The sequence below is a fragment of the Mesoplodon bidens genome (genome assembly GCF_964165515.1).
Source record: "Mesoplodon bidens genome assembly, chromosome: X".
Lineage (NCBI taxonomy): Eukaryota > Metazoa > Chordata > Mammalia > Artiodactyla > Ziphiidae > Mesoplodon > Mesoplodon bidens.
This window is the reverse complement of record NC_138163.1, coordinates 51478909-51623087: the sequence shown is the minus strand read 5'-3', so window position 1 is coordinate 51623087 and position 144179 is coordinate 51478909. Positions and strand designations below refer to the sequence as shown.

The 144179-nt window shown below is 42.6% G+C and overlaps 4 protein-coding genes and 1 pseudogene across 15 annotated transcripts; 3 read left to right on the top strand and 2 right to left on the bottom strand.

Annotated features, from left to right (window-relative positions):
* The first annotated feature begins 5745 nt into the window (after nt 1-5745).
* On the top strand, nt 5746-7858 carry TCEAL4 (transcription elongation factor A like 4). Of its 2 annotated transcripts, none has more exons than XM_081222911.1 (3): nt 5746-5850; nt 6430-6502; nt 6867-7858. In XM_081222911.1, the coding sequence occupies exon 3, from the start codon at nt 6888-6890 to the stop codon at nt 7563-7565; it is 678 nt and encodes a 225-aa protein (XP_081079037.1). In that variant the 5' UTR covers nt 5746-5850; nt 6430-6502; nt 6867-6887; the 3' UTR covers nt 7566-7858. The 2 variants fall into 2 exon arrangements, with proteins under 2 accessions (XP_081079037.1, XP_081079036.1); XM_081222910.1 differs by having other exon boundaries at nt 5783-5850; nt 6862-7858.
* An 8809-nt stretch (nt 7859-16667) lies between these two features.
* Nucleotides 16668-18895, top strand: LOC308608466 (annotated as a pseudogene). The gene has a single exon. The product of its transcript is annotated as an uncharacterized misc_RNA (transcript).
* A 25701-nt stretch (nt 18896-44596) lies between these two features.
* Nucleotides 44597-50956, top strand: TCEAL1 (transcription elongation factor A like 1). 8 transcript variants are annotated; one of them, XM_081221576.1, is made up of 3 exons: nt 44597-44743; nt 49469-49542; nt 49913-50956. In XM_081221576.1, the coding sequence occupies exons 2-3, from the start codon at nt 49504-49506 to the stop codon at nt 50402-50404; spliced, it is 531 nt and encodes a 176-aa protein (XP_081077702.1). In that variant the 5' UTR covers nt 44597-44743; nt 49469-49503; the 3' UTR covers nt 50405-50956. The 8 variants fall into 8 exon arrangements, with proteins under 8 accessions (XP_081077702.1, XP_081077706.1, XP_081077701.1 ...); XM_081221580.1 differs by having other exon boundaries at nt 44601-44743; nt 49469-49536; XM_081221575.1 differs by lacking the exon at nt 44597-44743 and adding an exon at nt 48684-48805.
* A 24194-nt stretch (nt 50957-75150) lies between these two features.
* MORF4L2 (mortality factor 4 like 2) lies at nt 75151-87635 on the bottom strand. Of its 3 annotated transcripts, none has more exons than XM_081221309.1 (4): nt 87555-87635; nt 84712-84800; nt 78057-78160; nt 75151-76705 (listed from the first exon to the last, which is right to left on the bottom strand). In XM_081221309.1, exon 4 carries the CDS (start codon nt 76679-76681, stop codon nt 75815-75817), a length of 867 nt encoding a protein of 288 aa, XP_081077435.1. In that variant the 5' UTR covers nt 76682-76705; nt 78057-78160; nt 84712-84800; nt 87555-87635; the 3' UTR covers nt 75151-75814. The 3 variants fall into 3 exon arrangements, with proteins under 3 accessions (XP_081077435.1, XP_081077434.1, XP_081077436.1); XM_081221308.1 differs by lacking the exon at nt 87555-87635 and adding an exon at nt 86227-86334; XM_081221310.1 differs by lacking the exon at nt 87555-87635 and adding an exon at nt 85965-86184.
* A 16913-nt stretch (nt 87636-104548) lies between these two features.
* On the bottom strand, nt 104549-133162 carry LOC308608348 (glycine receptor subunit alpha-4-like; the record flags this gene model as incomplete). The annotated part of the gene is given in 10 exon segments (XM_081221311.1): nt 104549-104839; nt 110320-110469; nt 122483-122696; nt 125811-125814; nt 125817-125951; nt 127686-127768; nt 127896-128119; nt 128751-128818; nt 129104-129234; nt 133059-133162. Coding segments are annotated over 10 exon segments (1365 nt in total). The 5' UTR covers nt 133124-133162.
* Nucleotides 133163-144179: the final 11017 nt, after the last annotated feature.

Below are 144179 nucleotides of genomic sequence, written 5' to 3'. Positions count from 1 at the left end.
TTTATTATTATTACCACTATTTTCTTCCAGTTTTCTTGAGGTATAATTGACATATAGCACTGTATAAATTTCAGGTGTACAGCATAATGATTTGATGATTTACATACATCATGAAATGATTATCACAATAAGTTTAGTGAACATCCATCATCTTATGTACATACAAAATTAAAGAAATAGAAAAAAAATTTTTGTGATGAGAACTCAAGATTTACTCTTTTTCATATATAACATACAGCAGTGTTAATTATATTTATGTTGTACATTACATCCCTAGTAATTATTTATCTTATATTTGGAACTTTGTACCTTTTGTCTGCCTTCATCCAATTCCCCCCGCTCTAGCAACTACAAATCTGATCTCTTTTTCTATCAGTTTGTTTATTTGTTTTTGAAGTATAATTGACCTACAACACTAAGTTAGCTCCTGTTACACAACATAGTGATTTGGAATTTCTATACATTTCAAAATGATCACTACAATAAGTCAAGTCACAATATGTCACCATACCAATATATTACATCGCTATTGACTATATTCCACACTGCACATTTCATACCTGTGACTCATTTATTTTGCAACAGGAAGTTTGTACCTCTTAATCTCTCTCATCTATTTCTTTCCTCTCCCCAACCCCCTCCCCTCTGGCAACCACCTGTTTGTCCTCTGTATCTATAACTGCTTCTGTTTTGTTATATTTGTTTTGTTTTTTAGAATCCACATATAAGTGAAATCATACAGTATTTGTCTTTGTCTGACATTTAATTTAGCATAATACCATCTAGGTTCATTCATGTTGTCATAAATGGCAAGATTTCATTCTTTTTTATGGCTGAGTAATATTCCATTATATATCACATCTTCTTTATCCATTCATCTATTGATGGGCACTTGGGTTGCTACCATATCTGGGCTATTGTAAATAATGCTGCAGTGAACATAAGGGTGCACATCTTTTGTAATTAGTGTTTTTGTTTTCTTCAGATAAATACCCAGGAGTGGAACTGTTGAATCATATGGTAGTTCTATTTTTAGTTTTTTAAGGAAACTCCATACTGTTTTCCATAGTGACTGAACCAATTTACATTCTCATCAACAGTGCATGAGGGCTCCCTTTTCTCCACATCCTCGCCAACACTTGTTATTTGTTGTCTTTTCAATAATAGCCATTCTGACAGGTGTGAGGTGATATCTCATTGTGGTTTTGATTTGCATTTCTCTGATGATTAGCGATGTTGAGCATTCTTTCATGTGCCTGTTGGCATGTATCAGTTCTTCATTTCATTTTTACTGAAAAATAGTATTCCATTATTATACCACATTTTATTTATCCATTCATCAGATAATGGACATTAGGGATATTTCCACTTTTTAATTATTATGAATAATGATGCCAAGGACTTTTGCATACAAGTTTTTGGGTGAATGTATTTTTTCATTTCTCTTGGATCTTTACTTAGAAGTGGAATTGTCAAATCATATGATAACTTAAGGTTTAACATTTTGAGAAACTGCCAGACAGCCTGGTTTCCACAGTGGCTGCGTCATTTTCCATTCCCACCATCACTGTGTGATTGTTCTAATTGCTCTACATATTTGCAAACACTTGTTATTATCTGCCTTTTTTCATTATATCCATTCTATGGGTATGAAGTGGTATCTCAATGTGGTTTTAATTTGCATTTCCCTGACAGCTAATGATGTTGAACATCGTGCTTATAGGTCGTTTGTATATTTCCTTTGCTGAAATATCTATTCAGATCCTTTGCCCATTTTTATTTTATGTATTTATTTATTTATTTATTGGCCACACTGCTTGGCTTGTGGGATCTGAGTTCCCCGACCAGGGATTGAACCCGCACCCTTGGCCGTGATGGGCAGCATCCTAACCACTGGACTGCCAGGGAATTCCCTGCCCATTTTTATTTATTTATTTATTTATTTATTTATTTATTTATTTTGCAGTACATGGGCCTCTCACTGTTGTGGCCTCTCCCATTGTGGAGCACAGGCTCCGGACGTGCAGGCTCAGCAGCCATGACTCACAGGCCCAGCCACTCCGCGGCATGTGGGATCTTCCCAGACCGGGGCACGAACCCGTGTCCCCTGCATTGGCAGGTGGACTCCCAACCACTGCGCCACCAGGGAAACCCTACCTGCCCATTTTTAAATTGTTTATTTTTTTTTATTGAGTTGTAAGTGCTCTTTGTATATTCTAGATATAAGTCCCTTATCAGACATATTACGTTCAAAAATTTTCTCCCTTTCTGTGGGTTGTCTTTTCACTTTCTTAATTGTGTTGTTTAAATGAAAAGTTTTACATTTTGGTGAAGCCCCATTTTTCTATATGTCTTTTATTGCTTGAGCTTTTAGTGTCATATCTGAGAAACCATTGCCTAATCCAAGGTCATGAAGAATTACACCTTTATTTTCTTCTAAGAGTTTAATGGTTTTAGCTCTTATATTTAGGACTTTATTTTTTTTGAGTTAAGTTCTGTATGTGGTGTGACGTGGGAGTCCAAATTCAATTTTTGCATGTGGATATCTTGTTGTCTCACCATCATTTGTTGAAAAGACTCTTCTTTCACCACTAAATTTTCTTGGCATTCTGGTTGAAAATCAACTGACTGTAAATCTGAGGGTTTATTTCTGTACTCTCAATTCTATTCCATTGGCCTATATGTCCTTATGCCAGTAGTGCATTGTTTTGATTCCTGTAGCTATACAATAAGTTTTGAAATATGGAAGTGTAAGATCTCAAACTTTATCCTTCCCTTTCAAGATTGTTTTTGTCTATTCTGCGTTCCTTGCATTTCCATATGAATTTTGGGATCAGCTTATCAAAATCTGCAAAGAAACCATCTGATATTTTGATAGAGGTTGTGTCGAGTCTGTAGATCATCTTAGGAAGTACTGCCCATCTTAACAATATGAAGTCTTCCAATCTATGAACATAGGCTATCTTTCCATTTATTTAGGTATTCTTTAATTTTGTTCAACAATATTTTATAGTTTTCAGTATACAAGTCTTGGACTTTTAAAATAAATTTATTTTTAAATGGTTTATCCTTTTGATGATTTTTTTTTGAAATCTAAGCAAGTTTTTAAAATTTTATTTATTTATTTATTTGGCTGCCCTGGGTCTTAGTTGCAGCACGTGGGATCTTCATTGCTGCGTGCAAGATCTTTTAGTTGCAGCATGCAGACTCTTAGTTGCAGCATGTGGACTCTTAGTTGCGGCATGCATGTGGGATCTAGTTCCCTGAGCAGGGATTGAACCCAGGCCCCCTGCATTGGGAGCGTGGAAGCTTAACCACTGGACACCAGGGAAGTCCCCTCTTTTTGATGATATTTCGAATGGAAATGTTTCCTTACTTTGCTCTTTGAATTGTTCTTTGCTAGCATATAGAAATACAGTTGATTTTTGTATGTTGATTTGTATTCTACCACATTGCTCAACTCTTTCTTTCTCATAGTTCTTTAGTGGATTCCTTGGGATTTTCTATATGCATGATCATGTCATTTGCAAACAGAGATAGTTTTACTTCTTTCCTTCCAATCTGGATACCTTTTGTTTCATTTTTCTTGCCTACTCTGAAAAGCATTTAAGTGTATGTCAGAAAATATGGCTCTTCATTTTCCTTTAACTATTAAAGTAATTATACAAGTTTAATTTCCATAATAACCTATATCTTACTATTGATCAGACATGCTTCCTTATCATATACTAAAAACTTTTATACCTGGGAATGTTAGTGGGCTCTCTGTTTTATTCCTCTTACTATCTTTATTCCAGTACTACAGTGAGTTAAGACTGTAGCTTTATAAATCATTCCGCTTCATTGAAGTATGAGTCCTTCCATCAGACATAAATGAAATCTACACCAAATAAGATAAGGTAGCTAGCATAATGCCTGGCAGATAGGTGGTATTCTCTAGAGGTCAATACCACATCCTCTGGTTATCCTCTGTGTCCCACCATCCACAGTAATTTGGGGTTATGGATAGTTAATAATTATTTTTACGGCATATTGAGCACCCAACATAAAAGGATTATTTTTCTAACCAAATGTCCAAAGATAACCAGGGTAAACAAATGTACTAAGAAGATTATGTAACTAAATCTGTACCGATGGACAATTGTGATGCTCCATTTTTTTCCCTTTATAAACAAAGCCTACAGAATCACTACTGGAGCCCCTGTTCCAGCAAAGGATAAATGCATAATAAATAATTGTTGTGGGAATTTAAAACCATAAAACGTTTTAAAACATAAGATTCTATTTTAGCACCTTACTAATTATCTCCATGGGTAAATATTAGAGGTGGAATTGCTGGGCCAAAATATAAAATATTTTTATTTTTAAACAATTTACAAAGTTGCCCTTCAGAAAATTTTACCAGTACACTCAACAAGAGCAGGCAGGGTAGGCGGGTGGGAGAGGGTAGGAGAAGGAGTTTGGGATTAGCAGATGCAAACTGGTATTTATAGAATGGATAAACAACAATGTCCTACTGTAGAGCACAGGGAACTATATTCAGTATGCTGTGATAAACCATAATGGAAAAGAATGTATATATATATATGTGTGTGTATATATATATATATATATATATATATATATGTGTATATATATATATATATATATATATAACTGAGTCACTTTGCTGTACAGCAGTAATTAACACAACATTGTAATTCACTATATTTCAATAAAAAATAAATTAAAAAAAACAAGAGCAGGGAGAAATGCCTGTGTCCCCAATCCCTTAACAAATCTGTTACACATTTTAATGTAATCAAATCCATCAACGCTGTTCTTGTTTAACTTTCAGTTATTTTATTTTTAAAGACCTTCTACACAGAAAGCTTATGTAAAAGCAGAGGCTAGTTATTCACAGCTTGTTATAACAAGGGAGTTAGCTCCCCTAACTTGTGTTTGGCAGAGACTTAAAGACAGGCAAGGGAATGGGAAAGCTTTAGAGTGAAAAAAAGGAAGACCAGGTTTTCTCTGATTGGGAAGTTGTTGTCAGGGAAAAGCTGGAAGCCAGGTAACTAGAAGCAGCGGCATTTTATGTTACTGGTTTGGAGAGCATATTTAGGTTTCTCTAGTTGGGGCAGGGCAAAAATAGGGAGGCTGGCAGTCATTGATCAAGTCCTGAAGATTGCTGTAGAGGCTGTGGTTTGGCTTGCGGGGCTGCTTGCTACAGAGGTTGTGGGTCACAATTCTATTGTCATGTATGGTCTGGTCATCGTCCGTTGTGTATTCAGTCTCTCACTTAAAAAAATCATTCTTTCATTCTACTTCAAATATAATTTCATTTTCAGATCTAAATATTTAATTCATTAGAAAATTTATGTTTGAGCATACCAGGAAAAAGGGACAACTTCATTTTGACGGGAACATTTTTCTTAATTTTTTCTAAAGTGCAATATTCTACCCTTTGTACAATATTAAAGTTCACATTCGTAGATTTCATTGGTGAGTCTATGTTCTCCTAACGGAATTTAAGAGCAACGTTATAGACTACTCCCCCGGACCGCCCAGCCCATTAAAAACAGCTTCTGTGTTTTTTTATTAAAATTCTTTCTCTGACCAACTTCTCAAGAAGAGGGAAAGGACAAAGGGGCCGGGAGAGGTTGGCGGAGGGACCTGCCTGAGGGAGGCGGTGGGCGGCTTGAAGACTCCGGCTGGTGGGCGGGGTGCGAGGGCGGAGCTCGGGTGACGCAGCGCTCACGTGACCGCCGGGCGCCGAAGTGGGCACCGGTCCAGGTGCCAGCCCTCCCTCCCTGCTGTCGGACCCGGAGCCATCTGGGAGCCCCTAATTGTTGCTCCAGGTTCTTTCAGGTCAGTGTGAGAGCTCTCGTTGCTGCCTGCGGGACACCAGAATGAGGGAGGAGGAACGGGCGCGGAAAGGAAAAGGGCTGGGGATGGGGTCCGGGTCGAGGGGAGCTGGCCAGAGTGTAGATAGAGATGGCGGTGGGAAGAACGGCTAAGGGGGAGCAAGCGGCCATTGGGCAGAGGGTGGGGAAGGCGGACACCCCAAGTACCCATTCGCCTTTCTGCACACTTCTTCTCTACCCTCCGTCCATTTTGGAGCCAGAGATGATGAGTTGGGGGGTGCCCCAGCAGTGAGACAGTGGAAATAACCCCCCTCTGGCACTCTGTGCGTAGAGTAAAAAGTTGACCTCAGGGGTAGGGGGGCGAGTTTCCTCTGGGGGAGAAGGACGCAGAGATCCAAAATTAGTTTGGAAAACATCCTAGTCTGGCGCCCGAGGAGTGAACAGAAATGGCGGCTGGGGTGCTGTGGGGGCGGAGGAGGTGGGGGAGGGAAACGTTGGGTGAGGAGGACCGGGATTCGGAAAAAGGACCCGAGTCCCTGTGCATCCACCGATGCTTCATCCCCGGTCTCCTGTCTGTCTGCAGGTGTACGTGTCTGTTGTTCCCAGGGCTCTACTGGGCTAGAGAAAGAGGACGAACCTGTCCAGAATCTCCGCAGGTCAGTGAAGGAGGAGGGCACTGGACAGGGACCCAGAGGGGTGGGGAGTGTGGAGGGCACGGCCCGGGCAGAATTGGGGGCCCCACTGCGCACTTCCCAACACATTTACACACGCTGCCATGCTGAGCAAGCGTAGGGGAAAATGGCAGGGTCTGTCTGGGAAATGGTTGGCTTACGTGTGCACGAGGAATGGTGGGGTAAAGGGTGGACAGAAGGCACACTAGGAGGGCTGGGCCAGGTCCGGGGACCCCTGACAAGGGGCGAGAAGCGACTGCTACTATCCGGACCTGCATTCCATCCCCAAGCCCTCATCTCCCTTGTTTCCTCTTTGTCTTCTCTTCCCCCTGCCCCATCCCTAGGACAGGAAAAGGAGGGGACACTCAACATGGAAAAACTCTGCAGTGAAAATGAAGGAAAGCCTGAGAACCAAGGCAAGATGGAAAACAAAGAACAGCCACTGGATGCGGGAAAGCCGGGAGTAGCTTGTACTGTGGAAGACAAGGAAAAGTTAGAAAACAAGGGAAGGACAGATCTCAAGGGAAAGACAGAAGATGAGGAAGTACTAAAGGATAAGGAAAAGCCAGAGAGTGAGGCAAAGCCAAAAGAAGGAAATCCAGAGAGCCAAGGAAAGCCAGTGAGTGAGGGAAAACCAAAAGAAGGAAAACCAGAGAGTGAGGGAAAGCCAGTAAGTGAGGGAAAGCCAGTGAGCGAGGGAAAGCCAAAAGAAAAGCCAGCCAGCGAACCAAGGGCTGCAGGAAAGCGCCCAGCTGGGGATGATGTACCCAGGAAGGCCAAAAGAAAAACCAACAAGGGGCTGGCTCAGTGTCTCAAGGAATACAAGGAGGCCATACACGATATGCATTTGAGCAATGAAGAGATGATAAGAGAATTTGACGAGATGGCCAGGGTGGAGGATGAGGTGAAGAAAACCAGACAGAAATTGGGGGGATTTATGTGGATGCAAAAAAGTTTACAGGACCCCTTCCACCCGAGGGGCCCAAGGGAACTCAGGGGTGGCTGCAGGGCCCCACAAAGGGGCTTTGAAGACATTCCTTTTGTGTAGTGCCCCTGGCAGGCACTTGAAAGGCCTTGTGCTTTATTTAACCTTATGCTAATACTATGCTTTAGGTGTCACTCTCTTTATCCAACTGCAGCCCTGTGTGTTTCAGTAGCAGATTTTCATCCATTGCATGGAAAAATGTTTATGGTGCATTGTAAAATGTTTAAAAAACCAGTTTTCAGAACCATATATACGGCATCAGTCCATTTTTGTAAAACTACAAAGATACTTACCTAGTGATCCATGTACAGAAAAAACTCGGAAAGCTGTGTCTACTAAAAGATTAACAGTGGTTATCTATGGGTGATTTTTTTTCTGTTTTGTGTTCATCTGTTTATATTCTCTTAAAAAAACACAGATTACTTTTATCATAACAATAATGAAAGATAAAAAAATAGGAAAGCAATACCAAGCAATCAAAAGTACTGTTCAGCTTATGAAGGCAGTGGAGATACATAAAATTTCTGTTGTCAGGACATGAAATGATAAGTAAAAGTCACATTACCTCTGGGACTCAAAGCTGGAAGAATCAACCTGGCAATTATTATAGATCCATTATTGTAAGGGAGAGTTTTAGCATCAGTGAATTGGGGATAAAACTTGCTTTCTAGGACTGTGGAGAATATCCGATGAGATGCCGAGTGTGTGAACTGTGTTAGGCTGGCTCCTACCCTCTCCCCTGCACTAGCAGGACCAGAACCCCATCAAATGTTTGGGAGAGGGCTGAGGGAGCTCTCACATGTGTCCATAAATAAATCCAGACAGCTGAGAGGTGGGTGTCACTCTCCCCTGGGTAATGCCATGACTCTTGGCCGCTGTGCCTCTTCTTGTTTGTCCTGTACCCTCCTAAGGCCCCCACTGCTGCTGATGTGCTGGAGATCATGATGGACTAAAGCAACACAGTGTCACAACAGAAGGGTGGAGAATTTTCTGCCTACAGTAGAGTTTCCCTAACTCCGGTGGGTAGCACCCAATTGTCACTTGGGCCTTGATATTTATGAAGTTCTTATAAACACACCTTTCCAAATTTTTTGTTGGTTTGTATGTGTTTTTGCATACAGCCCTCTCCACTGGATTTAGATACAGGAGATTGAGCCAGGAGAAAGATAAATCTGAGTGACCAGATGCTGTGCTTTTCTCACCTGTTAATCTCTTGTCTGCTGACATTTTCTTCTTAGAAGGATCTGTCCCCTAGGAAATTCCTGTTAAGCCCTGGCTTATCATTTCAGCAGACCCATCTACCTATGTGATTTCTTCCTCTGGCTCTTCATTAGCCTTTTATTTGCTTATAGTGTTTCTTTAAATAAACTTTTATTTTAGGACAGTTGTATATTTACAGAATTATTGCAAAGATATATAGATTCCGTTTACCCCATACCTAATATCCCCTATTATTAACAGCTTACTTTAGTTTGAAGTGTTTGTCACAATGAACCAATGTTGATACATTATTATTTACCAAAGTACATACTTTATTCATATTTCCTCAGTTTTTCCCTAATGTCCTTTTACTGTTCCAGGATCCTATCCAGGTTACCACCTTACATTTAGTCATTATGTCTCCTTAGGCCCCTCTTGGCTGTGACAGTTTCTCACACTTCCCCTGTTCCTTATGCCTTGACATTCTTGAGAAGTACTGGTCAGGTACTTTGTATAGTGTACCACAATATCAGCTTGCTTGATTTTTTTCTTGCAGTTAGGTGTTAAGTGCTTTTAGGAAGAAGATCACACAGGTAAAGTGGCATCATATACAGGGTATATGCTATCAATATTATTCCTGTTGACGTTAACGTTGGTCACCTGGCTGAGGTAGTGTTTGTCAGGATTCTCCATGGTAAAGTTACCCTTTTATTTCTCCCTTTCCAGACTGTGCTCTGCAAGAAAGTCACTCTGCACAGTCCACACTTAAAGAATGCGGCGTTATGTCAAAGTTACCTCATTTCCAAAGTTACCGCCTTGAGGATGGAGTATCTCCAACATTTATTTGGAATTCCGCATAGGATATTTGATTTCTCCCTCATTTATTAATGTATTCAATTTATATAAGTACGGGCTCATTAGTTTTATTCTTTGGACTATAATCTAATACTATTTTATATACTTCCATTGCTCAAATTGTTCCACTTTTGGCCATTGGAAGCTCTTTCAGTTGGCTCTTGGATCTATTTGACATACTTCCATCATTGTGTATGTGTGTGCTTTTTAAAAAAAAACTCTTTCTGGCACTACAAGATGCTCTAGTCTTACCTTGTATATTTCCTGCCCAAGTCCTAGAATCAGCCATTTCTCCAAGGAGCCCTGGTACCTTTGGTTGGAGAATGGTATTATATCCAAGATTTGGGTGTTAGGTGTACTTGTTACTATTGGGATATCATTGCTTATAGGCCCTCTCGGTAGACAGAGAAAGAAGATATATGGGTATATAATAACCCATGCATATATATGCATCTCTGTCTCTCTCCATATATATGTATGTATGTGTATATATATGTGTCTTTATATGTTTTAAAATACATAGAGAGAAAATTTTGTCTTTAGTCTTACAGACTCCACTCATTTCCGAAGTTACCTATGCCAGTGCCCTATTTTTCCATCCCTTTCAGTGAAGTTGTTTCATGCATTTGTGATACACTTAGAGTCTTTTGTCACATCCTGTGTTGTGGGAATGCTATTATAAATGGCACTTTTAAATAATCAAATTCCAATTGTTCATTACTGGTATATAGGAAAGCAAGTAACTTTTTTGTTGTTGTTGTTGTTGTTGTTTTCTGTGGTACGCGGGCCTCTCACTGTTGTGGCCTCTCCCGTTGCGGAGCACAGGCTCCGGACGCGCAGGCTCAGCGGCCATGGCTCACAGGCCCAGCCACTCTGTGGCATGTGGGATCTTCCCGGACCGGGGCACAAACCGGTGTCCCCTGCATGGGCAGGCAGACTCTCAACCACTGTGCCACCAGGGAAGCCCCAGCAAGTAACTTTTATATATTAACTTACATCCTGCGATCTTGTGGCCAGGAGTTTGTCAATGCTTTGGCATTTTCTACATAGACCATCATGTCATCTGCAAATATAGTTTTATTTCCTCCATTCCAATCTGTATACTTTTTATTTCCTTTTTTGTCTTACTGCACTAGCTAGGACTTCCAGTATGATGTTTAATAGGAACAATGAGAAAGGACACCCTTGGCCTGTTCCTGACCTTAGGGTTAAGTGTCTACTCTCTCACCACTAAGTATAATGTTAGTTTCTTGTATTCTTTATCAAATTGAGGAAGTTCCCCTCTAATCCTAGTTTGAGAACTTTTATCATGATTGGGTGTTGGATTCTGTCAAATGCTTTTTCTGCATCAAATAATAAAGATCATATGATTTTTCTTCTTTAGTCTGTTAACATGTGGTGGATTATATTGACTGATTTTCAAATATTGAATCAGCCTTGAATACCTAGAATAAATTTAACTTGTTTGGTGCCTAACTTTTTATACATTATTGAATTCAATTTCATAATATTTTGTTGAGGATTTTGTGTCTGCGTTCATTAGAAATATTGGTCTGTAGTTTTGCTTTCTTGTAGCTTTGCTTTCTTGTAGTATCTTTTATCTGGTTTTGGAATTAGGGTAATATTGGTTTCACAGAATGAGTCACGTGTTCTCTACTTTAATTTTATGGAAGAGATTGTGGAGAATTGGTATTATTTCTAACTTAAATGTTTGGTAAAATTCACTGGTGATTTCTAAATGTTTACTGGTGATCCTTAAATGTTTGGTAGAATTTGGTCCTAGTGATTTCTATCTTTGGAAGGTTATTAATTATTGATTCAATTTCTTTAGTAGATACAGAACTATTCAGGTTATCTTTTTCCCCTTGTGTGAGTTTTAGTAGTTTGTACCTTTTGAGTAATTAGTCCATTTCATCTAAGTTATCAAATTTGTAGGCATAGAGTTGTTAATAGTATTCCTTCATTAAGAAGATAATGTCCATGGAATTAGGAGTGATATCCCCACTTTCATTTCTGATATTTTAATATGAGCCTTCTTTCTTTTTTTCTTGGTTACCCTGGTAAGAGATTTAACAGTTTTATTTATCTTTTCAAAGAACCAGCTTTTGGTTTTGTTGATTTCCTGTGTTGTTTTCCTGTTTTCACTTTCCTTGATTTTGTCTCTAATATTTCTTCCTGTTTGCTCTAGGCTTAAATTACTCTTCTTTCTTTAGTCTTCTGAGGAGAAAGTGTAGGTTATTGATGTTAGAACCTTCTTCTTTTCCATATATTCATTTAAGCTAGAAATTTCCCTTTAAGCACTACTGTTGCTTCATCCCAGAGATTTTGATATGTTGTATTTTCATTTAGTTCAAAGCATTTTTACATTTTTCTTGAGAATTCTTTGGTTCATGTGTTATTTAGAAGTGTGTTGTTTAATTTCCAAATATTTGGGTTTTCCATCTATCCTGTTATTGATTTCTAGTTTAATTCTACTGGGAGCATACTTTTATGATTTCTATTCTTTTAAATTTGTTAAGGTGTGTTTTATGACCTAGAATAGGACCCTCTTGGTGAATGTGCTATATGAGCTTGAAAATAAATATGTTATGATGTTGGATAGAATGTTCTATAAATGTCAATTAAATCAAGTTGATTGATAATACTGTTCGACTATATCCTTACTGATATTCTGCCTGCTTAATCTGTCAATTACTGGATGGCGGCATTGAAGTCTTCAACTCTAATAATGGATTTATCAGTTTCTCCTTTCAGTTTTATCAGTTTTTGCCTCATATATTATGACACTTTTGTTAGGTGCATATACATGTTTAGGATTATTATGTGTTTTTCTCAGAATTGATCCCTTTATCATTATGCAGTGCCTCTTCTGATCTCTGATAATTTTCCTTGTTCTGCTTTGTCTGAATGTATGTAACTACTCCAGCTTTTTTTGTCCAGGTTTTTTCTGATTAGTGCAGGTCTTTCTCTGTTGCTTTACTTTTAACCTCTCACTCTTTAAATTTAAAGTGGGCTTCTTGTACGCAATATATAGTTGGCTTTTTTTAATCCACTGTGATCATTTCTATCTTTAATTGGTGTATTTAGACCATTCACATTTAAAATGATTCTTGATATATTTGGATTTAATATCAACCATGTTTATAACTGTTTTCTATTTGTTGCCAGAGGCTTCCTCTGCCTTCTCTAGTTTTCTTTTTCTAATACATTTATTTATTTATTTATTTTTATTGTTGACTGCGTTGAGTCTTCATTGCTGCACGTGGGCTTTCTCTAGTTGCGGCGAGTCGGGGCTACTCTTCATTGCAGTGTGCGGGCTTCTCATTGCGGTGGCTTCTCTTGTTGAGGAGCACGGGCTCTAGGTGCATGGGCTTCAGTAGTTGTGGCTTGCAGGCTCTAGAGCTCAGGCACAGTAGTTGTGGCTCACGGGCTTAGTTGCTCTGCGGCATGTGGGATCTTCCAGCCCAGGGCTCGAACCCATGTCCCCTGCATTGGTAGGTGGATTCTCAACCATTATGCCAACAGGGACGGCCCCCTGCCTTCTCTAGTTTTAATTGAGTATTTTACATGATTCCACTTGTCTTCTTAGTGTATCAGTTATATGTCTTTAAAAGAATTTTCAATGATTTTCCTCGTTTACATTTTTAACTAAGATCACTTTCAAATAACACTCTTTTGCTTCACTTATATGTAGTACAGATACCTTATTACAGAATGTTCATCATTCATTTCACTCATCCATTTGCTACAGTCACTTAATACATTATTACTTTAGATAAAGAGTTATTTTTATATCAATTAAGAATAAGACAAGGGCTTCCCTGGTGGCGCAGTGGTTGAGAGTCCACCTGCCGATGCAGGGGACACGGGTTCGTGCCCCGGTCCAGGAAGATCCCACATGCCGTGGAGCGGCTAGGCCCATGAGCCATGGCCGCTGAGCCTGCGCATCCAGAGCCTGTGCTCTGCAACAGGAGAGGCCACAACAGTGAGAGGCCCATGTACCGCAAAAAAAAAAAAAAAAAAAAAAAAAAAAAAAGATAAAAGAATTCATTTTACTTTATTTATTGCATTTCCATTGCTCTTCCTTTATGTAGATCTGAGTTGTTGGCCTGTACCATTTTTCTGCTGCCTGAAGAAAATCTTTTAACATTTCCCGAAGGAAATGTTTGCTGATGCTGAATCCCATCACTTTTTGTTGTCTGAGAAAGTATTTTATTTCTTCTCCACATTTGAAGGATTATTTCACTGGGTATAGGATTTTAAGTTAGTGGTTTTTTTCTTTCAACACTTTATTTACACAGTTAGAGAGATAGGAGTGTTAACACTGAAATAGAGGATTTATTTATTCTCCTTGTATTTCTGTCAAATTTTATTTTAGTTATTTTGAGGTCAATTTAATAAATGCATACAAATTTTAAATATCATGAGGTGACACTCCTTATGTCTTGTAATGCTTTTTGCTTTAAAGTCTATTTTGTTATTAATTTAACTATAATGGCTTTCTTTTGGTTAGTGTTTTCATGTTTTTTTTTTCTGTACTTTTACTTTCAGTCCTTATGTATCTTTATATTTCAGATAGTCTTTTGTAAGTAGTATATAGTTGGGTTTTTTCCAGTCTGAAAATCTTGGTTTTTTAATTGTTTCATTTAATATACTTACTGATATTAATACTGGATATAACCATTGTACCAAGTTCTGTCTCTATGTCCCACCTGATTTATGTTAGTTTTTTCTTCTTTAGGATTGGTTATTTTCTTATTTTTGCCCCTCTATTAGCTTAGAAGTTTTACACTCTTACTCTTCCTTAATAGTTATCTGGCAATTATAGCATACAGTCTTGACTTATTAAAGTCTTGACTAATATTAATTTATACTTTTACACATTCCCTAGATAATGCCAGAACTTTAAATACTTTTACTCTAGCTCTCTTGACTCTTATGTTGTCAATGTAAATTAACAAGATAATATTATTTTATATAATATTGATTTAAATTTATATAGATATTTAGCCTTTTAATTGCTTTTTATTCCTTTCTTCATCCCCAGTCTTCCATCTGAGATCATTTTCCTGTTATCTGAAAAATGCCCTGTAGAATTCAGTACTTACTTTGGTTTATGCCTGCTGCTGGAAACTCTCTCTGTTTTTGTTTATTTGTAAAGCTTTTATTTCACCTTCATTTTTGAAGGGTATTTTTGCTGGTTATTAATTTCTTGGTTGGCATTGATTTTCTTTCAAGATACTAAAGATGTCATTTCACCATATTCATGCTTTCATCATTGCTGTTGCAAAGCTAGTAATTAGCCTAACTTTTGTTCCTTTTGAGGCATACTCTATTTTTTTTGGCTACCTTTATGATTTTTCTCTTTGTCTTGGATTCTCTGTAAGTTCACTATTATGCATTCTATATGTGGGTTTCTTTTTATTTATGCTGTTTGGGATTTGTTGGACTCCTTGGATCTATGGATCAATGTCTTTCATCAGTTTTGAATAATCTTCAGCCATTAATTCTTTAGATTGCCTCTGAACAATTCCATTTCTCTTTTCCTTCTGGAAGTCCAATTAAACATGCATCAGACCTTATCATACCCTCCTGTCTGTATTTTCCATCTTTTTGACTACCCATGCAGCCTTACGGCTAATTTCATCTGAATAGAGTTTCTAGTTCTTTAATTCTCTATTGGGCTTCATCTAATCTGCTGTTAAGGGCATCCACGGAGTTTCTAATTTCAGCTTAGTTACGTTTTAGTTTTGGAGGGTTTTTTTCTTTTCCTACTTTTTCTGATTTCTTGTTCCCTGTTGAAATTTTCAAGATTGGATTTTATTTATCTGAATACAGTAAGCATTGTGGTTTAGTAGTCTGTATCTGATAACTCAAATAATTCAAAGCTAATGGATCTGTTTGTGTTGTCTATTCTCTCTGGTGCTTTTTACCTATGATGGGTTTTGTCTTCGTGTTGCTGCTTATCTTTGTGTATGGGCATTGTATTTAAACAACTGTTCGTTGAAATAATTTGAGGCCTAGGATGATGGAATCTTCCTCCAGAGAAGATTTTGTTTGCATTGGTCAGGTCTGTAAGGATGCTTTCTGTCTAAAACCACCTTAATCTATACTGAAAACTTATACTTTACTAGTCCACCTAGATGTTGCAAAGCCAAGCTAAAAAACTTTGTGAGGGCTAGTTTATTTTCAGTTTACAGTTACCCTTAAAGTGAAACATTTGAAGTTCCTAGGAAACCCCTCCCCTTTTAATAAGCCTTGGGCTTTGATTTTGTTATTCTAGTGCTTTGAGTCTGCTGAATATTCAACTCACTTTGACAGTGGTTTATTCCTTAACTTTTATTCCTTAACCACAGATGACCTCAAGACAAATAGAGCTAACCTTATGAGTACTAAAAGAAGACATGGTGAATTCTTTCACCTCATGTAGGAAGAGTTCTTAACTATGAATCAAAATCTAGATGCCATAAAAGAAAAGTCTAATAAATGTGACTACTTTTTTTAATGCATGGCAGAAATACATCATAAAGTCAAAAGGCAACTAACAAACTGGAAGTAAATATTTGCAACTTATATAACAGATAAAGGCCTAATATAGTTAATGTGTAAAGAACACTTGAAGTGTGAAGGACCAACAACCCAATAGAAAAATGTGGAAAAGACATGAAGAGACAATTCACAATGATATTTAAACTGTTGTTAAACAGAAATGCAAAATAAAATGCCATCGATATACTTCTCACCTATCATATTAGTGAAAAATAGTATGTCACACACTATGTTGGAAAGGGTGTGGGGAAATAAGCACTCTCCTATATTGCTGGTGGGAAAGCAAAAATGGGTCTGAGACTCAAGGGAGGGAATAACCTGGATATGTAGATTTGGAAATCATCTGTGTTTAGAGGGAAATGAACAGAGATCAGCCAGGGAGCGAGAACACATGGACCGAGAAGAGCAGAGACTCAGGACGTAGTTGCTACTCAAGGAGGCAGCGCAGCTTCCTGGCCGGCACCACCACCAGGGCTCTGGAGTCAGGCGGACCTGGTCTTGAAAGCGGGCTGTGGGGCTCCGTGTGGAGCGCTCTTGGAGAAGTCGGGTACCCTCCCTGTGATCAGCTGTCACAACTGGGGATAAAGGGCATCTCAGAGGGATGCTGAGCGAGGACCTGAGAGGCGCCAGGTAAAGCACCTGCAGTCAGGAAGCCTGCCCCCACCTGCTCTGTTGGTAACTCCCACTTTTCCACACCACCCCCACAGCCTGTCCGCAGCTGTCCAGTCCCTGTGGGATGTAGGTGAGGGGGCGGGGCGGGGGGAAACCGGGCTCGGGTGACGCGGCGCTCACGTGACCGGCAGGGCGCAGACGTGGGCAGCAGCCCCCGCGCCCCCCCACCCCCAGCCCCGAGGTCTGGTCCCGTCGCCCGCGCGGAACCAGTTCCCAGAGCTGCCCGGGTGGCGGGCGAGGGGCGAGCGGGCTTAGGCGAGCCACAGGAGGCGCAGGCCCGGCCCGGGCGCTGCAGGTCAGTGTGAAGGTGGGCGCTGCTGGCGGCCTGGGTGGGGGTGGAAGCGGATGGAACTAGGATCCGGGAGCAGCGGGGAGAGGGGAAGGGGTCCCAAGATGGGTGAGGAGGGGCACGGGGCGCGGCGTGGGCAGGTGGGGAGGGAGGACCCTTCAACCGGCCCTGCCGCCTCTTTGACGCCCCTCCTCTGCGCCCTCCATCCATTTTCTAGCCTGAAATGGGGGGGGAGTGCGCCCCCGCAGCGCGACAGTGAAACGTAGACAAATTCTGAAAATAACTCCCTTTCACACTCTCCACCCAGGAGGAAATATTGACCTCAGCGTAAAAGGTTGGGGGTGGGGCAGGTTGCTTGCAGGGGAGGAAGACCCAGAGGTCCAAAATAGTTTGGAAAGCATCCTGGCCTGGTGCCTGAGGCCTGAAAAATAATGGCGGCTTGGATGCAGGGGAGGTGGGGGAGGAAACGTTGGATGAGGAGGGCCCAAATTCGGGAAAGGGATTTCAGTCCACTGACCCTGCAGCCCCTCTCTGTCTCCTGTCTGTCTACAGGTCTGCATGTCTGTTCCCAGCACTCTGCAAGACTAGTAAAGGAGGAGGAACCTGTCCAGAATCCCTGCAGGTCAGCGAAAGGAGGGAGAGGCACTGGACAGGCACAGGGCTGGGGACCGGATGTGGAGGGCACAGCTTGGGCAGAATTTGAGGGCCCCACTGCCCATCCCCCCACCGTATGTAATATACACACTTTCTGCCACGCTGAAGGATGGTACAAGGTGGCAAGGCCTGCCAGGGAAATGGTTGGCTCTCAGTGCAGGAGGAATGGTGGGGTAAAGGGTGGCCAGAAGGCTCACTAGGCTGGGCCAGGTCAGGGGAACGCTGACAAGGGTGAGATGCCAGTACTATCCGGACCTACATTCCACGCCCAAAGCCCTCAGTCTCCTTGTCTCCTCTTGTCGCTCTCCCCACCCCACCCCATCCCATCCCCCAGGACAGGAAAACGAGGGGACATCTCAACATGGAAAAACTCTGCAATGAAAATGAAGGAAAGCTGGAAGGCAAGGGAAAGACAGAAGATGAAGTAGAGCCTGAAAATGAAGGAAAGTCAGATGAGGAAGAAAAGCCAGAAGTGGAGGGGAAGTCAGAACATAAGCAGGAGCTCCAGAATGAGGGACGGCCAGAAGACGAGGGACAACCGGAAGACGAGGGGAAGCAAGAAAAGCAGGGCAAGTCTGAAGCTGAGGGAAAACCACACGGTGAGGGCAAGCTGGAATCCCAGGCAAAGCCAGAGAGTCAGCCGCGGGCTGCTGAAAAGCGCGCGGCTGAAGACTACGTGCCCCGGAAAGCAAAAAGAAAAACGGACAGGGGGACGGATGATTCCCCCAAGGACTATCAGGACAACTTACAGGAAAGGCATCTGGGCAGTGAGGAGATGATGAGAGAATGTGCAGATATGTCAAGGGCTCAGGAAGAGCTAAGGAAAAGACAGAAAATAGGTGACTTTCATTGGATGCAAAGAGATGTACAGGATCCATTCACCCCAAGGGGCCAACGGGGTGTCAGGGGAATGAGGGGCGGAGGTAGGGGCCAGAGGGGCTTACATGATATCCCATATCTTTAATGCCTTTGGCCTTCAATTCTGACTCCTCTGATGAGAATATTGCTGACCCTGCTTTCCCTGGCAGGCATTTGCCAGGCTATGTGCTTTAACCTTAAGCTGATACTTTGCTTTAGGTGTCACTCTCATTACCAGCAGCCTTTTGATCCAACTACAGTGCTCTCCGTGTTTCAGTCAGGGATTTTCACCCACGTGCATGGAAGAGATGTTCATGGTACACTGTAAAATAACAATAAAGAAAAAACAGTTTTCAGAACCGAACATATAGTATCAGCCCAATTTTGTAAAAATATAAACATTTGCACAATACATTTGTGCACAGAGAAAACTCTGAAAATGTTTGCAGTAAAAAGGAGGTGATGGTTTTTTCCTGCATGGTAGCCAGAAAATAGGTCTCACCTGCACTCAGAAATGAATCCAATCGCCTGATGGTACCTCCATGCCATTCGCCTGCAGGTGTGCCCATCCCCTGTCTTCCCCTAGTTGTAACCATGTCAGTGGGCACTGCTACACCTTCTCCTGGGTCCTCTACCGTCCTATGGCTGCCAACATGTATGATTCTTTTTTTCTTTGCTCACTCGTCTCCACTTTTTCTTATATGGATTATGTTTGTCATAATAAAAAATCTAGAAATCAACACATGATAAACAATTGGAATGTTCAGTGAGCTTATGAGGGCAATGAAGACACTTAAAATTCCTGTTGTCAGAATGTAAAATGATAAGTAAAACATTACCTCTGGGACTCATAGCTAGAGGAATCAACCTGACAGTTGTAACAGATCCAGTGCTCTAAAGGTCAGTCTTGTCATCTGTGAAATGGGAATAAACTTGCCTGTGTTGGGTGGGCTCCTTTGTAGCAGTAGGATCCTGGACCTTGTCAGACACTCAGGGGAGGGCTGAGAGTAGGTCTCACCTATGCCCAGGAACAAGTCCAAGTAGCTGAGAAGAGACTGCCACTCTTCTCTGGATACTACTATATCTGCTGGGCACTCCTGTTGTGCCGTGTACCCTCTGCTGACAGCTACTGATATGATGGAGTCCTCATGGTGACAAAGCCCCTCTGATTCCCTATAGTTCCCAAAGGGCCAAAGCCCCTATTTGACTCCTATAGGAATGTAGGTTAACCCCCTCTTCCAACTTCAGAGTTGTACCTACCCTGGTGGTACTGCCCCAGGGCTGTTTGGGCTCCACTATATTGCATAGTTCTTAAAGTAGTCATTAATATTTTTAGTTCATTTTATATTTGCTTATAGTAGTTTCTTATCTCTTGACTTATATATTTTGGGTCCACCAGGGGTTGTATCCTGAGACAAATCTGTGGACGAGACAGTGGATGATTATTTGAACGACACACCACAGTACCTCAGGGAAGCCACATGTAAATTTACATACCTTTCTTAGTGTGAGTTTTCGCTCTAAAAAGTCTCCTGGTTGGCTTCCTACACAAAATCAAAGGACTTGTCCACACATAATCAGAGAGGGTTACACAAGTGAGTTTCAAGCTGAAAATATCCCTTCCCACTCCAAACCAATTCCAACTGAGAAGTGTAACTGTGCTCTTAAAAATATTAAAAACTCTCAATGTTAGGCATTTTTATTTAACCCACTAGTATGTTGCTTTTTCCAAAGACTTTTTTTATTCATCCTAATATCCCTTACACTGTACTTGACACATATACTTAATAAATTATGATTGAATCAGGAGCCCTGAGTTAAAAAAGATACACTGTTCATGGATTAGAAGACTCAATGTGTTAATATGGTAATTCTCTCCAAAAGTCATCTATAAATTCAATGCCATCCCAATAGAAATCTCAGCAAACTGCGATTCTAAAGGCTCTATGGAAAAGCAAAGGAACAAAGTTAGAGGACTCGCTACCTGATTTCAGGGCTAACTATAAAGCTACATTAATCAAGACTATGTAGTATTTGCATAAGGACAAACATATAGATTGGTGGAATAAAACACAGTCCAAAAGTAGATCCACATATATATGGTCAATTCATTTTTTAAAAAGGACCCAAAGGAATTCAGTGGAGACTTTTCAAGAAATGATGCTGGAACAATTGAATGTTGTCTTGGTCAGTTTGGGCTGCTATAACAAAAATACCACAGACCAGAATTTCTCATAGTTCTGGAGTCTGGGAAGCCCATGATCAAGATGCTGGCAGATCTGGTATCTAGTGAGGGTCAGATTCCTGGTTCATAACCAGATGTCTTCACATGGCAGAAGGGGCAAGGAAGCTCTCTGGGTCTCCTTTATAATGAAACTAATCCCACTCATGAGGGCTCCACCTGCATGGCCTAATTGCCAATTACCATCCAATTATTTGGTAATTCCAAATACCATCCAATTGGATGAATTTCGGGGTTACACAAACATTCAGTCTATAGCAGACATCAATATACAAAAAAAGTACCCTTACACCATATACAAAACATGAATTCAAAGTGGCTTACAGAACAAAATGTGAAACCCAAAATTATAAAAATTTCATTTAGGGAATTCCCTGGCGGTCCAGTGGTTAGAACTCTGCGTTCTCACTGCCAAGGGCCCAGGTTCGATCCCTGGTCAGGAGAACTAAAATCCCATAAGCCATGTGGTGTGGCCAGAAAAATAAAATAAAATAAAATAAAATAAAACAAAAATAAAAACTTAATTTAAAAATAGGAAAAATATGGAATAGTTTGTAGGTTCAGAGTAAAATATTATTGCTTATTAATTCTGAAGTGGTTTAAAGATTTTTGAAATTAACTTTCTGCCACTATCTACTTAATAGGCTCCAGAGGCTTCTCCTACTAAGAAAGGAGAAAAGGCAAATGCTAATGATAAAACATTTACATGTGGACAATAAAATTTAAGATATCATTTAAAAATTAGGAAAAAAGGGTAATCCTGGATTAGCATATGACATGAATCTGTGCCATATGACAATTTAAGATAATAACGGGACAATGAGGGTATTGACAAATTTCTGTGAACTTCAAACAAGTCTGGAATATCTATACTAATAACATATACCCATACATATATAATCTAAGATGGCTTAACACTTATTTGACAATGTTTTCCACGTAATTTAACATACCAAATAAACCTAATTGTTTTAATATCTCTTTTATAAGGTGAGAGCCGATTTTTTTTGAGATTTTCTACGTACCCACTGGGAAATCTCAAAAGTAGTTTGAGGTCAAAAAGACTCCATTTAGAATCTGATTTTGGGAAGTTGTCAAAAATTCCAAAAGTTTGAACATTTGATTAAACAGGATCATAGATCAATATGAAACAATACTTAATTATCTATTTAACCATTTAACCAAAGTGACAATAAAAGATTTTTAAGGTAAATACAGAAGGTTAGAAAACTGTGAAAAAATATAGCTCTTTTCACATTGAGAAGACTCAATTCTCCCATGTAATCAAAGACCTGATAAAGATAATACGAAGCACAAAAAATTATTTTGGTAAGACAAAATCTTTGCTTTCCAGGCAGATTACCCAAAAGGTAAAGAGAAACATTTCACAATCTCTTATCAAGAGAAGACCAATAGTCCAAACACTTTTTCTTTTTAACAGAGAGAAAACCAAACTCTAATTTTGCACCAGTGTCCTTTTTTTTTCTTTTTTGGCTGCGCTGAGTGGCATGTGCGATCTTAATTCCCCAACCAGGGATCGAACCTGTGCCCCCTGCAGTGGAAGTGGGGAGTCTTAACCACTGGACCTCCAGGGTAGTCCCTGCACAAGTGTACTTTTGCTATTAAGACTCATTCTTTAAAAACTTACAAATAAATCCATTCTAATCTTAGCCAGCTTGACCACACATAAAATTCCTTTCCCAAGATTCCTTTGCCTCAAACGTTCTACCCACTGAGGTTTTTTTCCCTGTATTTTCCTCTTTCTCATTCTGGAACACCCAGTAATTCTACTTTAGAACAAAATTACTCTTTTTCCCTTAACAAAAACATGTCTTTCATACCTCTTCTTATCCAAAACACACATCCTATTTTCCTTACCTACTTTTCATACACAGTTGTTTCCTTTCACCCTTATTATTTCTAGTATTTTTAATTACATATATTGATTAGCTTTCTTAACCCTTAGAAACCTTAATTTCTAGTGAAACGAAAAAGTAAGCAATTGTGGACTGCCTGTTACACAACCATTCTATGGATTGGTAAATTTAAAAATATATTTCATAATTTCTAAAAGTATATCCTTCCTGATAGTAAAATTTCCAGTATGGCACAACACATGTTTGCTGATAGATACAAATATCTTCAGTTCCTTTATAAGAAGATACCAAAGTAGATAAACCTATGCTCAGTAGTTTCAGTATTTTTATTTGAAAATGATCTAGATATTCAATGCATATCCATCATTAGTTAGTGTTAACTTTAAGGTTTCAAGTTATCAAAAAGATTTTTGAAACTATTTTAAGTAGACATACCATAAAATATAATTACTGTTGAAAAATTCACATATAAACTTTTAATTACAGCTATATAATTCATCTGTTCAGGTTACTCATGAAAATTTCATGAGGCATTAAACAGATAACCATCAACTTAAGTTATTTTTCTTGCTAACAAATCCTGTAACAGAAATAACATGACTTTTAGTAAACCTGACTAGAATAAAAGCTGTATGTTTGCATTATATTTAAGGCTGATAACTCTGAAGGCATGCCTGTTTTAATTATACCAACAAAGTTAAACTAGCTTTTATTTACCAAAGATTATCCTAGACCACATGAACTTGAAAAACTTTTGGGCTAGTTTCTATATTTCTGAGAGAATCCTTTTTTTTAACTGGATCTACAGCTCAACAGATCAACTTTTAATTATCCAAATTCCTATATTAAGATTCAGGGGATTCTGAATTCCATGATTACAGGCACCTGGCATAAACAAGAGTAAATTTTCTCTGCAACAAGTTTACATCATCCTAAGCCGACAGTCAATTTGATCAACAGTCTGTCTACACAGTGAAAGGTAGACAGGTACAAAATGAGCCCAAATAACATGAAAAAAAAAAAACTCAGCAGAAACAACACACAACAAATACAGATCTATAGGAGTTCCAGACACTGGAATTATAAGACTCAATTTAAAAATAAATTTTCTGGGCTTCCCTGGTGGCGCAGTGGTTGAGAGTCCGCCTGCCGATGCAGAGAACGAGGGTTCGTGCCCCGGTCCGGGAAGATCCTACCTGCCGCGGAGCGGCTGGGTCCGTGAGCCATGGCCGCTGAGCCTGCGCGTCCCGAGCCTGTGCTCCGCAACGGGAGAGGCCACAACAGTGGGAGGCCCACGTACCACAAAAAAATAAATAAATAAAAATAAAAAAAAAATAAATAAATAAAATAAAATAAATTTTCTGGGACTTCCCTGGCAGTCCAGAGGTTAACACTTGACGCTTCCACTGTAGGGGGTGCAGGTTCGATCCCTGGTTAGGGAACTAAGATCCCACATGCTCTGCGGAACAGCCAAATAAAAAAATTAAATAATAATAATAATAATAATAATTTTTCTTACTAAATAGGAGTTAAAAGACATGATTGAAAATTTCAGCAGGTAACTGGAAATTATAAAACATGAAATAGAAATTCTATAACTAAATTTTTAAAATTTATTTTGTATTGAAGTATAGTTGAATTACAATGTGTTAATTACTGCTGTACAGCACAGTGACTCAGTTATACATATATATATACATTCTTTTTCATATTCTTTTCCATTATGGTTTATCACAGGATACTGAATATAGTTCCCTCTGCTATACAGTAAGACCTTGTTGCTTATCCATTCTATATATACGAGTTTACATCTGCTAATCCCAAATTCCCAATCCAACCCTCTCCCACCCCCTCCCCCTTGGCAACCACCAGTCTATTCTCTATGTCCCTGATTCTGTTTCTTTTTCATAGATAGGTTCATTTGTGTCATATTTTAGATTCCACATATAAGTGATATCACATGGTATTTGTCTTTCTCTTTCTGACTTAACTTCACTTAGTATGATAATCTCTAGTTGCTGTACCACCCTGCCTTGATTACTGTCATTTTGTAGTAAGTTTTGAAATTAAGAAGTACAGGATATCCTATTTTATTCTTTCTATACTAAGATTGTTTTGTCTATTCTGGATCCTTTGATTTTGAAATCACCTTGTCATTACCTACATAAAAGCCAGATGTGATTTTAATAGGGATTGCATTGAATCTGTAGATCAATTAGGTAATATTACCATTAGAACAATACTGTCTTTCAATCAACGAACATGGGATTTATTTCCATTTATTTAGGTCTTCTTTAATTTTTTTTCAACAACATTCTGTATTTTCAATTTATAAGCCTGGACTTTCTTTTGTTAAACATATCCCTAAAAATATTTTTCTTTTTGATGTCATCGTAAATGGAATCATTTTCTTCAGTTCATTTTCAGATTGTTAATTTCTATTATAAAGAAATACAATTGATTTTTTTATATTGATACTGTATCCTGCCACAGTGTTCCACTCATGTATTAGTTCTCATAGTTTTTTAATGGATTCCTTAGGATTTGCTATGTTCAAGATTATGTTATCTTCAAATAGAGATCCTTTTACTTCTTCCTTTGTTAACTGGATGCTTATTTATTTATTTATTTTTGCCTAATTACCTTGGCCAGAATCTCTAGTACAACCTCTAGAAATGGCAATAGAAGACATCCTGCTCTTGTTTCAGTTCTTAGAAGGAAATTTTTTAGTGTTTCACCCTTATGTATGATGTCAGTTGCATGTTTTTGTAGGTTTCTTCTATCAAGTTGAGGAAGTTCCTTGTATTCCTAGTTTGTTGAATATTTTTATCATGAAAAAGTGCTGATTCTTGTCAAATGTTTTTTCTGTATCTGTTGAGATGCTCATGTGGTTTGGGGCCTTCATTATGTTAATATGGTGGTTTATATTGACTGATTCTGTGTTATACCAAACTTGCATTCATGGGATAAATTCCACTTGGTCATTGTGTATAATCCTTTTTATATATTGCTGGATTCAACTTGCTGGTAATTTATTGAGGGTTGCATTTATATTCATGAAAAATATTGGTCTGTATTTTTATTGTTGTACCTAGTCTTGTTATGATATCAGAGTGATACTGCTTTCATAGAATCAATTGGGAAGTTTTCCTCTTCTATACCGTTATGGTAATGAAACAAGGAGACCATTAAGCTGAAGTGGCTCTAATGACTTGGTAGTCTATGTGAGCAAATAAAAACCTAAGCCAGAGTCAGTTCCTATAAGTTTCTCAAGCTTAAGAAGAACACAGATATAGAGAACAAACGTATGGACACCAAGCGGGGAAAGCGGCAGGGTGGTGGTGGTGGTGGTGTGATGAATTGGGCGATTGGGATTGACATGTATACATTGATGTGTATAAAATTGATGACTAATAAGAACCTGCTGTATAAAAAAAATAAATAAAATAAAATTCAAAAATTAAAAAAATAAAATAAAATAAGAACAACTAATCACAAGCAGCCAACTAGGCTTTCCCAAGTAATGCAACCACTTAAGCTATAGCAAATTAGATAACTTTTTTGCTTTGCTTCTGTGTCTTCTCTATAAAATCCCTGCCCCTAGGTCCCATTGGTGGAGTGCTTTTAACAACTTCTGGTTTTTTACAGCCCAATTTGAATCAATGTTTGCTCAGATAAACTCTTAAAATTTTTAATATTCTTCAGATCTTTTAATTGTCCTGGTGTCAGAAGTGGGATCCAAAGGAGATCACCAATGGTCCTAAGGAGAAATGAGCAATGAGCAAGAGTAGATACCTGCTGATCCCATTGTGATCATTGCTTTCTTTCTGTGTCTGGAGGTCGTGAATAAGTCCCTCATGAATATCCAAGCTCTATAGCTTTTGCATCATGAGGATCCGACTTTATGTGAGCATTTATTTTTCCAGACTGGGTCTGCAGTTGGACTGGTCTGACTTAAACTGGACTGGGCCAGTGTGAGGCCTCAGGTAAATAAATATTGTTTTAAGAGGAAAAAAGAAAAAATTGGTTCATTCAAGTCCAAGGAGTCAGGGACTACTCCATCTGAGATTCCAGCTAACTATATGTATAAAAATTATGGGCCTAGAACCTGTGCTTGTCTGAAAAAATGGTTTAACCTTACCAAGGATAATCTTTAATTACAGTGGCCACAGTGAGAAACTTTAACCTAGATGAGCTCATCCATTTACAAGGTGCCCTAAAGAAAAAGGATTCTCAACCAAGTACTCAGAAGGGTAGAGAGAAAATTATTTTTCCTCCCCTACAATTTCTGATAACACAGATGGGACCCTCTGGGACACCTCACTTGCTCTGGAGCCTATAGATGGGACCGCAGGAAAACTGACAGAAGCCAGTGAAAGGTAAGAATTCTGACCAAAGTCAGCTCTCCTGGATCTCAGTCTGTAGTGTCCAGTTAAGAGAGGAAGGTAAAATTTCATGGTGTCCCTTTTTTTCCAAATTCGGACTCCTGTGAGTTTGGTTTTGGGGTACCCATTTGTTATCAATCCTTTCCATCCCAGGAACAACTATTACTTTCCTGTCTGTCTCTCATTTTGGGTACTGAGGACTTGGCTTGGCTTTCTTCCTGCTGGGGCACACAAGTCATTGCTTACGTGTACAGGCAGTTCAAACGTCAGGTTTGGGCCCCAAAGAATATGACCAGACAGAAATGTGGGTTGCACTCCATTTATGGCTAGTGTCCTACTGACTGTTGCCAGCTCTCAGGGGACTTGTCCAAGTCTTTCTTTCTTTTGGTTATCTTTACAAGTGGGCCTGGATCATGGGAGAACTATATTTTTTCACCATCTTTGGGGAAGCTTCATGTGTCCACAGTTAAGCCATAAAAGGCTTATTGATTTTGGTTGGAAGTAACTTGATAGGAATACACTCAGCTTAAAGGTATAAGGAAAAAATAAATTTAAAAAGAGTTCAATACTGCCAGGAATATTTACTGTTTCTAAAAACCTTACAAGGTATTTGAGAAAATTTTTCTTTAAAAGGAACTCTGGTCAGAAGTTTGCCAAATTGGAAGCTGATATTCACAGCCTGACAGGAACATTTTTAGGCCTTCTCCCCTAAGCTAAAATGGAACTATGTACCCAAAGTGGAAAAAGCAAAATGAAACATTCTGAAGTCTTTGTGGAAAGATTTACTAAAACAGAGAGATTTAGTAAAAGATCTACTAAAACACCAGGACTTCCCTTCCACCCACCAATGTAGGGGACACGGGTTCGAGCCCTGGTCTGGGAAGATCCCACATTCCGCAGAGCAAATAAGCCCATGCGCCACAATAGCTGAGCATGCACTCTAGAGCCCGCAAGCCACAACTACTGAGCCTGCGTGCTGCAACTACTGAAGCCCGCATGCCTAGAGCCCGTGCTTCGCAACAAGAGAAGCCACCACAATGAGAAGCCTGCATACTGCAAAAATGATTAGCCCCTGCTCGCCACAACTATAGAAAGCCTGTGTGCAGCACCAAAGACACAATGCAGCCAAAAATAAATAAATAAATAAAAGAATCCTCCTGCCAATGCAGGGGACATGTGGGTTCGAGCCCTGGCTGTCCAGGAAGATCCCACATGTTGTGGAGCAACTAAGCCCATGTGCCACAACTACTGAAGCCCATGCACCTAGAGCCTGTGCTCCACAACAAGAGAAGCCACCACAATGAGAAGCCCACGTACCACAATGAAGAGTAGCCTCCGCTCACCACAACTAGAGAAAGCCCATATGCAGAAACAAAGACCCAGTGCAGCCAAAAAATATATATAAATAAACCAATAAAGTTATTTAAAAAAACATTCCAAAGATACACAGCTCTAAATCTAGGACATAGGACTCTTTTGATTTCCGTCTTAGTTGGATATCTTCTCCCTGATATAAAGAAGCAAATTGTATTGTAGTTGGATTGGTGGGTTAGCCCCTTGATATCACTCAGGTTTCAACCCAATTCTCTGACGAATTAAAAACAATTGTACTTGTCTTACAAACTGAGTCTTTCAGAGAACAGAAATGTGACTCTAGAAGCAATTTAAAGTTCACCTATCCTTTTTACCAAATCCTAAACCTGCTCTATTCATCTCAAAAATGCTTACAGATATTGTAAAAGATCAAGACATTGGAAATAAAACTATAATTCAGAAAGATACATGCACCCCTATGTTCATAGCAGCACTATTCACAATAGCCAAGACATGGGAACAACCTAAATGTCCACTGACAGATGAATGGATAAAGAAGATGTGGCACATATATACAATGGAATACTACTTGACCATAAAAAGGAATGAAATAATGCCATTTGCAGCAACATGGATGCAACTAGAGATTATCATACTAAGTGAAGTAAGTCAGAAAGAGAAAGACAAATACCATATGATATCACTTATATGTGGAATCTAAAATATGACACAAATGAACCTATGTGTGAAAAAGAAACAGAATCAGGGACATAGAGAATAGACTGGTGGTTGCCAAGGGGGAGGGGGGTGGGAGAGGGTTGGATTGGGAGTTTGGGATTATCAGAAGTAAACTGGTATATATAGAATGGATAAGCAACAAGGTCTTACTGTATAGCAGAGGGAACTATATTCAATAGCCTGTGATAGACCATAATGGAAAAGAATATGAAAAAGAATATACACATATATATGTATAACTGAGTCACTGTGCTGTACAGCAGTAATTAACACAGCATTGTAATTCAACTATACTTCAATAAAAAATAAATTAAAAAAAGACAGGGCAGTACTTCCATAAGGATAGATATATAGATCAATGGAAAAGAATTAAGAGTCCAAAAGTAAACCCTCACATTTAGGGTCAATGGATTTTTGACAAATGTAACAAGACAATTCAAAGGGGGAAAGAGTTGTTTTAAAACTAATAGTGACAGAACAATTGGATATCCAGCTGCCAAAGATTTCATTTAGACCACTACATCATACCATACACCAAAATTAGTTCAACATGGATTATAAGTATTAATGCAAGAACTAAAATTATAAAAACTCTTAGAAGAAAACATAGGAGTAAATCTTCCTGACCTCAGGTTTCACAATGTTTTCTTAGATATGACAACAAAAGCATATGTGACAAAAGGTAAGATATATAAGAAGTTATCAAAATAAAAAAAATTTGTGCATCAAATGATACCACTGGTGGCACAGTGGTTAAGAATCTGCCTGCCAGTGCAGGAGACATGGGTTTAATTCTTTGTCCAGGAATATCCCACATGCCGCAGAGCAACTAAGCCCGTGCACCACAACTACTGAGCCTGTGTGCTGCAACTACTGAAGCCCACATGCCTAGAGCCTGTGCTCCACAACAAGAGAAGCCACCACAGTGAGAAGCCCGCACACTGCAATGAAGAATAGCCCCCGCTCGCTGCAACTAGAGAAAGCCCGCACGCAGCAATGAAGACCCAACACAGCCAAAAGAAAGAAAGAAAGAAAAGAAAGTGAAAAGACAACCCACAGAGTGGGAAAAAATACTTGTGAATCGTTTATTCAATAAGGAACTAATTTCCAGAATATATAAAGAACTCTGGAAATTCAACTATAAAAAGACAAATAGTCCAATTAAAAATGGGCAAATGATTTGAATATGTATTTATGAAAGACATATAGATAACCAATAGACACATGAAAAGAAGCTCAACATCATTAGTTGTTGGGGAAATACAAATCAGAACCAAAAGGAGAAAACTCTTCATATACAGTATGATGGTTAAAATGAAAAGGATGGAAAATAACATGCTTTGGTGAGGATAATGAGAAACTGGAGCCCTCAAACATTACTGGTGGGAATCTAAAATGTTGAACCCAACTTGGAAAATAGATTGGCAGTACTTCAAAATGTTAAACATAGACTTCTCATATGACCCAGCAATTCCATTCCTTGGTATATACCTGAGGGAAAATGTCATAGCAGCATTGTTTATAATAGCCAATAAAAAAGTGGAAGAAAACCCCAAATGTCTATCAACCGAATAAATAATATGTGGTATATCATATAATAGAATATATTTGCCAATAAAAAGGAAGAAGCACTGATATATGCTAGAACATGGATGAACCTTGAAATCAATATGCTAAGTGAAAGAAGTCACAAAAGACTCCATATTTTATTACTTAATTTATAAGATATTGTCATATCAGCAAAGCTATAGAGACAGAAAGTTGATTAGTGGTTGCTTGGGGCTGGCAGTAGGGTGGGTATGATTGGTAATGGATACCAGGTTTCTTTTCGGGATAATGAAAAATGTTCTAAAATTAGATTGTGTGATGGTTGCCCAACCCTATGAATATACTAAAAACCATTGATTTGTACACTGTACATGGGTGAATTTTATGGAATATAAATTATAACTCAATAACACTGTTGAAGAGAAATTATTATATAATAAATATAATAACGCACTGTGGGTTTATAATACATGTAGAAGTAAAATGTAAGACAACAGTAGAAAAAAGGATCAGAAGGGGAATACACAGGTGTAAATTTCTTCCATTATTCACAAAGTCATATAATATTATTTGAAGATATCATGTGATAATGTTACTGAGTCCAAGCTTGGTCTGCTTGCCACACGACAGGCCAATAAATCAGGAGACTAGGTGTTGAGGCAATGAATATGACTTTATTCGGAAAGCCAGGTGTCCAAGAAGATGGTGGACTAGTGTCCTTATCGGGGTTTGGATGCTAGTTTCTTTTATAGAACAGAGATGGGGAGGAGGTGACGAAGTAAAGTATAAAGGCCATAAGTCTTGCAAAATATTTCCTGGTTTTGGCCAGTCTCAGGGAGGGGATGTGTTAGTTTGTTCTTTTCTGCAGCCATTCACAGGTGGGCAGGGTTAGGCTGTTTCCCTGTAAGCTGAACAAAGGTACTTTAGCTTAACATTCAGGCAGAGGGTCAGGGTTTCCCGAGGCAGGCCATCATGTATGCCTATAGCTATAGACAGAACAAAAGCAATGGAAAGCTAAGGTCAAAGTAAAAGAAACAGATCCAACATAGAGTCAGATTTTGTTCTTCCCTGTTACAATAATATAAAATAAATACTGCAAACTCCAGAGGCATGGCTCAGATATTTTACCTGGAGGGAGAAGCGGACTGTAAAACAGAGAGCTCTAAATCTCATCCCAAAGGAAATGACTTCGTTTAACTGTGTGAAGAAGATCAAGCCTAAAGGAGCTCTTGAAAACAGTGGAGGTTGTATTGTGTGGTATAATAAAAATATACATTGGGTTTTTGTCTCCAGTTCCTGGCATAGAGCTCCTAAAACTCTTGGGGTTTCCTAACTTATAGGAGTGTATTTTTTTATTCATAACAAGCCCCTTTTGATTACATCTGAGTTTATACTAATAAGGTGACTCATGGTGGGGCCCTAGATAGCTTCAGGATGGGGGCTGGCCACCACAAAGACCAAATAAATTATTAGAGGGGTGTGTGGACAGAAAAAAGTTTCTTGCCATTCTGGTAAACAAGATGTTGCCCACTATCAAGCCATCAGCCACTGTAGCCACCCCCAACTGTGCACCCTGAGGGGAATTCAGGATGAAGAAAAACAGGACATTGGCCCTAGGTAGTTAAGATCCATATCAAAGGAAAAATTTCATTGAGCCAAGACTCCTGCATCTTCCCATATATAGGAAAGCACTAAAACCATTAACTTGAGATGTCTGTTTTTGTGATTAGCAATAACTTTTTGACATTCAAGTACGTGGGTTTATTTTTGTTTCTTTTCAGCAAAAACTCCTATATATCCTGCCTCCTCCCTTATCTCTTTGGAACAGTTCCTCAGAGCTATCTGAGAGGCTGTATCCCAGGCTATAGTCCTCAGTAAGACCACTGAATAAAACACAATTCTCAGCTTTTAGGTTGTGCATTGTTTTTCAATCAACAGCTAAAACTTTCAGTCCTAACACCCTGCCCCACTTCCCTGACCTCTGGAGAGGGAAGAAGGGCTGGAGATTGAGTTCAATCACCATTGGTCAATGATTTAATCAATCATTCCTATGTAATGAAACATCCATAAACCACCCTAAATGACAAGGTTTGGGGAGCTTCTGGGTTGGAGAACACATGAATGTGCTGGGCAAGTGGTGTGCCTAAAGAGGACAAGAAAACCCTGCATTTCTATTTCCCCCCAATACCTTGCCCTATGCCTCTCTTCCATTTAGCTGTTCCTGAGTTGTATCATTTAAAATAAACCAATACTAGTAACTAAAGCATTTTCCTGAGTTTTGTGAGTTGTTCCGGTAAATTATCAAAACTGAGGAGGGGGTCATGGGAACCCCCAAATTTCTAGTCAGCTAGGCAGAAGTGTAGGTAGCCAGGGCACCCCATTTGTGGCTGGTGTCCGAAGTGGCGATATTCTTGTGGGACTGAGCCTTTAACCTGTGATGAGTTAGTGTCAGAATTGAGTTGAATTGCAGGACACCCAGTTGAAGAATGAGAAAATTGGTTGGTGTTGAAAAACACACTGCCTTTGGTATCAGAAATGGTGTCAGACAACACCACACATGGTGAAAAGCAATTGAGAGGACATTGGTAGATTCATTGGAGATACAGACTAAACTGTAGGTCACCTCATTTAACAGAGAGAAACTGGGAAAGAGAGAGCTAGGAGGAGACCTGGGGGCAGAATTAATCTCAGTCTGCAGAACAATATATGCCTCAGGGCCTTGTTGTAAACAAGAGAGCAGTCAGCAGGCAATTAGTGGCATTTTACAGCTGTGTATGGTCAGGGACATAGAGAGCCCTGTCAAAACCACTGTCATCCCAGGGTGACTGTGGGCCTACCTAAAGCTGTGCCCACTGAGGAGTAACACAAGAGGTTTCACACCTCTTATGCATGTGGGCCCAGGCATTATTTATTTAGAAACCAGCTGGATCATCAAAAATAATCTAAATTCTCTAAAATTATCTAGCTAGTCACTAAACAAATAAACATGAAAATAACAATAACAAGCCCCAGATGGGGAGGGGGAGTTACTACAATATATTATCTAAAATGTCCAGTTTCCAACAAAAAATATGAGACATGCAAAGAAACAGGAAAGTATGACATATATCAAAGTAAAAGCAGGCAACAGAAATTGCCTATGAGAATGAACAGATGTCAGATTTAACAAAGACTTCAAAGTAGCTGCTATACATGTAATCACAGAACTAAAAGGAACCATGATTAAAGAGGTAAAGGAAGATATGATGACAATGTGAAACCAATAAACAGAAATTATTTTTTAAAAAAAGAACAAATGGAGGGCTTCCCTGGTGGCGCAGTGGTTGAGAGTCCACCTGACGATGCAGGGGACACAGGTTCGTGTCCCGGTCCAGGAAGATCCCGCATGCCGTGGAGCGGCTGGGCCCATGAGCCATGGCCGCTGAGCCTGCATGTCCGGAGCCTGTGCTCCGCAACGGGAGAGGCCACAACAGTGAGAGGCTCGTGTACCGCAAAAAAAAAAAAAAAAAAAAAAAGAACAAATGGAAATTCAGGAATTGAAAAATACAATAACTGAAATGAGAAATTCAACAGTGGATTTAAACTGGCAGACTAATTAGTGAACTTGAAGATAAACTGATAGATATTAATCAATCTGAACAACAGAGAGAAAGAAGGCTGAAGAAATACAGAGCCTCAGAGAAATGTGTGACACTATTAAGTGCTATATTGGTTAAGGAAATGACTCCCAATGGTAATTCGAATCCAGAGGAGCCAAGTGAAGAGATCCAGAAATTATTACAGCAGGCAGGTAGCTAGGTATGAGCAGAGAAATGGGGGCATGGGCCAGGTGGCAGGAAATCATGCACCTTGTAAACAGTGGGGGTCCATAGGCAGACAAAGGAAAGCAGGAACCTCCAGACTGACAGGGAACCACACATTTCAGGTGATAAGTGTCCGGGTAGCAGACAAAGAAAGGTGAGGAAAGACAGGAATCTCCTACGTCAGAATGTAACCTGTTGCTCATTATGCTCTCATTATGCTCTCATTACAATAAAATTAGCCTTACAGATAAGAGGTACCCATCATGCACCGACGCCATGACACTCCTGATCTAAGCTAAATAAGCACAATAATCCCTTCTCCCCTCGGGAAGATGGAGCTGGGATGAAAAATCAGGGAATACAACCTCCAAACTCCTCCTTCTCCAGTGAATGTTCCACCCCTTCATTTGTATGCCCCTCATAACTGGCTTGCCAAAGAAATCCAGGGCAGCAGCTCCTCACCTGTCTGCCCACTCTCCCTCTGAGAGCGTATCCTCGCTTAAATAAGCTCTCACTTTACTTTTTTTTTTTTTTTTTTTTTTTGCGGTACACGGGCCCTCACTGTTGTGGCCTCTCCCGCTGTGGAGCACAGGCTCCGGATGCGCAGGCTAAGTGGCCATGGCTCACGGGCCCAGCTGCTCCGCGGCATGTGGGATCTTCCTGGACTGGGGCACGAACCCACGTCCTCCGCATCGGCAGGCGGACTCTCAACCACTGCGCCACCAGGGAAGCCCTCACTTTACTTTCTTAACCTCTCTGCTTCATCTCTGAATTCTTTCGTGATGAAGAAAGAACCTTAAATTCACTGGGAACAAAATGATACATTAGAAGGTTAATATAACAAAAGCTATGAACATATACTAGCTTTCCTTTCTTCTCTCCAAAGTTACATAAAGTAATAATTATAACAGTGTATTGTTGGGTTTGAAGATGTATGGGTGTCATATATATATATATTGGGTTGGCCAAAAGTTTTGTTCAGGTCTTTCTGTAACATCTTATGGAAAAACCCAAACAAACTTTTTGGCCAACCCACTATAACAATAAAATCACAGAAAGGGAGAAAGGGAATAGAGTTACATAGGAGTAATTTTTCTGTATCTCATTAGAATTAAGTTAGTTATAAATCTGAAGCTGATTCTGATAAGTTAATATGTATATGGTAACTAACTAAAAATATAGCAAAAAATTAATGAAATTAGAATGCAACATTAGAAAATATTCACTTAATGCAATAGAGGAACAAAAAAGATATGAGACATAGGAAAAAAGTAAAATGGCAGAAGTAAATCCAACTATATCAGTATTAACAGAAAGTGTGAAGAGATTAAACTATCCAATAAAAGGCAGAGTTGTAAAGTCTAGTAATATGCTATCTACAAGAGACACACTTCGAATTCAAAGATACAAATAGATTTAAAGTAAGAAGATAAAAAAGATATACAAACAGCAACCACAAGAAAGTTGAAGTGGCTATAGTAATGTCAGACAAAATAGACTTTAAAACAAAAATGTTAGTAAAGACAAAGATAGACATTTTATAACGATAAAAGGGTCAATCTATCAGGAAGATATAACAGTTATAAACATATATGCACTTAATGAGAAAGCATCAAAATACATGAAGAAAAATTGACAAAAACAAAGGGAAAAGTAGACAATTCAACAACAATAGTTGGAGGTTTTCAATATTTAATAATGGATAGAACAACTAAGCAGAAGATCAACAAGAAAATAGAAGATTTGGGGCTTCCCTGGTGGCTCAGTTGTTGAGAGTCCACCTGCTGATGCAGGGGACACGGGTTTGTGCCCCAGTCCAGGAAGATCCCACATGCCACAGAGCAGCTAGGCCCGTGAGCCATGGCCGCTGAGCCTGTGTGTCCGGAGCCTGTGCTCTGCAATGGGAGAGGCCACAACAGTGAGAGGCCCGCGTACCACACACACACACAAAAAAATAGAAAGAAAATAGAAGACTTGAACAACACTATAAACCAACTAGACTTAATAGACATCTATAGAATACTCCACCCAATAATAACAGGATTATTCTCAAGTACACATGGAACATTTTCCAGGATAGACCATATACTAGGTAATAAAACAAACCATGATAAATTTCAAAGATTAGAAATAATATTAAGTATGTTTTCCGATAATATGGAATGAAAGTAGAAAACAAAAACAGAAAGAAATTTGGGAAAATCACAAATACATGGAAATTAAACAACACGCTCCTAAATAACCAATAGATCAAAGAAGAAATTAAAAGGGAAATTAAATTATACTGAGATGAATGAAAATGAAGACACAACATACCAAAACTTATGAGAGCCAGTTAAAGCAAGGCTTAGAAGGACATGTACTGCTGTAAATGACAAATTCCTAGAAAGACACAAACTACCAAAACTGATTCCAGACAAAATGGCAAATATGAACATACCTATAATAAGAGAATTAATTAGTAAACAAAAAGCTACCAACAAGGAAAAGTCCAGGCCCAGATGGCTTCACTGGTGAATTCTGCCAAACATATAAAGAAGAATTAATACTACTACTTCACAAAATTTTCTAAAAAATACAAGAGGAGAGAATACTTCCTCACTCATCCTATAAGGTCAGTATTATCCTGTTTCCAAAACCATACAAAGACATCATATGAAAAGAAAACTACAGATTAATATCTTATATAAATATGGATGCAAAAACCCATCACAAAAATACTAAAAACTGAGTCCAGCAACATATAAAAAGAATTATACACCATGAGCAAGTGGGATTTATTCCAGGAGTGTGAGGTTAGTTTAACATCCAAAATTCAATCAATGTAAAACACCATATCAATAGAATAAAATACAAAAACCACATGACAATCTGAAAAGGTGCAGAAAAAGCATTTTAAAAAATCGAACACCTTTTCATGATAAAAACACACAACACACTAGAAATAGAAGACAACTTCCTCAACCTGGCAAATGACATCTAGGAAAAATGCACAGCTAACATACTTAATGGTGAAAGACTGGATGTTTTCCCCTTGAGATTAGGAACAATACAAGGATGTTTGCTCTTTCCATTTCTATTCATCATTGTGCTAGAGGTTCTAGCCATGGCAGTTAGGCAAGAAAAAGAAAGAAAAGGCATCCGGATTGGAAAGGATAGAAGTAAAACTATGTTTATTCACAGATGACATGATTTTATATGGAAAATCCTGAAGGATCCACTAAAAAACTATTACAACTAATACATGTGTCCAGCAAGGTGGCAGGATAAAATTTCAATATACAAAAATCAACTGTATTTCTATATACTTGCAATGAACAATCCAAAAAATGAAATTAAGAAAGCAATTCCATTTACAATAGCATCAACAAAATAAAATACTTGGTGATCAGTTTAACAAAAGAAGTGTAAGAATTGTACATTAAAAAATTAATAATGTTGTTGAAAGAAATTAAAGATCTAAAAATGGAAAAACATCTTATGTCCATGGATCAGAAGACTTAATATTGTTAAAATGACAATAATCCCAAACTGATCTACAGATTAAATGCAATCCCTATCAGAATCCCTGTGAACATCTCTGTAGAAACTGACAAGATCACTCTAAATATTCGACATAGAGCTACCATAGGACATAGTAATTCCACGCCTAGTTATATATCCAAGAGAAACAAAAACATATGTCCACACAAAAACTTGAATATGAATGTTTATAGCAGCATTATTCATAATAGCTAAAAGGTGAAAACAATCCAAATGTCCATTAACTGATGAATGGATTTTAAAATATGGTATATCTAGATGATGGAATATTATTTGGCTATAAAAAAATAAAGTACTGATACATGCTACAACATTTATGGACCTTGAAAACATTTTGCTGAGTGAAAGAAGTCAATCACAAAAGACACATATTACATGATTCTATTTATATGAAAAGTCTAGAATAAGCAAACCCATAGAAACAGGAGTAGAAGACTGGTTTCCCTGGGTTGGGGAGAATGAGGGGGGATGATGGGTGATAGCTAAAGGGTATGGGCTTTTGTTCTGAGATGATGAAAAAGTTCTAATATTGACTGTGGTGATGGTTGCACATATTTGAGGATATACTACGAAACACTGAAATATACACTTTCAATGGGTAAACTGTATATGTGAACAATATCTCAATAAAACTGTTTAAAAAGAGAATGAAAGAAGCCATCATTATAGATACTCCAAACATTTAAAGGATAGTAATGGGAATATTATGAGTAACGTTACATCAATAAACTCAATAACATAGATAAAATTGTCAAATTCCCTGAAAGATACAAATTGCCAAACTCACTCAAAAAATAAATTGAAAACCTGAACAGAAGAATGGTTTTAAACCATCATGTCTCTAGAAGAAAATAAGGACCCTAATTCATAAGCATATCTAACTTCCATGGTGTAAACCATGGCCAATTTCAAGCTATCAAAGCGACATCACTGAATGAAGATTTGTTAAGAGATGAAAACAGTCAGCTCTCATTAGCTGGTACAAGCCAGCTCCAGCATGACACTTTCTGTTATCTATAAAAGAAAATTAATTTGTTATTAAAAACCTTCCAGGGCTTCCCTGGTGGCGCAGTGGTTGAGAGTCCGCCTGCCGATGCTGCCGATGCTGCCGATGCAGGGAACGCGGGTTCGTGCCCCGGTCTGGGAGGATCCCGCATGCCGCGGAGCGGCTGGTCCCGAGAGCCATGGCCACCGTGTACCGCAAAAAAAAAAAAAAAAAAAAAAAAAAAAAACCTTCCAGGAAAACTCCAGGCCCAGATGTCTTCACTAGTGAATTCTATCGAACATTCAAGGATGAAATAATACCAATTTTAAATAGACTCTTTCAGAAAGTAGAGGAACAGGTCTCCTCTTATATAATGAGGCCAGAATTACTCTGATACTAAACAAAAACATTATAAGAAATCTAAGACCAATATACCTCATGAACATAAAAGCAAAAATTCTCTTAAAAATTTTGGGAAATTGAATCCATCTATATATAAGAAGTATAATAAATATATCATGACCAAGTGAGGTTTATCCTAGGAATGAAAAGTTGGTTGAGCACTCAAAAGTCAATGTAATAGATAGTGAGTGGGAAGCAGCCGCATAGCACAGGGAGATCAGCTCGGTGGTTTGTGACCACCTAGAGGGGTGGGATAGGGAGGGTGGGAGAGAGGGAGACACAAGTGGGAAGAGATATGGGAACATATGTATATGTATAACTGATTCACTTTGTTATAAAGCAGAAAATAACACACCATTGTAAAGCAAATTATACTCCAATAAAGATGTTAAAAAAAAGTCAATGTAATTCATCATACTAACATGATAAAGGAGAAAAATTATAACCATTTTAATAGATACATAAAAGGCGTTTGATAAAAGACAATACCCAATTATGATAAAATTTCTTAGGAAATTATGAATAGAAAGGAAGTTCCTCAGCCTGAAATAAGGCATCTATGAAAAAACTACAGCTGACATCATACTTAATAGTGAAAGACTGAACACTTTCCTCCTATGAAAGGAACAATTCAAGGATGTCTGTTCTCACCACTGCTATCCAACAATGTACTGGAAATCTTAATTAGCAGAGTAAGGCAAGGGGAAAAAAAAGTGTGCAGATGGGAAAAGAAGTAAAACCATCTTTATTTGCAGGAATATTACAAGCATGTACATAGAATGCCCTAAGAATCTATACAAAGTTATTAGAACTAATAAGTGAATTTAGCATGGTCTCAGGATAAAATGTCACTATACCAAAATCAAGTATATGGGTCTTCCCTAGTGGTGCAGTGGTTGGGAGTCCGCCTGCCAGTGCGGGGACACGGGTTTAGGCCCTGGTCTGGGGGGATCCCACGTGCTGTGGAGCGGCTGAGCCCTTGCGCCACAGCTGCTGGGCCTGCGCTCTGGAGCCCGCAAGCCACAAATGCTGAGCCCATGTGCCACAACTACTGAGGGCCGCGTGCCTGGAGCCCGTGCTCCGCAACAGGAGAGGCCACCGCAGTGAGAAACCCGCGCACTGCAATGAAGAGTAGCCCCTGCTCGCCACAACTAGAGAAAGCCCGTGCGCAGCTGCGAAGACACAATGCAGCTAAAAATAAAATAAATAAATTTATTTTTAAAAATCAAGTATATGATACAGCCACTATGGAGAACATTATGGAGGTTCCTTAAAAAGTAAAAATAGGGGCTTCCCTGGTGGCGCAGTGATTGGGAGTCCGCCTGCTGATGCAGGGGACACGGGTTCGTGTCCTGGTCCGGGAGGATCCCACATGCTGCGGAGCGGCTGGGCCCGTGAGACACGGCCGCTGAGCCTGCGCGTCCGGAGCCTGTGCTCCGCAACAGGAGAGGCCACAGCAGTGAGAGGCCCGCGTACCACCACCAAAAAAAAAAAAAAAGAAGAAGAAGTAAAAATAGAACTACCATACAACACAGCAATGCCACTACTGGGCATATACCCTGAGAAAACCATAATTCAAAAAGTCATGTACCACAATGTTCATTGCTGCTCTATTTACAATAGCCAGGACATGGAAGCAACCTAAGTGTCCATCGACAGATGAATGGATAAAGAAGATGTGGCACATATGTACAATGGAATATTACTCAGCCATAAAAAGAAACAAAATTGAGTTATTTGTAGTGAGGTGGATGGACCTAGAGACTGTCATACAGAGTGAAGTAAGTCAGAAAGAGAAAAACAAATACCGTATGCTAACACATATATATGGAATCTAAAAAAAAAAAAAAAAGGTCCTGAAGAACCTAGGGGCAGGACAGGAATAAAGATGCAAACGTAGAGAATGCACTTGAGGACATGGGGAGGGGGAAGGGTAATCTGGGACAAAGTGAGAGAGTGGCATGGACATACATACACTACCAAATGTAAAATAGATAGCTAGTGGGAAGCAGCTGCATAGCACAGGGAGATCAGCTCAGTGCTTTGTGACCACTTAGAGGGGTGGGATAGGGAGGGTGGGAGGGAGGGAGATGCAAGAGGGAAGAGATATGGGGATATATGTAATCAGCTATGTATGTATAGCTGATTCACTTTGTTATAAAGCAGAAACTAACACACCATTGTAAAGCAATTATACTCCAAGAAAGATGTTAAAAAACAACATCAACAAAAAAAAAACAGAAAACAAAAATCAAGTATGTATCTTATGTACTGGAAATAAACAATTAGAACTTGAAAAATTTTAATGCCATTTGCAATGGCATCAAAATGAGTGAAGTAAATAGGGATAAATTTTAGGAAATACCTGAAGACTTATACACTGAAAACTACAGTATATTGCTGTGAGTAATCATGGAAGACCTGAAAAATGACAAAGTATACCATGTTCATGTATCAGAGGACTCAATACTGTCAAAGTGGTAATTCTCCCCAGATCTGAATACTCAGTATAATTCCAATTAAGATCCCAGCTGGCTTTTATTTGTGTGTGAAAATCTACAGGCTGATCCTAAAATCTGTAAGGGAATGCACAATATCTGTAGCAGTCAAAACAATCTTGAAAAAGAAGAGATATGGGAACATATGTATATGTATAACTGATTCACTTTGTTATAAAGCAGAAACGAACACACCACTGTAAAGCAATTATACTCCAATAAAGATTAAAAAAAAGAATATCAGAGGACTGACAATAACTGACTTTGAGTCTTCCTATAAAGCTGTAGTAACCAAGACAGCATAGTATTGGCAAAAGGATGGGAGTGAAGATACGCAGTATGTGTGTCTGCCATTCTTGCTGTCCGGTTTGCATGTCACATTCCCCGTGCCCCATGAGCACCAAATTCAAGTGGACCCTTGATGAATGGGTGCTTAGCAAGACTCAAAGCAAGAAAATGGCAATCTCCTTACTTCTATGATTGCTGATAGCCAGGAGAGGCCACCTTTTTGGTTCCACTCAGAACTTACTTCCAGGGACTTCCCTGGTGGTCCAGTGGTTGAGAGAATCTGCCTTCCAATGAAGGGGACGTGAATTCAATCCCTGGTTGGGAAACTAAGATCCCACATGCCACAGGGCAACTGTGCACCACAACTACTGAGAACGTGGGCCACAAGTGGAGAACCCACGTGCCACAACTACAGAGTCCACATGCTCTGGAGCCTTCACGCCACAACTACTGAGCCCGCATGCCACAACTAGAGAGAAGCCCGTGTGCTGCAACGAAGATCCCGCGTGCCGCAACTGAGACCCAACACAGCCAAAAATAAATATTAAAAAAAACAACTTACTTCCAACGCATAGTCACAGTCCAAGAACCACAAATGACCAAGAAACCCAATCATATCCTTATTGACATGTATTACTTCCTTGAATTTGCCAGCCACTTACTGTTGGAAATGATGACAAAGAAGAGAAGATAGAACAACCCACAGTTCCAGTTCCATTCTGTGTGTGGAGAATGTGCACGTGTGCACGTACCAAGAAGTAAAATAAAAACAGTTGAGGTGGATAGACCTAGAGTCTGTCATACAGAGTGAAGTAAGTCAGAAAGAGAAAGACAAATACCGTATGCTAACACATATATATGGAATTTAAGAAAAAAAAATGTCATGAAGAACCTGGGGGTAAGACAGGAATAAAGACACAGACCTACTTGAGAATGGACTTGAGGATATGGGGAGGGGGAAGGGTAAGCTGTGACAAAGCGAGAGAGCGGCATGGACATATATACACTACCAAACGTAAGGTAGAGAGATAGTGGGAAGCAGCCGCATAGCACAGGGAGATCAGATGGGTGCTTTGTGACCGCCTGGAGGGGTGGGATGGGGAGGGTGGGAGGGAGGGAGATGCAAGAGGGAGGGGATATGGGAACAAGTGTATACACCGATTCACTTTGTTGTAAAGCAGAAACTAATACACCATTGTGAAGCAACTGTACTCCAAGAAAGTTGTAAAAAATAAAAAAATAAATAAAAACAGTTGAGTCAGTTTTGTGCAGCATTCCACTGTTCTGGTAAGAAGTGAATACATATACAAAATATGAATTATGCAACTTTGGTGCTTCTGCATATGAGTAAAATGCTCTTATATTTGCATTTAAAACTGGCATTGTACAATATAAAGATGGACTATATCATTTATGTTAATAGTTATAATTTTCAACTGTCCTTTACTTAGAACATTAAATAATAAATAGAAAGCACCATGTCAAGGTCAACATCAGTGGTCATAAATCACATTGATAGTATGCAGCTGTGATATCATGTGATGAAATGGCACTTTATCCTGTGATCTTCCTCCCCCACACCCATAACCCCAGTTTAACAAAGAGAAAAACACCAGACAAATCTCAGTGGACAGGCATTCTACACATACCTGCCTAGTACTCATAAAGCTCATCAAAATCAGTAAAAGTCTGGGAAACTGTCACAGCCAAGAGGAGCCTAAGGAGAAATGACAACTAAAAATATGTGGTATTCTGGATAGGATCCAGGAGTAGAAAAAGGGCATTACCTAAGAAAAAGGAAATTTGAATAAAGTAGACTTTAGTTAATGATAATGTGTCAATACTGGTTCATTAACTACAACAAATGTACCATACTAATAAGATGCTCCTGGGCACGGAGTATATGGGAATCCTCTATAGTATCTTCTCAGTTTCTCTGTAAATCAAAAACTGTTCTAAAAAATGAAGTCTGCTAAAAAAAAAAAGTCAAAAGAGAGACCACAGAAAAAAGAAAAGCTTTATATGTTAGTACCTTTAATAGCACTTTTTCCCTTGCTTTTTGAACAAAGGGCTTTGCATTGTCATTTTACACTGGGCTCCGCAAATTATGTAGCCTACCCTGCCTCTGTCCCTACCTCTGTCACCCAGATTTCAGACTAGAGTTGTTTTGGACCCTTTTGAGAGTCCCTGAGGCCAAGAGTGAGTAAGGCTGTGAGTATGCTGGGGCCCAGGAGGGAAGAGTTCTGTGCTCTGAGCTCATCTGGATTCTGGGAAAGGCAGCAGCAGCAGCCAGTCTGGAGAGGCCCCCACTCAGGCCAAATGGTGTTCCTAAGAGAAGCCCCTTCTCACCTCACCGCGGTGGGCAGTGTGGAGTCAGAGCATCCTAGAGCTGCAAGGGACCTCGTTCACCACAGCCCCTGACCCCACCTTTTAGGGAGAAGGAGGAGGACACAAAGAGAGGCATGGAGAGGGGTAGAAGGCTCCCAGCCTCCAGAGCCCTCCATCCAGTGACAGCCTGAGTCCTGCCCAGCGCAGAGCCAGGTACTGCCTCCCTTCAGCCCAGGTCTGGACCAGCTTTCCCTGTCCCTGAGAGTTTCCCAGAAGCCTGAGTTGCCACCCCACCTTTCTTCAGAGTCCCTTGCTTGTTTCTCTGGGCATATGCAGGGTGTGTGTGTGTATCTGAGTGTGTGTGTGTCTGTCTGTCTGTCTGTCTAGGCTCAGTTAGGATGAGGCCAGAAGCAGTAAAGAGGGGCTCTTGTCATTGCATTTCCCACTTGGCTATTTCCCCCAGGGTGGGGGTGGGGGAGGTGAGCCCAAGAGCCCCAGGCTAGACAGAGCCTGCTGCAGTCCCAGGCAGCAAGTCATGAGACCAAAGTACTGCCATGGGTGTCATTAGGAAAGAATGCAGAGGCAGTAGCAGCAGGGAGAACCTCTGGGCTGGAGAGGGCAGAACTCCTCAACTCCAAGTCCAGACAGACGGGCCCTGCAAAGGGAAACCAGCCCTCCATGGGGTCTGGGGGCAGTGCTGGAGAGGTGCTCAGAGGGCAGGGGGACTCTGTATCTGCCACAGAAGTACAGCCTCACCAGGGAGCAGGAATCCCTGAACCAGAAACCCACCCTGGGCTTCCTCAGATCCCCCAGAGAAAGGCCACACCCCTGAAGACTGTTGTCATGGCAGCAGCTGCCATGGCTGACTGCCTTCCCCCTTTGCCTGCATGGCTGCCCTGCCTGCCTTCTGGGACCTTCAGCTCCTGTTCCCTGAAAAGGCCTATGCTGCCCACCCCGGCTGCTTGTAAGCATGGCTGGAGCCCACTGCCCTGCAGCAGTTTTACAAAGTGGTTACAGTTTCAGTCTCTCATGCCACATTGCCAGGGTTTAGATCCCATGTCTGCTACTTACTATAATCTGTTTCCATGCGAACAATTTGTAAGCTCTCAGAGTTTTAGGTATCTCACTTTTAAAATAGAGTTCCTTAGACTTAAACCTTCAAAGAACCCTAAATCAGCAGTATCAAATCAAATCCATGGGAAGGATTATTTCATTGTCACCACCCTCCCTCCCCCCACATGCAGCCAAGTAGCAGACCACATTCCCTTTGTACCAAATGGTTGTCACCGTGGCAGAACCCCCTTCACCTTATGCTCTGTTGATAGCCCTTTCTCTCAAGGGAATCTCAAATCAGCTGTTGTCAGGCAGAGACTTAGAGCCAATATGAAGGTATTGTCTTCATTCCTTCTTTCCGGTTCTAGTTCCTCATACCTCCCTTGTCAGACCCCCATGTTTACCAAATGCTCATCAAGGGTTAATTTATACTGGTTTGGGAGCTTTCAGAGGCAACTATGTCTTCTATCAGCAGCAGCAGAAGGTAATTCCACCCTGAGAAAGGAAAGGAGGGAGCTGGCCTGGCAGAGTGTACTCCTGGCTGCCACACCCAAAGGGAAAAGGAATTGTTTCATTTGGAGTCAGAGCTCTTTGCTGAAGATCTCCTCTAGATCTTTCCTGAGCTTGCTGAATTTATCATCCAATTTAGTACTAATGGTGTGCTGTAAATTAATATTTTGTAGTTAATGTACTGAATGACAGAATCTGAATACAAAGAATGAGGGAGTGAATCTAACAGACAACATTTAACCCAGAAAAATACAAGCTTCTGCACTTGGGTTAAAAGTAAACTGATTTACAGAAGTGCATTAACAGGGATTTGGGGATCTCAGTTGACTGCAACTTAAAGTGGATTCAACTGTGTTATATGGCATCCACAAAATCTACTACGATCTTAGGATGCATCTGTAGATGTATCGCGGCTATTCTAGAATGAAGGGTGTGGTAAGATCACTCCATGCTACCCCAGGAAGAATATCCAGTATTTTCAGACATTTACAAATTCAGGAGCATGTAGAATGGTGAGTGACTTTGAACAAACATATCACGTCAGAAGGAGCTGAAACAACTGGGGAGGTTCAACCTAAAAAAAACAGTCTTGGTGAGAACATAACTGTTTAAGGATTAAATGAGATAGTATATGAGATAGTGCTTAGTGCAATGCCTGGCACATGGGCTCAATTAATGTTAATAATAAAAGAATGATAATTAGTAGTAGTATTAGTACTGTCATACTATTATTATTGTTACTAGCACTACTCCAGGTCCTTTACACATACTGACTCATTTATTCTTCTTACCGATCCTATGAGGTAGGTACTATTTTGTCTCCAGTTTTGCAGATGGGAAGTAGAGTCACAGAAAGGTCAAGTATGTTGCCCAGTGTATCTCACAGATGGGCAGGGGAAAGAAAAGAACATTAACTTTGGCAGCGTCAGGTTGTCAAGGGTAAAAGGCACTTTTGTTATTTTACACTTGCTTTGTAACACTCCAGAGGGCAGAACCAGGACCAATGTGCATAAACTACAGGGAGGCAGATTTCAGCTCAAAGGAGGAAAAAAAAACACTGAATGATTAGAACTGTCTGAAATTTCACTGGAGTATCTCTTAAGGTAGTGAGTCCTCCATCACAGGATGTGAGGAAAAAAAGGATAAAAATGAAGAATGAATAAATGGGGCTCCTCTTGGAAAGAAACCATACAAATGATGAAGCCAACCCTTGGTGAAAAGAATAAAGAAGGTATAGTGAAACTTGGTTTAAAAGACACATATCATTGAAAAATTGAAAGGTAAAACAGTTATGGAAAATATATAAAGGTGAACTAATATCTGTCTTGCTGCTATCTCAACACAAAGTAAACTAGATGTTGGAGAAAAGTGACAAAAAGCTCTTAAAATGGGAAATTCCACGTATGAATTTCTGTTTGGAAAATTACTAGACAGCCCAGGATCCTCACAGATCTGATGGTCACCTACCCTGAAAGTGTAAATTATAAGGAGAGGTATAGTCTGCTCTTTGGAAGAAAGGCCATCTGCATGATAAAGTAGCGTCCAGGCTGTGAGATGCAGGCATGAAGTTGAAGATCATAAAACACCATTAGATCCAAAAGTACATGCTTGTAATAACAACTGTGTTAGCATGATTTTTTTTTTTTTTTTTTTTTTTTTTTGCGGTACGCGGGCCTCTCACTATTGCGGCCTCTCCCATTGCAGAGCACAGGCTCCGGACGCGCAGGCCTAGCGGCCAAGGCTCACGGGGCCAAGCCGCTCCACGGCATGTGGGGTCCTCACGGACCGGAGCACGAACCCATGTCCCCTGCATCGGCAGGCAGACTCTCAACCACTGCGCCACCAGGGAAGCCCAAGCATGATTTTAATCCTGCTAATTTGTGTGTGCTCCAAAGAATTATTACATAGTTTAATATGAATGTCCTCTGTGCTGAATCTATCTTTTTGGGTATAGCAGTCCCAGGACCCAAATATTTGCAGATTTAATGAATTGATATAAATTTCCTCAACCAGCAACACCAGTAGGTGGCTGGTTAAAGATTTAGATCCCCAGCAAAATCTATTTATTCTATTATAAATAATAATTACTCAATAGTATATATATGGTACATATGTAATATAAATACATACATACATATATAATGCCATGCTCTCCACCAAAAGTGCTCCCATTTCAGATAATAAATAAGTTTTCAAACTATTTGTACATAGATGCACAAATGTGTATTTTGATTTATGAAAATCAAAGTACTCAGTCTTTTTAGATTTATGTATTGATACTTCACAAACTTTACTCTTTCTAGAGCTCTAGAACTGAATGGTTACCAATTTAGACTGGAGCTTCTACTTGTGATTTAGGACTGGAGACTCAAAAAACATCCTTAAATCATGTAAAAGTGAAAGTTTATCTCCCATGAAAGTGACAAGAGATGAAAACCATGTTGATAGAGCCTAAACGGACATGATGGAGTTATGGATGTGGATTAAACCTGGAAGAAGTGGCATATGAGAGTGACTCATTAAGGAGAAACAGTCAAATTTCAGTACAGGATCTGAACTGTAGGGGAAATAATGGGCCTTGGTAGCTGATGACAGGAAAATGAGGGAGAGAGGTGTTATCAGGGGAAGAGGCAGAGAGGAAGAGGCAATAACCCTCAAGACTGGATGCTGACCGCGTCTAGTAACCAGGAAAAGGCAAATATAAACAGAGAGGTGAGTGACGACGACGTCTGGTATGTTAGGGGGTCAGGAAATATCGGCTGGTTGCGGCAGCACCGCCGCCGGTCAAAGTGGTAACTGGGGATCTGAGCTTGGCGGTGACGCGCGGCCATCACGTGACCAGAGCCTGTGTCTGCCCAAGTCCCTCTCGTCCTGGTCCTTTTTCCCTGTCCAGACACCATCTTCCTATTGCCCTTTGGTCGAGGGGAAAAACAGAAGGAAGTAAGTCCCCTCCGCCCTCTTAAATCGGTGTAAGTGTCGGTGCTGCCCAGTAACCCTTGGGATTGGGATGGCACAGAGTTCAGGCCTTTCCCTGTGCCCAGCCCCGCCCCGCCCCCGCGCCCATATTTCAGTGCAGAAAATGGTGGTCTTAGGGGGTGGGGTGGGGTGGGGAGGTGAGTGGGCCCCCCCACGGGAAGGAAACACGGACACTTAGAAACAGCTTCTAAGTAGTCCTTCGCTTTCACTTCCCGCCTGGAAACAAATGGCGAGCATTGCGGGGTTGGCGGGGGTCGGGGGAGAACGAAGCTTTGCGATGGGGCGGGGGGGAGGAGAACACGGGGGGAGGCAGCTGGTGCCTGTAAAAGGGACGTGTGAGTCAGTCCTTCCCTCATCCCCTCTCCCCGCCCCCTACCCTGTCTTGTCGTCTGTCTGCAGCTCCGCAGGTCACAGCGGGGCACCTGGAGGAGAGGATGCCTAGGAGCCAGCCGCCGGGAGAGGTCCAGGCCGGGGTAGGGTTGGGCAGAGGGCCGGGATGGGGTGAGAGGGAAGGGGCTGGAGGGAGCCGGGTCCGCGGCACTGCCAGCCCGCCCCGCCCCGGCCCCAGCGGGAGAGGCCTCTGTGGCAAGGCCTGCCGGGAAAATGGTGGGCTTTCGGAAGGCGGGGGTGACAAGGTGTGGGGGGGCGGGGGGGGGAACGACCAGACGCGGCGGGGTCCCGGGGGCCGAAGAGCCCCTCGGCCAGCGTAGGTTGGAGTACCCGGGCCCAGGCTCAGGAAGAGGCAGGTATTGGAACCCATGGGCGGGGTTTTGGTCCAGACAGCGAGTATTCTGACTCGCCTTTGCCTTTCCTGTCTCCTGTGAATAACCGTGCTTAAAAAAGACCATCCTGAACATGGAAAAAGCCTGCCAAGAGCCCGAGGAGCAGCCACAGAGCCCGCCCAAGGCGGAGGAGGAGCGGCCTCCTGTGGAACACTCTCCCGAAAAGTCGTCTCCGGAGGAGCCGTCTTCAGAGGAGCAATCCTCGGAGGAGGACTTCTTTCCTGAGGAACTGCTTCCTGAGCTCCTTCCTGAGATGCTCGTGTCCGAGGAGCGCCCTCCTCAGGAACGCCTGTCTAGGAAGGACCTTTTTGAGGAGCGCCCTCCCATGGAGCAGCCTCCTTGCGGAGTGGGCAAACATAAGCTAGAAGAGGGAAGCTTTAAAGAAAGGCTGGCTCGCTCCCGCCCGCAATTTAGAGGGGACATACACGGCAGAAATTTAAGCAATGAGGAGATGATAAAGGTAGCAGAGGAGATGGAAGAGATGAAGCGAGTACGAAACAAATTGATGATCATGCATTGGAAGGCAAGGCGGAACCGTCCTTATCCTATTTAATGTGTTCGGCCTTTAATTCTGTTTTGCCTGGTATGAGTATTATCACCTGACCTTTGTTTGCTTTTTCTCATGTACCTTACCCCGTCTTCCTAATCTTAACTTTGCGTGGCTTTATTTGAGGTGTTTTGCCTGTAACTGGCATAAAATTGCCCCCCCATCTGCAAGTCCCCCTCTTTCAATTATGTCTTCTCCATTTGCATGGAAAGATGTACATTATATATTGTGAAGTGAAAAAAGCAATTTTCAAAAAGTATATGTAGTATCCCCTTTTTGTAAAAAATGTATATTTATATATTAATATGCAAAGAAAAAACTGAAAGTATATACTTCAAAGGCTTAACAGTGGTTATCTGTGGTAAGATAACAGGTGATTTGTTTGTTTTTCATTTTTGCTGCATCTGAATTTCTCATTTTTTCAAGATGAACACATTTTACATGTGTTGCAAAAAAAAAACCCCAATATAATAGAAAAATTGTAAAGCAATTTAAAAATAATGTCAATCAGCTTATAAAGATCATGTGGCACTTAATAAATACTTGACAGAATTTCAATCCCATGTTTTATTTCTGAATCTCTTAGGCAGAAATGTAAACAAGGTACTGTACTCATATTTGTTTAAGGGTCATTCTTTTCCCATTTAAATAGGAATAGGACAATTTACAGGGCTGCTGCGGAACCAAATGAGGTAAAGGTCATGTGAGTTGTATTTTTTCCCCCTACTTGCACATGCTGGACCCCGTCCCCTATAGATTCCCTTCAGATACTGGGGATAGTACCCAAAGGAGGTCTCGTTTGCACTCACAAATCCTGTGCGATTCCAGGTGAGTGCCACATTCCATTCCTGTCCTGCTATTCTCTTCCCTTAGATACCACCATGTCTGCTGGGTACAGCTGCCCCTTCTCCTGGGTCCTGCTCCTTTCATGGCCCCCATCACAGCTGAGGTGCCAGAGTCCTCCAGGTGCAAAGCTTTACTGATTGCTCTGGAGTCCCTGCTGGGCCAAAGCTGAACTGTGTCTCTTAACAGATATATGAAGGATGCCCCTCCTCTAGCTTTAATATTACACCTGTCCAGGTGGATACCATCCCAGTGCTGCTTAGACCTCTATGTCTTAAAGAATTCTTAGCAGAATAGTCTTTCCTATTTATTTTTTTCCCCAAAAGCCTCCCTTTTCTCCATTGGGCACAAACATGAGTTCACTGGGACCTGGGCTCGGAGATGAATATGTGAGCCAGACACAATGCTTTGTGCTCAAAATTGGAACCCCCTCCCAAATAATCTCCAAGGATAACTATGGTTTTAATTGCCCAACACTTGCTTAGGGTGAGTTTTCTCCCAGGGGCTTTTGGCAGGCTTGCCTTACCAATTCATCTGACTTACTCAATATGTATAAGTTAAAGAGGAAATTAAGACCTAAGCTCAGGGACTTCCCTGGTGGTCTGCTGGGTAAGACCCCTTGCTCCCAATGCAGGGGGCCTGTGTTCAAACCCTGGTTGGGGAACTAGATCCCGCACACATGCCACAACTAAAGATCCCGCGTACAGCAACTAACACCAGGCACAGCCAAAATAAACAAATATTAAAAAAATAAGGCAAGCTCAAACTAGGACATTTCCCTTCTGCCCCACCCCACATCAACAAGAAACATGCAAAAGTCATTAAAGCGTTATATGTGTGTGTGTGTGTGTGTGTGTGTGTGTCTGTATCAGGTGTTATGATTTCTGTTAAACTCCTTTTTAAAAATCTAAGATTTGTAAGTAATTAAAGTACTGTATATATGCATATACATATATATGTGTCTGTATCAGATATTATGATTTCTAAGATTTTGTTTTAGTGATCATGTTAATTCTAGAAACACAGATAGTGGCTAATAATTTTTGAATTATGACCCAGTCCTGAACCCAGTCTGTCTGATGGACTATGTTAGCTTCAGTGTGGTCACATCTCTAGAAAACATGAATTGCAATTCCAAAGGGATCATGTTAGGGGGAGGGATTCTTTCCCCAAATTCAACATTAAAATTATTCAAATATTTCAGGTATCAGTGTTTCTCCTATAAAGTAAGCAGAGACCTGGGCTCTACCCCAGACCCACTAAATCTGCTTTTCTGTATATGAGCACACAAGGTGGAGAGACACTGCTATCTATATAAAATATACTCCTGGTTTTAGTAAGAGTAAACTATGACATAAATAGAAGAAAGTACAGATGATTATATCAGAATTAAAGAGGTGAAAGGCTTGTCCAGCCATATATTTAAGTAAGGAATTAAAAACAACCTCATCAACTTTACTACATAAAATTTAGGTTTTTTTTGCAACAAAGCAAGACCATACACAGAATAAAAACCTAAGAGAGATGACAAAACAGCAAGATGTATTTCCTATGGTTGACATTATGTAATGCCTTGCATTACTTCCTTACAATATGAGTAAGGTACATCAGAAATAAATTCAAAGTTCTCCTTTGGTAATCCGATCTCAAAATGGTAAGCCAGTCCTGTGCCCTTAATTTTGCTTTTAATTTTTTCACTGTGTGATGCCATTAGGGGGGATCTTCATGTCTCCAGACCATTCCTCAAGGTTCTGGTAGCCTGATGGATGCTGATTGGGTTGGATTCTGGCTGGAGTGATGACGGTTCCAGCAACTCACTTGCCAGTTCTATAGGACAGGATAAATCTAGCCCCCTGGGTGCTCTGAGGCATGATACTGGGGCAGGATGTGGAAAGGCTCCCCCAAGGCACACTCTCCAGGGTGGTCTGACTTTGGTTTCTCTTCTCCAGTCTACAGCAGGCACCAGACTTCTTCTAGGTTGATGGCCAGGCTGTCCTGGACATACACACCAGGAGGACAACGACTGTCCCATTGCAGGTCAGAGCACTTTGCCTCTCTTTCCTTTTCCCTGTCTCTTTTGGGGAACCTTTTATAGGGGAGGAGATAAAGCCCAAGGATTCCCAAGTGGAAACATTGGTCGGGACAATCTCTGAGCAAACAGATGTCTGACCTGGCTGGGCCTGACCAGGTAACTTGGGGCTGAAGCAGAAGGGGCTGGCCCTTCTGTCAGAGTCCAGTGAAGTAGGCCCCTGAAATGGGGTCAGACCTCAAACACGACCTCACCCATCCCTCTCCCACTCACGTTGCTCAGATTCCCAGAAGGGCCTCAGATGTGCCCTGGCCTGTTTGGGTGGTTCTGTGGTGACTTTAGGTCTGTGTGTGCCTGGTGCGGCGCTTCTGATGTCTGCGTCAGCCCAGGCCCAGAGGCACGGGAGCCCCCAGGTAAAGGGAGCTTCAAAGGCATGTGGTCTCACAGCTCAGGAGAAAAGGGGTGGCACCTCCTGTGTGAACACCCCTATGCACTGCAGGCCTAGCCCACGACTTGGAGGTCAAGGCAGTCAGGCTGTGGATTGGTGTGAAGATGCTTTTGGAGGCGTTGATGGTGGAGGGTCAGCAGCATCCAGAGCCTGGTTCTCTGGCCCCCTCACCACTTCCCTGCCCGCACAGAAGGCTGATATCCCCATCCCATGTCCAAGAAGCTACTTGCCTGGCCAACTCCAGAGCAGGAAGCGTTGAGGGTCCAGGACCCTGGAGAGAGCTGTCTGCTAAGCAGGATGCCCAAGCCCTTGGGAGACAGAGCCTGGGAGTGGGAGCCCCTCTGGTGAGGCAAGGTAGAGGGATTGGGTCCAGGGTCCTTGCAAAATGCCCAGAGACTCCTCCCTCTCCCATTCAGATATATAAACTCAATTATTTTTACAAATGAAGAAGATTATACAGATAAATAAGAAGTAGACCCTGTGTTGTAACCCAGATTTGTCTGAATCAAGTTCTATGTTCTCCCCACTGTGCCACACTGCCTCCAATTTAGATTGTAGCTTTCTGGGGCTTAGGGAATAATTAATTTAGACTTGCTAAGTATGGTATCCTTGTTGGTTTGTGCATTTGGGTGAGCTTCCACACTATTATCGTTTTCCAGGTGGAACCGTCCAGTAGTCAGATAGATATGTGTCTAGAATTCGGAAAAGAGATTGTCATGGAAATACTGATTTTGGTTGGTGGTACCTGGTGCATAGTAAGCAAGAATCTAATTGTATATCCTTCTGTCCTTTCCTATAAATATATATTTTTCAAACAGAAGTGCGATTCTACTGAATTCACTAAATCATAGTCTGTGTGTAGAAAATGAACTTTTTCTTTAGACCTCTACCAAGATAATACGTTTTGAAGAGTATTTAGAAACTAGAGGTAAGCGCGCCATCTGGTGGCCTTAGCCAGACTGCGAGCAGAAAACAGCTAAAGAGAGAGGGAAGGAGGTAAACTATTGGGTGTTAGGGGAGAAAACCTCAATCCTGACTCACACTGGACTGACACAGTATCAGCCTCTTCCTGGAGGTGAGGTGGCACAAGAAGCAACCTATAGTTAGATGGTTTTTCCCTGTCTCAAGTCAAGATAAGTGTGTTTGTGCAAGTGTGTGTGTTTAAACTGAGTGATCTTATACTATTTTCACTTTTTCTCTGATTGTGGAAGTTACATGTTTCTACTAGAAAATATCTGCAAATGTAGACAAGTATAAAAGAAGATATGAATTACTTATAATTTCTCTACCCAGAGAAAATAATTAATATTAACATGCATGTACTTACATTGTGTGTATATATATCTCCTTTTACATACTCATCAATTTACTTTTTATATAGTATATATGTATATTACTTTATATATTTATATATTATACATTAAATACTTTTATGTATTCATATGTATATTTGTATTTATATCTTATATAGCATATATTTTATTTAGTCCTTTATTTTTCCTTGTACACGTGAAATGACATTCATATGGGTATTCATTCTATCAACCACACTGCTTGGTGAAGAAGATAATCTTACCTTGTGTAGTTAAGCTGGCTAAAATTGAATGAATTTATTATAAGCATTTAAAAAAATAAGCTTTAGTATCAACAGTGTACTTATGTAAAACTGAAACTTAATTTTCTTTTTCTCTGGTATAAGGAAAAAGTTTTATGGACTATTAGTCTGCTCATGATAAGAGATTGTGAAAGATTTTTCTTTACCTTTTAAATAATCTGCCTAGAAAGCGAAGATATTGTGTCTTACCAAGGTAGTTACCTATGCTTCATATTGTATTTATCATCAGGTCTTTGATTACTTAAAACCAAGTTTTCTCAATATTTCCTTTAAAATCTTTTTTCACTTTGGTTAGATGGAAATTAAGTAGCTTCATAATGATCTGTGATCCTTTATAGTCAAGTGCCCACGTTCTTATTTTTGACTAACTTCCCAAAATCAAATTCTAAATGAAGTCTTTTTGACCTCAAACTAATTTTGGAATTTTCTAAAGGCGCCCCAGAAAATCTCAAAAGATTTGTTCTCTCTCCTTTAAAAAAAATGAGATATTAAACTAATTAGGCTTATTTGGTATTTTAAACTGTCTTTGGGTTATATTTGTATACGTTATTAATATAAGTGTTCCAGAAATTGCATGAAAATTCTAGACTTCTGATATGTCCGGGTATAATGTTATCAGTCATAATGCTAGTTATTATCTTAAAATATTGTGTCACAGAAATAACCGAATTTCCTTATCAATTGCATTATAATGTACTCTCATCAGATCTTTAACGATGGCCACTTTTTAAATTTTTTTTCGGTACGCGGGCCTCTCACTGTTGTGGCCTCTCCCGTTGCGGAGCACAGGCTCCGGACACGCAGGCTCAGCGGCCATGGCTCACGGGCCTAGCCGCTCCGCGGCACGTGGGATCTTCCCAGACCGGGGCACGAACCCATGTCCCCTGCATCGGCAGGCGGACTCTCAACCACTGTGCCACCAGGGAAGCCCAACGATGGCCATTTTTAAGCCTCTTGTCATTTATAGATAGTTACTGTTTTATTCTGATGATTTTGCAAAAGTGCTTCAACTTCAAGGAGATTCATGAAAAGGACTCCGAGAAGTACAGATTTCTGGTAACTTTCACATCATACCACTGAACTGGGTAAGAATCTATAGAACTCTAATGAAAAAACTGGATTCATTGTCATTATTATGACCTAGTATGAGTGTGTTTTGTGTTTGGTAATTGCAATCATTGTTGCTTTTGTTGTGGTCATCCATTTACAATGCTTGGTGTCAGTTTATTTATCTCTTGTAAAAATAAAATACAGTGTGTGTGTGTGGAAAAAAAAACAACTGGATTCATAAGACTGCTAACGAAAGATCAAGATCAACAAGAGTTAATTTACGTGGGATTGAATCAACTAAGGAGGATGATTATAATTTTTTGACTTTGAAATATCTTGGTTCTCTAATGTTTTGTTTGCGAAAGTTAAGGAAACCTCTTTTTATTTTCTCTTAAGCTATCTATGATTTACAGCTAGTTGGTAAAGTATACCCTTATGAACAAACAAAGGTGAAACAGTTACTTTTTCTCCCTGTCTGATCCCTCCAGAGTTTGGAAACTTACTGGGTAGTTTTTTGTTGTTGTTGTTTTTTTTTTTTTTTTTACTGGGTAGTTTTCATGGCAATGTAGTTGTTTGCATTGGTTCAATAAGAATCCGTTCTTGTAACAGGACACAGTTAGAAACATTGTTTATATTAACAAGGCTTTAACTGTGTAGGGGAAGAAAAATAATTCACTCTACACTTCTAAGGCCTTGGCTGAGATCTGCTGTTAATAAAAGACAGATTAACAGGAGAAAAACAAGCAGAAGTTTAATACCATGTATACCTCCTGTATAAATAGGAGATACCCAGGAAAACTGAGTAGCTCCCCCAAATGGCCCAAGCCATCACCTTAAATACTATCTTCAGCTAAAGACAAAAGACGTTGGTGGGGGTGGGGGCAGTCTCGGGCGGTTACTGTTACTGAACCGGGTTCGTTTGCCTGATGTTCAGCAAGCCAAATGATGAGATGCTGAGGTTTTATAGCAGAGGACAAGATTATTCACAAGGCAGCCATGTGAGGAGACAGGAGAACAAGTCTCAGATCTACCTTCCCGATGTTGAGGGGCTTGAGATATTTATGGGATAAAGAAGCAGGGTGGCCTTAGGCATGGGGAAAGGTGATTGGAGGTAGGGAGAAGGTTAGGTAATTAGTGTTCTGTGCAGGCATATCTGAGTTATGTGCTTCTTCATGGGATGTATGTTAAAAAATGGAGGTGCTAGGGAGATCAGCTTGGTGCTTTGTGACCACCTAGAGGAGCAGGATAGGGAGGGTGGGAGGAAGACGCAAGACAGAGGAGATATGGGGATATATGTATATGTATAGCTGATTCACTTTGTTATAAAGCAGAAACTAACACACCATTGTAAAGCAATTATACTCCAATAAAGATGTTAAAAATAAATAAATAAATAAGTAAGTAAGAAGTAAAATTCAAGGCTTTTCCCAGTTTGGTGGGTAATAATAAATACTAAATAGTTTTTCTTCTGGGTCTTGAAAGACAGTCCTCTGGGAATGTTTTATGTCAGAATAGGACAGGCCATGGTCCATCTAAGCCTGTACAAAATGATAGGTAGCTTCCCTCCTGACTTCTATCAATCTTCATATTATCAGATGACACTAACAAGTATGATTCTATAGCTTTATATGAGTGTGATGAATAAGACCAAAACAAAACGCCTAAGTACTTTTAAAGCAATATCCCAAAACTTAGAAAGTCAGTGAGTTTCTGAAAGATTTTGTATAGCAAAACAGTGTATATCGAATTCTACCTTCTTACTGAGGATGGTATGTAGTAGAAATGTTTCTCTTTTACGCAAAAATCTGAAAATAGATGAACTGAGTAGAAAATCTGAGTCAAGGAAGGGTTAAAGTGCAAAGGTGACCACGGCATCAGGGGTATCAAACACTAATAAAATGTACCTGGAGAGAGATGTTCATCCTTGCTTTTCCTTTAATAAAGCTTGGTGGAATGTCTCATGACAAAAAAAAAAAAAAAGAAAAGAAAATGGAGGTGTTTAGCATGATCTAAGGGTGGAGTTTTCAGCCCTCTGATGTTAAAAGGTCCTTTGTCAGATACCGGCACAGGCCTAGTTTTAGGATTGGTGGTCCCAACCAGTTTTAGCCAGCTTGAACTGGACAGGACCTACTCCAAGTTCCTGGAAAACAACTTAAGCCTCGTTACTATAGTGACCCATACGTCAGAGGCTTTATCTGTAGGGGTGGTTAAGAAGTCTTATGATATATTACCTAAGCTTGGAGGGTATGCAATTAAAAAAGGGAAAAAAGAGAGAAAAAAATATCTAAAGCAAGCTTAATCAGTACAGGCAGATTACAAGCAGAGGGTTTTTTAACAAGCTGTTCCCTTATCTGCTGTTCTGTAAGACACACTCAAGGATTTCTGTTAAGGCGCCAGCTTCTGTTAACCCTATAGGGCATGGTTTTGTTATCAGGCAAAGCACAGTAAACAAGAGCGTGGTTGTTATGTAGCTTTGTTTGCTCCTTCTCCATGAATTTCTAGAGATTTTGTCATCCTCCTCTTCCTGGTACCAAGAGGGAGACACTCTTACAAAGATTTCCCTTACTAGACTTTTTTTGCAAACAAATTAGTCTTCTGTTGATTATCTCTGATAGAAATGGGGGTGTCTGTAGAGAGTAAAATTGTTTTCAGTGGAAACTATAATGCACCTGTGTGGATTAAATGTCTTTGAGGTTTTGGGCTTCCCTGGTGGCGCAATGGTTGAGAGTCCGCCTGCTGATGCAGAAGACACGGGTTCGTGCCCCGGTCCGGGAAGATCCCACGTGCCGCAGAGCGGCTGGGCCCGTGAGCCATGGCTGCTGAGCCTGCGCGACTGGAGCCTGTGCTCCGCAACGCGAGAGGCCACAACAGTGAGAGGCCCGCGTAATGCAAAAAAAAAAAAAAAAATTCCAGTTGTCACTCCTCCAACTACTTATAATTTTTTTTTTTTTTTTTTTTTTGCGGTACGAGGGCCTCTCACTGTTGCGGCCTCTCCCGTTCTGGAGCACAGGCTCTGGACGCGCAGGCTCAGCAGCCATGGCTCACGGATCCAGCCGCTCCACAGCACGTGGGATCTTCCCAGACCGGGGCACGAACCCATGTCCCCTGCATCGGCAGGCAGACTCTCAACCACTGGGCCACCAGGGAAGCCCCCTCCAACTACTTCTAATTGGGTCTGTTACAGTAAAATGGCACACCAAGGGAGTGAGATTTTAATCATACAATACTCAGATCCAGAACTCAGAACTCAGAAATATTTCTGATTCAGTGTCTATTTTCCAAATTGAGGCAGGACTATGCCCCATTTTAGCAGGAAGTGGCCAGAGCCATCATCATCCAGTTCCCTGAATTGAAACTGAGCAGGACTCTGTGGGGCTCTGGAGTACAAATCCTTTCTGTGTCCCCTGTTTCTTGTTTGTAGTATTTAGACTTCATTCAGCCTCCTTGACCATCCCTGAATTCCAAAGGGCAGATTAAAACAGTTGCTAATCAGAGAAGGGAGGGGATACAGAAACAGGGGAGTCAAGTGGTGGTACAGCCTTGGGGCAGGCTTCTGGCTCCTCCTAAGGAGTATGCATAGCAATACCTTTGAGTTCTTCTGCAGGAACTAAGGCCCCCACCCAGGTGGAGGATGGTAACTTCAATCTGAGTGCAAGATTCCTGGAGCAATGTCCTGTTACTTTGCCACCAACCAATCAGAAGAAAGTCACACATCCTGCAGATTTTGCCTTCCTTTTCTGGGCCCAGTGATGACCATCCATTTAGACCTCCTGTTTGGCCCCTGTCTGTTTCATCTCCGACAGGGTTCAACAGTTTCAGGCTAAATTGTTGTTACCATGAGGGTGAATACTGGTTTTGGGCACAGAATACCTCGATTTAGATCAGGTAGAGAGAGACTTCTACTCTACTAGGCAGGACTATGCCCATTCTCAGCAGGAAATAGTTACAGAAGAAAGAGATCTCTGCCCCAATTCCCAAGAAGTATCTTGAGTATGAAGTCTCTCAGCGGGGAGTTGTTAGGGGAACCACTGACTGAAACCACCCACCCTGGCCAGGCACCACAGTAACCATTTGCATGAGTTATCTTAAACAGGAGGTCCTGGCAAGGAGCACGGAATTAACAAGCCACCACCAACTGGAAGAATTCGGGAAAGGTCAAAGGGAGACAGGAGACGCCAGTCCATATTTCCTCCCGGAATCCTTCTCACTGGGATCCGTCTTGGCTGAGTGAAGCAAACGCCACCAGGAAGGATCCTGAGTCAGAATGATTGGCCAGAGACAACCGGGAAACTAATTCCATCAACATAAAACCCGAGACTGTGAGCCATGTGGCAGAGCAGTCCTCCTGGGTTTCCTTACCCTCCTGCTCTCCACCCGGGTGCCCCTTCCCAATAAAAGTCTCTTGCTGTGTCAGCAGGTGTGTCTCCTCGGACAATTCTTTTCCGAGTGTTAGATAAGAGCCCACTATTGGGCCCTGGAAGGGGTCCTCCTTCCTGCAACAGTGAGATGGAGGTGGGCATGTCTGGGATCAAGCTAAGGGGAAGCTGACTTGGAATTACATTTAGTTGGGTTCAATTGGATAATTTATACATGTGTTTCTCAGCCACTTCCATGTATGATTAAGTAATTACTAGTAAGATTTCACAGTGTAGTGAGTAGAAGCTCTAGGATACAAACTAGGGTTGTCTGATCCTAATGCTAATGAACTAATGCTACACTCTGTTGCCTTTCATATGTTTAGGGAACCATGAACAAATTTTACAGCTCAAATTAATACCATGGTGGTTTAACACCAGCTACTTGCCAGCATTTGATGCTATTTCCCACTTCATTACCTGATTCCAAGATACTTTTTTTAGTCTTGGCTCCCATTGCTGCCCTATAAGTACGTACGATATGATTTATCAAAAATGCACTCCTGGTCTTTTGCTACACTGACCACATGTATGGTTTTGCCCAATCACATCCACACAGGTTCATATTAATTTCTTCGTGATGTGGCATGAAATACTGACATTGACTAAGATACCCTAAAACTCAAAATCACTACTACAATGAGGACTGTGGGGGAGGACAAATAATTTTCCTTCTACCCTTCTAGGTTCTTGGCTGAGACCCTCCTGTAATAAAGAACAGATTAATAAGAGAAAAACAAGCACATTTAATAACATGTATAGGGACTTCCCTTGTGGTGTAGTGGTTAAGACTCTGCACTCCCAATGCAAGGGGCCTGGGTTTGATCCCTGGTCAGGGATCTAGATCCCGCGTGCTGCAACTAAAAGCCCGCGTGCCACAAGTAAAGATCCCGCATGCCGCAACGAAGATCTTGCACAGGGCAATGAAGATCCTGCGTGCTGCAACTAAGACTGGGTGCAACCAAATAAATAAATAAATAAATATTTTTTAAAAAAATAATGTGTATAGAGGAGAGACCCAGCAAAACTGAATAACTCCACAAAATAGCCCAAGACACCACTTTAAGTATCTTCTTCTAAAGACAAAGGATGTTGCTGGGGGGTGGGGGGGTGGCCAGTTATGGGAGGTGACCAGGAAAAGCACAGTAAACAAGAGTAGGGTTGTTATGCAAATTTGAGTCGTTGCCTTCTCAATTGGTAAGTTTCTAGAGATTTAGTCATCCTTCTCTTCCGAGCACTGAGAGGGAGACACCTCTACAAATGGAGATTTCCCTTATAAATGTAAATCTCTCTTACAGAAGCGTAATTTACCGGTTTTCTGAGCTTCTGCTAGTGAAACCATGCATCTCAGATTGGGACTTGAACCCACGTGCTGGGACTTGAACCCAGCTAAACCCCAGATTGGAACGTGAACCCAGCCAAAACCCAGATTGGGACTTGAACCCACGGTCTTTTAACTGAGATCACACACCTGGTCTCAGGACTTAATGAAGCTCAGGTTCTTGATGTTTCATTACAGAAAGAATTCAGTGAGAGGCAAAGTGATAAGTAAGAAATGGATTTAGAAAAAGGTCATGAAGAACCTAGGGGCAGGATGGGAATAAAGACGCAGACCTACTAGAGAATGGACTTGAGGACATGGGGAGGGGGAAGGGTAAGCTAGGACAAAGTGAGAGAGTGGCATGGACATATATACACTACCAAATGTAAAACAGGTAGCTAGTGGGAAGCAGCCACATAGCACAGGGAGATCAGCTCGGTGCTTTGTGACCATCTAGAGGGGTGGGATAGGGAGGGTGGGAGGGAGGGAGACGCAAGAGGGAAGAGATATGGGGATATATGTATATGTATAGCTGATTCACTGTTATAAAGCAGAAACTAACACACCATTGTAAAGCAATTATACTCCAATAAAGATGTTATAAAAAAAAAAAAAAGAAATGGATTTAGGGCCTCCCTGGTGGTGCAGTGGTTGAGAGTCTGCCTGCCAATGCATGGGACGTGGGTTCGTGCCCCGGTCCGGGAAGATCCCTATATGCCGCGGAGCGGCTGGGCCCGTGAGGCATGGCCGCTGAGTCTGCGCGTCTGGAGCCTGTGCTCTGCAACGGGAGAGGCCACAACAGTGAGAGGCCTGCGTACCGCAAAAAAAAAAAAAAAAAGAAAAAAAGAAATGGATTTATTTAGAGAGAAACACACTCCACAGACAGAGTGTGGGCCATCTCAGAGGCAAAAATGGCCCCAGAGTATGGGGTTGTTAGTTTTTATAGGGGTTGGTAATTTCATAGGCTAATGAGTGGGAGGAGTATTCCAGCTATTTGGGGGAAGGGGTAGGGATTTCCAGGAGTTGGGCCACTGCCCACTTTTTGACATTTATGGTTGGCCTTGGAATTGTCATGGCGCCTGTGGGTGTGTCATTTAGCGTGCTGATGTGCTAAAATAAGCGTATACTGAGGCTCAAGGTCTAGTGGAAGTCTCATCTGCCATCTTGGACCTATTTAGTTCTAACCATTTATGTCATGTCTATGTCATTCTTTTAAAGGTTGTGCCCTGCCCCCTTCCCTCCTGTTTCACTAGGTCTGGGTTTCTTAAAAATAATCAGCCTAAAATAATCTTTATGCCCAGGAGGCATATATTGGGGTGGCAAATTCTGCTCCTCTTCAGGACACTGACATCAAACTGGTTTGTAAGTGTCATTATTAAGACTATTTAAGATAAGAATCTGCACAAGAAAACTTAAATCGTAAGCCCATATAAGAAAGAAACTTGACAGAGTTAGACAGCAGTTTACTCAAATTTGATAATACTAAAAATTCACCCATCACCAATAATGAGTTGTAAAGCTGAAACTTTTATCAACAACAATAATAATAATAAATTGATTAACCATGCAAAGGAAAGATTGAATTATCTTTACATTTTCTCTAGGAAAAATATTACAGACATGAAGAGAGGATCAAAGAGTTTATAATAAAAAAAATTGTAGGGAAAATATCATAGAGGTGTGCCAGGCAGTAATTAATAAAAATATTGTTTGTATGGAAATTGGGATGTTTTGTATATGCCAGCTGTTCAAATTTCATAATTTCTTGTGATTTCTCATTATAAGTAAATATTAACTTTGGCACCTAATTGCCTGCATTGCCCATAAATTTGTAATGTCCTTTTTCTTAAAGAGGGTCCCCTGAATCTTAAGTTTCAGGCCTCACAACCTAGATCTGTCCCTGAGATGGTAAGAAGTAGTATGAAATTTTGGTTGCAATTGGAAAGGGTTAATAGGGATGTGGATGTGGTAGAGAACTAGGAAACAGAGCAATTGTGGAGGTTAAATGAATAATAATCTTGAAGACCAGGACATGTGACCAGCTTTTAAAATCTGAAATTCCAAGTTGGTATTATGAAATTATGCGACCTCAGAGGCTGACTTCATGGACCAGCCCCCCAAACACACACAGAGGGGCCCCTCCCAAGAGGAGCCTCCAGCTGCTCTGTACATTTCAAACTTCCAAAAACGTAGCTGCCTAAAGGATCTATATTTGTATTAACACTGAGCAGGGAAAACAGGTGGCTGGGTTGTTTGCTTATTCCCACACACACTTGAATCTACCTCTTGCTTCCCAAATGACAATAGATAGCTCTTTTCTATTTTCTAATGGTAAACAGGACATAGGCTGATAGTAATAACGGTAATGATAATAATAACTACAAGGCACAGAACTGACAAATGTTAAAAAGAACTAGTAAAAATCTCTCTCTCCGATCCTTATTTCCTGAACCCCATTTCAGTGCCTGGACAGGACTGCAAGGGAAATGGTAGACCTTCGGGTCTTGGGGGAGGGGAGGTGGAGAATCTAGGGAGCAGGGCAGGGCGGGGCGGGGGAAGGAGACACGGGTCGACTAACCGCCAGGGGCTGATCCTCTCTGATAATCTGAGAAAGGCGCATAGAAATTCCAAGGAGATGATACACTTTTCCAGTTTCTGGCCAAGGCTGAAAAGATTGTTAAGTGGGGCGGGGAGGAACAACCCGGCTCCTGCTGCAGTGCTGTTGGGAGAGTTCATTGGGGACCTGAACTCACTGTTAACATGGGCCTCGCTGGACAAAGGGCTGACGTGAACTTCAGTCACTGTGTAGTCTGAGTCCTCTTTCCCCCGCCTGAGCACCATCTCCCTCTTACCTTGGAGGCAGGCGGGCGCTCTTCTGGACACTAGACCAGAGGAAGTGACTACCACCTGCCGGGGATCTGAGCAGGTTTGAAAGAGCAGAGGCTATCCGAAGGCGAGGGCGAACACCATTGCGGGTCCAGGACTGCATTGCCTATGCTGCTTTCCTGCCCCTGCTCCGGTCCATTTTGGGGCAAAAAAAAAAAAAAAAAAAAAATGGTGGGCTTGGGGGAGGGATCTGGGAAGGGGGCGGCGGTCATGTTTGAGTACCAGCTCCCTATTGCATTGAAAGCAGGCTGGCCTCTGGCCCAGAAAATGAGGAGGAGGAGGAAAACACCAGGGTTCCCTGGAAGTGGAAGTGCAGGTGGGAGCCACCTGCAAACCGCTGGAAAGGAAAGGGGTGTGGGGGTGGGGTGGGAAGCGGACCCCGTACTGCAGTTTTCACCCCACATCCACGCCTTCTATCCATTTTGATTCAGTAAATGGTGGGCAATGGGGAATGCTGGGGAGGTGGGCGGGAACCCTGCGTGGGCGCAAGCATCCTATTGCGGAGGATGTGGGCGGGTCGAGGGAAAGATGGAGAGAGGTAAGCACCCCGGATCCCTGCAGATGGGTGCGAGAGTGGCTGGTGCCTGTAGCCCTCAGGGGCGGGGGCGGGCAGACATGGAAGTGAATCCTATACAGGACTGCATTCCCCATACTCTTGCCCTGCCGCGCGCTCGCGCGCGCGCGCGCACGTGTGTACGTGTGCGTGTGCGTGTGCGTGTGTGTGTGATTAGGGGAGTTGACGGAGCGAAAAGAGTGCTGTGCATTCTTTTTTCCATTCCTCTCTTGTAGGGAAAACATGGACTTTTTTCAAAAGAAAATTCCTAACATGCCACACTAGAAGGTTAGCAATATCTGGAGCTCTGGATTTTTAATTTTTCCTTTTTGTTTGTGTCTTCTGTTTTTCCAAGCACCTGGGTAACAATATTATAAGGTTAAAAAAAATAAAAAGTATAAAATTCAAAAGGATTTGTCAAATCAGCTGATAATTGAGTAGTTCTCTCCTATCATCACTAATCCATGTCTGTCCCCCAATATATTTTTGTCACAAAATATGTATTTTAACGTTTCACAGGTGATTCTATTGCATCCTAAACTTTGAGAGCCATCGCTGTTTGTCAGGTTAGGCTAAGCTTATGCTGGGGTAACAACCCCCAAACTTCAGCAGCTTAACATAATAAAGGTTTAGTTTTAGCACGCAATAAGTGCCCAACAAGTGTTGGTGAAGGTCGGGGTGAGGGGGCTCTGCTTCCTATCTGTCAGGGAACCCAGCTGACAGAGGCTCCACAGCCTGGAACATCGCTGGTCACTGTGGCAAAGGGAGAGTGTCATAGAAATCTCTTATTCTTCTAAAGTTACTGTAGTCTAGAAGTACCGTAAGTCACTTCCCTGCACAGCTGACTGGCCAAAACTAGTAACGTAGCCTCACCTAATGGCAAGGGGCTGAGGGTGCTATGGGACTAGGAAGCATAGTTTTTTGTGTGTGTGCAGAGGCAGTATATACTATAAAGTGAGAAAAATAAACTAAAAGAAAATATTCATAAAAATTCCAGGGAGAGTGCCTTTCTAAAACACTAAAATGAAAAATTGAAAATTGTAAAGAAAAAGTGACAAGTATAATTAAGTTTCTATGGAGCAAAGTAAGAATGAATGTACCCTTGGCTTTTGTTTTCTCAGTGGTGTTATTTTGGGGGAATCTTCAGACCATTCTTTAAGGTTCTGGTAGCCTGATGGATGCTGATTGGGTTGGATTCTGGCTGGAGTGATGACGGTTCCAGCAACTCACTTGCCAGTTCTATAGGACAGGATAAATCTAGCCCCCTGGGTGCTCTGAGGCATGATACTGGGGCAGGATGTGGAAAGGCTCCCCCAAGGCACACTCTCCAGGGTGGTCTGACTTTGGTTTCTCTTCTCCAGTCTACAGCAGGCACCAGACTTCTTCTAGGTTGATGGCCAGGCTGTCCTGGACATACACACCAGGAGGACAACGACTGTCCCATTGCAGGTCAGAGCACTTTGCCTCTCTTTCCTTTTCCCTGTCTCTTTTGGGGAACCTTTTATAGGGGAGGAGATAAAGCCCAAGGATTCCCAAGTGGAAACATTGGTCGGGACAATCTCTGAGCAAACAGATGTCTGACCTGGCTGGGCCTGACCAGGTAACTTGGGGCTGAAGCAGAAGGGGCTGGCCCTTCTGTCAGAGTCCAGTGAAGTAGGCCCCTGAAATGGGGTCAGACCTCAAACACGACCTCACCCATCCCTCTCCCACTCACGTTGCTCAGATTCCCAGAAGGGCCTCAGATGTGCCCTGGCCTGTTTGGGTGGTTCTGTGGTGACTTTAGGTCTGTGTGTGCCTGGTGCGGCGCTTCTGATGTCTGCGTCAGCCCAGGCCCAGAGGCACGGGAGCCCCCAGGTAAAGGGAGCTTCAAAGGCATGTGGTCTCACAGCTCAGGAGAAAAGGGGTGGCACCTCCTGTGTGAACACCCCTATGCACTGCAGGCCTAGCCCACGACTTGGAGGTCAAGGCAGTCAGGCTGTGGATTGGTGTGAAGATGCTTTTGGAGGCGTTGATGGTGGAGGGTCAGCAGCATCCAGAGCCTGGTTCTCTGGCCCCCTCACCACTTCCCTGCCCGCACAGAAGGCTGATATCCCCATCCCATGTCCAAGAAGCTACTTGCCTGGCCAACTCCAGAGCAGGAAGCGTTGAGGGTCCAGGACCCTGGAGAGAGCTGTCTGCTAAGCAGGATGCCCAAGCCCTTGGGAGACAGAGCCTGGGAGTGGGAGCCCCTCTGGTGAGGCAGGGTAGAGGGATCAGGTTCAGGGTTCTTGCAAAACACTCAGGTGCCAGAAGGTATGTGGATGACTGCCAGGAAAAAGTCACCAGGTCTGTGATGGCCATGGAGTCACATAGCTCAGATATTTCCTCAAAAGAACCTTTGGATCTCCCCTGACATTCACGCTAAGGCCACATTTTACCCAGATTGCTAGCATACCCTAACTGAGCACAGTTAGGCTGCCAGAGCCAGGCCGTTTCTGCTCTTTGGATTCCCTTAATCTTTGCCTGTCCTCCCCACTGGCCTTGTGCAGACATTCTTTTTTTTTAATTAATTAATTAATTTATTTATTTATTGCGCAGGGGCTTTCTCTAGTTGCAGCAAGCGGGGCCTATTTGTTGTGGTGTGTGGGCTTCTCATTGTGGTAGCTTCTCTTGTTGTGGTGGCTTCTCTTGTTGCAGAGCACGGGCTCTAGGCTCACGGGCTTCAGTAGTTGTGGCATGTGGGCTCAGTAGTTGTGGCTCATGGGCTCTAGAGCACAGGCTCAGTAGTTGTGGCACATGGGCTTAGTTGCTCTGCGGCATGTGGGATCTTCCCGGATCAGGGCTCGAACCCGTGTCCCCTGCGTTGGTGGACAGATTCTTAACCACTTCGCCACCAGGGAAGTCCCCGACTTTCTTATTGCACCACAGTCTGAGGCTCTTCCTGCCTAGTCTGCCTTCCTTCCCTCTCTTCTTTCACAGGTGTGAGATGTGCCTCACAGTCTGAAGGCTTTCCCCATGTCTTCCAGGTCCTTCTTCTTTTATTTTTCATAAGTGCTCCCCCAATAAATCTCTAATGTTGCCTAATCTTGTCTTGGCATTTGCTTCTAGGAAGGCCTAAACTGGTACATAGGCTCAGGGTACTTTCACAGATGAAAGCTCACGTTTCACATTTCTTGATAGCTATACTGTTTTTCAGAGAGGCAGGGTAGTATAGTAGTTAAGAGCCTGACTAACTGGGTTTAAGTCCCAGGTCTATTACTTTTAGCTGTGTGTCCTTGGCCTCTGTGCCCCTTTTCTAAAACTGAGATAATCACATTACTTCCTCTTAGGATTGTTGTGAGGTTTATATGAATGATTTTTATACAGACCACTTAGTATCTCACACATATTAAATAATATCAGCTATTTTACCATCTTTGGTAGATGAAGGCAGAAGAGGGGAAGGATCTTACCAGGTCCTATAGCTATTGATGAGCTTGGGTCTGGAACTCTCAGTCTTAAGGTTCTACAGCTCTAAGTACATGTGCTTTATTGATTTTTAACCTAGAAGCTAAAATTAAAGTTTAGGAAAACACATGAACCAGTTAAATGGCATGATGATTGTGACTCCTACCTTCAACTCCATTGGGTGGGTAACTCCCAAAGTGAGAGTGGTATGATAATATTGTCCATTTTCCTATATTGTATCCATCAGACAACTTATTCTGGAATACAGAAATGGCACTGAAGACCATACCTGTGATTCCTCTTCTTGTTGTTACATTTCCCAAATACTCTTTATGGTAGAGTGTGTCATAGGCCCATTTTTCAAGGAAGGGAAGAGGCAGGTGGGAAGGGAACTAACATTTTCATGAGTGCTCACTAAGGGCCAGATGCAGTGTTTGGTGTTTTGGGTTGATTCTCTCTTTAATCCCCATAACAGTCCTGTGAGGTAGGTAGCAGTATTTCCCTTACATGAAGAAGAAACAACTCCAAGAGGTTAGGTGTATTTTCCAAGGCCCTTAATCTAGTAAATTATAGAGTTTATATTCTAACCTAGGTTTTGTTATACTCCAAAGCCCATACCCTACCTTTTACAATTTTTAAACTTTAGATGGTGACCTTCCAGGACTGGGGGATTTATTGGTTTAAATTTGCATGACAGCATGTTAAATTTGAGTTTTCTCATAAGCAACCAAGATATAATAGATATGAAATTCTAAAGCCAGGTTTTCAAAGGAAATAAACAAGCAGCTCTAAAACTTAAAAGGATTAAAAGGTTTAAGAGAGAATATATGGAGAAATAATTTTTTTGAGGATTTCTTTGGAGTGGGCTTCCAAGGGCGAAGAGTTCCGGTGCTTTGCCCTTCACCCCAGGGCTTTAACTGGACCCCTTGAAGCTTGATATGTAGCTCCTGGAGTTTGGAGGCACAGTGAAATGGGATCTGACTCCAGCATAAGAAATCTGATGGGCTAGAGAATGGGGAGGATAGGGAAAGAGAAGAAACCCAGCACATCCCTTCCCCACAAAGTGGGAGTCCCACCAGAAGTTGGTGCTAGCTAAGGGAGGAGAGGTTTAACTCTGAATCGAGTTCAAAGGCTCCTTTATTATTTCGGACTAGGGGTTCTAATCACTGAAATGAGGCTCAATTTGTGATTTAAAGTGACTGTAGAGCTCTTTGGAGTGAGCTACAAAGCCATGGGGCCTGGGAAAAACTTTTGCTACACTAGCTTTCTTTTGACTAGTATTTGCCTGGTATATATTTTTCCATCTTTTTATTTTGATTTTTCTGGATAATTTTAAGAGTATCTCTGAGAAAAAGCGTGGAACTGGATTCTGTGCCTGGAAAATAAATCCAATCTAAGGTTTTATTCCTGTTGAGTTTAATCCGTGTATCTTTTTTTGATTATTGGCATACTGTAGCTACATTTATTTCTACCTTCCTACTTTGTGTTTACTGTTTATAATGTTTGTTCTTGGCATCCTTCCCCTCCTCTCCTTTCCTGCCTTCTGCTGGACCAATGGAGTTTTCTTTGGAATTTTGGTATTTACACATTCTATTTTTTTAAATTTATTTATGTAATTTATTGATTTTTGGCTGCGTTGGGTCTTTGTCACTGCGCATGGGCTTTCTCTAGCTGCAGCGAGCTGGGGCTACTCTTCCTTGTGGTGCGTGAGCTTCTCATTGTGGTGGCTTCTCCTGTTGCACAGCACGGGCTCTAGGTGCACGGGCTTCAGCAGTTGTGGCTCATGGGCTCTAGAGCGCAGGCTCAGTAGTTGTGGCACACGGGCTTAGCTGCTCCGCGGCATGTGGGATCTTCCCCGGACCAGGGCTTGAACCCGTGTCCCCTGCACTGGCAGGCAGATTCTTAACCACTGCATCACTAGGAAAGCCCCTCTGGTACACGGGCCTCTCACCGCTGTGGCCTCTCCCATTGCGGAGCACAGGCTCCGGACGTGCAGGCCCAGCGGCCATGGCTCACAGGCCCAGCCGCTCCGCGGCAGGTGGGATCCTCCCAGACTGGGGCACGAACCCGTGTCCCCTGCATCAGCAGGCGGACTCTCAACCACTGCGCCACCAGGGAAGCCCAAGCCCCTCTATTTTTAATCTTTTAGCGCTTGCCCTAAGATTTTTCTAAATTGATTATCTAACTTTTAAAATTTTTATTTATTTTGGCTGTGCTGCGCGACTTGCAGGATCTTTTATCCCCGACCAGGGATGGAACCCAGGCCCTTGGCAGCGAAAGTGCAGAGTCCCAACTACCGGACTGCCAGGGAATTCTAACTTTATATTTTTAAACAAAATCTAAACTATCTCCAACTTCTATGCTCCTCCTTATTTAGACTTCTACATTTTGAAAGGTCTTTCAATATATATATATATATATGTATGTGTATATATATATATATATATATATATATATATATATATATATATATATATATATATACAGCTTCTGATAACTGGTATTTCTATAAGCAAGCAAACTGTTAATGATTATTATTATTATAGTTCACAATTCATGATGTATTTTAAAATATATTATCTCCTTTGATTCTAGTAAAAGCTCAGCTAGGTGTTACTTCATAATGAATTAGGAAAAAAAGGAAGAAGAGGAAAGACCCGAAGAGAAAAGAGCTCTTCAATTCTTAATGGTATCTTTAAAAACCCTTAAGAGGGCTTCCCTGGTGGCGCAGTGGTTGAGAATCTGCCTGCTAATGCAGGGGACACGGGTTCGAGCCCTGGTCTGGGAGGATCCCACATGCCGCGGAGCAACTAGTCCCGTGAGCCACAACTACTGAGCCTGCGCGTCTGGAGCTTGTGCTCCGCAACAAGAGAGGCCGCGATAGTGGGAGGCCCGCGCACCGCGATGAAGAGTGGCCCCCACTTGCCACAACTAGAGAAAGCCCTCGCACAGAAACGAAGACCCAACACAGCAAAAATAAATTAATTAATTAATAAACTCCTACCCCCAACATCTTCAAAAAAAAAACAAAAACAAAAAAAAACCCTTAAGAGTCTGGGGACCTCAGGTTGAGAACCACGGATCTCAGAAATATATTATTCACCCTTTTCTTTTGGGAAGTGAAAGAGGAGAGAGAATTATCATTTTTGAACGTTTATTCTGTACCAGAAAATTTTCTTAGGCAAGATAAGGCTTATATATAATGGCTACCTTCTTTACTTTCTAGGTGTTTTATGGGTGTCATGAGAGTTATTTCACAACTTGCTTCCGTTGTGAAATCCACAAACATTCTCCTGAATGGAAAATGACTTATTTTTCTTGTTAATGATATTGCTGAAAATAATAAATAACAATTATAATAGCATTTATTATGGAACCACCATGTGAGCTAGGTGCTGAATCTGATGCGGTAAATATATTCTCAAAACCACCATTCAGTTTCAGAAGGGAAGCCTTTAGTCATTTAGATGGCTAGATGAAACTATATCACCTGTGTAGTTTAAGAGTAGAGAAACTTGCTAAATCAACAGAGATTTGGGTAATAATTTGGATATACTTATTATCATTGCCTTCTTTTTTTTTTAATCACTAGGATAGCCTGGTTTAGGTCCTAATAAAGCACTTTAGGCCTCTCCTGAATATTCCTAAGGTGTTGCTTTTAAAAAATGACACAAGAAGAAATCAGCTAAAATAAAAAGAAACTACCTACGAACCTACCTGGAAAATACTGAATTATTAGTCATTGAGATATTAACATGTGTATTGTGTTCTTATATTTTTTCTCTCCTCCCATTTTCCACAGAGATCCATGACAGGGAGGTTTATAGCAGAGTTGGAGGTGAAAGCTGCTTGAAGCCAGTGGCTTTTATATTTTGAAAAGGACTATATGCCTTGACAAAATCAAGCATGGTTTCCCTAGATGGGAATGGAGGGCATTTGAAGGCAGCAAGAGAAAAGAGGTCAGGGTTTATGGGTCCTTCCAGTAGCAGAGACATGTTTTTCCATATTAGGCCCCAAGGAAGACTCTGTGGTGGGCTCAGAGAAGCTGGGCACCTAGTCTTACGAAAGATCCCCCTACCCAGAGGGTTGACGGAAGCAGCAGGGACAAGGGATCTGAAGATACCGGGCCAATTCAGTAAAGGAGCACCTCATTCCTAACCAGTGTGGACAGACATCTGATGTCAGTGGGGACGTCTTCAGGCTTTGATGCGACCATAGATTGTTTGTACAAGTGATAAAGATGGGGGATCCTCAATAATAACTGAAGTGGCTATCCCACCAACATGCTATGGTTGGATCTCAGGGTCATATTTATGTTCATTTAGAGGCAATGTGATTTTTAGAAATGTGATGTTTTAAAATGTGGTATTTCTAACATGTTCAAGCATGTGAGCTAACATCCATTTGTTTACTAGGCCTCCAGTTCAATGGATAAATGGCCTTGTTAAGAATCCCGCTAGTTGGCCAAGGCCCTAGGTCCCAAAGAGGACATAATAATTCTAATAATATATGTCAAAGTGTGAACAATGGTTATTTCAGGTATGTGTGTGCTAGAAATCTCATTTGCTCTACCCCCACCAATCTACTTTTCCTCCCTGCTGTGTCCCCCAAGCTTACCAATATAAATATATCATAGGTCTTCTTTGCCCTTTGGTTTCCAATATGGCCAAAGGGAAATACCCAGCAGGAGATAAAAAGCAGGGAAGAGTGAGGTCAGGTACACCACCCCAGCCCCTCTTCCTGGATTCTGCCTTCTTTGAGGTTTCTGTGAGCTAACTGCATCCTGAAGATTCCAGCTGCTGTCAGGTGGCCCTTTCCACACAGCTGTCTACCATTCTAGTAATTCCCCCTCCCCTCCCCCTCCCACTGCTCCTATTTTCTCCCCTCACCCTGCTCCTTCTCTCACCCCTGCTCCCACTCCTCCCCAGCTCCTACTCCACAGTCTCCCACACTCCCTCCTCCCGCTCCCTCCCTCACCCTGTTCTCTCCTCTCCTACTCTTCCCTGTCTAGATGTAGTAACACCCTGTTACAGGCTGAATTGAGTCACCTCCAAATTCATGTTAAAGTCCTACCCCCTTCCCCCCAGTACCTCAGAATGTGACTGTATCTGGAGATAGAGTCTTTATAGAGGTAACTAAGTTAAAATGAGATCATTAGGGTGGGCCCTAATCCAATATGACTGGTCTTATAAGAAAAGATTAGGAGGACACAGGTAGGTACAGAGGAAAAGACCATGTGAAGTCACAGGGAGAAGGCAGCCATCTACAAGTCAAGGAGAGAGGCCTCAGAAGAAACCAACCCTGCCAACACCCTGATCTTAAGACTTCTGGCCTCCAAAACTATGAGAAAATACTTTTTTGTTGTTTAAGTCACCCAGTCTGTGGATGACTCCTCTGCTGACAACTTGGGGAAAAAAATCTCTATTAAACTCAAATCATCCATTTTGGGTCTCATTTATTTCCTGCTGGGATCCTGACGGATCCAGTGGCATTATATGTGATACTTATTCTCATATTTGTTCTTAGTGTATTTTCCAAAATTTCTGCAGTAACCATGGAATATTTTTTCACTAAAGAAGTAAAAAAACACTGTCATGAAGCAAAACTTGGTTTGACTAGGGAATTTTCATGTAAGATGGATTTATAATCATAGGCGTCCAACACCATCCCTCTTCTCCACAGATACCCAACTCTAGGATTCTCAATCTTATGTCCAAGGGATTATAAAAGCATAGGGAACATGGCATAAATGCTGGAGCTGGGAAAGCTGCCATCCTTGGCCCCAAATCTGCAAGTATTTCTGATACAATACTGAAGGTGGCTGCCCATGCTTCCCCCGGTGGGAAAGAGCAAAGGTCTGCATAAATATAAGGGGCTGTTATAGTACCCATTAAATATCCTATTATACCAGCCCAACTCACAGAGGCAAGGAGCATGGGAGCAAAAGTGGCTCTTACAAGCAGCACTACGAAGCAATCCCACCCTGAGAAGCCACACAGAGGGGAGAAAAGGGAGACTGGCCCCGGGCAGGGTACACACCTTGTTGCCCCACCCAATAAAAGGAATTCTTTCACTAGGGGTCAGAACTCTCTCCTTTAATACCACCTAGATCTTTCCTGAGCCTGCCGACTTCTCAGCCTCAGTAACATTAAAGGCACACTGCAAATTTCTTGCTTTGAAATTTAGAAACAAATTTTATTTAAGATCTGAAATACAATTCCTAAAATATCAACTTCTCCAGAAAACCGTGGCTACACAATAATGCATTGCCTCTATCATGTTAGAACGTGCATTAGACTCAAATACAAAAACCATGAAACAAACCACCATCCTTCAACAATTTGAGCAAAGATAGAATGCCTAAGGAACAACATAGATGGACTTGCAGAGGATGGGCTGTTTTACTTCAAGCACCATAAAAAAAAGAGCACAAATGCATGGGTTTTCGGGTATATACATTAAGTTGAACCTTTGGCACTAGGAATCAGGGCATTTTTTTTCACGTAGCATTAACACATATTAGAAAACTGTGTAGTGTCAAAGGGATAGAACCACCAGCATTCAAGCAATGTTGTCAACTAGGCAATAAAATGTTCTACTGAATGTTTCTTCTTTGTCTAATTACTGCATACACTGGTAGCAACTTTGAAATGAGAAAAGGAGCTTGCACTCCTTTTATTTTCTGTTTAGAACAAAACAGAAAACAAAATGAAACATAAGCCCTGTTATACATTAACAATTTGAAAGAACATCAATTATACAAGAAAAAGACTAAGAACAAAAAGAGTGTTTACAGATACCAGACATAACAGTGAGTGGTCAGTAGACCCTCACAGGGCTTTGCGGTGGTACTCAGCGGAAGCCACTTTATAATCACTGGCAGTAAAGAGAGACGCAGCATTCTTTGCCAGATATTTTAGGAAATCATGCAAATAGCCCAACAATAATGCAAGGCTCTTCTCATCAAGGGGCGTGTATGCCAACATCGCTCCAATTCTTACAAATAATCTCAGTAGGTGTGGCGCCCCATAAACCTGGGACATCGGTGCATCAGGGTGAGCCAAGAGGATTTCGGCATACTGGGGCCTCTCAAATTTGTAGAGCAGCTGAGTGCCCAACATCACATTGAAATACTCTTTGATTCCTGCCACAACTTCATTAACTGCATACTCCTTATTATCAACATTTCCCTGCGATTTCTTGCAATTAGCATACTCTTCCAGAATGGCATCTACATTTTTCTTAGCAGGGAGTTGAAACAGCTGCTTCTGCCTGGTAACTAAGTCCCAGTCCTCAACAAGCCATGGTTTTAATTCTTCTGGAATCTTCACTTTAACTTCCATTCTATTCTTAAATGCCTCCTCACTTTCAACGGTGGGGTCTGCCCGGGCCCTTTTCTTCCGAGGTGGCTGAGGTGCTTCGCTGGTGCTGCCACCATCTCCGTTCCCAGGGGTCTTCTGTTTGTTCTTTCTTGTCTTCCTCACGGACCCTGAAGGGGGGTTCTCTGCAGAGCGACCCCCCCATCTGCCTGGGAGTGCTGCTTCCAGATTCTTCTGCTGGGGACCAGCTGTCTTCTTTCCCGAGGAGGCCCCTCTCATCTTACTTCTCTGCATGTTGCTTCTAGTTGGTTTTTTGAAGTTGTCTTCGTCTGCAGATTGTTGTCCACGAGTTTGAGAACCCTGCTTTCTGGAACTCATTCAACCCTGTTTTTATTCCAACCACTGTAATATATAAAGTATTTTACTTGGTTGTTTTCTATGGCGACCTTTAACACACCATGCTTCCTAAAAACCTATCAAAGCACAACACACGCTACTATCTTGGAATTTGGATTTCAAATCCTATTTCAGGGCCAACCAATTAACTGTAAGTGACTTTACTACCTCTCCTCTCTCTTTGATCCTCACTACCACCCACCCACTACTCTCAGCCCACCCAATCACTCATCAGACCTGCCCATAAATTAGCTTTTCAATGCCACTCAAAAGACAGGAATATAATTTTAGCGAAAGAATGAATTAAACTACAAAAGGCAGTGGAACTGAAACTCAAGACTTCTGAACAGGAAAATGACAAGATGAAAGAAACGAGAAAGATTAACTTAGGTGGCTGGAGGCAAAATGAGTAACAGCAAAGGTTTTTCTGTAAGTCCAGTAGGCCTGAACTAAGCTGATGACAGAGTCAAGAGAAACTGAATATAGAACTTGGTAAATGAAGGAGAGGGACGAGTCAAAGGTGCCTCCACAGTTTTAAGCCTGAGTAATTAATGAATTAATAAAAGCACTAATTTTTAATGGTTAGTTTGGAATCAGCAATAAAATAATAGGAAATAGGGTAATTCATCCATTCAGTTAGTCATCATACATTACTGCTTATCTGCTTCTGGACATGTACTATGCTAGGTGCTAGGGATTCGAATATCTAAAGTGACAATTATAAAACAACAAGGTTAGTCAAGTGATAATTATAGGCACAGAATATTTTCGGAGCAAACAAGAAATGCTACTGAACACCACTTTCAGCAATAGCTTGTTGGAGGAGATAATAAATTGGTGAGGGATAAAGTCAGTGATGACTCCCAGGGTTTTGAGAATGGGTGATTAGGTCACAGTATTATCACCAAATGAGACTGCATCTAGAGGAGGAGGAAATGGATTAGAGAGGAAAGTTCAGTACTAGATGTAGTAAGTATGAGGTATGAAGTTAAACAAATGACTTTAAAGCTTAGGTGAGAGGTCAAAACCAGAAATGGAGATTTGAGAGTAATCATCATACAGCTGGTAGTAGAAGAAAAACTGAACCAAGTACAGAATTCTGCAAAAACCTAAGAAACAATGGTATTTAAGGGGTGAGGAGAGAGAGAGAGAGAGAACAAATAAAACAAAAAGGTCAGAGCAGCCATATGAGAATTAGAAGAATGTTATTTTGGAAGCCAAAGTAGTTGAGAGTTTCAAGAAGGAAAAGAGATAATCTACACTGTAAAATACAGCAGAGAGGGTTCGTGAGATAAAGATGAAAAAACAGTGTTGTGATTCTTATGGTATGACAGATTAAACAAGTCCTTTGACTTACGTAATCCTCTTCCTTCTTTCCCTTCCAAAAACTCCTAGTGTTTTCCCAGATGGAATCTTACAGATCTTCTGGGATGTCTGGAGAGATGAGGTGGGAGACACAACCTAGAAAGGAAAGCAGACATCAGCAATGAAGATAAACTTTTCTGAAATACTGGGAAAAAATCTAATTTAAAAACATGTGGTTTACAATTGTGATATCAAGGAAAATACATGAGTTCTGCTGTTAGACATACTTCTACTTCAATAAGGCTCTGCCATTTATGGGTTGTGAGGCTCTGGGCAAGATATGTAAGCTCTCTTAGCCTGTTTTTTCATCTATGGAATGTAGCAAATTCCCCCTAGCCTTCACAGGTTCTTGTTAACAATTTCATAAATACGATGTGGCTGAAAAGCCAGCACGGTACCTTGCAGGAATACCTGCATATGTGAACATGGATACAAGGATGTTCACTGCAGTGGTGTTTGTAATACTGAAGAACTGGAAACAAATATTCTTCAACAGGGAAATGGTAATAGAAATTATTATGTATGCACACCATGGAAGAACATTCAAATGAATTAAACAGAGATCCACGTACTGACATGGAAAGATGTTCAATTATACACTATTAGGTAAATAAGCAAGTTGCATAATAATGTGTACAAGAGGATCCCACAGATAGCACAAGTGGAGAAATAACAATATTTTTGACAGTTTTTATGAACAGTGAGGTCCAATTTCTATGTTTTAAACTGATGTGTATAAAAATACATAGGAAAGTTGGGAATTCCCTGGTGGTCCAGTGGTTAAGACTCTGTGCTTCCAATGCAGGGGGCCTGGGTTCGATCCCTGGTCAGTGAACTAGATTCCACATGCCGCAACTAAGAGCCTGCATGTCGCAACTAAAAAGATGCCGCACACCGCGACTAAGACCCAGTGCAGCCAAATAAACAAATAAATATTAAAAAAAATACACAGGAAAGTAACTAGATGAATAAACACCACACCATTAAAGCCAGGGTAACCTCGGGAAAAGAACGAGATATGATGGTGGGCAAGCCTTAAACCAGGTTTCTCTGGTAACAATTTTAACCCACAGAAAAAAAGCCCTTTTGCCAATTGCTAGCCCTAAGATTATGTGGGCAGGTGTCAGGGAATCCCTGAAGAGGAAATGAAGTGAGAAATGCCAGAAAACTAGAGCTGTGAACCAGGGAAGCCAGTTATTGGCAAGAGAGGCCTGGGTTCTATCACTAAGCAAATGATATCCTCTGACAGAACACAAAGCTCTCAGCAGAAATCAGAACAAAGGTGCTCCTCAGAGAGCATCAAGATCTGTGAATATAGACACTGACCATGTGGGAATCAGAAACTTTCTGGCTGAGAGGGATATATAGACACATCCTGTGAAGGATCAGAGAGTGGCCGGTGTTTCATGGCATTATACTGTAAGCTACCAAGCTTACAAAGTGTTTCTAAAAAAAATTTATTGTGACTGGGACAGAGGGGACACAGTATGTGAGGATATCAGAGAATTAAGTTATGTAGGTGAAATCCAGAAAACCTACCTGGGGGCTAATAATGGGCAGACCTTCCACAAAACAGGGGTATAGTTAGAATAGCAACTAAAGAAAGCAGGATGACCCAGTGCCAGCCAGACTGTAAAACACACAGAAGTCGAGCCAGGCTGCATAGTAACTCTTTTGGAAGCCACACTGGTCATCAGCAATTCCTTAGTGAGGAACTTGAGAATGATCCCTGAACCTACTGTATGTCCTTGGCATTGATTACATATATTTATGCACAAGAAAATTACAACAAGGAATTCTACCTGGCTCTCATTAAGTGGGTGAGTTTCATCTTTCTCTACAAATTCTATTTTTCATAAAGTCCCAAGTTGAATGAAATACCTGACATGGTACAGAAAAATACCCACACGAGTCAAGATTTTTGCCTAGACTGAATAAAGCCAGGGAAGCAGCCCGAGAATTGTCTCAGTACCTTTATTTTCATCTGAGTATCCTACAGATCAAGCAACTATTACTACCTGGAGTAGGAAGCCAAATATCAAACGGAGGGAAGACCCATCCTTTTGATGTCTGGCTCCTACTTGTAATACAAATTTATGGAGTTTCATTAGGGTCACTATAGTTTGTACCTCCCTTCCTAGAAGCTTACATTACTCCATGGCTTGCTGGCAGACGTGCTGTGCATATTCATTAAAAACGTTAGCACTATATATTGCTTTGAGCTGTTTTAAACTTCAAATCTGCCAGTTTTTGACTTAATATCACGAAAGTCCCATTTCCTCTAGCCCACCTTTCACTCCCATCGCCAGTATCATACGAAGCCGTTAGTACTCCACAGCTTAGTATTTAAATGTTTCACGTGTTAGTTTTGCTTATGGAACTACATCATTAACCTCCATTTGCCATAGGCCTTGTGTAATATGTATCTTGTGCTTTTTGCAGTAGCGCTTAGGTCCCTGGTGGGTATGGTATACATTAGTGAATCAGTGAGGAGGTGATTCAACACATGGGGAAAATGGAAGCACAAATTAGGGACGACAGCCATCAAATATTTTTCCACTTGTTCCCTACAGGTCAGCTCTAGGGTATGCCAAGATATTGAGAAAACACATCCGTATGTTTGCCTTAGTTTTCTATCTTCAATTTCTGGGTAAATACTCGGAGGTAACCTCATCCTGGTATTAAATCAGATTTTCACTTAAAAAAACTTGCTATTACAACGGATCATTTCCCCATGTTAGTAAGGTTATAATATGCATACATCTTGAGAGCTGTAGGAGATCCACCAAATGGGCATACTTTAATTTACTTAACCACCCCCTTTCTGGAAAGTGACCCTCCCCCTCAATCTACCCTGTAAGTAAAATATCTTTTGCCCTCATTATTAAGATTCCCAGATGCAGATTTAGTAGGTTAAGAGGTAATATGTTGCCAAATTACTTTCCCCACAAGTTGTACCAATTTTCAACCTCACAACTCTGGTCGGCACCGGCTATCCAGCACTGTAAATCTTATAAGGAAAATGGGTGTATCTACTCAGCTTGTATTTTTTACTAGTGGTTTTGACATTTAAAAAATGTGTTTCCTGGCCAGTTATATTTTACTTGTCCTCTGCCCATTCATTTTGAGTTTGTTCTTAATGAGTTTAACATTTACAGTTGTTTATCAATTGTCATATTGGGCCAATATTTCCCCTAGTTTAGTGTCTGATAAGATTAAGATCTGTATGATAAAATATGTGGTTTTTTCCTTCCATTAAGCTTAAAAGATTAAGATGACATTTTAATGGATTTGTTTATATTTTAATTCCTTAATCCACCCAGAAATTATTTAAATTGTGAACTGAAAATCTATATTCCTCCCGCCCGAGTAATTAATTTTGTGGTAGTATTTGAGTAATAGTTCCTTTACGTAATTATAAATAGCAGAATATATAAAGATGTGGGCATTCTCCCCTTACCACCTCCCCTCCCCACCTCAATCCCAGAATGAGTGTGTATGCTTTCAAATCTTTTTACGTACACATTCACACAAAAACCTACCTTTAAAACTAAATGTCTGTTCATATTGTGAATATGTATCATGCATTTACTTGATTTGTCTTGACAAATGAGATACATATTGCTCCCCACCTTTTCTCACTTTATCATGGCCATCTATATCCACACATACCTAGCTCATTCTTTGTAATATCGGCCATCATTCTATAATCTCCACATAATGTAATTTAACTAGCCCCATATAAATGAACATTTAGGTTGTTTCCAATACTTCATTACTATAGAAATGCTGTAACAGACATCAGTGTACAGACATATTAGCATGTTAGGTAGTAAGTATTCAGGACATTCTCAGCAGTGGAACTGCGCAAAGGATCTGCTTATTTACGACTTTGATGACATAGAGGCAAATTAATTTGTAAAGAGCTGTTTTAATTTGTACTCCCAGCAAAAATGTTAAAGTTCATTCACCCACACCTTCAGCAACACTGGATAAACATCTTTCTGGGAAAAAAAATTGGGGGTCCAATCTAGTATGTAGTAAGATGTTTTTATTTGCGTTTGTGTGATATTGAGCATATCTTCAGACATTCATATGTATCTTTTTCTTATGTAAATATTTTGTCCTCCTTTCTACTAGGTTGTTTTGCCTCTTTTATTGACTTCTAATAATTAAATACTAAGGTTTTTTGGTATGTTGAAAATATTTTTTCCAAACTGTCATTTTTCTTCTAAGTGGGTCTCTCTCTGTGTATAAGAAACACAGATGTGTCAACAACCTTTTCCTTTGTGAACTTTGGCATGTCATGCTGGGAGAAAATGCTCCCAAATCAATATTCTAAATGACTTCCTATATTATTTCTCAGTATTTTTATAGTTTCTTCCAAATATGCAGCTAATTTTTCCTAGTATTAATTATTAGAGCCTATCCTTTCCCCACTGATTTGAATTGCTGATTTATAACATTCTAAATTCCTAGAGTTCTATGGGTCTTTTAAGGTACTCTCTTCCCAATGATTTTTGATTATTCAATTTTTAAAGGTATCACTGTTTCTAGGTCATCTGTCCTGTCACAGTGATGTCTGTTCTCACACCAGTATCAACACTGGTTTTATCATCATAGTTTAAAGATATAAATATTGCCCTGGGATAACACTTGTAAATGGGTTCCAAGGATATGTGATGCAGTATAATTTGAAACAGCAAAATACTGGAGTCAACCTAGAGGACTATCAATAGTGATTTGGCAAAACAAAATGTGGTTTATCCATTACATGGACTATAATGCTAGTTAAAGGAATGCCACTGTGAATGGAATCAGAACTCTATGAATGGACGTGAAGACATCCAAGACAATTTGTTGAATAAAAATAGCAAGTTGCAAAACAATACCTATAATGTGACACCATATTTATGTAAAAGAAAACACAAAGCAATATTTTATATGTATCCATATACATTTTTTAAACAGGTACATAATTAGAGATCTCAAAGGAAATAGAACTGATAATAGTGGTTAACTCTGGGGAGAGTAAGAGAATTGGAGGTATGAGAAAAGGAAACCTGGGCCTACTCTGTAATACTTTAGCTTTTTACATTACAAGGAGACTGATTCACATGATCAATTATGTGCCTAAAGATTTATATTAAAATACACAAATTTAAAATTCATAATGATTTTCTGATGTATTCTTATCCATGGTTCTAACACACAGCTAGACTTTTCAGTTAATTATCATTGTATGTCGTATACTTTGTAGGCATTCCATTTGAACTGGTTTCCTTCCCCCCTTCTAGGTTCTGCCCATCCTCAGAGGCCCTGGTCAAGGTCCTTTTCCTCCTTGAGGCTTTCTCCATTTCAGGCTACCTTGACCCTTGTCTTCTCTAAGCTGCTACTGGCCTAAGAGTACACCTCCCTCCCTTTCACCTTTAATCATTCTCCAAATGGCCTCCCGTAAAGGGGTTCTGTTGCATCTTTCCCACCAGGGAAGTGCCCTTCTCTGCAACCTAGCTTTCAGAAGAAAAAAAAGTAAAAAGGAAAATATCGTGACTCCATGGGAAAATAAAGCTGTCAAGAGACTGAAAAACCTTCCTTCATCTCCTCATGCAAGTGATGGGCCATTCAGGAATACAGATTCCAAATGCTGACATTTTTGTGTATGAATGTGTCACAAGTGAGTGTGAACAATATCTCCAACAGTTGGAATGAACCTTTAAATGCATATACACCATGTCAGTTACATTTACATAAATTCTGGATCTTGGAACACTTCCTTTATGTTTAACATATATTTTTTGAGTCTGAGACAAAAGGGGAATGATATAAAAGCTGTTAGCAGACTGAATATGGTTATGATTTGCTAGTTAAAATTAGAGCTCCTGGAAATTCCCTTATAAATAAATATGATCAACATACTCAATATCTTTCTAGATTGTTAGGGTAAGTCAGAAGTTATAATTTCAGAATTCAGTTCTAGTAGTAATTGCTGCTTCTGGAAAATCAGGAGAGAAACCAACAGTATTATTAATATTATTTTTTACAACTCCAAAAAGGTATCCACTGCTTTTATTAACATGTTTGTGCACATGTGCATGTGTGTGTAAAACAGGATGAAGCAGAAGGACTAAGAGTCATATTATTAAATCAAACACTTATATGTGCCAAACAATGTCCTGTAATTTTACATGTAATTCCCTCAACAATCCGATGAAGTAGGAACTGTTATTATCTTTATTTTACATATGAGGAAATTTGGAGACAAAGCTAGTAAGTATCTTGCCCAGGATCACACAGTAAGTGGCAGAGTCAGGATTTATATTCAGGAAGTCAGTATTTGCTCTTAACCACTAAATTATGTTGCATATGGGATGCCACAAATTAAAAAAAAAAGGACGTATGGAGCTAACTGTAGGGGATCAATTACAGTATCTTTTATCAAGGAATGTAAAACTATACAGCCCTCTGTTGTTTAGGCACTTTCTATACTGGAAGCACAAACAGACTTAGTTCCATCCTTCCTTTCTTAGAATGTAGAGTGCTTTCCTAGACAGGCGCTTATTAATCCTCAAAATATTCCTGGACAGTTAGGAAGGTTATGTGGAATTATATTGTTTGCAAACTGAGGCCAGGAGAAGGGAGTCACTTACCCAAGATTCTGTAATCAGGGATGTTCTGCAATCAGGATCAGATCTTCTGATCCTCACTATTCAGCAAACTTAGTTTCTCTGATGGTAGCCTAGAAGGTCAAACAAGGGGACAGGAAAGGACATAAAATAAAAAGATATGAGACGAACGTTTTCTTTTCCATCAATGCGTTTTATCACACACAAAGGACACCAAAGCTGATAAATAATGTACAAGTGTTTTTTTTTTCCTTTCTTGTGGTTACATTTTCAAATTTACCTTATTGTACATTTACCTTGATTTTTGATAAAGTAATTTGTTTTTGTTTTTTTAAAGTACTTTTTATCAAGGATAATTTCAAATGGATAAAAACGTAGGGGGAATAATAGTATAAACCTATGCGAATGTATAATCCAGCTTCAACAATTACCAACTGAAGGCCATCTTGTTTTATCTATAACCCCACCCACTGCTCCCCCCCACTCCGTTTTTTTCATGCTCACTGAAGAGCTGACTTTCTGTATTTTATTATGGAAAATTTCAAACATATACCAAGGTAGACAGAATAATATAAGGAATCCCATATGGCCATCACTCAGCTTAAACGATTAACTTAGGGCCAATTTTGTTTCATCTATACCCCTCCCCACTTCCCCCTACCGCTGAGCTTATTTTGAAGCAAATCCTAGGTATCAACGTATTTTGAAGCCAATCCGAGACATTTTATTATTTAATCCATATTTTCGTATATTATCTCTACAAGCTAAAGACAATTTGAAAACATAACCACAATACCATTACAACGTCTAAAACATCGTCATTAATTCCTTAAAAAACATCAAATATCGAATCCGTCTTCAAAATTTCCCGATGCGTGTTAAACATTTTTTTTTTTATAGTTGGTGTGTCCGAATCAGGATCCAAACAAGGCCTACTCCTCGCATGCGGTTCACCTCCAGCTCGCTCTCATTCTCCATCTCTCCCCACCCCCACGCCGCTTTTTTTTTTAAACTTTTCAATATGGAAAATTCCAATCCCCACTATTTTGAGGTAATTCCCAAATAAATTATTTCATCGGTAAAGACTGATACGTCTCTCTTATATCTCGAATTTCTTCTAGGGAAGGGGGTGATGAGCAGGAAAAGCACTGTAATGAACGACTTTACATAATTTTATGTTTTTTCTCATTCTATTACCCGGGTTTTTCTCTCCACAATAATAGCTAATATCTTCCGGAGCCAGGCTTCGTATTAAGTAATTATACGTACTACATTACCTCGCTTTCGTATATTACACGCACTAATATACAGCACACGCCTCGGAGGCACACGTCTCTGAGGTAGATACTATTATTATCACCACTTTACAAACATGGAAACCGAGACGCAGAAAGAACAGCAGCCAGCCCAAGCTGGGCGTTGGCGAGTAGGAATTTGAATCTAGCTCTGCCAGATTGTAAAGCCATTAGTTAATCTTGCCTATATACGCGACGATAAGAGGAAATCGTCAACCCTTTCTCCCCACCCCCACCCCGAAACCTGAAACGAGAATCCAGCTCTTTCCAGCAGCCGACGTGTGATCACTGCCGACCCTCCAACCGCCATAGTAAAGCCAGGTTTCTCTGGCAACTGATATCCATAGGCAGACACGTCACCCTGGAGGCGGGTTTATGTCCTCCAGCCAGTCACAATAGAACATTCTAAGTTTTAGAATGTTCTATAACCAAATGATTGGACGAAGCCTACCACGTCAACAGTGACACTTCGCCGCAGTAAAGGCGGGTGCTAGCAGCCTGCTTCTTCACGGTTAAGGCTTGAAGCAAACCAATAACCTTCCTCCTTTAGTGTGGGCTCTGGCCAATGATGTTCGCCCTCTTAGGTTCTTAGCCCGCCCTCCAAAAGCGCGACAGGAGTTGGGTCATAAGTCTATAGGGCAGGGTGTTCACGTGGCCTACTTTCACGACCCAGAGTTCCCCAGACCAGAGTTTTTTTTTTTTTTTTTTCCCTGCAGGGAGGCATTATGGGTTTTTTTTTTTCCACTGGGAAAGGAAGTGTCTACGTGGCCTGCGGAAACAGGATGGGCGGAAATGAGCTAAGGTTCCCGCGAGTGGGGAAGCGCTAGGTCAAATCTGGGGCCACGCCCCCGAACCTGTTGCACAACTCTTGGAGGAAAAAAAAATAAGGTAGAGTGGGGGTTTTGATGTGTGTGCGAGTTGGGGTGCGGGGAGGCGCTGCGGGCGCGCAGTGTCAGGGCGTCTGCGCGCAGGCGAGCCCACGTGGCCTTGGTGTTGGCGTGTGCGTGAACGCCAGGCCTCGTGGCGCTGGAGGGAGCTGGTGTGCGCAGGCGTGCGCCCCTAGCGTTGGGGCTGGTGTGTGTCCCGAAGCGGGTGCATGTGCGTGTGTGCGCGCGTAGGTGCGCGCGCTCTACGGATCATTTTCTACTTTTGTGTATGTTTGAAAATTATTCTCAGGAAAAGGAAAATTAAGTAATTAAGGCAAGGCGACCGTAAGTGAGATAAAGGGTCTTAGCTAGAAATATTTTGGTGTCCCCTATCGATTTAATTTTAGACCCTAAAAATACACTTTCTTCCCACGTCTTTCTCCACGTCAAAATCCTGTTCTAAACCGTAGCCCTCCAGCGGTGAAGAGCGAAACCCTCCCATTCTCACATTAGCAATTCCAAGAAGCAGCTTCTTTGCTGTTCCCTAATAGCCTCCTCCCCCAACCCCCGCTCCCTCCGCCCTCCCCTCTCCAAGTTGCTTCCAATTCTCCTGGCACAAACAATTTTCTGCTGAGAATATCTATATACGACAGACTTCCCCTCCACCGGGGACTCCGCATTTCTGTGGGGGCTGAGGTTCTCCTACCTTTTTGTCCTGATCTCCAGGCAGAGTGCTCGTCAGGCAAGTACGCACTCTTAATTTTCCAGAAAGTTCTCTGGGTGAGGTTTATACCTTTTGAGTTTGCCACTAGATGCCGCCAAATTCCAGCAAAGGATTGGCTGTTTGGTCCCTGGAATTATGGGATCCCCCCTTTTCTGATTTGTTGAACTCTCCAATCTATAGAGATCATATATATCTTTCATTGCTAGGGAAAAATCAAATTAACTTCTGTTACTAGCCCTACAAGGCAGGGGACTATGGCCCTTGATTCAAATGTTTTACCTCATTTCTTTCCTTCTTTCCTCCTTAAAAAAATCATCCCCCCATCTCTCTCTTCTTTCCTACTTGCCTTTTGAGGGTGGGGGGGTCAGAAATGATAAGTGACCCCAGGCACTCATGCTGATGAGATTCTAACCCTTTCTGTGGCGTTAAGATTTTCTCTTCAAATGCCGCCCCCTACAAAAGGAAAATATAGATGGCTGTTTTGTCAGTAAAGACGTTTCTCTTTATTGGACTTGGACCCTGGTATTGAAAACTGATCTTTTTACTTTTGAAATTTCGATTAGATATGTGTGTTTTCACCCTGTTTTCTGTAGTGGTCCTGTAAAACTATTATGTTTTAGGAGTCAGAGGCCTAATTTTAAACCCCATTCCACACTTACTAGTTCTGAGAACCTGGGATTAATGTTCTGTGATCCTCAGTTTTTTTCATGCTTTCTATATTTTAGATGCTGTGTCATATCATTCACATGGATATTCTTTTATTCTTCACAAAATCCTTATTAGATGCATACTAATAAATGAATGTCAAACAACAAAAGTTATACCTCTTTCAGTTATAGATCTTACACATGTGTGCATGCATGCACGTGTGTGCTCATGAACACACACACACAAGCACACACCCAGAAAGGGCAGGATTTAGAGCAGAAGTTCTCAAAGTGTTTCCCAGACACACCAATAACATCATTATCACCTTTTGGGAAGTTGTCAGAAATTTAGATTCTCACCTCCAACCTAATTAATCAGAAATTCTAGGAGTAGGTAGGGTTTGGCTGTCTGTTATAACAAACTGTTCTGGTGATCCCAATGTACACTGAAGTTAAAAGCACTGCTTTGGAGGGCAGAAATACAATGCTTATTTTTGTACACTCCACTAGAGGGTACTACAGAATATAAAGCAAAATAATAAATGCTGTATATGTTTTATTGAGACACCCTGCGTGTTATCTGTCCTGTTTTATAGATTAAAGGCTATTGTGAAGAGGTGCCTATTATTTTCTCAGTGCATACAAAAGTTTGGGAACCAGAATTGAACTTTACCTGTCCTTCGAGCCCAAGCCTTTGACAGCACTATGTTGTTCAGCCACAGTAGCTTGTCTTTCTGGGCCTCAAAATGCATCACTGACACCTTGTTCCCTGCCTTGGCTAACGTTGACTAGAGCATCAAGAAGAGGGCAGGGAAGCAAACCAAATAAATGGAAGTATTTTGATGATTTCATACATTCCCTCATATCCATTCTATAATAAAGTATCACATGAAAGCTCATAAGTGTTTCCTTTCTTGCTTTTATATATCCCAAGTGCTCTCTACCCTACAGTTATCTTTTTTAGTTTATGTCTAAACCTCTTCTATGTGTGGGGGAGGAAAAAGGATGGTGAGGAAAGACAGTTGTTGAAAGCGACACTCTATACAGCTCTAACCCATTAATCTCAACAATAAGCCTACAAATTAGGTGATAATTATCCTTATTTTATAGATGATGAACCTGAGTTCTAGAGACTATAATTATTTCTCTTTGGTTATGTAACTTTTAAGTAGTAGAGCCTAGGTAATTCCTGGTGTATCTGACAGTACTACCCTGCTAAACTTTCTACTCCTTGTTTTGAATCTGATTTAGTTATTTATTATTTTATGTGACTTTCAGCAAGTTCTTTAATTTTTCTGAGCCTCAGTTTCAACATATAGTAAATGGGAACAAATATTCCTGCTTCATAATCTTAGAGCTGCAGTATCCAATACAGTAACCACTAGACACATAGGTATTTAAATTTGATTTAGTTAAATTTAAGTAAAATTAAAAATTTAGTTCCTCAGTTGCACTAACCGCATTTCAAGGGCTCAGTAGCTACTTATGGCTAGTGTTAGTACCAAATTAGATATCAACAAATATAGAACATTCCCACCATCAGAAAGTTTTATGGGACAGTGCTGATTTAGTGTATATAAGGTATGTAAAAGGGCCTAGCTTAGTGTATATTTCATGGCAGGTACCCAAGAAAAGTAATTTCCTCTGCTCTTGCCTTTCAGCATCAGAGCTAGGTATATTCTCCTGTTTTATTGATGGGGTCCAGAGAGGGGAGTAACTTGCCCAATATACTATATAACAGGGGATATATCTGGCATTGGGACTCACGTCTCCTGACTCTCCCTCCAATATTCTGTCTGGTAGACCTGTCCTTATGCTCTACTGAGTGAGGTTCTAAGGCCACGGGTGTGAATAATGTGAATTAAATTTGGAGTCAGGGTAGTAGCAGAAAAAGACATAGGAACTGAATGTCTCCTATGTGCCAGGCAACACTATGCTCAGCTCTTTACATCAATTGTCTTAGTGACTCCTCACTGAAGCCCGGAGAAGTTAAATATTTACTCAAGTTGCCAACTAGTAAACAGCAGACCAAAGATTCAGACTTCTCTGTGACTTCAGAGCCCGTGTTTTTTCCCATTATGCCATGGAACCCTCTCAAAGGTGAATACTCTCCTGCCCCTTCCACTTACTAGTGGGATGAAGCTTCAGCAGATTCCTGACTCTTATTAGATCCTCAGAAAATGTGAGTTACTCTTCTTCCCTTTGATTTTACAGCTGAATCAGTGTCTTCACATTCTGTGTCAACTGGAAGGGAAATATAGCTTTGGTCAATGTTTGGTTTCAAGGCCCAAGGCCAAACAGGCTATTTATGGTCACAGCCTTCACAGAACACCTGATGGCTCTAAGATCTCTAAGTTAATTTTCAAGGCCACCATTTGCTCATATGATGCCTTTGTGCTAATTAGAAACATGTGCCACCTGGGGGCAGACAAATTGCAGAGAAGTGTCCACTCTAGTGGAACAATGAGAAAAATGTTTTCTTTCTCAGGGATATTGGAGCTCCACCAGGGCAGTTGAAGAATGAATTTCAGCCTCCACTTGTTCCCTCTCAGTTGGGTACCCTTGTGCAGGGTACAGCCTGCCCCGCCCAACAGTATCTGCTGGCCTTGCTTGTCTTACCTCATGGTTAGGTCTGGAAGGTAGTGGTCAGTGTCTTCTGGAGGGTGGAGAGGGACAGCAGTGTCTTTCCATGGCTTCTGGGTAGTAGATGAAATTGTTCCATTCTAAGGTTAATTTGATATTTTTTCATTTGGTTCTGACTAGTTTATTGGATGATTTTTAAAAGAATGCTTGGTTAATTTAAAAGTTTTTAAAAAACCTAATATTTCAAGGCTAAGCAAAATGGTATTTCTTTAATAACGATGTTTTTTTCTATCTATTTGTACCTGCCTTGTTCTATAGGGATTTCATAAAACCAGTTCAGCAAATTAGTCTGGATCAGTCTAGTTTGCTATCCCATGACAGACAGGGCCAACAATGGAACTAGTCATGGGAAAGTTTTATCCTTTTAGGGGTATCTGTTCTCTTCTAGCTCCTCTCCTGTAATCAACCCCTGCCCTGCTCCAACTGACCCATCCATGTGGCAGAAAGAGATTACTTCAAATGACTGAGAACCTGAATCTAATCAATGGAGTCCTTGAGTGGCCTTGGGATGCCAGACTTGCACACAATCCCTTGGTTTCCCCTTCCTGAGTCAGTAGTTCAGCATGCAATTCACCAAAATGTGTGGCTTTGTGAACCACACACCTCACTTGGAATCATCATGTCAACTCATCCATAGTACACATCAACCAACAGAGATGAGAATTGATTTCCCCCAGTGTATACTGACTCCTACAATCTGAGCATGGCCTCCAAGAGGATGCCTTGAGCCCTTTTTCAGAGATAACTATGTTCGTGCTTATAACCTGCACTCACAGTCCCCATTTTACTGGGAATGATAAAAGCTATGCCTTGTGAAAATTTCAGCTGTCGTATTAAAGAGGACAAACCAGTAGCACTTAAAGTGCTGTGTCTTTAAATTGTCGAAGTTTAATGATGGGCACATGGGGGTTCATTATACTAGTCTTCCTACTTTTGTGTGTTTTTTGAAGGTTTCCATAATAAAACAGTTTAAAAAGACAAAAAAAAAAGTAAAATTAAAAGTGCTTCATCAGTCCTGGGAAGGAGAACACACATGGGATTCTCTTCTATTAACCAAGGGCTTGGGTGATAACATTTAGTAGGAAGGTACCATGTAAAAATATGGGGGGGTGGATTTTAGATTGAAAAAGCCTCTGCGCTGGAAATCCTGAGAAGGTCTCCTAGAAGGGGAGACTCCTCCAGTCTGCAGTCCCTCTCTACCGGATCCCTGAGGAAGTGTTGCTATAATGAGCTACTGCAAGTGAGAGAAGTGAATCATCTCCCTCGGGCCTTTGGGAGTGGGGAGAGGGTGAAAACCAGGAAACAGGCTTCAGCTAATTGGTGAAAACTGTTAGCCAGTAGGCAGAGAAACACAGGCAAAGAGAACCTGGGGGCAAGAGAAGGGGCTTCATTCTCACCCCAGGTGAGTGCTGGAGAGGGCAAAGATGCTAGGGAAGGAGGAGACCAGGGAGCAGAGTATGTGGCAAAGAGGTCCTCACTTGGGTCTCAAAGGCTAGTCTTTGAAGGCTCCAGGCCCCATCTGATTTGCAGGTTTTAAAACAACTGGGAAAGCCGTCTGAAGGCAAAGATTACATACGCACGCGAGCGTCCAAGGGCCTGGAACCTTGTCTGCTCAGCATGGGAAGGCAGGCTCAATAAAAGTACACTTTGAAAACTGGGTGGTTTGGTTCTTTGTTGGTTGTTGTGGTTTTACTTCGACTGAGCAAACGAGGGTGTTGGTACACTGGTGGGAGTCAGAAGATGTGGTTGGAGAGATGGGGCACTGTTTGGAGTGTGGGGACCTAGGAGGACAAGTTCTTTCAAAGCCCTAAAGTTGAGGTAGCATGATTAGAGGCTGGGGCCAGAGAAGAGAGCAAGGGCAGTGCCTAAAAGGTACAAAGCCAAGATTCACCCAGCAGCTCCCAGGCCAGAGTTGTGGGTGGGATATCAGTGAGACCCAGGCGGGTGCAGCCAGTTTTCAATAGAGCTGGTCTGTGAAACTTGGCTGTGAGGACAGAAGAAGATTGATGTTTGCTCCAGCGTGGGGCTGTCAGCTGTGCTCACCGCCTCACCATGGTCCCAGCTGTAAACAAAAGTCCTGGCCCTTCATGGCACTGCAGAGCAGTCCAGGCTGGTGTAAGTCTCTGAGGACAGCTAGACCATTTTCTCATCCTGGCTGACAACCAGAAGACAGAAGAAACAATAGAAGATGGTGGTGGGAGAGGGGGCAGGATTGGAAGCGGGGTGAGAAGCAGTGACCAGTGGGAAGGAGCTGTTGATTTCAAATCTTAGGTCTTTGGATGCAAGTAGCAGAAATCTTGTCGGGAAAGAAAACCTTTTCCTTGTCAGCTTCACAGATAATAGCGAATTACTAAAGGAGGCCTGCAGGGGCTCTAGTGCCTCATTCATTCATTCATTCATTCATTCAGTGAGTACCTTATGTGCTCATCACTGAGGTAGGTACCCTGGGCGATGCCAGAGTAATCGAAGACAGTTCATAAGTTTAAGGAGCTTACAGAGTTTGTGGTTATGTGTAAAGTTAAATAACACTAAATAATGTATCTTTAAACGCTAAGTGACAAACATGGAATAGGAGTTTAGAAGCAAGAGAAGCCATATTTGGGTGTGATCAGAAAAGGTGGGATTTGAGAGGGCCTAGAAAGATAGACATGATTTGACTAGAAAGAAAAGGCACTTGGCATTCCAGGTTGAGACCAAAGCATTAGCAGAAAGGAGGACTGCTTTGGCTAAAGCAGATTACTGTGATGGAGATTCTCTTCAACTGCTTACCCCCTCCAGCTCCTCACCATGCCTAACCCAGCCTTCAAGTCTCACGTGAAATGTCACTTCTTCACAGAGGCCTTCTTTGACCTCCAGGACCAGGTGAAGTGCCCTTGCTTTATGTTCCCCTTGGACCTACTACATTCCCCTTTTTCCATCGCCATCTTCATGGAATGTCCTACTTTTGTCTCCCTACAATTTGTTTCCCACACTGTGACTCAGAATGTTCTTGGCAAAATGCAAATCTGTTTCATTTTTTTCCTTTTAAAAACTCCCTTTGTTCCCTTTTCCCTCCTTTTATGTCCTTCCTGCTTCCCTCCCTCTCACTTTCCCCTCAGGTCATATCTTAAATGTCCCTGTCTCAGGGAAGCATTCCATGACACCTCTTCCCCCAGCTTCTACCATAATCAGGTCAATTCTCCCTCTTATATATTTTCATAATACTTTTTCCCTTTTACTATTCTCCACTAACTTACTACAGTTTGTCTCCTCCACCAGAATATAAGCCCTCTGAGGGCAGGGGCTATGTTTCTTCTTCACTGTGTTGCCCTTGTAGTTAGTACAGTGCCTGGCATACTGTGGTGCGTGCTCCACAAAAATTTATGAATGAATCCAAGGGGGATGAGGCAATATTCATAGATGAAAGCCAGCCGAAGAGATTGTTCTCACATCTATGGGCAAAGTTTAAAAAAAACTTTCAGTGCTTTTGATTATGGGATGAAGAAATCATTAGACAACACTGACTTTTTTTTTTTTTAAGGCCGTGCCATGCAGCATGCAGGGTCTTAGTTCCCCAACCAGGGATTGAACCTGTGCCCCCTGCGTTGGGAGCATGGAGTCTTAACACTGGACCACCAGGGAAGTCCAACACTGACTTTGGAAGAAAACAAAACAAATAAAAAGCCAGTTCAAACTAACAATACCCAGAGAACGCCAACCTCAGCTTACCCTGAACCCTATCCTCCCAATTATCTTGTGGACTCATATTCCCTCCTTACCTGCTCCCCTACACCACTCCCTCCTCCAAAAACACAAGAAAACTTACTCATTGGTCCTTCCAACCAGAGAAATTTAGCAGTAGGGCCAAATGCACTTACTTTCACAGGTGCAATTGTTCATTGGGCTGGGATTTATTGCCCATCTCGGTTGTTTCAAACACTGTGCTTTTAGCTACAGATGAAGAAGGTCTTATTCCTACCTTAATGGGGTTCACAGTTGAGTGAACCTCTCATACTGATCACTCAATTGATACCTTCAAATTGCTGAGTGAAGAACTTTGCCTTACCTGGGCTCAATTTGGGAGATTTTTTAGGGCACTAAGAGCCTGCAAAGGAGCTGAATCTCAGGCGTTGGTCCTCTGCGAAACTGGGGACTCAGTGAGACACAAAGAATGGATGCCAATCCACACTAGGTTTTCACCCTTCCAGGAGGAGGCTAAGTAGCAGGGTGAAGAATGTCTGGAAGGGCAGTCAGGCAGTAGCCATTCTTTAACCTTATGAGGTTGTACCTAATAAGGCAAACGCACCTCCAGTGTACACCCCTTGAGTGAAACAGAGTGAAGGAGCTCAAGGAATCACGGGAAAAGCAATTAGATTTCCCAATAAAAATTGAGGAGCTGGCCTGCCCCCTGAAGTGAGCTGAAACAAAAATGTGGCTCCGGGCTTCCCTGGTGGTGCAGTGGTTGAGAGTTCGCCCGCCGATGCGGGGGACACGGGTTCGTGCCCCGGTCCGGGAGGATCCCACATGCCGCGGAGCGGCTGGGCCCGTGAGCCATGGCCGCTGGGCCTGCGAGTCCGGATCCTGTGCTCCGCAACGGGAGAGGCCACGACAGTGAGAGGCCCGCGTACAGCAAAAAAAAAAAAAAAAAAAAAAAAAAAAAAAAAAAAAAAAAAAAAATTGTGGCTCCAAGAAACCTTCCAAAGATCATCATAAAGCACCCACCTTCACCCTGGGGTAGAGGTTAGTGCCAGGGAATGGTTCCTTTTCATCTTAGATTTGGTTCCCAGGTGGTTAGGAACATAACAAATGGGGATGTCAGAGAGGCAGTGCACTCCTGCCCCTGACCCCACCCCAAGGGAGAGTAAAGGGAAGCAGTGGATACTGTTTTGTAGATACAGTCCTAACTGGTTATCTCTTGGTTGAGGGATACCATCAAACATAGTGCCAGTGAAGTTTTGAAGATATATTCATTCGTTTTTACCCTTTCTCTCTCCCTTGAATCCTTTACCCTGAAAATGAATCCACCACCAGGATATCAGAGAGAGAGGAATATATAAGTAGCAGATAGACATGAATGAGATTAATTTCCATGACTCATTTACTCTACTCTGTTAGGTGGCCTTATGTGAATAGGGATCATATACCTGAAATTTGAAATTCTAAGAGATGGGACAGGAAAGGTTAACTCCAAAATCAATGGAGTACTTTTCAAAGAAGGATAATGATGTATTATTAGTGAAGAGTCACATTATTTCCTTCATTAAAGGACAGCTTGAAGCTTAGGCTAATCAAATGGGCGATAATAGGTATGTTTCCATTAGGGAGAGGGTAAAAGAAGTGTAAGACTAAGGCCTTCACAAATAAATTCACAAAAGAACCCTGGACGAGGATACCCTGAGTTTGTAGAATTTGGAGCTTGGCATCAGCATTTTACACCTGTACCATCCTAAGTGTTGGAGAGATTTGTGCTATCCTCTTTCTATGGGGACTTTGGACATCTAATGTGGGTATCAGCAAATTGATTAACATGGCAGAGGTTGGGGACTGAATGGTATCACAGGGACAGTTTCCTCAGCTACAGATTCCATTTGGCCTTGAATCTGCTGTAGTCAACTTGTCACAGCAGTCTCAGAAATGAGTCTCTGGAGCTAATAAATTATGACATACTTTGGTCCCTCACTTTCTAGTCCATCCTTTCCCTTAACAGCTTCAACTAATTTGAAAAAAAAAAAAGGAGTTACACTTAGGGCCTGGACTTTATCCTATCAGGCCCTCAGTGTCCCCATGTTGTCTGATGAGCAGACAAGACAAAATGATCTGGGAAGGCCCTTCCAGCTCTATTGTGCCAGCATCTAGAATTCTAAGACATTGTGATCCATTGACCCAGTTGCCTTATGGGAAATCCCATGAGAGATTAGTTTTCTAAAAGAGCCAATTGTTTGTTTCTCTGTGTGGGAATAGTGGTAAATGCAGTCAAGATAGCAAATGTGCTGCTGTGACCAAAGTTCCCAAGCATTCTTGCCCTCCTGATAGTCAAGGCTGTCTTTATAACAATGATTCTCACTGCCTGAAGTAGTTAACAGATTAGTGTTAAATTGAGGACTGATAAGACGGATCAGTCAACAAGGCATTGTTAGTAAGTTTAAGGGGAGAGAGGCTGATAAGAATTCAGGACTTCTGTAAGTTGATAATTTGAGGAGGAGCTTAGAGTCAGAAAGATGCCCAAATGTTAGATTCCTTTGTCATGACTGCCCTTCATTTTGGCTTAGTTTTAAAACACAAGGTCTTTCTATACTAGTATCCAAATAATACAGTTCTAACACCCATTGACCTGTTAAATGGATTACCTCTGAAATTTGTATTTAGATAATGCAGTTTTTTCCCCCAAAATTATAAAAGCAGCAGTAAACTCTCTCTTCCTCCCCCCACTCCTACCCCAAATGAAGTATTATGGTGAAGTAGGTATATCAGCTGAAAGTAGAGTTACTCTGACTGAATGTGCAAATAGTGTGTATGTGAGGGGAGGAGAGGAAGTGGTTACCTAGGACTCCTTGAAGCTGACTTTAAAAATTTCTGGCCCAGTAAATAAGACATTAAACTGAGAAATAGGAAAGCTGAGAAATAGGGTTTTGGCTCTGTCACTAACTCGTTGAGAGACTTGGGTAAGTCGCTTGGTATCTTTGAGCCTCATTTCCTCATCTCTTGCATGAATACAGTTATTTTACCTAAAAGGTTTGCTCTGAGGATGACATGCCACTTAAAGTTATTTTACCTAAAAGGTTTGCTCTGAGGATGACATGCCACTTACGTGCTTTGAAAAGGAAAAGATTACAAGGATGCTTTTTACCTTGATAGTATAGTCCCTCATGACACAACCCTTGCAAAGTAAGTATAGTTGGTGAGAACTAATGCTGCAATTGAGTGGTTGAAAAAAATTTTTAATGTTTTTAATTTAAAAAATTTAAGGGCTTCCCTGGTGGCGCAGTGGTTGAGAGTCTGCCAGCCGTTGCAGGGGACATGGGTTCGTGCCCGGTCCGGGAAGATCCCACATGCCATGGAGCGGCTAGGCCAGTGAGCCATGGCCGCTGAGCCTGCGCAGCCGGAGCCTGTGCTCCGCAACGGGAGAGGCCACAACAGTGAGAGGCCCACGTATCGCAAAAAAAAAAAAAAAAAAAAAAAAAAAAAAAAAAAATTTAAGTGCTCACTACTTAAAAAATTAGCTAGCAAAAACTAATTCATTTCATGCTGTGAGCTTGGTATGAGGAACTGAAAGATAAATACATTATAATTCTTTACTTAAAACTCATATTTGTGTGTGAGGGAAACAGAAAAAAAGAAACTATATAATCTCTCAAGTACAAATATAGAGCTATGTACAAGGCATTATTGGATAACCCAAATCTGTCTGGATGTTGGGGTTTTCACCAGAGTTTGAGTGAAAATGTGATATCTGGTTAGAGTCTTGATGGATGAGTAGGGGTACCTCAGGTGGAAGAGGTCAGAGGAGGGCATTTAGAGACTAGGGAACAGCATGTGCAAAGGCACAGAGCATTAGACAGGATGAGTCATTGGGTTCAGGGATCTGTGGGTGGATCAGCTTGGTCAAATGCAGCTTGCATTTAGGGGGGTGAGGGAGTGACGAGAGAAGAGGCTGGAGGCGCTGGCCGGGGCCAGAGCAGAAAATCTCTTGGAGGTCAGTTTAAGGAATGTGGCCTCTTTCCTGAAGATAATAGGGAGCTATTGAAGGATGAAAAGCAAGGAAGAGTTTCCCAAAGATTTCTGTTTTAGAAAGGTCAAATTGGCACTAGTGTGGAGGATAGGAAATCATACTGTAATCAAAAGCTGAGCCAAAATGAGATCCGGGAGGATAGAAAAGGAGGGACAGATTTCAGAAATATTTGAAAGGTAGACCCAACAGGACTTGGTGATTGATTTAATCTGAGGGTCGTAGAAGAAGGAGTTGTCAAGGCTGACTCCCAGGTTTCTGGCTTAGGTGACTGGGTAGGTGGAAGTGCCACTCACGAAGATTGGGAAGAATGGAGGAGGAAGTTTGAAGGAGATTGTGAGCTGCTTGGCTCTTGACATGTTGAGTTTGAGGTCCTTGTGGGCACCCAGGTCGGAATGTTCAACAGAGAATTGGAAAATAGGACTAGAGCTTTGGAGATTCGGAACTGAAGGTAGAAATTTGAGAATCATCAGCATACAGGTTACCACAGCCATGGAAATAGTTGAGAACAGCCAAGCAGTAGGCGTGCAAACAGCCAAAGATGAAATACTGGAGTATGAGAACAGCAAGAAGCAATGACCAGAGGGCTGAGAGAGGAAACTGGAGAATTAAATCCAAGGGTGAAGAAAATTTCAAAGAAGGTGTGACAGCTCTGACAGATGTTACAGGAAGTTATGAAAGATTAGGACAGAAAAATATTGACCTAATACACAGCAAATAGGAAGGCAGTGTGAGGAACATGAGATGGAATGAGGGGGAAGAAGGCAGAGGATAGACTGCAGTGTGTTAAGGAATAAATGGTAGCTGTGAGGTGTGTAAATGTCTAATAAGGACATCCCTTTAAGAAACGTGATGATGAATGGAAGGAGGGCAATAAATCAATAGCTAGAGAGAACTTCAGGGTCAAATAGAGGGTAGTTTTTACTTTTATTTTTTATTTTGAATGGGAGACACTTTCCCTCTCTCCCCTCTCCTCCCCTTTTGTTCCTCCCTCTCCCCCTCTCCTCCTTCTCCTCTTCCTTCTCCTCTTCCTCCTCCTCCTCCTTCTTCTTCTTCTCCTTCTCTCTCTGAAAAAGCTGAGGTTCAGAGAGATTCAGCCACTTGCCATGGTTACATAGTTTATAAGCATGTTATATGCCAGCAGGAAGAACCCAGTCACAGAAGAGAGACTGAAAATATAAAAGAGAGGTGATTTTCACTTGACCTTTTTTGTGAGTGTGGACTCAGCAAGATGAGACACACAAAATGGCAATCTGAAGTTCCAACCAGGTCCATGTGCTAAAAGTCTGACAGACTACGATGATTGGTCTGGTCATATAATAGCTAATCTTCGTTGAGCAGTTACTACGTGCCAGGCACTGAGTTAAGCACTTTATCTACATTAACACATATAATTCCCACAACAACCCTATGAGGTAGGTACTGTTATCGCCTTCATTGAACAGATGTGAAAATTGAATCAGAGAAACGTTCAATGATTTATTCAAGGCCACATAGTTGTGTGCTGGATCTTTCAGAGCCTTCAAATGACCCCTTAGAGGAGGAAACTGATGCTGAAGGAGATGAAGCCATTTGTCCAAGAACCCATATCTAGTGAGTTGTAATGTAAGCCCAGGCTCTGTCTGGTACCAAAGCCACACTCTTAATCACTACACTGTCATGAATGGTAGCTATTAAAATAGACAATACATGCACATTTTTCTAGATCCAGCTCTATAAGGCAAAATGTTCCCTGAACTTAAGTAATAGTAAAACTTGCCCTTATTCCAGGGAGCTGAGAGCGAGAGCATGTACTTCCTTGGTAATGTACACGGTATAATGCAGCCAGGGCATTTGTAGAAAGCATCATGGTGAAAGGAGAGACTGTGAAAAACAGAGCTACTCAGGTGGGGCAGCAATAGCTGAGTTCTCATGTGACTTTTTCAGGTGGCTTTATGACAGCAGTAGTACTTTGTTCTTCCATGAAGAGAATGCTCTGTGAGCAAGAAAGCCCCTGGCTCAGATGTCCTTCCTCCTCCTGGCCTAAGGTTTGATAACAAGTTGTTCTGATGCCACCAGTCCAAGTTTGTAGACTGTAAATAAACACTATCCTAGATGTGAAGTATAATGAAGCAAGGAATGTGAGGTGAGAAAGAACAGCCTAATTGCTATCCCTTCAGGGATGACTGGCTCTCTGGTGGGACAGCATATGGAGCAGGGAGAGGCAGATGGTTGTACTGCCAGAATCCTTGCTCCTGGACTCTCTTGTCACTACCAGAGTTTTCATTTGGTGATTGGCTTTGAAATATAGCTTGATACTGGTCTTCCTATTTAGAATATTATTAATGTTTATTCAGATTGTTATCATTCTTTATTCAGTAATGCAATTTACCAGGTTTTGATGTCTTCTGAACTTCGGTTCTGATATACCCAAGGACCAGCTTGGTTATGTGTGTGTGCATGCACAGGTGTGTGTAAATTTTATTTGATTTTATAAGTTCCCTTCCAAGTCTATTTTTCTGTGGTCAACAGGTTAATGGAAAGCAAATGAATAGAAATGTGGTATATAATAGGTCATATGAAAAGTCATGCTTTCATTCTACATATACATACTGAGCATTGCTATGTACCAGGATCTGTGTGGGTTAGAAAGTTGTGTAAGATGCATTCCCTGCCCTCAAAGCGCTTGTTCTACATTTCTTCCATTGAGCAAGGGATAATACTAGCTGGGTTCCTAACCCCTTGGTGGTTCCCATGTTTGGCTGATTTGTTTTTCACCAGCAAAGCAGCCTAGGAAGATCTTTAATCCCAACATAGTGAATTTGAATTTAAGATTCTGACAGCCCCAAATGACAAGATATTAATAATAATTACAACATTGATAATAGTAAACTGAGAATGGAGAGAGGCAAGTGGGGACACATATAAAGGTTCCTAGGAGGTGATATGTTCTGGACTAAGTTGGGAAATTTGCATGGCTCAGTGAAAAGGAAAAATAATGTTAACAGTCAACATTTCAGCTAGAAGAGTGTCGATTCTTTGGTGACAGGTGGGGAAAGAGGCTTATGGGAGAAAGTAAAAGGAATAAATTTTATTCACTACCTTTCCTCAACATAGAAAATTAAAAAAGTATGACTGTGAAATTTGGGAGAGCAAGTGGCCCTGCTAGTGGATTGAGAGGAAAAAAGAAGACAGACCACTGGCTCTCCAAAGAGCAGAGCAAACTGAAGAGAAGATGAAGGCGCTGATAGCCTCAACAACAACTGAAGAAATAAAGCCCTTTCTCTGGAAAAACATATGTATAAAATATTTAATTGACATTAAATATTAAGAATTAATGAAAACACCAAAACACTTATTTATGTAGGAATTTTTTCCCCTTTAGAAAATATGCTGTTTTAAAACTTAAAATCATTTCATACGTGATCCAGGGAGAAAGCAGTGTGGATCTCTAGCGGTGAGTACTATCAGAATGATGGTAGATGGAAATGACCTCCAAATGAGTCTCTTATATTGCCTCCTGCCAACTCACTGTAAGAAGGGGCCAAGTTCAAGAATTCCATGATTGGAATGGATTGCTAGGTGTCAGACACTTCTAGTGAGACCCGCATCCCCCCCCCTACAAACTTGTGTGGGAAGGGTGAGGAAAATGGAAGCTATTTGCACCGAATTCTGACACCCTGTGTCTCCCTTCTCCACTTGCCAGCTCCGATGGGGAGGGAGAGTACCTTCCACCTGGCATTGCTTCTGAGTAGCTTTGTGAACTCCTTTGGGCTATTATGTTGGCTGGTACTTTGGCTTCTTTGGCTCCCAGCACCAGCTGATGCCCTGAGCTGAGTCCCAGTTGGGCAGGCTCTATTGCTCAGTGCTGTAGCTGTCTCCAGAGCATTGTTCTTGAGACTTCCAACAGGGCAGATTTGTGCAGTTGGCCCATCTGGACAAGATCTATAACAAGTAGAGCTCTGTGCAATAAGCTCATCTCCATAGTCCACCCCCCTCCCCCGCTACCCCCGCCTTCGGGCTGCAGCAGCCTGACACCCCAGCCCCACCATAGAGAGTATCAAAGAGATACTCTCTGCTCCTTTCAAAGGGGTATTGCTTGTGGCCTTTCATTGATTGGCACTACCTGGGCAGAAATGGGAAAACAGGGATTCTCTGGCCTCTCAATTTAATCTCCTTTCTTTAGCCAGTCCTTTAGTTTTGAATCTCCTTGGCCACCAGAGTCATAATTAATATTTTCAATAAGGTTAATTTCTGGTCCAGCTACCCTGATCAGCCCAGAATGCTCTCCTCAAAGCCAAGAGACAAGAAGAGTATCTCAGTGAACAGGAAAGAGCAGCCAAGCTCAACAGGAAAAAAGGGGGAAAGAAGCTGAGCTCTTGTTGGTTTGACTATAGGATTTGCTTTGGTCATTGGATTTATTGACTTTCCATTTTGAACACCGTTTTGAGAAAGGGAGTAAAGGAGGGAGGGGAAAGGAGGAAGATGAGAGAGAGAAAGAGAGAGAGAGAGAGAGAGAGAGAGAGAGAGAGAGAGATTAGACTCACATAGTAAATTATTGTAGGTCCAGAGAAAAAGTCAAGATGTTAGAGATCATTTGATCACTTCTGTCTTCCAGTTGTTTAGCTCAGCACTTTAATCTTCCCTTTTTCAGTTCTTCACAGTGGGTCATTTCAAAGGACTCAGAGTACCAGGCCCATGCTTCCCCATGTCCCTGTGGTATGTCAGGTCTGATATGAGCCCTTCACACCCCCTCTATTCTGACATTTCTGGTAGCTTCAACTGACTGCTTCCCCTCCTCACTGTAGAAGGAGAAAGGAAGCAAGAGAAGGATTAAGAAATAACTCCAACTTATGTTTTTCTAACTTCTACAACTCCATCCTGAGATTGGCCAAGTCAATATTTGTCCAGGATAGGGGTCCTCTATATACCTAGTTCCTCCCTCCTTTAGGAACCTTGAAGCCCACTTTATCCCAGACAAGGTTACATGGCGCTATTATTTGCTCACTAAAAGGAGCAAATTGGAAATGAGGGGTCCAGGGAAATAAAGAGACTTTGGAGAAAAAGAAGAAACAAATAAAAGCACAGCTGACAGAAGACTCCCTGAGGATAGTTTCTGTATTGTACTCCTCCTAGGTCCTACTGCTTTGGATATCACTTTTCTTAAATGTTCCTAGCATCGCTGAGTAACTTTCTTGAAGACTAAGCATTTTTCTCTTTTTACACTCCGTAGCAGTCAAACACACCCTGCTGCCATGTTAGTTACTTAGGGAATAAAACAAATATTTCTGAGACCAGGAAATTCAGGTAGATCTGGAAGGGTGATCTCTCTGAGAATCCAAGATTTCTGACCTCATTCTGACAGTGTTGAGCTACCAAGGAAACTTGAAGACCTCTCTGTTGGGTCATATAGCAATGCCCTACCCCAGTGCAGCTGATGACTGTTCTAACCTTGCTGAGAGATGGGGAATCTATCCCCTTGCCTTCCTCCCACAGTCAAGAAAACCTGACTAGGTCACACAGGGCAGCACTTGTGGATGGGAAAGACTCCCTATTTGAGCCTGTGGTAGAAGGTACAGAGGGCACAGTAAAGGTCAGGCTCTGGGTGGGAGGTGGCAGGGCAAAGATTGGTGCAGATTAAGATGACAAATGCCAGAATCTAGTAGCAATGGTCTGAATAGTCTCCACCAGAGACCTGAAAAACATAGAAGCTCCAGTCAGGGAAGAAGGTCATCCTGGCCCCAAGAACATGGCCAAACCTTACTCTCATGAGAAATGGGATAGTATGGAGAAAATCTGAATTAGGGTAGGTAAGCCATCTTTCTAAGTAAAGCCACCATTGGCACCCTGCATTGTAGACCCACATAGCTTTGGGATTGGCTGTTGAAGTTCTGAGTGGGAGATCAGGAAGGAACTGTTCAAGCCCTTGATGGAATCTAATGCATGGGGAAGCCCACCCAGGAGGAAGCAGGAAGCCAACAGCTGGACTCTTTAGCTCCTATTCACAGTGCCTGGTGGATATCTTCTGACCGTAGCACTTTATAGACAACCCAGTAGAAGATGTTGAAGATGAGGAAAGTGAAAGGGAAGACAGCCCGGGAGATGGTGTCAATCCTCTTGGCCTGGTCCACGTAGAGTTTCCGCATGTTTTCTCCTTCCCTTAGAAGAGGGGCTGGAGGTTGGGGGCTATAAATGCCAGAACCTTCCATTGGACCTCCATCCCTTGCCTGCAGGCAGTGGCCCAGGCCATAGCCACGGAAATAAAGGCGACTTTCTCGGGTGATATCTTCCTCCTGGAATTACATGGAAGAAAAGGCAGAATTTGAGGTTACAGCTCTAAGGCAGAGGAATAGAGACCAGGCCACACAAATATCTCAGGTGGTGCTATGCAGACAGGGTGGCTGGGTACACAGGCCCACTGCATGTTTTTTTATGGCCACAAAACTACTCATGAGATAGATGTAGGTTAAGCAGCTATACGTGGTATGGATGGTATATGTTATGATTCCATTTGCAGATAAGCCCCGAGCGGCCTTTTTAAAATGCATAACATCATTTAGAGCCATCTAAAACCCAGTGAAGTGCCACCTCACCACGAGAGGGACATCTCAATGTCAAGTTATCTCTGACTGGTAATAAACAGAATAAACAGAACAATGAAACCTTTAGAAAGCACAGCTGAGATATTTAGACTTGGGAACTTGACTTTAATGACTTCCAAAAGCTGCAAAATTAATTCTGCTTGTACATAGTATCTTAAAAAAATGTTTATCTTGACTTAAAGCTGAAAATTCCAAAAGTTTCAGATAACCTAGTGGGCTATCTGAATTATTGTAAAGCTGATCATGCTCTTGCAGATACGTGTGCTTCTAGGGTAACATTTATTACCCAATACACATTCCATTCATGTACAATATATGCATTCTGATGAACACATTAACACTGAAGAGGTAAATTTTTATATAAGCATTAAGCAATGTAGCAGACTACACAAAGTTTGTCTAATAAATGACCTCTGACAATCTTAAGTAGCTATAACACAGCTGAGAGCCAGAAGGTAAGGCCACAAAGATAGATAGAGATCTAGAGAGAGATGGAGAGGGAGAAGGAGGGAAAAGGAGAGAGAGAGAGAGTGAGAGAAAGAGAGAGAGAGAGAGAGAGAGAGAGAGAGAGAGAGAGAGAGAGAGAGAACCAAAGCCCCTGAGTGATCAACAGAGAGAACTTTACTCATATAAGAGCCTTTCAGGGCCCCACTCAGAGCCTATTTACTCTTGGTTTCTATATAACCCAAACCTGCCCAATGTTGGCTACTTCTAAAGGACATACCGCCATCAGAAGTGGTGGTTCACAGCCTGGAAATGAGACAGAGGACAGGTAAGTATATACCAAAACCTAGAAATACTTCATTCAAAGATGGTTATAATTTTGTAAAGTACTGATGTTTACAGGAGTAAAAGCTTCAGCTATGTAAGAAATAACCTGAAGTGAAATGTCCCCTTGTGGGATGGTGCCAACTATCTTCTCAGTGTGTCCAGGGCTGAGGGCTTCCTGAGACTAGGGGCTTTCAGTACTAAAACAGAATAAGGCACATGTATGTTGAATGGATGTGACAGATATACATAAAATGTAGATAAAAGTAGATTTTACACATGCTATGCAGTTAGAAGGACATCATAGGGTGTTTATAATGAGATCTCTGTAACTATAGTAACCCACTGAAAAGTGGTTTAATCGATGAGATGTTGGTGTGGTGGGTCCCAGTGAGCCTTGATTATGACAGCACTAGAAGGCCTAGCCTGTCACTGGGCATCAGAGGCAGACAAGCTTAGGTCAGAGATTTATCAACAGATCCCACCTCTTTCTGTGCTTCCTGTGGGCTCATAGTACAGACGTGGGAAAGGGCATCGGTCTTGCTCACCGCTGTGTCCCCAGTGCCTAGCACAGAGCTGGCATCCAATAGGCACCCAGTAGACATTAGTTGAATGAATGAATGGACTGATGAACCACATGCCTCAGAGTACAGGACAGGGAATGGCTTTGTTCTCATGAAGCCAGCCTCCTCTCAGGATCTCAGACTGAAGAGTCTACTCAGAAGAGAATCTTTTAGCTACAGAGTACTTGGCAGAAAAAGCAATTACTCCTTGCCCCACCACTGCACAGGGTGTGATGCCCTTCAGCCTTTAGAAAGAGTGGCACTTTGGCATAGGGAAGGGTCTCTCTAAGTTTGCCCACCAGAGAGCCTTGCTATTCAATCCTCGATTTTGCCAGTCTCTGTGGAGAGAGTTGTACACATGTCGGCCAGAGGCAATTCACTCCTGTGGTGGTGCTTTGACCCTGAGTTGTTGTGGTGAGGCAGCCTCAGTTCTCTCCTCAAAATTCTTTACATAACCTGTCACCACAGGCCTTGGCTCACCTCATCTGTGTTCTGTAATTCATTTTCACACTGTTTCTACCAGAGAGGTTGTGCTAGACCCATTTTATAGATGAAGAACCAGAGGCAAACAAAATATCTCCCACATAAGTGAAAAATGAGGGGGTAAATAAAATGATTTTTCCTTTTGCTTTCCAGTTCAGAGTCCCTCAGACTCCCTGTTCCCTGCTGCTCATACTGATCCTCTCAGCTCTCCAGCCAGAGGATACAATCATGGAATATATTTGTTTGCAAAAATCTCTGAAAGAGAAAGTTGAATCCAACTGCTCTTTCTGTTTCTATAGATCTAATTATTTCCCCTTTTTCTCCAATCACAGTAAATCTAAAGGGAATTATTGGGAAATATTCCAAGGCTGGAAAAAGCTATTTCACACAGGAGAGAAAATATGGCCAATAGAATGTCACCCTTGGCTCTTTTTAATTTTTACACGTTGCACCACTTGTAGTTGGGGGAGCAAACATGAGTGGCCTAAAATTCAAGGGCGGGGATCCTGGATTTGGGTATTACCTATTTAGGCCAAATTCTGAGGTGTGTGTGTGTGTGTGTGTGTGTCTGTTTGGGAGGGACAATGGAGGCTTAAACTCCACTTTGTGGCTTCCATGGCTGTTGAAATAGAACATTTCTGTGGCAGATATCTATAGGGGAGGAGGACTGGGGAGCTAGAGAGGAAAGATATTCCAAAACCAAGCTGGGGTGGGAATGCACGGTGTGGGAGATGAGGTGTGGAGATGGGAAGGAGGGATAGATATTGAGTGATATATATTGAAGTGAGAGAGGAAATTGGAGAATGGGGGAGGGCCCTGGGGGATGGAAAGAGGCAAGCAGGGTTCTGGGATCAAGCGCCTGAGAGGATTTGGCAGTATTTTGAAATTTCTTCCATTTCTCAAGTTATTCTGTTGATAATGGTAAGGCTTTTTCTCTCTCCATCTTGAAAGAGAGCCCTTGCCAATCAGCCTGCAAAGGTTGGTGGAGTAGATTCTGTGGCTGCTGTGTCCAGAACCTGGTGCCAGAGCCTGTTGAGATTATAAAAAAGGAGAGACAGACTCTTCCCTGTGGGGTTTCTAGGCTAGCTGGGAAGACAAAATGGAATTGTCTGGGGGAAAAAATTGAGCTATTGGGTTGCCCAAAAACCCGAACGAACTTTTTGGCCAAGCCAATATTTTTTTTTTAGACCGTGACATGGAAGGAGATCACCATGCTGTGGAGATGGGTAGTTGAGGAGAGATTTGAGAAGAAGAGAATGAAGTCTGGAGCTGGGTGAATAGCTGGCTGGCTTCTAGAATACTCCTAACTTGCTCTTGACTAAGGGATCCCTGAAAATCATATGGATTCTCTCTCTCCCTTAAGAGGGCTCCTCTCAAGACTAAAAACTGCTCCTCTAGCTGGAACAGCAGGGCCCAGAGAGAGGTTCTAGAAATGGATTAACCCTGCATCAACTTTTTCAGCCTGCTCAGTGACCTCTAGGATTCTGCTACATTTCTTCTGGGATGACAGTGGCTTTAGGAATCTCAAAAAGGGACAGGACTAATGGCACAAGTTTTGGTTTTCAGGTTTTATTTATATTAATCATAAGCCCAGTCCACTTTGAGGCAGGATCCAGGTGCCTAAGCAGGGCCCAGGCTGATGTTATAACTTTGCAGTTATTGAGCACTGGTTATGACAGACTTCATTATGAGATCAGGATCACCCTGTACATGACCAGGAGGGGATAGGCCGTGGGTGGTTGGAGGTTGGAGAGGTGCAGGGAAGGGGGCGGGACTAGTGTCAACCTGGAGTAGCTCTACAGTAACTGCAGCAGTCTTCTGTTGCTGGGACACACACACAGGCAATCTATCTGGCAAAAGGACTCTGGGACTGGTTGGCAGCCTGCTCTTCTTTCCCAAGGTAGGCATTGAGAAGGCATTAAGATCAAAACCCCTATAAAGGTAAGATTTTGGTACCTGCAGGCAGGCTTGACACAGCTAAAAAGGAGGTGGGGACAGTTAGCTTAGAAAAGGGTGCATCTACTTTTCTTGCCCTTCTGCCAAGTCCATATATTTTTTCTAAGTCTCAGCATCGGCTACGAAGGCTTTTTTTAGGTCTCTTGAAGAATCAGTCCTACTCAAGGAGATGTAGTTATGGATCAATCCACTAGAGGGCGGGTTTCCCAGGACACAACTCAAGGACTGAAGCCAGGCAAGAATTGATAAATTCCGACAAACCACTAGATGAGGCAGGAGCCCTGCCCTCAGCAGAAAGGGACCTTAGCAAGGAACATGAAATCCCGGAGGATAATTTTAGTGCAGACATATGGTAAGGGTACTCCAGGAGCAGCTGAAGTGGCAGGTGGGGTGTTAAGAAGAGAGAAGAACCTTAGGGCTAGAGTGGCCCCGACAGGCTAGAGCCAGTGGGCTTAGATAGAGCATTGTTTCTTCTCCCGCAAGAGGTCATATGTGCCTGCCGCTTGGCTTAGGAGCCTCCAGATAAGGCAGAAAACAAGGAGTCAGAGCTCAAGACAGGCCAGAGCTCTGTGTGTCTGATGATTAAGTGAGATGATTAAGTGACCAGTATGTAGCTCAGCAAAGGCTTTTAGCTTTGCTCATAACTGGGCACTGGCTTCTGTGAGAGTGGCCCAGGCACCTCTGTTGTCATGGCAACGTACCTAGCACCTATGGTCTGGGTAATGGTGGGGAGGAAGAACTGTCTCTGTTGTCATGATGACAAGATCCCTACTCTATTTCCCCAGGTGATCACTCTACTGTAGAAGAAATGGGGTTAACAAACAAGAGCGAGGGAGAACAACAGCTCATGCCCAACAACTCTGATGTGCCCAGTGAAGATCAAGGTGAAGAAATCCAACAGCCAGAAGAGGCAAGTGGTGGTTTTTCAATTCCAGTTTAGTTATGGGGACCCTTTTACAATGCTCCCCTAGAAAGGCAACAATGCCTGATCTGAATTCTTAACCACCAAACAGTACATGACAACTTGGGGCACCTTCCTCCTGGGTGGGAGGAGAATCAGGAGCAACCACTACTTATTCTCAAAGCAATCTCATGTTAACTAACTTGACAAGGTTCTAATATTGGCTCACATTTTTTCAGTGCTTACTATGCCCATGCTCTTAATCAGTCTGCTAGACTGCCCTACAGGAATTAATGTCCCATTGGACAGAAAAAGAAATGGAATCAAAGAGTTTGTTAAAGTACTTAGCTTATTTGTGACCAACTTGGGACTAGAATCCAGGATCCTGATTGCCTGTCTAGTCCTTGCAGCCTAGGTCGAGTCTTGGTTTGTGGGAGGAGTAGTAGGGAGGAAGAAGTCCAAAGGAGAAAGGAAGTGGGCCCCTCCCTAGTTATACTCACCATGCGTTGGAGCCTCTGCCTTCTTCGAAGTCGCATGAATTCCTTATGCTGACGGGAGACAAAATTGACAGCAGCGTACTCCAGCAGGGCAGCGAACACGAAGAGGAGGCACACAGACATCCATATGTCGATTGCCTTCACGTAGGACACCTGCAACATCCGCCAATGGAGCAGTCAGCTTTCCAGGAGTCCTTCCATGGTCTATCCAGTGAATTGCCAACCCATATCAACTGCCTGCTGTTCTTCAGTTTTATCCTGAATTTCTTCTGGTTTTTAAAGAAGATTCCCATGATATATCCCATTGTCTGAAGGCCCATGTCAAAGAGATCGGGCTACCCATCATCCTTCACCTCTCTGCCTTCTCCACCCTCCACTTCCATCTGCCTTTCCTACCTATACTTCTTTTCCTTTCTTTCTTTCTTCTTTGCATACTTCTGCTTCTACTTATTATTCTTTTCATTCTTGTCTTCTGATTCTTTTCTTTCAATAAAAAGCAATGAACATGAATGCTGTTTTTGTTTGCCTTCTGTTCTCTCCTAGGGTCATCACAGCTGTGGTGGTAATTGGGTGGGGTGTGTTATTCCCATGTGAGACACATGAGGACATTGGAGGCCTAGAGGAGAAAAGTCTTAGCCAAGATTACCCAGTGAGAAGATAGCAGTAGGGCTTGGGGATCCTGGGCTTTCAATTCAGTGGTGCTGCCCTTTACCTAGGCTGTAGTCTCAATATCAGACTAGGAGGTCCTTTCTTTCCTTCCTCCAACCCTATTCTTCTTTGACCTTGTGATTTTTTCCTGCTGTTCTTTGTGAGAGACCCTGGTGGGGATTTGAACTGAGTGGTGAGTGAGGACCTCATGTCCTACAATGGAGAGCAAAACAGGGCAGGGATCCCAATGGAGTGTACAATCCACGCCCTGCTATGGATGCTTCTCTCATTTCAAGGCACTGCTGCCTTCCGCCTATCCATTCCTTAGTGCTCTCCTCTACTACCTGCCTTGGTAGCCTTTAAGTACAGTCAGCCCTCTGTATTCATGGGTTCTGTGTCTGAGGATACGAAGGGCCAGATGTAAGGGACTTGAGCATCTGCTGATTTTGGTATCTGCAGGGGGTCCTGGAAGCAATCCCCTACTGGTACTGAGGGATGACTGTACTTTTCTCTCCCATTTCTCTTGTGAAGAGAGAATGCTCACTTCTCCTGAAGCAGGGTTGTGGCTGGGTGGGACCAGAAGAGAGGCCAGAGCTCAGGTTTATGAAGTCCTTTCACTTCCTCAATCAGATCACCTCCCTACATTGTTTTGAGCAGCTGAGCTCACCTTATGGGGCTCCACAGCAGGAGTAGGATTAATGACAGGCAGCTTTTTTCATCAGCCTCTGCTATGTTGGACAGTGAGCTTGCTGCAGACTCCAGGTAAGGAGCAGGTCTCACTAGAGAAATCTTCCACCTCAGTGCTTCTTAACTAGGGCTGACTCCCCCACCCCCACCCCACCAGGGGCCTTTCAAAATGTTTGGAGACATTTTTGGTTGCACAATTTTGGGGTGGTGCTGGCAACTGGCATCTAGTGGGTAGAGGCCAGGGAAGCTGCTAAATATCCTACAGTGCACAGGACACCCCCCCAACCCACACATCAAAGAAAAATTATCTCACCCAAAATGATGATAGTGCTAAGATTGAGAAACCCTAGGAAGACACTGGAACTCACCAAAAATGATACCCCACATCCAAAGACAAAGGAGAAGCCACAGTGAGAGGGTAGGAGGGGCACAATCACAGTAAAATCAAATCCCATAACTGGTGGGTGGGTGACTCATAGACTGGAGAACACTTATACCACAGAAGTCCACCCACTGGAGTGAAGGTTCTGAGCCCCACGTCCAGCTTCCCAACCTGGGAGTCTGGCAACGGGAGGAGGAATTCCTAGAGAATCAGACTTTGAAGCCTAGTGGGAATTGATTGCAGGACTTTTATGGGACTGGGGGAAACAGAGACTCCACTCTTGGAGGGCACAGACAAAGTAATGTGTGCACTGGGACCCAGGGGAAGGAGCAGTGACCCCAGGGGAGACTGAACCAGACCTACCTGCTAGTGTTGGAGGGTTTCCTGCAGAGGCGTGGGAGGGGGCTTTGCCTCACTGTGGGGACAAGGACACTGGCAGCAGAGGTTCTGGGGAGTACTACTTGGCGTGAGCCCTCCCAGAGTCTGTCATTAGCCCCACCAAAGAGCCCAGGTAGGCTCCAGTGTTGGGTGGCCTCAGGCAAAACAACCAACAGGGAGGGAACCCAGCCCCACCCATCAACAGTCAAGCAGATTAAAGTTTTATTGAGCTCTGCTCACCAGAGCAACAGTCAGCTCTACCCACCACCAGTCCCTCCCATCAGGAAACTTACACAAGCCTCTTAGACAATCTCATCCACCAGAGGGCAGAAAGCAGAAGCAAGAACTACAATCCTGCAGCCTGTGGAACAAAAACCACATTCACAGAAAGATAGACAAGATGAAAAGGCAGAGGGCTATGTACCAGATGAAGGAACAAGATAAAACTCCAGAAAAACAACTAAATGAAGTGGAGATAGGAAACTTTCCAGAAAAAGAATTCAGAATAATGATAGTGAAGATGATCCAGGACCTCGGAAAAAGAATGGAGGCAAAGATCGAGAAGATGCAAGAAATGTTTAACAGAGACTTAGAAGAATTAAAGAACAAACAGAGATGAACAATACAATAACTGAAATGAAAACTACACTAGAAGGAATCAATGGCAGAATAACTGAGGCAGAAGATCGGATAAGTGACCTGGAAGACAGAATGGTGGAATTCACTGCTGCAGAACAGAATAAAGAAAAAAGAACGAAAAGAAATGAAGACAGCCTAAGAGACCTCTGGCACAACATTAAACTCAACAACATTCGCATTATAAGGGTCCCAGAAGGAGAAGAGAGAGAGAAAGGGCCAGAGAAAATATTTGAAGAGATTATAGTCGAAAACTTCCCTAACATGGGAAAGAAAATAGCCAGGAAACGCGACCAGTCCCATACAGGATAAACCCAAGGAGAAACATGCCAAAACACACAGTAATTAAATTGGCAAAAATTAAAGGCAAAGAAAAATTATTGAAAGCAGCAAGGGAAAAATGACAAATAACATACAAGGGAACTCCCATAAGGTTAACAGATGATTTCTCAGCAGAAATTCTACAAGCCAGAAGGGAGTGGCATGATATACTTAAAGTGATGAAAGGGAGGACCTTACAACCAAGATTACTCTACCCAGCAAGGATCTCATTCAGATTCGATGGAGAAATCAAAAGCTTTACAGACAAGCAAAAGCTAAGAGAATTCAGCACCACCAAACCAGCTCTACAGCAAATGCTAAAGGAACTTCTCTAAGTGGGAAGCACAAGAGAAGAAAATGATCTACAAAAACAAATCCAAAACAATTAAGAAAATGGTCATAGGAACATACATATCGATAATTACCTTAAACGTGAATGGAATAAATGCTCCAACCAAAAGACACAGGTTTGCTGAATGGATACAAAAACAAGACCCATATATATGCTGTCTACAAGAGACCCACTTCAGACCTAGGGACACATACAGACTAAAAGTGAGGGGATGGAAAAAGATATTCCATGCAAATGGAAATCGAAAGAAAGCTGGAGTAGCTATACTCATATCAGATAAAAGAGACTTTAAAATAAAGAATGTTACAAGAGACAAGGAAGGACACTACATAACGATCAAGGGATCAATCCAAGAAGATACAACAATTACAAATATATATGCACACAACATAGGAGCACCTCAGTACATAAGGCAACTGCTAACAGCTATAAAAGAGGAAATTGACAGTAACACAATCATAGTGGGGGACTTTAACACCTCACTTACACCAATGGACAGATCATCCAAAATGAAAATTGATAAGGAAACACAGGCTTTAAATGACACAATAGACCAGATAGATTTAATTGATATTTATAGGACATTCCATCCAAAAACAGCAGATTACACTTTCTACTCAAGTGCGCACAGAACATTCTCCAGGATAGATCACATCTTGGGTCACAAATCAAGCCTCAGTAAATTTAAGAAAATTGAAATCATATGAAGCATCATTTCTGACCACAATGCTGTTAGATTAGAAATGAATTACAGGGAAAAAAATGTAAAAAACACAAACACATGGAGGCTAAACAATACGTTACTAAACAACCAAGACATCACTGAAGAAATCAAAGAGGAAATCAAAAAATACCTAGAGACAAATGACAATGAAAACACAACAATCCAAAACCTATGGGATGCAGCAAAAGCAGTTCTAACAGGGAAGTTTATAGCTATACAAGCCTACCTCAAGAAACAAGAAAAAGCTCAAGTAAACAATTTAACCTTACACCTAAAGGAACTAGAGAAAGAAGAACAAACAAAACCCAAACTTAGCAGAAGGAAAGAAATCATAAAGATCAGAACAGAAATAAATGAAATAGAAACAAAGAAAACAATAGCAAAGATCAATAAAACTAAAACCTGGTTCTTTGAGAAGATAAACAAAATGATTAACCATTAGCCAGACTCATCCAGAAAAAGAGGGAGAGGGCTCAAATCAATAAAATTAGGAATGAAAAAGAAGTTACAATAGACACCGCAGAAATACAAAGCATCCTAAGAGACTACTACAAGCAACTCTATGCCAATAAAATGGACAGCCTGGAAGAAATGGACAAATTCTTAGAAAGGTATAACCTTCAAAGACTGAACCAGTAAGAAACAGAAAATATGAACAGACCAATCACAAGTAATGAAATTTAAAGTGTGATTAAAAATCTTCCAACAAACAAAAGTACAGGACCAGATGGCTTCACAGGTGAATTCTATCAAACATTTAGAGAAGAGCTAACACCCATCCTTCTCAAACTCTTCCAAAAAATTGCAGAGGAAGGAACACTCCCAAACTCATTCTATGAGGCCACCATCACCCTGATACCAAAACCACACAAAGATACTACAGAAAAAGAAAATTACAGACCAATATGACTGATGAATATAGATGCAAAAATCCTCAACAAAATACTAGCAAACAGAATCCAACAGCACATTAAAATGATCATACACCATGATCAAGTGGGATTTATCCCAGGGATGCAAGGATTCTTCAATATATGCAAATCAATGAATGTGATACACCATATTAACAAATTGAAGAATAAAAACCATATGATCATCTCAGTAGATGCAGAAAAAGCTTTTGACAAAATTCAACACCCATTTATGATAAAAACTCTCCAGAAAGTGGGCACAGAGGGAACCTACCTCAACATAATAAAGCCCATATATGACAAACCCACAGCCAACATCATTCTCAGTGGTGAAGAACTGAAAGCATTTCCTCTAAGATTAGGAATGAGACAAGGATGTCCACTCTCTCCACTTTTATTCAACACAGTTTTGGTAGTCCTAGCCACAGCAATCAGAGAAGAAAAAGAAATAAAAGGAATACAAATTGGAAAAGAAGGAGTAAAACTGTCACTGTTTACAGATGACATGATACTATACATAGAGAATCCTAAAGATGCCACCAGGAAACTACTAGAGCTAATCAATGAATTTGGTAAAGTTGCAGGATACAAAATTAATGCTCAGAAATCTCTGCATTCATACACACTAATGATGAAAAATCTGAAAGAGAAATTATGGAAAAACTCCCATTTACCACTGCAACAAAAAGAACAAAATACCTAGGAATAAACGTACCTAGGGAGAAAAAAGAGCTGTATGCAGAAAATTATAAGACACTGATGAAAGAAATTAAAGATGATACCAACAGATGGAGAGATATACCATGTTCTTGAATTGGAAGAATCAATATTGTGAAAATGACTATACTATCCAAAGCAATCTACAGATTCAATGCAATCCTTATGAAATTACCAATGGCAGTTTTGATGGAACAAGAACAAATCATCTTAAAATTTGTATGGAGACACAAAAGACCCCGAATAGCCAAAGCAGTCTTGAGGTAAAAAAACGGAGCTGGAGGAATCATACTCCCTGACTTCAGACTATACTACAAAGCTACAGTAATCAACACAATATGGTACAGGCACAAAACCAGAAACATAGATCAATGGAACAAGATAGAAAGCCCAGAGATAAACCCACGCACATATGGTCAACTAATCTATGACAAAAGAGGCAAAGATATACAATGGAGAAAAGACAGTCTCTTCAATAAGTGGTGCTGGGAAAACTGGACAGCTACATGTAATGAATGATATTAGAACACTCCCTAACACCATACACAAAAATAAACTCAAAATGGATTCAAGACCTAAATGTAAGACCAGACACTGTAAGACTCTTAGAGGAAAACATAGGAAGAACATTCTTTGACATAAATCACAGCAAGATCTTTTTTGATCCACCTCCTAGAGTAATGGAAATAAAAACAAAAATAAACAAATGGGACCTAATGAAACTTCAAAGCGTTTGCACAGCAAAGGAAACCATAAACAAGACCAAAAGACAACCCTCAGAATGGGAGAAAATATTTGCAAACAAATCAATGGACAAAAGATTAATCTCCAAAATATATAAACAACTCATGCAGCTCAATATTAAAAAAACAAATAACCCAATCCAAAAATGGGCAGAAGACCTAAATAGACATTTCTCCAAAGAAGACATACAGATGGCCAGGAAGCACATGAAAAGCTGCTGACCATCACTAATTATTAGAGAAATGCAAATCAAAACTACAGTGAGGTATCACCTCACACCAGTTAGAATGGGCATCATCAGAAAATCTACAAACAACAAATGCTGGAGAGGGTGTGGAGAAAAGGGAGCCCTCTTGCCCTGTTGCTGGGAATGTAAATTGATACAGCCGCTATGGAGAACAGTATGGAGGTTCCTTAAAAAACTAAAAATAGAATTACCATATGATCCAGCAATCGCACTACTGGGCATATACCCAGAGAATACCATAATTCAAAAAAGACACATGCACCCCAATGTTCACTGCAGCACTGTTTACAATAGCCAGGTCATGGAAGCAACCTAAATGCCCATCGACAGATGAATGGATAAAGAGGTTGTTGTACATATATACAATGGAATATTACTCAGCCATAAAAAGGAATGAAATTGAGTCATTTGTTGAGACATGGATGGACCTAGAGACTGTCATACAGAGTGAACTATGTCAGAAAGAGAAAAACAAATATCGTATATTAACGTGTGTATGTGGAACCTAGAAAAATGGTACAGATGAACTGGTTTGCAGGGCAGAAGTTGAGACACAGATGTAGAGAACAAACGTATGGACACCAAGGGGGGAAAACCGCGGTGGGGTGGGGATGGTGGCGTGCTGAATTGGGCGATTGGAATTGACATGTGTACGCTGATGTGTATAAAATTGATGACTAATAAGAACCTGCAGTATAAAAAACAAACAAACAAACAGAACAACTAATACTAAACTTTCTTTGGGTTATTTGTATGGAAATATGTTAATATAAATATTTCAGACATTACATGAAATTTCTAAAAATTTTATACGTTCTGGTATAATGTTATAAGTCATAATTCTAGTTAGTACTTTAAAATGTATATCTCAGAAATAACTAAATTTCCTTGTCAATTGCATTGTTATGAACTTTCATCAAATCTCTAACCATGGTCATTTTTAAGTCTTTTGTCATTTACAGACAGTTCTGGGTGTACTCTGATGCTTTTGCAAAAATGTTCCTATAAAAGGGTTTCATCTTCAAGGAATTCATGGAAAAGACTCTGACAAGTACAGGTTTCTGGTAACTGACTATACTGCTGAACTGAATGAATAAGCATTTTCAGAACTCTAATGGAAAACTGATGAATTCATAAAAGTGCTAACAAAAGATGAAGATGAAAAAAAATTAATTACATGGGACTGAGTGAACTGATGAGGATGATTATAATTTTTGTGACTTTCTGTTTGAATAAAAAGAAAATCCCACAAGGACTCAGAGGCAAAAAATATACAAATCAATTTTCACTGCAAAGTAAAGGAGCTGTTACAGTGGAGGATTCCTGGACTGAATGTCAATATTATGACATAGTATGAATGTGTTTCGTGTTTGGTAATTGCAATCATTGTTGCTTTTGTTGTGGTCATCCATTTACAATGCTTGGTGTCAGTTTATTTATCTCTTGTAAAAATAAAATACAGTGAGTGTGTGTAAAAAAAAAAAAGATTGAGAAACCCTGCTCTTTTTCTTTTAAGGCAGTTCCACTGAGATGGTAGTGGTGGGTTGCTAGGTAACCCTGATTAAGCATCCCTTGGTGTTTCCACTTTGCCACCTACTAAGACGTCATCCTGTTTCATTCACCATCTCCCAGTCCCACTGTGCCCCCAGGGATGTTAAGTGATACAAAAATCCATAATGAGGTAATGACAAGGGAGGTCCACGAAGGACTTTGGACCATCAAAAGAAAAGGACACCTTAAGCAGCAGGAAGAAAGTCTTGTTAACAATACATGTGTCAACAATACACCTTAAATATCTGTGGAATCCATCCACTTGCTATCCTGGCTCATCTGAAGGAGTGCAACAGTTTCCTAAATGGTCTCCCTGCATCTACGCTTGCCACCTCCAATCTGTTCTCCAAACAGCAGCCAGGATTTTGTTTTGAAAATGTAAGTCTGATCATATCACTCCTCTGCTTACAACCCTTCAGTGGTTCTCCATTATCCTTCCGATACAGTCAATGCTCCCCTTAGCATGGCATCTAGCCACTACCTACTACTTCAGCCTCATCTCGCCCCTTGCAATCTATGACCCTGTCATGATGATCAATTTCAGTTGTCTCCCAAGGAGATAATCTCTCTCTGTATCTCTCCTTTACCTTGATAACTTTTACTTAAATGTTCACTTCAGATACCGTATCCTCTGAGAAGTCTTCCTTAATCATCCTAGTTTGGGTTGGTTGCCACTACTGTATGTGCTCAGGTTACCTACACCTTCTTAGCATCCATCAAATATACCTGGCTATTTCCTTCACTAGACTGTGAGCTCTTCAGTGGCAGGGACTCTTTCCATCATGTTCACTGTGCCTAGCTGAGTGCCTGGCACATAGTAAGTATCTTTTGAATTAATGAACGGATGGATAGTTTGTATTTGTCTCTGCTGGCTTCTGTTTGCTCTCTTGGCCCTCCTTGTTACTACTTGCCCAAGAGCTGTGAGCCATTTAGATTACAAGATTTTGAAAGAATTGGGTCCCTCCTGCCCACTGCAACTTTAGGTCTAATCTGTCAGTGTCTGGTAGAAACTTCCATTTAACCCTTCCATTACGCACTGAGCCACCTGCAGTTGTGTACATCAAGAACCTGGCAAAGAGACAGCCATGGGTGCCTTTGAGAGCCCTAGCCCTCATAAAGGCAAAGAAGGAGTGGCTTCCGGGAGCATGGAGAATGGCCATCCCAGCTGAGTTCCCTTACAACGCGAGCCTCTGCCACTCTCATCCTGGACACTAGAGTTGTACTGGAGGTGGAATTGCTGTGGCTTTCAGAAGCCCCTGACCTAGCACCACCTTTTTCCTTGGGGCTCCCATAAATTCTAATGTTGCAGAAACTCAAGAGTGAGTGGAAGTTCCCTGACTTAGTCCCTTGCTCTGTGGGGCTGGCTAATGAAGCTATTTAGTTCAGGGTGCATGCCTACATATTTTGCTTATTGGCCAATGAGGCCAAGAAACGGTCCCCAACATAGAGAACAGACTTGTGGTTGCCAACGGGGAGGTGGGGTGGGGAAGGGAAGGACTGGGAGTTTGGGATTAGCAGATGCAAACTGGTATATATAGAATGGATAAAAAACAAGGTCGTACTGTATAGCACAGGGAACTACATTCAATATCCTGTGATAAACCATAATGGAAAAGAATATGAAAAAAGAATGTCTCTATGTGTATAACTGAGTCACTTTGCTGTACAGCGGAGATTGACACAACATTGTAAATCAACTATACTTCAATAAATATATATATACATAAAAAGAAAAGGTCGTCAAAATCTGATAAGGCATCAAATACTGCAACCCGCACCCCAAATCAAACCAAATCAAACAATCCTCCAACAAAGTCCATTTTTTCCGTAAGAGAAAACAAAGTGATTCCTGGGAGCAGATGGATTGTGCTTGCTCACAGGAGGGGACTGGAGGAAGAAGTTCTCTCAGCAAGAATAAAGCATAAATTGTAGCATTTCCCTGAGTTAGAGGAAAATATCCTTCTTGTGTGGCAGTGGCAATAAACAAGGGCAGGGTTCTTAGGTCTGAACTACTTTTTTGCCTCTGGCCTTCATACAGGCCACTACCACAGCCCCACCTGGCCCTGTAGCCCTCGCCTAATCCCAGTCTGCCTCTCAGAGCCTCTTCAATATCCTTGTCCATTTAGGAAATACATTTACAGGCCTACCTCAGAGATATTGTGGGTTCGGTTCCAGATCACTGCAATAAAGCAGATATTGCAATAAAGCAAATCACACAAATCTTTTGGTTTCCCAGTGCATATAAAAATTATGTTTACACTACACTGTAGTCTCTAGTAAGTGTGTAATAGCATTATGTCTAAAAAACAATGTGTATACCTTAATTAAAAAATACTTTTTGCTAAAAAAATGCTAAGCATCATCTGACAACGCAGGGCTGCCACAAACCTTCAAGTCGTTAAAAAACACAGTATCTGCTAAGTGCAAAAAAGCAAAGTGCAATAAAGCGAAGTGCAATAAAAGGAAGTATGCTTGTATAGGAAGTGATCTCTGACAACTTCCCCTAGGACATTAGATCTTAATCTGAGTTTTGTCACTATTTATCCCTAGAGGGCTTAGGACCACCTCCAAGGTTTCCTGGTGACTCAAAAATAATTGGAAACACCACCAGCTGCTTTAGGCCTAGGTCTACCACCCAGTTCTTTCCACCTAGACCCCTAATAATTATAACAATAGTTAACATTTATTGAGTGGTTATTATGTGCCAAACACTGTTCTCTGTGTTAATACATTATCTTATTTATTACTTGCAATAACCCTATGGAAGAGGTAATATTTCCATGTTACAGGTAAGGAGACTGAGACGTTAAGGAATTTACCTAAGATCACCATTAGTAAATGACAAGGTGGGGACTTAAATCAAAATCTACCTGACTCTATTCTCTTACTCTTAACCACTATTACCCCCAGCCCCACCTCCCCACTATATAGCAAATTTGTAAATTCACTCTGGGTGTCTGGATTACCCCCTGTTTAAGTCCCCAGTAAAAATCTTCTTAAAAATAAACACTGGAAGATGGGCGATCACAGGGCCTGGTTTCCATCAATACAGAGCAAGAGGGAATATATTCACTGGAAGATCTGCAAAAGCTGTGTTGTTTTGGTTTCCCATTATTTCTCCATGGCCTAGTACAGTGCCTGGTACATAGTATGTGCTCAGTAAATATTTATTGAATGAATGAATGAGTTTGCTCCCTGATTTTCTCAGAGCCTTGCTGACTGTAAGGACACTGAGGTGACGACCTCTAAATTCCGCACATGAAGACATGAGGCAGGGAGAACCTAGGCCCAGTTCCATCAGCACAAATCTCTCTGCGTAATCAAAATATCACCAGGCCCTAGGTGATCAGAGTCTACTGACTTTCATTGCTATTTGCTACCTCAAAGTTTTCTCACCCCAAAAGAAGGGACATTGTCTCTAGAGTTCTTTGTAATAGTACCCGATTTCCGACATAGCAAGAAACAGATGTCGGATTGTTTGATTGTTTCTTGTGAAGCATGACCTTGAGAAAGTCATTCTATCTCTCTGGGCTGTAATGCCCTCATCTGTACCATGAGGGAGTGGGACTTTCTACTTGCTAAGGGTCTTTTAATCTTGGACATGCTAGTATTTCCTGATGAAAGTCAAAGTAAGTCAGCACTGTCTCTACTCGTTCCCCAGCCAGAAAGCATCTGCAACCCCAGCCTCCACACTGTTAGCAATGTTATTAGCGGTATGTTCTGGGGGAAGAGAATGCAGGCCACCTGCTCTTGCTCGATGGCTCTTCTCTACCTTAAATCCAAGGAAAATAGTCAGCAGGAGGGAACAGGGGATGAATGGGAAATGGGGAGCTCTATGGCAAGCAAGTTCCCTTGCATGTCTCTTCACCTTAGGCAAAGAGGCCCGGGAGCCAGAGCTCTGAGTTGTCATGGTGAGCACAGTGGTGATGCCTAGGCCCACCCGGGCAGGGGCAGCATCCATGTTGATCCAGAAGGAGACCCAGGACAGGATAACGATGAGTAGGCTGGGGATATACATCTGAATCAGATAGTAGCCCATCTGTCGTTCCAGGTGAAACTTTACCTCGATGCAGGTGAATTTCCTGCAAGGAAAGAGGTGAGGTATCAGGCCCCAGGTCCCCAGCCTATAGCTGAGCCTGAGAGGCAGGACTAGGGTGGCTCTATTTCTGTGGGCACCTAACCTGCGCCAATAAATGAGCCTTTCAAAATGGCCCCAGGGAGCACCAGATGCATGTTTTGAAGAAACTCTCAGAGAAGCCACTGGGGACTTGAACTCTTGCTCCCAGCACTTTAGTTGCCAGCAGAAGGCCTTCCCCGTGACAGCACTGCAAGAGGATTAAGGGTGGGAGGGCTCCAGAGCCAGACTGTATGGGTTTGAATCCTGAACCTTCCACTCACTAGCTGTGTGACCTCAGGCAAAACACCTAAGCTTTTAAAGCTTCAGTTTCCTTGCCTGTAAAATAGAGTAACAACAATATCAACTCCATCATTGGGCAGTTGGAGGAATTAAATGAGATAATGTATTTGAGGTGTTGAGCACAGCAGGTAGCTGGTACTATTATCATGACTAACAAAATGAGCTTAGACTCCACTCAAATCTCAGAAGCCTAGCTTGTGTGTGCTGGGACCCTTGAAGCTCTCCAGCAACGATTCACTGAGATAAACACTGCCTGTGTCTTAAGCAAGTAAGAAGAGCAGGGTAGCAAACATCTGGAAACAATGTCTAACAGAGACCAGCTCTAGACAGCAGGCAGCGGGTTCCCAAAAAGCATCTGGCAGCAGCATTCTATTCCACCCACAAAAAGTGCATTGGCCCCTGGCACATGCACCAATGCTCGCCTCCTCTGCCAGCCATCTTCATTTTACCCTGGTTTCCACTCCCCAAGGCTAAGAAAACACTAGCTCAGAGCTTCTGGCAGCAGACGCTTAGGATAACCAAAGCAAAAAGCAGAGGATGTGTATACTATTATTTTATTCTGGCCTAGGCTTGCTCTTAACAGGACTCTCTGATTCCTCAAGGTTAGTGATTTCATCAATGACTGATTATGGCTTTGACATGTCGTGTGATGCTGTGATCGCCTACTCTTCCCTGAGTCCACCCACCCTGGGCTTCTTGCCATGACATGTTTTGGCTAGGTATCCATATTTTCTTTCCTTTCTTTCCTTCCTTCCTTCCTTTTTTTTTTTTTTTTTTTTTGGTGATAGCAGTTTTGTTTTCAATGACAAAATGAACACTTGTTTAGCACAGAACGAAAGTGAGAAGTAGAGAAAGAATGATAAGATTCATAAGCTGACATTTGTCAAGCCCCTACTAAGTGCCCTGACTTTATATAGTTTATCTCATTTAAATCCCATAGCAACTCTTTGGGGCAGGTCAAATTATTATTTCCCATTTTATAGACAGTGATACTGAGGCTCAAAGAGATTAAGTTATGTTGCTCAAGGGCACCCAACTAGTAAATGGTGCAGCCAGAATTCAAACTCAGCTCTATCTGACTCCAGAGTTCTTGCTCTTACCCTGTTGTATCATACTGCTTCAGAAACGCTTAGCGCTATTTCCTTCCAGGTATTTTTTTTTTTTTTTTTTTTTTTTTTTGCAGTACGCGGGCCTCTCACTGTTGTGGCCTCTCCCACTGCGGGGCACAGGCTCCGGACGCGCAGGCTCAGCGGCCATGGCTCACGGGCCCAGCCACTCCGTGGCATGTGGGATCTTCCCGGACCGGGGCATGAACCCGTGTCCCCTGCATGGGCAGGCGGACTCTCAACCACTGCGCCACCAGGGAAGCCCCTTCCAGGGTTTTTAAACACATGCTTTTGGTTTGTTTCTTTCATCACAATAGAATCATTCTGTGTATACAACTTTGAATCTTAGCCTTTTCCACTTGAAGTTTCCCATGTTGATATAAGCACCTTGCAAGCATTCTTTTTAAACGTCTGGATAATATCCCACCAAGCAGATGTGCTATGTAATTTACTTAACTTCCACCCTATTGGTGGATATTTAGAGCAGTACCAAGTTTTTGCTGGTATAAACAGTGACCCAGGAACCCTCTTGGGGTCTAAAGTCAATATGATATTTTGGAATATTTCCTTATAATAAATTCCAGGCAGTGGAATTCCTGGATCAACAGGTAGGGAAACAAATTTAGCTTCCAGACTAAAGTTTCTTAGTGTGCCCCCTGGACCACCTGCATCAGAATCCTCAGGATGCTTGTTCAAACACAGATTTCTGGGCTTCACTCCCAGGGCATGTAATCAGAATCTCTGAGAGGCAGAACCCAGGAATCAATATTTTAACAGGCTCCCCAGGGAAATATAATGCACACCAAAATTTGAAACCCACCAGTCTATATACAAAATGCCAGTTCTTTTCCCTAAAAAGTTATACCAATTTCCACTCACGCCAGCATTTTCTAAATTCAATGGCTCATTCGTCTCCCCAGCTACCTGCACCTCCACATTCACACACGAATTCATAGGGCTGCACCCAAAGCATATCCGCACACCGTTGGAGTGTGATCTTCCCTCTTCAGCTTGTGGCCTCTATCTCAGGGTCATAGCTCTTCACAACCAAATTGCCAGGGGAAATGAGGAGCCAGCAGCGATTAGGGAAGCTGCAGGGGGCAGACGCTCAGGCTGGAAAACCAGCTCCTCTCCATTTCCTGGTATGCTTTTCACACCTGGGAAACCAAGCCAATTCATGAGAGTTGAGCAGTGGGGACAGTGGTAGGACGTGTGGACGGTAAGCCAGCTGGTGACCTGAATTCTGTTCTCTCCTGGTTCAGTAAACTCATTGACTACTCCCAGATGTAGATTCCCCACTTTCCACGTGAAGTTGGCCCCAGGACAGGTGGAACACTCCTGCTACTCACTGGCACAGGACCATTTGTTCTGCAGCATGTGATAGGGACAAGAACAAGGGCTTTGGCATTAGACAGATCTGGATTTGAATTCTAAATCAGCCATTTACTAGCTGTGTGACTTGGCCAACTGATTCAACTTCTTAGAACCTCAGTTTTCTCTTTCTGAGAAATGGGGCTGATCACCCCTACCATAATGAGATAAGACATATAAAGCACTTAGCACCACATCTGGTACAGATTGGACCTTCAGTAGAGGCTAGCTGCCTTGCCCCTTTCCCTCCCATCTGGAGGCCCTCTTGTGGCCCACAGCCAGTAAAGATCTTGGGTTTTTACCTGTGTTGTAGCGCTTGGTACAATAGCCTAGATCCTTCTCATCCCGCAAGATAAACTGGGGCAGAGTCAACCCCTCAGCCACTTGGACAGCAGGAGAATCTTCTAGCCACTCAAACACGAGGTCATTCATGGTGTAGCCAACTGAAAGTGACAGAGATGGCAGAGGATTGCAGAGTGTGGTGGTTGGACGGGGGTAGGGAGAGGGTTAGAACTGGCAGGAAAGAACAAATGAGGAATAAGGCCTGGGTTTTAGAAGTTTCATGCTCATCTTGGAAAGGAAAACCATTCGGAAGAGGGTCAGTTGCCTCATGGGCCCAGCCTAAGTGGGTAAATCAGAAAGATTCCTCTCCTACCTAGTTCTGAAGCTTTAGAAAGGCCCAAAGAGAAATTATTCTGGCAGACCTAGAAAGCACGTCAAAAGGCTTGGAAAGATGTCAAGGAAACCAGCTGGGAACCTCCTGCCCCATCTCAAACCCAGGGGAGTAAGCATGTGTACCGACCACATGTCTTGAGCTGAGCCAGCCTCAGAGCTGGGGCTTCTGCCACCTCACTCCAGGGAGGAAAGAGCTATTTATACCTTGCCAGTCATGCATGGGACAATGTGCATACCACAGACTCCCAGCCAGAGTCCTGACCTGGGGCAAATTGAGAGCTAACATTGAAAATGCCAAGTTGCTCACAGATAGCTAGCAGTTCGTGAAGGCTCTTGCCACATAGATGACTATACTCACACGTTGGGTAGAAATGGGAGCAGAAACACCAAGGCTCACAGATGTCCAGTGTAGGGCCTTGGCCCAGAGTAGCTTTGTGACTTTGGGCAAGTCACTTCCCCTTCTGTAAAATGCTCCACCTACTTTTCAGAGGGGGTAATGAGGACCTGGATGTGAAGGTGGTTTATGAACTCTAAAAAGCTGACCACATAGGACATATTCTGTCTATTACTGTTATTATATGTTGGAAACAGCCTGACAAGACTTCTTCTTTGAGGATCAAATGGATATCTCCTGATCCCACAGTCTCAATTGTCCAGGAGATGGCAAAGGAATGGACATGGGCGATGGTCCAGCCTTGCTATCCTTTAGCTTCTCTGCACTTGGGGCAGCCTCTGCAGGCTGGCACCCCCTGCCCTTGGTAGCCCTTGGCTGACCTTGCTATCCTGGGCACTGTCCTATGCCTAGAACTGTCCTCTCTCACCTCTCTACAAAAGCTATCTGTACATACTACTATGTGTAAAATAGATAAACAACAAGGACCTACTGTATAGCATAGGGAACTATATTCAATATCTTGTAATAACCTATAATGGAAAAGAATCTGAAAAAGAACATATATATATATATATATATATATATATATATGAATTATTTTGCTGTACACCTGAAATTAACACAACACTGTAACTATACTTCAGTTTAAAAAAAATATGTGTTCACAAGGAATCAAGGTTCAAAGACTCCCCCCTTCCCTGTCAACTCTGGATTTTTATAGGCATCTTGAATGTCTTAACTCAGGGGAAGTAAAGGTAGAATCACTTCAGGCACTGTGAGAGGGAAATTATATCTGGACAGAGGAGGTACCCCTCAAATGACCCTCCACATACAGCATAAGCACATTTGTATGTAAGGCTGGACCCTTCCCATTCCCCAGCCCTGTGAGGCAGCCAGACCTGCCAATGGCGAGGGGATGGAAAAGCACACTGGGCTGAGTGTTAGCAAGCCCTGGCTTCTAGTTTCACCTGTGCCAAGAGCTCACTGTGTGTGCTTGGGGAAGTCCATCCCCACTCTGGGCTGCCCTTCTCCTGTCTGGAATATCATGGCATGGGGTTAACTAGCTGGTATCTCAGGCCTCACTCTGTGACTCTCTAGGGACACTTACAGCTCTCCAGCTGCATCGTGCAGGTCTGGATATCCATGGGGAAGTTCTTCAGGTCCATTGGGCAGGATAAAATGAGAGTCAGCCTGGCAGGGACAGTAAGAAAGAAGTTAGGCCGGCTTACTGGGGCTCAGCACAGCACAGGGAACCCTCTGCCCACCCCTCAGCCTCTACGCCTTGCCCCGAGCTCTCCTGGCTGTACGCCAGCTGCACCTGATGCTGTAGAGCACGTTTCCATTCTTGAAGATGCGCAGCAACTTGTTGTCTGTGGTCACCTCGTGAAAATTGGCCCCTTTCTCATTGGCAAAGAACAGGTCTGGCTTCCAAATTGAGTCCAGCATGGAGGGATCGAGGTCCAGCGAGTCATCAGGGTATTCTCGGTAGGCCAGGCGTGGGTCGTTCCACTGCTGCCGCAAGAAGATGTTCACCCGGTAGTCCTGAACAGAGATGGGCCCATCAGAGGTAGTGCTATTGCAGGGGCCTAGCAAGCCTACCTGGGCAGGAGGGCCATGAGGAGGAAATGCTGGGAGCACATCTCAGGGGCAGTGGGCATTTTCCACTGGAGAAGGAGCCTGCTTTGGGCTGATATGGCAAAGAAGGGAAGGGAAAAGACATTTATTAAACACTTACTATGTGCCAGGCTCTCTGCTAAGTGCTTTCTTCATATGCATCATCTCATTTAAATCTCATGTCAACCCTGAGAGGAGGGTGCTGTTATGATCCCCATTTCACAGATGAGGAAACTGAGACAAAGAGAGATTTGAGTAACCTGCCTAAGAGATGGTAGAGTCAGGGTTTGAACGCAGGTTTATCTGATTTCCAAGCCTTGATGCTATGCATCAAGCTACCTTCCAAACTGGAACATCTGCTGCTTAGGCTAGTCTGCCTTTAGCCACTAAAACCCTGGGCTGGGGAAAGATAAACTCCCAGTGACCGACTTTGGACATCCCATGGCTTTAGCCATGACCCTGAAACAGGGGGACGATGGCAGAGGGAGGAAAGTCTTCCTATCAGGTGGGCTTCACCCATTCACACTAGAGTGGAAGCGGGAGCAGGGCAATGCTTTACCATGGTAGTCTCGGTGATGGAGCTGAAACTGTTGATGAAGATGTTGCAGGTCACGTTCACAGGTGGGCCTAAGGGTAGCAAAGCACAGCCATATTGGCAGGGCATTCCAGGAATCTGGGAGAAATTTCCAAGACCCCCTCCCTGAGCTTGAGGCCAGGGTACTACTGGGAGAAGGCAGTGCCTGGCACACAGGCCCATGGGTGATGGAGAGGGGACGCTCCTTCTGAGCTGTGAGAGCCAGCCCTGTACCTCCAGCCTCCTGGTCCTGAGGTAGGCAATGGAGGCTAGCTCGGCAGTATGTCCCCAAACGAAGTGGGGAGGGAAGGGGTTTTTGTAGGATAAATGATTCTTACCTTTAAAATTGGGCCGAATCCTGGCATCATATCCAGATGTTCGCCCCATAAGCTTGTCCAGGAAATCAGAGGGGGACATTGGCTGGGACACCTTGGTCCCAGATTTGACTTCTTCTTTTGCCAAGGCCACCCTGGACAGGAGAGATAAAGAATTAATAACTGAGATCTGTTGTATTCTGCCTTTATCACAGACCCTCTCCTTCCTTGTTCCCTCCCCACTTTGGCTGGTCTCTCCATCAGGCAGGAGGATTAGGAGATGGGTTTCTAGGTGTCCACTTGCAAAATGAGAAGTACAGAAACCCCTAAAACAACACAGCAGCTCAATAGTTAGTCCTAGAAGATTACTTTCACATATATTAGATATTTTTGCCCTCAAAATTCTCAGCGTGATGGGGGTGAAAACTGTTATTTCCATCTTATAGGTGAGAAAACTGAGGCTTCCAAAGGAGTAATCTGTGAGACTGTAAATTGGTGCAGCCACTGTGGAAAACAATATGGAGTTCCCTCAAAATATTAAAAGTTGAACTACCTTATGATCCAGCAGTTCTACTTCTGGGTATTTATCCAAAGGAAACAAGATCACTATGTTGAAGAAATACCAGCACCGCCCCCCATTTTCATAGCAGCATTATTTGCAATGGCCAAGACATGGAAATTACCCAAGTGTCCATCAACGGATGAATAGATAAAGAAGATGTGGTGTATATATACAATGGAATACTACTCAGCTATAGAAAAGAATGAAATAATGCCATTTGCAGCAACATGGATGGACTTGGAGGGTATTATGCTAAATGAAATAAGTCAGACAGAGAAAGACAAATACCATATGATCTCATATGTGGAATCTAATAAATGGATAGATAGATAGATAGATAGATCGACCGTCCAAAAGAAAAGTGACTTGACCAAAGTCTCACAGCTGGTGAGTGACACAGGGCCCAAGATCAGGACTTGAACCCAAGGCTGAGGCCTCATCCAGTATTCTCTTTCTGAAGGTGCCTTGAACATGCTCAAACAAGAGTGACAGAAATAATGCGGCTGTGGCAACGCTTTGTACATCTGGCCTAGCCAAGGATGGGAAGGGCTCAAGGGCAGTTTACACCCCTGAGAGATGGTTTTAGTTGCTTGGCCTTCATGCTGATCCCTCAGGGGCTAGGACCCAGCTTCTGGAGAGGGCAGCTTAGCTTCTGGTGTTTGCTCCAGCAGGAAGCTATATTCTGAGCTGAACCTCAGTTCAGGGTTGTGGCAGCTGCAGGAAGGTCATCTCACCTTGGCAATAAAAGAGGCAGGAAAGCAGGGCTCTAGAAGCATGGGAAAGCCTCCCAGTAAAGTGGCCATGCTGTGAAGGTCAACTCCCATCTTTTCTTCCTAAGAGCTTCATTTTGAGGATGGGGCCAGTGTGCTTTGGCCTAGCCTAGAGGCCAGCCCCCTTCTCCCCTGACAAGTTTCCTTCAAAGAGCAGCAAAGTTCCTTCCATATGCCTGCTTGTCTGCTTAGCAACCAATAGCTAGACCAGGGACCAGGAGCTCAACCAGGGCTTGAGGGCAGGGGTGGGGCTCACACTGAGCTCAGGCTGGACTCCTGGCTGGGTCCTGTGCCTTCTGCTCCATCCTGCCATCATCACCAGAGCCAGCTCCCCTGCTGCCACTACTGCTGCTGCACTGCTGGGGCTGGGAGGTGGGGTGACTGCTGTCCTTCTGGGTCTGAGTCTCCTTTGAACCAGCGAGCTCCTCTTTCCCAGTAAATCTATGCACCTGCCAGTGACTGATAGAATAATACAAATAGCTGAGTCACCATGCTAAACACTTTATCTAGTATAGTTCCCACATCAATCCTCTCAATAATCACTCTTATTATCCTCCAGCTATAGTTGAGGAGTGCAAGATGGAGTGACTTGTTCATGATCATACAGTTCCCAAATGGTAAAGCCGAGATTCCAACCCAGAGCTATTGACTTCAAAACTAAGTCCATCTACCGCAATACCATGATACAAGCAGCCCAGGGCGGGCTGCCAAGGAACCAGAGGGGGAAGGTGACAGCCGCACCCTGACCCTTAGAGTCTTGCTTCCTTGAATCCCATGAGCAGGAGAGAGCTCTTACCCTGGGAACAGAGGCCACCTTGGCCCCGAGTGGGGGTGGCCAGAGCAGGTGGCCTAAGCAGGCTCTGAAAACCCAGGGAGGCGGGTGGTGGTGCTGGTGCAAGCAGAAGTGCGTGGCTTCACCATGGGGCATCCACACTGGCCAGGCGCTGCTGCTGGCTGCTTGTCACCTGCCTGCCGGGAGGCCACATGGCCCTGCAGGTGGAGCAGCCAGACCCTTGGCACCGTCCTCAACCTCACTCTCATGTCACCTCTCCCGCTAGCTCCAGCCCCAGGACCCTGGGACTGGCTGTGGGCTCAGCTGTCTTGGGCCCCAACCGCCGTGGCAGCCCCGCTTTTCCAGGGTTACCTTGTCTGCGGACCTGAAAGCAGAGTCACCGTGTGCGGTCTCTCCTTGCTCCCTTTCATTCCTGGAACGTTCCAAACACTGGCAGGAGTAGGGAGGTTCCAGAGCTGAAAATCTTTCTCATGGAAGGCCTTGGGGTGGGGTAAGGGGAGAATGCTGATTCTGCTGCTGGGTACTTAAGTGACCTTGGCCAGGTCACTTGCCCTCTCTAGGCCTCAGTTTCCATAAATACAATGAAGGATTTGGTCTCAAGATTTCCTAAGGGCCTCGGGCTTCCCTGGTGGCGCAGTGGTTGAAGTCCGCCTGCCGATGCAGGGGACACGGGTTTGCGCCCCGATCCGGGAAGATCCCACATGCTGCGGAGCGGCTGGGCCCGTGAGCCATGGCCGCTGAGCCTGCACGTCCGGAGCCTGTGCCCTGCAGTGGGAGAGGCCACAACAGTGAGAGGCCCGCGTACTGCAAAAAAAAAAAAAAAAAAAAAAAAAGATTTCCTAAGGGCCTGCCTTGCTCCAATCACTCAAGTGGGAATGCTGCCACCAGAGCTTGGTCCTTGAGGCAACTTCCCCTCCAGCAGGGCCTGCAGGCGTCATCTGGGTGCCCCCTTCTGCCTGTATCCTCCTATCAACTCCAGCTGAGCTGCCATTGCACTTTGGGCTGCTTTTCACTCTGAAGAAGTTTGTCACTGCCCCCCCCACCCCGCCCACTGTATCCCCGCCTGATTGCCCCCTAATGTGTCTGCCAGCAGTGAGGCAGGAGGCTCCTCAGAGGCAAGCAGATCTCGGCGTGCTCTTTGAACGAAGAGGAGGAGGATGATATTGCAGTGGCACTCACCTGCCTCCACCTTGGGAGGCATTCTTCTGACCAGTTCAGCCCAAGGCACAGCCATCTTTCCTCCTCAGCTCACCCTATCCACCTAGAATGGCTCCTGGTCTAATGAGAAAGTGAGAATGGGTAGGAGGCCATTTACAAGGAGCCCAAAGCATGTCTTGCCCCCAAGCCCAGGAAATGATGGACACTTAGTGCCCCTCCAGGGACAGCGAGCAGACAGGTTCCCCCCCGGGCAGGGTAAGGTGACTGAAGAGGGCCAAGGTTTGGTCAGCCAACATCATTCTGATGTGCTTTTGGGAAAATCCTTGCTCCTTGAAATCTCTTCGGTGAGCAGCTGGCAGATGTTGGTGTCATTTTTAAGGATCTGAGGAACGTGTGGCCAAGCTGGTAGGGAGACAGGGTTGCATGGCAGGACAGATGGCTTCTGTTCCGGGGCTCACTCCCCAGCCCCTACCCTGGCCCAGGAAAGTCTCACCCATGCCGAAGCCTTCCCACCTGCTCTGGGGCTTTGACCTCCTTTATGAAAGTCTCCTGGGATCTGAGTGGGGGAGGGTGTGTCCTCCCCTGGAGCCTTCCAGACTGTGGGCTTTCTGTAAACTTCAAGGAAACGGTGCCAGAGCCCCTGCTACCCCCGGCCGGTATTTGCATGCATCTCCTTCTCACCCCCACTCAGCTCACCTGAGGAGAACCTGCAGGGTCCAGAAGAGAAGGAAGGAGAGGGTTGCTGGAACAAGAGTTGTCATTCTGAGGGGACCCTGGAGTCCTTTCTCAGCCTGGCTGCCGAGGTGAGAGTGGGTATCCGGGCGGGAACGCCGAAAGTACAGAGCCTTCTTCCTACTTGGGCCACTTGCAAGGAACCCAAGGAGGGCCGGGCTAGGAGTTGCACGCTCTCTCCTCTTCTCTTTTCTCTGCCCCGTCCTTAGTCCTTACCAGTCAGGGGCCAGAACTATTCCCCTGGAAGTGATCCTGACACAGATAACCTGCTCCTGCTCTGGCTCGCCTGGGGCTCCGGAGGGCCTCAGCCTGCCTGCTGGGGTGCTGAAGGAGATTCTTTTTGGGCAGCAATCACTCTCTAAACCCTGGAGAGTCTTGGAGGGGAGGGAAGAGGGAGACTGTAGGAAGATGTTTCCCTCCCTCCCACCTCCCCCTGAGATGCACCCTCTGAAAGCAGCAATTTAAAGGCACAGTCGCCAGCAGCTGGAGTGGGGTTCCGAGCGAGCCTGTGTGCTGTGTGCTGGGGAGGAGCCTGGGCTGCCGCTGCAGCCTGGAGAGGGCCGGAGGTGTCCTGTCTAGCTTCTAACTGTCCAGCTGGAGGAGTGCGTGCAGGCTGCCCTGATTCCCCAACCTCCCCAGCAGTTCCCCTTTTATCCTGGAGCCAAGCTGTGGCCAAACTCTAAAGGCTTAATGATTTTTGTAAGGGAGAAAAAGACCTGAGAGGATTTAGGGGAGCCAGTGGGTTTCCTCCAGCTGACAGCTTCAGGGCTGAGAGGAGGTGAGGAGGAGGCCGAGGGCAGGGGTGGCTTTTCCTCAACCCTCTGGGTGGAGACACAAGGGATGGATAAGGCAGAGGAACTTCGGAGTTCTCCTATGTCTGCCTGCCTATCAGTCTGTCCGTCTGTCTGTCTGCATGACCCATCTTCATCCTTGTAGTTGTGCATCCTCTTTCCTGCCTGCTTACCTCCCTTAGCTCATCTCTGCTGAGCTTGGGGGGCTCTCTTTAGCTCTCTGAAACTCCCTTTCCCCAGCCTGGTTAGGCTGTGAGGAGGAATAGGTGTCCCTGGCAGGGGCAGGGCAGGCCTGGCGCACAGCAGGCTTTGCAAGCTTCAGAGAAGTCAAGGGGGCCAAGAGCAATGACCCGGCAGCCCCGAAGCCCAGGATGGAGTAGAGAGGCAGGGAGGACGGGCTGCTCCCCATCCCCTTGCTTCTGCCCATTTGCTTACAGCATCCAGGCGCTTGAGCAGCTCGTTTCCTGATGACCCTTCCCCAAACTTGCTCAAGCACCACCTGAACCGCTCTGGGACTTCCGTGAGTGCCTCAGCCTCCCTCCCTCCCTCCCTCCCTCTTTTTCCTTACTTTCTTCTTCCCTCTCTCCCTGAAGCTTTCCTTCATCTTTACTCTCTCCATCTCTAATCTCCCTTCCTGTTTCTTTTCTGGGTCTCACCTTCTGTGTCTGTCTCCCCCTCTTCTTTCACCCTCGCTTTCTCTCCATTCCCGTTTTCTCTCTCAACTTCCCATTATCTCCATTTTCTCACACTCTCTTTTTAAATTACGACTGTGAGAAGCAAAATGTTTTCATTTATTCTGCAGTGGAAACTCTCACAACAGCTCATCTGAGTTCTTGAGTGTGTACTCAGGGGAGGGTTCGGTGCCACTTTATAGGGGTCGATTCCAGCGCTGACTGCGGCCCCTCAGCCCCACCAGAGAAGGGTGTGCGGGGATTGCAAGCCCTTCAAAGGGACCCACTTAGAGGCAATGATGGGTAGAACTTGTGCTGCATCTCCCTTGTGGTTGTGTTATTATTAAAGAAGAGGAATTTTTAAACCACCAATGAAAGGGAAAGAAGATAATTTTAAAGATTACGCACTGAAATGTTGATGGCGGAGCTGGGCTTTTGGAATTGGGACTGGAAACATTACAAGCCTGAAATCATGCTTATATGGCCAGTAAGTACAAAATACAAAGTACTAATTTTCCTGAAAGTATCTTTAGCAGCTCTTTCACCTGCTTACCCTCCCTCCGTGTTTTCTGTAAGCATCACAATCCCTGCTCCGTGGGCAGGAACCGAGCCTTACAGCACCTCTCAGGGCAGAGCTGCAGGCTAGGGCACTAAGCGGGGCGGGCAGCAGAAGCACTTGATCCTATTTAACTCACTCCCTCTGACAAGCTTGGTTTTGTCACTTCCCCTTCCTCAACTCTTCCGTATTGCTTTCAAGCTGAAGTTCAAGGCGCTGCATGACCTGGTCACTCTGCTCCTCCGCTGATGCATCTCGAGACCCCTGTCTCTCCAGCTTCCACGTTGTTTCACAAGTTGTTCCCTCTGCCAGAGTACTATTCCCTCCACTCTTATCCTTCTGGACTAAGTTTTGTTGTCCCCCTCTCAAGGAAGACGTCTTGAACTGCCCCTGTCACCCCTCAGGTCTGGGTTAGGAGACCCCCCAATGTGTTCCTACAGGACCTTCGCCTTTCCCTTCACAGCACCATCACACTCTGTTAAAGCCGCCTGCTTACTTGACTCTCTCCCCACTACAGACCTCTCAAGCTTCCTGAGGGCAGAGACACGTGAGCCACCCAATCCCGAGGGCCCAGCCCAGAGCTTGGCACATTCCAGGCAACTAGTGAACATACATTAAGATGCATTCCGGGCACCCAGAGATACTTCCCCAAGCCAGTGCCTCTGCATCTTTCTCTGTCAAATGAGAATGATGAGTCTGACACAGAGAGAGAGAGCCGGCATGAAGTAATGGTAATAAAGGGAAATGAGAAAGCAGTTTTCATTCTCTTGCCCCTTGGTCCTGAGGCGTCACCTACAGTCATCTGGGATTCTTGGCTAATGGAAGGCACAGGCCCCTGGGGACTGGTCCATTGTCTCAGGTCTCGCCCCCTGTGTGTCCCGTGGGGTCCCTGAGTGCTGAGAACACAGTGGGATCAGTTTCCTGGGAGGAAAGATCCCTTCTTATGAAAGGCTGCAGCCATGACCAAGGGTCTGGCTGGTATGTTGAAGGGATACGGCTTCCCAAGGGTGCTGAAAGGCTTTGGGAGAAGGAGGGAGGCCAGGGAGGCAAAGAACTGGATAAGCTGTTCCTAGGAGGTGACAAGAAGCAGGGAAGATGCCCATCCAAGAGTTCCCTCTACTAACAGGAAGCCACACTTTCTGAAGATGACCTCAGCATTTTCTGGTGTGGGAGGGGCACAAATTTGTGTCCAGACTCGCCCCACAAATTTTTTCTCTTCTTATTATCAAACTATGGTGTATGGGAATCTCTATGCTCCAAAATGTATTGCACCCTTTCCCTCTTTTTTTTTTTTTTTTGCGGTACGCGGGCCTCTCACTGTCGTGGCCTCTCCCGTTGCGGAGCTCAGGCTCCGGACGCGCAGGCTCAGCGGCCATGGCTCCTGGCCCAGCCGCTCCGCCGCATGTGGGATCTTCCCAGACCGGGGCACGAACCCGTGTCCCCTGCATCGGCAGGCGGACTCTCAACCACTGTGCCACCAGGGAAGCCCCCCTTTTCGTCTTTTGAAATTGGCTTTCCCATTGGCCACGAGAAGTGGCTGGATTGCAGCAGGAGGTTGCATAGAAGCTACAATAAGTAAAATGTTTTACTGGATGAAAGATTACTTCATCATGAAAAAACTACTGAGCTGCTAGAAATGGATTAAGCACATCATTTTCATAAATGTTTCATTCCAGGAAAGAGTCTGTCACATTTCAGCCCAATACAAGGAAAATTACAATTGTGCCCTCCTGACAAGCAGGTTTCTGCAACCTCAGTCTGAGGAGAAGCATGTCTGTGCGGGATCGGGTATTATCTGGTGAATCCAGTGACTTCTAGGGCTTAATTTTGGGGGCAGAGTTGGAGAGCCATTTGGCATCCCATCCTGGACCCAACTCCCCCATACTACTTATCCCACTTATTTAAGTATAAAGTGGTCTGTGGGGGTACCTCAAAAGTCGACTGTGTTCCCAAGCTGAGGAAACTCTCAAAGCATTAGCTACTTTTCAGAAGCATTGGGGTAAGAAGTTGGGGGCATGTGTGAAATAAAATACAGACGTCCTTTAAAATGTCTGCTGACAAGGACAGGGGCGTTTCGGTTGGATCTCCAAGGAGCAAGGCTGCATCTTGTTGCTGTGTGTGAGTTTTCCTTTTCAGGGTCATTTTCAACCTCCAAGGTTGTGACAGTTTACTTGAAAGTGGGGGCTCGACTTCTGGTGCTCAGGGAGTGCTGCCGGCAGAGGCAGGAAGCCCTCACGCCCTTCATACTCAAGGAGATATGCACAGTGTGTGTGATGTAATAGTGGTGGTGGGAGTTTCACAGTCCTCGATTCAGCTAGAGGAAGGAAGAAGAAAGAACAAAATGGCAGATGCGTTGGATAGGTTCAGTGCTCTCCTAAGACTTTTGGAGAGTAATTGATTTAAGTCCCATGTTTCCAAGATTACCTTTCCTTCTTTTACGGAATATTTCCGGCATGGGTTTTGCAGACCAAGCCTTGGGTATCTGAATTTGGGGCCACCTGTGGAGAGGTTGACTGAGCTTCTCTCAGACCTCAAAGATGAACCAGTTATCAGCACGAGGATAGCACAGTGAACAATGGTCCTGCCTCTGTTGCTGGCTCTCTGTTCAGTGTCTAGGGGTCAACAGAGAAATGGGGCTCCAGGCAGGGATGGTATATTGACTAGCACCCAGATAGGCACCATTTCTCTCCTGCTGGACCCTCAGCATCACTACTCATCCCACCAGCCACTTGAGAGTGATTCACTAGGCATGCAGGAGAGTTTCATTAAGGTTTCCACAGAGTTTGCATTGACTCTCCTTGTCTCTTGGTTCTCATAACTCTGAAACATTCTTTTTCGGGGATGATAGGACCATGTCACGCTTCTCCTCAAAAGTAAATTGGTTTTTGCTGGTGATCATGCTCATGAATATCTTATTTCGCTCACTTGGGCACTGTGATCATCCATGATGTGTGAGTTGTGAAGCCCTTACATAACATAAAAGAAACAGGACTTGGAAAGATGAATAAATGTTTACCGTGTGGAATGCACTGTGTTCCCACTGATTCATGCATGCACTTAACAAGTATTTATTGATTGCACATCATATGCCAGATGTTTTAGGTGCTGTAGATACAACAGTGAACAAAGCAGACAAAGTCCACGCCCTTATGTAGCTTACATTCTAGTGGAGTAATGATGTAATTGTCTCCCAAAGAAGGTTCTGCATGGGTCATCAGCAGTGCCCCAGGGCCTGAGTACCTCTTGAAGCATTTGATTTGGACATTTATTACATGGCCTAGAAAAAATAGAGATGAAAAAGACACAAATGAACTTATTTACAAAACAGAAACAGACATAGAAAACAAATTTATGGTTACCGCAGGGGAAATGGGGTTGGGGGACAGATAAATTAGGAGGTTGGAATTAACATATACACACTACAATATATAAAATAGATAATCAACAAGGACCTACTGTATAGCACAGGGAACTATACTCAATATTTTGTAATAACCTATAAGGGAAAAGAATCTGAAAAAGAATATATATCTGTATATATCTATACATATATCTGAATCACTGTGCTGTATACCTGAAACTAACACAATATTGTAAATCAGCTATACTTCAATTAAAAAAAAAGAGAGATGACTTTTCAGCAGACAGGAATGAACTTCATTTCCATGTATCCCAGAATCTGTCTGCTAGTCACATCACAAGAGGTCACCACTTGCTAGACACCACCCCAAGAAGCTTATCCTCCAATAATCCAACCCTAAACAGAATATACATGTCCGGGTCCCTTGAGTATCTCTGGTGGTGCATACAGATTTGTCTGTGACTGATTATAAGCTCCTTCCTCAGTAGGATAGTTAGGGGGATTAACAGCACTCTTAGCACTCTTGCTGTGGTACTTCTCTAAGTGGTCTCCAATTATTTAGGATTCATTCTCTCTCTGTCTCTTTGCCTCTCTTCCTCTCTCTCTTTTGTCTTTGTTTTTCCTTTCTGTCTTTCTTTCAGTCTGTCTTTCTGTCTGTCCTCAAGTCTTTTTTTTTCCCCATGAATAAATTCAATGTCTGTTGCAATAGGATATTGGACCCCGAAGTAAGGAAGAATTTAGTTGGTGACTGTACACAGAAATATGCAGAAAGCTGAATTTGCATTAATGATACCAATCATATAGTTATAGTTAGATCAGCATGTTTTATATGGCAGGGACTAGACTTTAACATTAGAAAAGATGTGATAGTTTAATCTTGCACTCCTGGTGTGTTCATCATCTGAATATACACACGTGTGTGCATGCAGACACACACACAGAGCACCTCTTGATAGTGTGAAGATGATGCCCCTGCCACGAGCAGTTATCATCTCACAGTGTGACTGTGGGGTGTGATGAAGTTGGGGTGTGATGAGTAGTCCTTTTCTTCCTGAGCGCAGGTGGATCTTGTTCTTTGATTTGTGGCTGTGGTTTCTACATATACTGCACTAATGAAGCCCTTTTCGACACAGTCACTTACACAGGAAAAATTGGAATCCCTTGGTAATGTGCCAAGTTGAACCACTTCTCTGTGTATAGGGTGGGTTAACTCATTTTGTGAAAGTTACGGGGCATATGGCCCAAAGCAACATCTTCTAATCAGTGACAGGCACTCCTGAGCTGCTAATCAGACAACAAACCTCAGCAGGTCACACACAATAGCTTTTGCTGCCACCCGCTCCTGCACGGTCAGCAACATCATCGTCCAACACCGAGAGAGTGCTGCTTTGAGAACTCTGACTTCTCTTTCCTGCCCATTGTCAGTTTCTTTCTGTAACCTTCACATTGCCTTTTACCGTGTATTACATCCCACGTGTTCTATAAACCCCTCGCTTTCCACAGCGGTGTGCCCACTGCTGAGTCAAAGGCAGGTGCTGTTTCACAACTGCAAGCCCAGTACAACCAGCCTCAATTACGGTGCAGTTTCAGCATAGACAAATAGGATGCTGAGGTCTTGATATTTTCAGGCAAGCAGTGGCATGGAGCCAGGGAAGTCTACTCAGTTGCATCACCTTAAGCAAAAACACTTAGGAGACTAACTTATTTTCCATGTACAGAACCAGGTCTATGAAACTGTAGAATGGAGTAGAAGAGGACCATTTAGAAGGTTCACTGAGTAAGGACGAATATTTTCTCTCTTCAGAGAAGCATCCAGGAGAAAACTGGAAGCATGGGCAGGGGAGCTCAGCTCATCCTGAGCTACTGGAGGGAGAGAATTTGAAGTTGCTCTTTTTTGATGACTCATATTCCATTCCAGATCAAGCAGCCACCAGCAGAAGTCAGAAGATTAACACATAAAGTGAAACTAAAGAGATACTCCTCATACCACAGACCAAGTCCTGGAGAAGCTGTTAATCAGTGCTAAGAAGGCCAGTGCCTGGGGAGCCTTAGCTCATGTTAATTGCATTGATTGAATCCTGGGGTAGAACTGAGTCCACCATAGACTCTAATGATACCAAAGGGCCAGCCTCATCCCCTTACTCTGAGAGGATTCTCTGATCTCCATGGAGACTAGAAAGGAGTTCTAGTTATTGTGGTAGAGAAATTTGTGGCACTCAAGTGCTTCCAACTTGTCAGAGGCAGAGAAGATTCTTTGTTCCAAGTTGGTGGGATTCATAATTATTATTAGATACATTTCACTGTATTTTGACTCCTTGTTTCAATCTGATCTGCTATGATTGGTTCTTCCTAGATCCATGTTACACATGGGAAAATGAAACCCACAACACAGTTTATTTCTGTCTTCTCTGTCTCACATCTCTGTCTTCTCTGTACCTCTATTCTCATTCAACCTCCAATTTCCCAAGCATAAAGATATTATGTTTACAAGTTGGTGAAACACAAGCCAACCAATAAGATAGGCTAAAGCAGAGATGAAACTAGACTTCTTTTTGCAGTTAGTGTCCAGGAAATGTTTAGCTGTCTCATGTCCAATTCTATATTCAGACTCTGGCCTCTCTACTGCTCTGCATCTACTCAGACCTCTACTTACCTGTGAGTTCAGAGTGTCATTTTTCAGAGATGAGCTGAAGTCTACCGATGCCCAAGGAGGATCAGGGTAGGCCTCTTCATTTGAAGAAAAGGAGAATAAGAAGTAAAGAATGACTGATTCATCATGGGTCTTGGTTCTGCCATGCAGATCTCTCTGGTCTCAGGAGGTGAGTAAAGATTGGAGAAAGGACAGCCTCCTGCTTCCCTACGAATCAAAGGCCACTCTAGAGGTTTTTGTAGGAAGAAACTGCATTTTCTCCAGCCTACATTCCACAGAACCTGGCCATGGAATAGGCTTTTTCTCCCCCCAGAGGTCAAAAATGTTGGCCATGAAGTCAGGAGTCAAAGCCAGGCAGGCTTATTCCCCAACTGGCTGCTCTAGTCAAGTCAGAACAAACTAGATCCTTAGAACATTAAGGGACAGTAGATAGTCCATAATCAATACTTCCTTCCAAATCAAACTTTGCTGTGGTTAGTGGTGAAGTTGTCTCCACCCTAGTAAGGGGATCTTTTCAGCTACCAGATGAATCATGGCTGAAATTAACGCAGCAGATAGTTTTTTTTTCCTAAAGGGCTTGATTCTTCTCTGCTCTGCTCCGCCGCTTCCTGCCCCCTGTCATCAATCCTCTTCAACCCTTCTCTGTACTTGAGCTGAGAAGAAGGAAAGTGCAGTTGACTCTCAGGTTCCCTCTGATGTCTTTGTGCAGAAGCTTGGCTCAGTCTGTCATGAGCAGAGATGGTGGTAGCCTTAACTTGCCCTCAGAGGTGGTTTCGAAGTGCCTTGTGGCTTCCATTTGGCCCCTGAAACATATTATTTGGTGAGGAATGAGGGGAAAGACCAAAATTCAACAGCAGAGTCTTGCATGGGGCAAATGAAGAAGCGCTAGAATTCCCCTCAAAATCTCATGCAAAACCACCAAGTCATAGAATGTTAGAAATGGATAGGATATTATAGATCAAATCCAATCTCCTTTTCGAAGGCCCAAGAAAGTACTGAAAGGGTGAAATGACGGGCTGAAGGTGATTCAGCTGTTTGGTGTGGAGCTTGGAGTAGATCTCAGAAACTCTGGCTCCCGAACGACCTGCCCCCCATCACATTCCTGCCTTCCACTGGAAGCCGAAACCAGTCCTCTGCTTTGTGCTCTGTGACTTTTCCCCTGGCCCTCTCCACAAGGCACACATGTGCACACCTACACTTTGCCCTGCACCTGGTAGCCGTGAGCTCTTCCCGGCGAGCACAGGCCCAGGCAAATGTCTTCCCGAGTTGCTACTTTGCTGTAAAGGGTCAGCAGCAGGGCCAAGGGAGTCCTTTTAATTAAGCCACAAGTCCGCTAAGTTATGCACACATAAGCTGCTTCCTCCACCGTTTACTCAGTAACTCATTCTCCTCCAAAAAAAGAAAAGAAAACTAAAACAAAGCTGAGATGAGAAATGAGAGAAGGAAAGAGTGCAAGAGAGAGAAATGAAATGAGGGAATTTCCTTAGAATTTCTTGGCATCCCGCTCCCCCCCTTACCTAAAGCATTTCCTTAACCCTCGTTCTGCAGGGCCAACTTCCCTTGCAAGCCTGGGCACACAAGGTCCCACTCTAATAACGATAATGATAAAAATAATGTTGCTCAGCAGCGTCTTCATCCAGAGTCCTCGTCAGCATAGAAGTTTGGTGTCAGATCCAAATGCTGTGTTCCACAGAGGCCTGGGTCTCTTCTTTGACCACAAGAAGTAAGTGATCTGGAAAGAGGAAGCTGTGTGCTCCAAGGGGCAAGCAGGTGATACTGTGGGCAGCCTTGGGTACCCTTGCTTTGAGAGCGCCCATTCCTAAGAGAGTTGGTGAGGGTCCCAGTGCCCCCAGACCCATCCTGTCTGTGGGAGAATTCAGCACCACCCTCCTTTGTTTCACTGGAACTTTCCCATGTAGAAGTGATTCTGCCTCTACAAAGTTGACCGCTCTCGTGTCAGGCACTTCCAGAGCCATGATTTTCATTAACTCACAAGTATCATTATTCCCAGAAACAGGCTCAGAGATGACAAGTGGAGAGCCAAGCCTCATAAACAGAGCTCCTAGCACCCAACAGTCTTTCCACAACAACACAGATGCCTATGGATAGGCTGAATAGAGCCTAGCTCACGGGAAATATTTGCTAAATGTGTGTTGGATGAATGAAAAAAGGACTCCTCAACTCCCTTGCTTTCCTTTCTGCCACACTAGTCCCTTGGATCTAAGCAGAAAGACATATATTTGCTATCCAGGACTTTTTCATTGACCAGCCCCCTCCAAACAATGCTGATTAAAGGGTATACCTGGGACCATTCCCACTGAGTGAGTCAGGACAGAATCTTCCTCCCCCAAACTTCTTCCGAAGGTGGTCGTGGAAGGGACAGGTTTTGGCGTTAGACTGCCTAGGTTTAAATCCTTGCTCTGTCACTTGCTAGCTGTGTGACCCTCTATAAGTGACTTCACCAGTCTAAGCCTCTGTTTCTGCATCTGCTAAATGAGATAATAAATTAGACCTGTGCCCTCAGGGTTGCCATGAAGATTAAATGTGATAATAGACTCTAGCCTAGGGCCAGGCACACAGTCAGCACTTGATAAGCTATTATTATTCTTCTCCGCCCTGGAGTACTTCTTTCCCTTCATCTGCTCTGTGAGCTGAAGTGGTTTTGCTGCACTGAACCCCCTCAGCGGGGGGAGCCAGATCAGAGGATGTGGGCTTTGGAGGGAGTACCATATATCCCTCACCCAGAGCAAAGACCAGTGCTTGCTAGGTCAGTTAGAATTGCAGCTGGAAAATATCCTGGATGAGGGCTTAGCTCTGGGAGAAGAGATGGTTAGAAATATTCCTTGGGGGTTTGGGGGACAGGAAGTTGTGAGTACAGACAGAATAAACCAGAGGAGATAGACAGAAAGGAAAGGGAGGCTGGGGAGAAGGGGGAAGAAAAAGTTTGGGAGAGACAGGGAGGGGCTGGAGAGCTGAGGAGAAGCTAACTTTCTACTAGAACATTAAGCACAAATGAGGGGACATAAAATTAACATCTTTATTGAAAAGAAAAACAA

Excerpts from the sequence above, each read along its gene's own strand:
- TCEAL4 (XM_081222911.1), top strand. The coding sequence starts at position 6,888 with ATGGAAAAACTCTGCAGTGAAAATGAAGGAAAGCCTGAGAACCAAGGC.
- TCEAL1 (XM_081221576.1), top strand. The coding sequence starts at position 49,504 with ATGCCTAGGAGCCAGCCGCCGGGAGAGGTCCAGGCCGGG. Across the intron at positions 49,543-49,912 it reads CGGGAGAGGTCCAGGCCGGG|ACCATCCTGAACATGGAAAA; the intron begins GTAGGGTTGGGC and ends TGCTTAAAAAAG.
- MORF4L2 (XM_081221309.1), bottom strand. The coding sequence starts at position 76,681 with ATGAGTTCCAGAAAGCAGGGTTCTCAAACTCGTGGACAACAATCTGCA.